Source organism: Haliotis asinina, chromosome 7, assembly GCF_037392515.1.
Source record: "Haliotis asinina isolate JCU_RB_2024 chromosome 7, JCU_Hal_asi_v2, whole genome shotgun sequence".
Classification (NCBI taxonomy): Eukaryota; Metazoa; Mollusca; class Gastropoda; order Lepetellida; family Haliotidae; genus Haliotis; species Haliotis asinina.
In genome coordinates this window covers 25,989,195-26,133,373 of record NC_090286.1, presented here as the reverse complement: position 1 = coordinate 26,133,373, position 144,179 = coordinate 25,989,195, and the positions used below count along the sequence as shown (strand labels likewise).

Here is a 144,179-nt window from a genome sequence, read left to right as displayed (position 1 = left end):
CTATACAACTTTTGTCGACATAAGGCAGATACGGCTGTGCCGACCAATGCAGACACGTGAGATGATCAACATTTATGCCTTGATACAGATACAGTTGTTGACAGGGTATGATATTATCGTCAGGTGATAGAAGCGTCCGTTAAATATTCATACGCCATTGTGCTTCGTTATTAGAACATTAACCACGTGAATGTAGAAGTGACGACGGAACAAGGAGAATCACACAGCATCGGACACACTGGCCTTAGCGTCATATGGAGTTGATTAATTTCACCACTTAATCACTGATCAACATAGCGAGGCAAACTTAATAAGATGTATACAGAACAATATTATTTGGTAGATAAGTTTGTTTATTAGTTTGTCGCAATCAGCAATATTCCAGCTATATAGTGGCAGTCGGTAAAACTCGAGTCTGAATCAGACAATCCAGTGAACAGTATCATGAGCATCGAATGACTATAAAATCCTCAGATAAATATTTACCCTTTTTCGTGTTTAATGACATGACAAAAATCTTCATACGCAAAATAAGGACTGGTAAACATATTGTTTGGCAACCCCGAAAAAACAAATGTTATTTTCAGAAGTGTTTTGGACTCATATCGCGGCCTTTATGATAGAATAATACTTAGTGAAGCATAACACTTTAAGTTGAGACAAATGTGTTTCTCTCGAGGGAAAAATAAACTAAATCCTTGCATATAAACATGCGGCATCTCATGACTAAATACATACTAGTATTTATTAGTTTGGTGTATATTCCAGAGCCTTTAGAACGCCATTATGAAATACCTATATGCACATAAACGGTTGGTAATTGTGTGGTCCGGACTGCACCCAGTCATAATCGTCAATTCATGAGAGATATTAACTGATACAATAACACGCATAACTGTCAATGTTTATAAAGTGGTAACATCAGTGTAGGTTTCCCAAGGGTACCATATACTATGTCTGAAGATTGATATATTCTCATGGAAGAATAATAGGACATGTCGCCTCCCATTGATGCCAACGGCGCTCATAAATATTTGTGATGACAAATGTATATATATAGAGATCTATTCTCGCATGCACTATTTGTCATCTGTCATGCTCTCAACGAAAGGTGAAGATTAAAGAAAGCAAAAGTCTGAGTTAACGCTTAGAGAGAGCGTGTGAGTGAGCTTAGTTTTATGCCGCTTTAAGCAATATTCCATCAATATCGCTGCGGAGGACACCAGAAATATGCTTCACACATTGCATCCATGTGGGGAATTGAACCTGGATCTTCGGCGTGAAGAGCGGACGCTTTAACCACTAGGCTACTCCACCAACCCTTGCCATTAAATAGCATAGGGCACTAATGAATGGTTTTATTTTAATGCCCATCATTTAAATGTTTTGCCCTAATGGAGAGTAAGGGAGACAAGCAGTGGAAATGCAGAGATGATGAGCTGAGTGATTTAAGTATAAATCACAAATACATGTAATAGTATTGTTGGCCGTATAGTGAAATCTTTCTCTCTTGAGCATACGTGTTTGGAATAAAATGAGTACACGACCATTAGCAGTCTTCCACTGATATGGCGGCGGTCTGTACGTAATCAAGCCTTAACCAGACAATCCAGTGATCAATTGTATTGTAGTAATTTATGGGGTTAAGATCCAGATGGGTTTAATGATACTGATTAAAGTGGCAGAAGCAATGCTTTGTGATATATTTGTCAGATGCACAAACACATACACATATGACTGTTGAAAAGGCCTAAAATTCAGTCCTCGCCATATAGCCAGAATATTGCTCACTCGCTCACCTACATTTTAGTAATTCAGACATTCTGACAAATATCCTGAGCAAACCTGAGAAATTAGGACATCTGTCACACAATACTGCTGTTTGTACGATCAGAATTCCCCATTTTTGGCAATTTTGAATCAATTATAGGTGTTCTTACTGGTTCGCTAAACAACATCCGTACAATTGCATTAGGTTGTTATAAAGTGGGGCTGTTAATCTTTAATCCACATAACATGATGGTAATTTGAGTAATGACACTAAATTGGCATTAGATACAGATACTCAAAAAATAGCTAATAATAGGTTATGATATGCAGAATTTTAGAGGCTATCAAATGTGTTTTAGATAATGAGTATATGGTTCCTGTCCCAAAACGGGTAGCATTATCTGTAAGAGGAACGTGTCAGTCTTCCTGCAGTAATTGGTTTAATCCCCAGTACTGTAGGTATTATTATGGGTTATTGAGTGATTTAATGTTTGTTTTTTGCTGAACGCCGCACTTAGCAGCATTCCAGTCTTATGGCAAAGGTCTAACCATAAAGGATGTTTAAATGAACTATGGTTGAGTTTTTTGTGCCTAAGGGGTTTGGCCTGGGTGACTTTTTTCAGCAGAAATATTTTGAACATGAATTTCATTTTTTTCCAAAATATACCTTTAAGACAAACCTTACATGAACAAACAATTCAAAGAGAAGCTGAAGATTCAAATGTCAGAACATGTCCGAATTACAGTCTTCGTTCAAGACGTTTTCCAACTTAAATCACACTGAGGTATGGAAAGATAGTCACGTATGTTTTTGGACGGAGCAAAGTGTCGTCCGAGCTCAAGTCACACGGATATTTGTGCACCCTGTGTATTTAGTCGAGACACGAGTGAACAAAGGTCACTTTGACATCGTTGTGACAGCCGCTTGAAGTATTCATTTATGCACCATTGCCTTTCCTAAATTAATAACACCCTCAAGCCATGTTTCACTCATATAATGTCACATTCAAATTCAAGCCAATTTGTGACGCGAGGTTTCTGGAAAATCCTTTGTTGGTATATCAACCTTTCACTGCGCCGACACTCATGATTTTTTCTGAGTCCCTCTGATGTTGATTACTCCAATCTATAAAAAAGAAACTGATTATTTATTGAAAATGTAAAAAATCAAACGTTTTCGTCTATTTTTATAAGCGAAAAGCAGACAATACCATGTCGTTGTTATGCTGTTTGGTAGTGTCTTGCTATCATTCTGAAAATAAATGTTTGATCTTTGGGACTGAAAACAAAATAGTTTAAAGAAGACTGTCCAGACAAATTATCCCGAATCCCCAAGTTGTTTGAAGTTATTTTAGTTAGTATCCTTTATGAACAATGTATCGTCAGATCTGGGGCTCTCAACGCAAAATGTCGTATTTCGAAGCCGAGGAATTTATATCACCGTCTATTACACCTGGCTCGACCAGATCATTCATGCAAAGAAAAAATCAAACAATGTTCATCGCACATGAGAACCTGCCATGATACCGCCTTGTGTCTAACGTTTTGTTTTGTTTTTGGTTTGCAATACAAATATATAGGTTCAGAGACGTACAAGTGCATTCATTTCTCTATTTATTTTTGAAAAGTTAGTTTGATGTAAACACTTCACAACACATGAAAGTTCTCATACATTCCCTTTTTCACACCTGAATAATCACACTGTGATCAAAGAAATGAGAAACATTTCCAGTGAAAGTACAGTGTGTCTCCAATACGCAGTCTACACTAAAATTGTCTAAATTATTCTCAGCCCATAGTCAAGATGGAATATTCTCCTGTGGCCCTGTCGCTACAGACTGAATCTTATGATTGGTCAGTAGTTACCTTTTTGACTATTTTCGTCATGGGAAACATCGTCTGTTACCTTTACACTTTACCACTATATTACAGCAGCCTTTGAATAAAGAAAGAAAAAATAAGCAACTAGATTGCCATTTTGTCAGTCACGGGAAGAATCTAGTACCAGTTACATACTAAGTGGAAACAGACTTGTAAAGCCCACAGATTCGTTCAGTCCACTCGTTTCCTCAAACATTCGCGGCGACCATTGTATTCATGCAGCATATATCCATCCCTAACTTTCTGAAAATAACAGAGATTATTCTATGTTGTCAGTTCAAACGCTACCGATTTGTATTTGTTGAAAGGAGATCAACATCAATGCACCCCGTGCCATAGACCAGTTATAGTCTATAGTATCAGTCATATTTTGACTTGAATGTGTGGAGTTTTCACATATCAGACAACGTTTTTATGATGATACATCTGAGCTTTTAAGAATGATTTCTACTGCTTGACAATTTTTCGATGAGCCAATGTTTGTTTTTACGCCGCTTTTAACAATATTACAGCAATATCACGGCGGGGGACACTAGAAATCGGCTTCACACATTGTACCCAAGTGGGGAATGGATCCCCGGTCTTCGGCTTGGGGAGTGAACGCTTTAACCCATTGGCCACCACACTGCCCCATAAATATTGTGACAGGAAATCAGGCTTAAATAGACCATTCGTAAGAAAGACAGAATCGTGAGAACTGGTATTGATTAGAATACCGTTACGACCTACAAACAGTTTGTAATCTAGTTTGGTGTGCAAATTTACAACGCCCCATATGGCGAATAATTTAAACCGATCAATACACGAAGAAAATCTCTCAAAACCAATAGCTTAACAGCGAGGACCAAATGGATTTAAAACCCAGCCGGGTCAATCAGATACTGTTTAAGATTCACGTAATCAAGGGAGAGTATCGGTTTATCAATATTTCTGCTTTAGGAGGGACTGAATAACATATGTTATTATTGCCGGTTGAATCTTTCATAGAGAACTTACAGAGCAAGCAATATATGACTTTAGTGTCTGTTAGTTTGTGTATTAAAGGGAATGACCATCTTCTTTGATAATGCAGAGCAATAGCTAAGGGGAGAGGGCTGAATGTTTGATAATTCGTTATTCTACTGTTGTCCGTCCCCAAAGCACTGCAGCATGCTGCCCTTTTAAAACAGAATATTTAGGCATTGAATAAAGCATAACCCAGAAGTAGCTTTTTACATACTCTTTAAGCAAGTGAAATGAAGGTATCAGTAATATTATACGGGTATTTATATAGCTCAATAATCCATCCTATCAACGGTGTCGTATATCCGTCGTGAAGACATGTGCTCTTGGGCAAATGTCTGTTATTTGAGACAATAATGTGAGAGATAATGTGTATGAGAGAGAGCTTACAATGATGCAACTGATCATGAATGTATCTTGTATAGCCACAGAGTCTGGAAGAAGGAAATACCACGACAAATTTGCATTAACTGAAAAGAAACCATACCATTAGACTATCCTAACAACTGGTGACTACTGGAATTCAAGAACACCAATGTCATTGCCTCGTAATACTACAGATTCTGACAGAACGGTAGGCGCAAATATCTCTACAAATGTACCCTAACTTGGAGAAACTGGGTAGAAAGCTTCCATTAAACTATTCAAACAACTGGTGATAGCTCGTTGGTATTCAAGTACACCAAAGGCTGCCGGTGAGGATTGGCGCTGACTTCCTGCTAATAGCACTCACTCGTATTTGCCTCTCTCGGATGTTGTATAAATTTACCACTTTGACTATTCATTAAACCAGTCATATGCCGCTCTATGCAATGTGCAGGTCGATAGGACGAGGAGTGCAAATTCCTGAATATCTAGACATTAGGATATAAATAGATCAGACTCTGACACACTGCGCTACTGACGAAATTGGCAGCATTGATTGATGCCAGAGAACCATGTATCGCCAAGCGAGGACCAGTCAAAAAGAGGAACATGACTTCAATATTCGCATTTGGTTTGAAGTGATCGAAGACACCACTTATGTGTGCTGACTGACATGAGTTTAGATTTAGTGAAATGAGATATCAATATGATGAATATTACACCGTCTGTGCTAGTGTTTGAAGATGATTGGAAAGGACGCTGGGAACTCGAGTCAAACATTGCTGTTGTAGGTTTACATTATTACATGAGTAAACATATAGGATGACATTATTATGATACGATGATATGATTATATGATATGATATGATTTTCAGGAACGGTTACAGCTTTTTGAGAAGGGGTTGGGGGGTGCTCCCTATTGATAAAGGGGGATGGGGAGTACACACTTCACCCTCCGTCTGGATCCGAATATCAGTATGGTTGGTTGGTTGTTGTTATAGCCGCGCTCAACAGTATTCCAGCTATGTGGCGGTTGTCTGTAAATAATCGAGTCTGGGCCAGACAATCCAATGATCATGGGCATCGTTCTACCTAAGTAGGATGCGATGAAATGTGACCACCCGATCCTGTTAATCACCTCTTACAAGCATGGGCTGCTGTAGATCATTTCTAAAGCGCATCGCCAAGTGGTAAAAGCTTGTCACACCGAAGAACTGGGTTCGATTCCCCTCGTTGATATACTGTGTGTAGCCCATTTCTCGTGTCCCCCGTAGTTATATATTGACGGAATATTTCTAAAGCATGCGCAAACCTAAACCAACTCATTAACACTCAAATATGTTTATTAAAACATAAGACATAATAACAGAACCTCAAGCCATTGTACATTTCCCTACAATTACGTGTGTGTTTATGAATCACCGGTCGCATCATGGTGATTATAGCAGGTGTTTGCGAAAAGATGAGTAAACGGGGTGTACAAAACATTTTCTGAATGTATGGCCTTAAGTAATAGAACCTTGTCTGAATTATTTGCATGGGTACTCAGTGCATGTTGTATCATTGTGTGCACTTAAAACGCACACAACATCGAGCAGTCTTGCAAGTATCTGGGACGTCTGGAAAACAAATGAGAAACCAACTTCGGATTGTTATCGTCATCCTTTATTAGACTATTAATTTTTTATTGAGGAAAATTGCAAGACTTAATCCTAATCTAATAACCCTATTCTGACATGTATTTACACACCATTACCTTTCCACAGAAGCTTTTTCAGTTAGTTTAATCATTCATATGGAAGCAATATGCTTTCTGTGACGCACTCATCAAGAGCATTGTCTTTCCTCCTTGATGTTGATTTTATTCAACCAAGCACTACATGGATGTCAGTTTAAGTATTCCTCATCAAAAACGTGCATTCCAAAGGTGCTCCAGAACAAGCCGTGATCTGTAGTGGCGTACAAATCAAATATCCAAGAGCTGTATTCCAACATGACCACGTGACCAGTTTACTCTTGCATGTTACTTTTAGTCTTCTCACCATTACAATACCATTAAGGAGTGAGTTTAGTTTAGAGACGTCGCCTTCAGTAGTAATCCAGAAAAATCACGGCGGGGGAGACCAGAAATGGGCATCACACGTTGTACCCATACGGGGAATCGAATCCGGGCCTTCAGCGAGATGAACGAACACTAGCACCTTAACCACTGGGCTACACCCCACCGCCACCCCTATCAAACTGTGATACCAGATGGTGAAACTGTGAGCGTTTCCTACCCCACCTGGTTCACCCGTCAAAAGGCGATCTTCAGCAACCCATACTTGTTATTAGAGGCGTCTCACGGGATCATGTGGTCAGGTCTGCCTACTTGTTATTAAAACATAAGATACAGGCGTGTCATCGTATCCCAGTCGCTCATGCTGTAAATCACTGGGTTGTCTGTAAAGACTTGATTATTTACATACTGCTTGCATATAGCTGGAATACATCTCAGTGCGGCGTAAAACTCACTGACCCACTCAAATTGTCCTTAACCTCTGAAGATAGAGATGGAAGTATATCTTTGGTCACCAATTTATAAAAACAAAAACGTCCCAGGGATCAGGGAATGAGGTTTTTTCCATATGTTTATGTATGTGAGTAAGTGGTACTCAACGTTGAAAAATGTTTTGACAGAACTGAAGGTTTCTGAGATTGCATAAACGTAAGCGATACCTTCTGTCCTTTCTTCAGCATTAAGGATTGTGGTTCACGTCTGGGCACGTTATGTTAGTACATGTATGCGTTTTTATAGAAGCGATTTGTCACGAGAGCTTTAATACAGTCTGGCATCAGTTACATGAATGATATATCTGTTAGACCGAGTACTGGCAACATAACAGCCAATCAGGGAGCTTGAAACAAACGGTGGTAAAATAAACACGTCTGGCACTGAAGACTATTTCGTGTAAATTCATAGTCAAATAAGACGTATCAACAAATAACACATGGTGTCAGAAGCAAGAGGTAATTTAACACAATGCAAGGCCTTCCAGCACCCAAACCACTTGATACTAGTCTAGAGATAGCAACAGCATGTCGGAAATTTAAACAAGAGTTTGAACTGTACACGACCGAGACAGGTTGTGCCGCCAATAGTGATGTCGTTCAGCAGGCGACACTTCTCGCGCTGACAGAAGGCAGACGGGTGTACAGTAACTTTACTGTTCCAGAACATTCCAAGCTGAATGGATTATTACAGATGTTTGAACAACATTTCGTGTTCAAATAAAAAAAACTTATGAAAGAGACATTTTTCGTCAGACAAGGCAGGGTGATAAGAATTTTAACACTTTCTTGCAAGAATTGAGAACTCAAGCGGGCAAATGTAAATTTTGAGATAAAATGGAAGATAACATTTGTGATCAGGTGATAGAGGACATTGCCAGTGTCCAGCTTAAAGAAACATTACTCATAACACAAGATCGTGTCCACACAAACGTGAAAACAGTGTGCAAATGACATGAATGTGTGTGTAGAAAACTAAAAGGCATGAATACTGAAACAAATGTGGCGCATGCAACACACAAGAAAGGTAAACAAGCACATTCAAACCAAATGAAGAGAACAAAGGTATGAACATAAAAATGAGCCAACAAAGGGCAACCAAATGAGATGAAATGAAAGAGAAAAGAGTCAGTACTTTTCCCTACCACATTTACAGCAGTGACAAATGCCTCTAGCTGAACCTAACAAAAATGTCAGTACTCTTCCCTACCATATTTGCAGCAGTGACAAATGCCTCTAGCTGAACCTAACAAAAATATCAGTACTCTTCCCTACCACATTTGCAGCAGTGAAAAATACCTCTTGCTGAACCTAACAAAAATGTCAGTACTCTTCCCTACCATATTTGCAGCACTGACAAATACCTCTAGCTGAACCTAAGTAAAATTAAGTAAAAGTAAAATTACCAGTTCACTTTCAAACTCAATCACAAGTGGTGAATTTCTCTGTTGTAGGAGTGTTTGTTGTTTAATCTTGTCCAGCGTATTAATCAAGATCAGGACAGTCCGGTGACTGATAAGACTGTATGATCAATATCACAAGGTGTTTGATTCATCCTGGCATAAATGAGAAACCAGTGAAGCTTGAACTCAAGGACAATTATGAACCAGTGCAGAATCCTCCAAGGAGGACACTCTTTGTTTTACAAGAAAAAGAAAAGAAAGAGAACGAATGGAATCTAATAGTGTAATATCAAAGGCTGAGGCGGCAACTGGTTGGATACGTTCCATGGTGATTGCAGAGAACCATCGGGTGATGCAAGGATCTGTCTCGATACAACTAAACTTGGATGATGAAAGTGCTAGGTTAACGATATTTAGCACACAATTTGGTAATTACTGTTTCCATCGATTAGCATTTGGACTGAACATGTGCACACAGGTCTATCAGAGAGCTATCAAACAGGTTCAAGGCTTGTGAAGGTGGTGAGGTTTACGTGGATTACATATCAATTCATACAGAAACAAGCCGAATTAACTCAGAGTATTACAGGTCATCAGAAACAAAAAAACCCTAAAACTCAACAAGCACAAATGCACAAACGTTATGATTGAAGTGAAGTGCTTGGGTGTCATATTCAGTGGTGAAGGTCAAAGAATTGATCCTGCAAGGATCACAGGCATTCAGGAAATGGACAGCCATAGCTAGTTCAAAAGGAGAATTACAGAGATTCCTTGGAATGGTGACATACGTAGGCAAGTACATACAGAATTTGTCAATAGAAACTGCAGTCCTCAGAAGTTTGTTGAAAGACAAAGTTGCACTTGTGCGGAATGACAAATATAAACAGGAATTTCAGAAAATAAAAGTATTGTTGACCAGTGCCCCAGTATTGAAGTTGTTCAATCCAGAACAAGAATTCGAAGTCACGATTTCCTGTGATGCGTACAAGTGTGGCTTAGGGGCCACCTTCATGCAAAATGACTCTCCAATTGCCTTTGCTTCCAGATCTGAACTCTAGTCAGTAGCTTATGCAGCGGGGAAATTCCACCAACATGTCTATTGACGTCACTTGTAGAAAATGATCATAAGGCTTTGAAGTTTATCTTCATCAAGCCGGTGGTGAATGCACCGCCAAGAATTGAGAGGCTGTTATTGAGGCTGCAGAAATATTATCTTATTATTTCCCACATAAATGGATTCCAGACAAGCAGTTGTAATGGCTGATGCATTATCGGGAGCTCCAGTACCACACAAGCTGGAAGGAAAAGGAAAAATTTTAGATTGTCACGTGAACATGATCAAAACATCACTGCCATTTTCTAAGGGGTATGTGAAGAAATTTCAGATTGCAAATGAGCAAGGCGTTGAAATTCAAGAGCTAATCAAACAAATCAAACTAGGCTGGCCAGCAGGAATCAGTGAAGTACTTGAGAATATAAGACACAACATCCCAGACCACAAATTGTCCAAATATAAACTATCTGCACCCTTGAAAATCCGGGATACAATAGATCTTCAGCAACCCATGCTTACCACAAAAGGTGTGGAGGCGTACGAGGCGACTAACGGGGTCGCTGACTTGGTTGACATATGTCATCGATTCCCAGTTGCGCAGATCGATACTCATGGAGTTGATCACTGGATTGCCTGGTCCAGACTCGATTTCATACAAACCACCGGCATATAGCTGGAATATTGGTGAGTGCGGCGTAAAAGTAAGCTCACTCCCTCACTCAATAAACTATATGACAGTCTGCACATTGTAACAGTGCTTATGTAATTAGAGAAACAAATGTGACAGTATTTGGTGAGTGAGTATGGTTATGTTTCAGCGATATCACGCAGGGGCCACGAGAAATAGGATCACACATGTTCCCCCATGTAGGGAATCGAACTCGGGTCTTCGCATAACGAACGATCGCTTTAACCACTAGGCTACCCCCAAATGCCAAACCTTGGATGCAGGAAGAAACATTTGGCATTAACCAGGATATCGAACCAAATTAAAAAGAAAGGTCTTCAGGGATATTTCTAGCGCCCATTTGTCGATATATTCCTGACCGGTGGCTCAAGTCTAAATGGTGTGGATAATTTATGTTGTCAATAATCCCTTAAAATGGTCCGATGAAACCTAGATTGGGAAAATCCATGGGATTTTACTTAGTTTTCTGAAGACTTAGTGCCAACGAATGAACGTTTTGCCATAGGACTACCCAACTTTCCTGACACTATTTAGAATCCGTGGAAAATGCTTTTATGGAATTGTAAAGTGCACGTTTGTTTTCATGCAGAATCACAACCAAACAAAGGCCAGTCAGTGACGACTCCGCTAAAGAATCAGCAGTGATTTGGTCAGGGGATGCATCCGCGGAAGGTATATTCCATCATTTCCGTCTCGGGAAAAGAAAATCGATAGGGTCCGAAAAAAGTACATGTCTGAGGCAATCAGTGCTTAGCAAGGAAGAAATCACTTAAAGGCCCCGAGGAGCAGATGATTAAAACTGTCTTGGACTTCCGGCGATACAGGATGTTAACTATGCCAATAGTCGAATACAAGTTTTAAATCGATTGAATCTTTAATACTTTGACAAGTGACATATGGCAAGTAATGGACACATTCGAGGACAGTGTCAAATTGCTATAAGAACGGACGGTAGTCTCGGGGACAATATCACGTTCACTTCCTATTAGAATTTATCTTTAGTACAAGCTTGTCGTAAAAGGCGACGAACGGGATCGGGTGGTAAGTCCACTCTTAACACATTGGCTACGACCAACGAAGTCTTAGGACTACGAACATTTCGAGAATAATGGCCCGAGTTCGCAGGCTTGATTGACACAGCTGCGTAGATCGATGTTCCTGCTGTTGATCACTAGATTGTCTTGTCCAGACTCGATTATTTACAGACCACCGCCATAACCCTGGAAGATTACTCATTGCGGCGTAAACCTAAACTCACTCACTCAGCAAAAGGTGGACAGACACACGTTTTCTTGGTATGGTCGTTATTCGTTATACAATCGTCTCAGCTTTTGACAGAGATTTCTGGTGAATATTGAAAGGGTTCTGTCACTTTTATGTACATATTCATTTAATCCAAGTAGATCCAGGGAATCAGTTTGTCCCCGGGGTGCTTTACTAATCATCCCGTCTACAAGCACTGACACAACCTAATTACATACCTTTGAAAGCGTCTCGACAAGCACCACAAACTGGACCCCAGTCTAATGTGGTTTGCTCGGTCACTTAACGAGCAAGAGTTTTCTGACTGGAGTTGTCTGGAGTTGACGCGTCAATACCGAAAGCTTAGTGGCAGTCGAGCCTATGTTTAGAAAGTGTATTTTTGACCCGATGCCCTAAAATCTGTGAGGCAGTTTTTTTTTTAAATTGCTGCCAAGCATTAAGAAAATCGAACACTTAGCTTGTTGAAAGATTAGCCACGAGAAATGCTGGCCACGGCAACTCAAAGCGTCAAACGACCTAAAGTTCGACCGAAGTATTACATGGTTGTAATAAGGTTCGCTTCTTTTTTTTTGATGTAACTGTCCGAAATGCTTTGATTCGTCGTTGGATCAGATAAAAGGTATCACAAATTCAAAAATACATGTATCCACAACCAAACAAATATGTCACACAAGTGAAAAGTATTGAGATTGGACATTAGTCAGCAAATGTTTGAAACGATGTAACGGTGTTCTCATTTTGGAGGAATCTGCAGACCTTGCTACCACCTATTGTTCACAATGTGTGATGCAGTCGAACAATTATATAATTTGCATAACAATAGAAGTCACCAGGGTCATCTACAAATACTAATCAAATATTCATAAATGTAAATATTATCAAACAATTGTACATCATCATTTAATGTTGATGCAAACGTTTGAACACTAAGTACGCCCAGATTCAGGGTAATATTAAGCTAATAACGCGTTTGAGAAATTTATGCTTTAATCACAAAAAAGCTGAGTCTTACAAAGTTAGAAAAAAAACAGGTTAGTGTGCAGTATATCAAGGAAATTATCTATCGACCATCAGTACCTCCATCGAATCTTGTTCCAAGTGACACGTGAAGGTCCCGGGGTAGAATAGGCCTGCAGCAACCCATGCTTACTATAAAATGCGACTATGCTTGTCGTAAATGGCAACTAACGGTGTGGTCAGGGTGCTCGCTGACTTGGTTGGCATGTCATGTTGTTGATCACTGGCTCACACAGACTCTATTATTTACAGACCGCAGACCATAAAGTTAAAATATTGATTAATGCACTCAACTCACTCACTAACTCACTCACATGTTCGAAGTTGCAACAGTGTCGGCTTAAAATGTCGAGATGTGAAGCAAGGCTACTATACATCATTTAGGTCGACTTCGAAGAAGAAGCGTTTCTTTTCCCTTTTAATTAATACATAAATAACACTTTAACGTTGGTCTGGTTTTATGCTTCCTTTGGTAATGATCGGCCTCGTGGATATGAGAATCGAACCAGAGGGCCTTGGTATGAGAAGTGAAAGTATATACGGGTATATTCACCCGTATAATGCTTATAGGTCTTGTCATGCAAATTATCCTCAATACCTCCACGATATACATCCCGGTAAATCTCCACTATACTCTGGATGTATCTACGGCTCAGTCCGATATTTTCGTTACCTCATTGGCTGTTTGTTGGTCATCGTACAATATCGAGATATATGATGGCGGTCAGGCCACCGCTGAACAATGCTATCGTAGTCCTACGAATGTTGTAAGCATGTGAGTGAGTATGGTGTTACGCCGCTTTTGGCAATATTCCAACAATATCACGGCTGGGGAAACCAGAAATATGTTTGAAACGTGCACCCACGTATAGAATCGAACACAGGTCTTCGGCGACCACATAACCAATAGGCTACCTCACCGACCAGTCGTAAGTATGCGTTGAAGAAAAGAAATACGGTCTACCACGTCAGTGAGTCGTACCATCCAATTAATCGTCTCATACAACAACAATGGGTTCCTGATCATCAGTTCCAAACCGGATCTGGAAGGGTTCACGTTTTAACAGTTTACAGTTATGCAACATGAGAAACGTTTGAACCTTCTGAAATTTGACATAAATAGTTTAAAAAGTCCTTTTATGATGATTGAACGGATTTGAAGGAACTCCATGAAATCAGATAGAAATATTGTCAAGAAAGTGTTATTAATTATAAGCAATCGGTCTTCCACCATCCTTCCAGCTTAGGGCTAATCATAGCATATCCGGCGATAGAACATGTGCTCGACACAGAGGAAATTTCTCAAATTCTTTATCTGCCAGTCAGTATTGCTTTACGCGAATGTTCCCACATTCTAGCGCCTAAGTCTTGTGTCTTTGGAGTTTTTTTGTATGTGTGTGTGTTTTTGTTGGGCTTTTTTAATCAATTTTATTGTGCTGATTGATGACAGAATCCATTAATTCAAAATCGTTAATTTTTGCTCACCACAAAAAGTATCGAAATATGACAAATTTCGTCTTTCGTGTGACACTTTCAACGATTTATTAACAACAACGTTTCATAACGTTATTGAGTGCCTGGAAAAGATTTTCCGTTGCCTCTTAGGTGTCGGTTCTGCATGATGTACCAATATATCCGAGTGGAGAGGTGCTGGAACGTGTACAAATACCCAGTACCAAAAGTTTAGTAACACCCAATGAAACAGGCAACAAAACAGAAAGAAATGAGGATAAGAATCACGGGATCGTTTTTAAAGTTTACTTTGACCATTTTTCGATTACAAAACTGAAACAAACTGTTTTGACGTCAGTTCAAAATTGAAAGCCTATGCACTACAAGGCGAGAGGGATGGGTCAGTGAAATCCACAAACACAAACACCAAGAGGTTAGTATCGGGTGTCGACCCTCAGCTTCTTGTACCGTCACACAACGTTTTCCCATGCTTCTGATGGGATACCGAACCTGATGAAGGGTGATGTTTACCCATTGAAGTTGAAGGGCATTGCCAAGCTCACTGGCAGTTTGGATGTTAGGGTCCAGGTTTCTTCCGAGAACGTCCCTGGCCTCTCCGACTGGGGCAAGGTCTAGGCTGGCTGGCCATGCTAACACGCTCGTTTTGTTGTGCTGCAGCAGAGTTTGAGTCAGGCGAGCTGTATATGGACGTGCATTGAGAGGCGTCGCCTAAGGAAGGGTATGGCCACTGGCGTTATCACCAGATGGCAATATCACTGAGCTGTAAGGGTGCCGTTTATCACAATAAGATCAGTTCTGTCGTCTCAGTGGATCCCTCCCCCAAACCATGACACTTACACCCCAGTAACGGTGACCCTCCGTGACGTTGTCTGGTTCAAAACGGTCTCCTCGACGTCGTCATACACGACTGCTGCCACCACTAACCTAAGACAAAAACGCGATTCGTCACTGAAAACGACTTCCTTCCACTGAGCAAGACGCCATCTTTGATGGGCACGCGTCCGTCGTAACGCGGCGTTAACGGTATAGCCTTGAGGGGACGACGGACAAAGAGCCCAGCTGAACGGAGACGATTACGGACCAGCTGCGGATGCACTCGTGCTCCTTTAGTTCGCAAGATCTGCTGGACTGGATCTGCTGCAGTGGCAAATCTGTTGTGGCGTCATGACCTCGCAAGGTGACGATCTTTACGTGGCGTCGTTTTCCGAGGTCGGCTACTGCGTGGGCGGTCTTTCAATGTTCCAGTTTTTGCATGGTTTGACTGGAGACTGAAATGGTACTGTGGTGGATCTGAAAATGTCTGGTAACCTGTCGTAAGCACATCCTGGCTTTCAGCATTCCAATGGTCTCGTGTCTGGCTTTTACGGGCGTTCCCCTGTGACGTCCAGTTGTGTTACATACTTTCAATACCCCTTTCAGTTGTTTTCAAAATGATTTTAAAGACTGATTTACTGTGGGACCCATCTTCAGCCCAATTTGTTGTTTTTGCGATGTGACATGCCAGTTCTTACCAAACGTTACTGACTTTATAACATTTCTGGAGTTCACATAGCCAAGATTATGGGGTGTTGCTAAACTTTTGTTACTGAATATTTAATCATTCAAATGTTTAATGATATATACATTTTTTAGATATGGATATTTTAATTCACTTTCCGATGTATCGTCTATATAATTATATCCACCCATACTCCATAATACTATTGTGTGACGTGGCTGAGGGGTTGTCATGTGCACGCTCGTAGCCCCGAAGGGAGGGGTTCAATTCCCGACGTCGGTATAATGTGTTACGCCCGTTTCTGGAATCTCCGTGGTGATATTGCTGTAATATCGCTGTAAAACCATACTCACTCACTCACTGTTACATGACTACGTATTATGTATATCGTAAGCAGTAAATATGAGCTCCTGGCTCGCATATATTAGACTCAACTTTCAAAGACCTTGCTTATGGCATCTACATGGCCAAGGGCTGTGGTGTATCCTAGTTGGAGATTGGTTTCATCACATGGTCTAATGTCTAATGCCCATTTCACTGTCCAGAGCTGGAATTTTGCAATCCATACTAACTCGCTCTTCTTACCCAACAGGGACGAGATACTAAAGACTAACAGACATATACAGCGTGTTGGCACTGATCAGGAGATGCACTCGTGCCAGTCATATAAAATTAATCATCACGCAAACAAGGTATCCATTGCTTCAAACTTTCTACAATTGATATGCAAATCAGAAAGGTTTTGGAGCTCACATATACCTAAAGTTTATAGGTAGTTTTAATTGTAGTCTATGCCTATGGATATGGGTTTTATTTTGCTTGCACCATAGTTCCTGTTTTGATGCTCATGTTGTTGATCACTGGATTGCCTGGTCTTGACACGATTATTTACAGACCGACGCTATATAGCTAGAATATTGCTGAGTGGGGCGTTAAACAACATACAAACGAAACGAAGCTCATTCTCATTGCACCTGGTACCATCACTATTTGATAACGAGTCACACCGAAGACCCGAGTTCGATTCCCACATGGCTACCATATGTGAAGTCCATGTCTGATCTCCCCCGTCGTCATATTGCAGGAATATTGCTAAGAGCGGCGAAAAACTCAACTCACTCACTCACAGCTGAATCGTTCGATCATATCATTTCTTACACATACCCACAATAACTGACACATTTATGCGTGCATCTGATTCCAACAAGATCGTTAAACCCACCAAAGGGCTTAAATTAACTGGTCACTTAGTGCCTGTCCGAAAATAATAGTCACAAATAGAAGCTCACAATATTCGTGCACCCATGTCTTGTATTGGCCAGTATCGAGTGAAACGCTTCAGGTAACTGATACTTTGACCATTTTATTAGAAATCTCTTGACCTTGACCACAAATAAATATGTTTCGCCCCGGTAACGTAATTCCTGATATCGAGGATACACTAGAGGTGACATTTAATGACAAGCATTCTTCTCGCAAACTCGTTTCAAGTCAGACACTTGGAATGTTTGTCAGTTTACATGCAAAGAGTATCAAAGCTATGTTGCCATTCACACAGAATGGAATCGTTTGCTTTGGCTAAACAAGTTTTACTATTCTCCATTTACAATTTATCTTTAGACCCTCTTTTGGCTTATTCCACTAGAAAACCAACCGTGTTTGTTTCTTTAAAGGGAATATACGTCTATGGAGCCATTTCCATATCTTCCTCTGAAACATCAAACTTCCATCATCGAAATCGAAATTTGATGGAACGAGTCTCAGTCATCATTATTATCAGAAAACAATATGCAGGGTGAATCTTATATTCAAACTGTCGTCATAGGTATTGGGCACGGACGTGTCATATCTATGCTGCTTTGCTCACACTGACCACAGCACAGAATCACCACGGTACAAGCTCACCGCACACACTCGCCACGACATAACCCACGACACGCACTCACCACAATACACACTCACTACGACACACACTCACCTCAACATACTCATCATGGCGCTCACTTACCACGAAACACTAACCACACACACTCACCACGACACACACTCACCACCACACACACACACCACCACACACACACCACAAAGACATACCAAGACACACACTCGACGCCACACACTCACGACAACACACATGAACTGGAACACATACTCACCACCACTCACTGACGACGACAGAAACGAACTGCAACACATACTCACCACGACACACACTCTCCACGAGAAACACTCAGCATGACACACTCACCACGACATACATTCATTGTGACACACACTCACCGCGACACAGGCTCAGCACACACACTCACTACGACACACTCAACATGACACATATTCACCACCAAACACACTCACCATGATACACACTCACCACCACACACACGTACCATGACACACACTCACAGCGACACGGACTCACCACAGCGCACACTCACCATGCTCTTTTTGTTGTCTCTTATCACACAGAAAGCATTAGGCAATGGATATCTATCCTGTAGTCATTTGTTCTGACTCGAAATCTCCAAGGAAACGGACGAAAACCACCAGCAAGTAATTATAACCCGAAACCAATTCTTAAATACTACCCCGTCAGTCCTGTGTTATTGGTTTAATATTATCAGCACTGTACCACAAAGTTTGAGGCACTTCTAATCAATGATGCTCACTTTTTGTCGCTATAAAACAAGTTTTTTTAACCGATGACGTCTGTCTTGTCTGATGCGACGAAAGAATGGATGGCATAACAGATAACAGCAGACACGATTTAATTAACCAACAGAGACCTAAAGTAAAAACGAAATGGGTTCTATCACCGATGCGTGAGATTTGCTGTATTGGTTTCGAGGGATTTCTGTGGTCGATCTGCACATTAGAAATTGTATTTGTTTGGCTTGGTGACATTCAGAACTTAAAACCAGTACGTCTTGCAGACACATTGAGATGGGTTTTACTTTCATCATTCTCTCAAGTAATAGCTCTTAGGAATTGAATTTCTGACATCCATCTCTTTTGCCACGATTTTAGGGCCCATCTTTATAGCTTCCCTGATGACACTGCTATCCATACAGAAACCTGCATTCGTATCTATGTTGTAGTTTGGTGGTCTCTTAGATGATGGGAGAATGTACATAAATTCCCTAGAAAATATATATGCGGTCTATCTATAATCTTTAACCAGGACCACAGTCCTTTCCATCAAGATCATAATTTCTCCAAGATGAAGCCGAATTGTTCAGTGTAACTGTCCAAGACCTCCTTTCACAAAGCACTAAAGTGATCGTAAGTCACTAAGGTAACCTTAGAGCACTATTAACAGAATGGGAGTTCAGGTTAACGTTAACTTTGATAAAGGTTGCTTCGTGAAAGGAGCCTCGGGCCACGAAGCCGATCGCTTCTATTAATACCATTCAAAACACGTAGGGGATATTCCTTTTTCCAAGCACACCACTAGTCAATACCAATGCATATGAGAAACTGTGCTTAACATCCATTCAGATGGAATTAAACATTTCAAAAGGAATGGAATGCATTGTCACATATTCCCTTAATTTCTCTTCATCATCTGTTTCCTCCTTGGCTTCACTATTTTCATTTTATCAATCTTGTAAATCCAATACCCCTTATTTTTTTAATGGTATATATAACTGGTGATGTTTTTCGATTCTACGTTAAACCCTCGTCAACAATATTCTGCACAAACGCCACGTTATTACCATCTGAGGGACAGTACCCTTGGGATAAATACGTGTCTGGTTTGAAGAAATTCTTCAAATAAAAAAGTAAAAGTTATTAAATGTGAACATCCTTCAAACCGGGCGGTTGCCAGACAAGGATTCTGTCGATTGTCAAAGTGTCGTTGATCTGGAATGGACTGTGGAGATTAATTGGTGAAACACGCCTATAAAAAACCCTTTCATATTTCTTAATTAACAATCGCTTCGTGATTAAAAGACAACGTGAAATGTCTTTCAGTTACTCAATCTCAGTTTTCCGATTTATGTTGCACGATTTAGCCTCATAGCATTATCATGATATAGTTAAACTCGTATGACTGTTTGACAGATTTTTCATCATAGCTGATGGATCGAGGAGGCTTGCAAGGCGAGACGTATACTAAAGGTATTGCATTAACACCCACTGATTGATCGGCTCATTATTTTCTCACACATACACGCAGTGTGATATTCTTGCATCTGTGCTACAATATGAAATGATGTTTCCAGTCGTAAAGCAATATGATACGTCGAGAATCCAAGACGCCCACGGCGTAATATGTCCTATAACCTAAAGACACTTCAGAAAAAAGACATGGTTCAGAGTTACTGTGTGTCCATTAGTGTCATTCCTTGATTAATGTCATTTTAATCAGTCTGATAAGGAAGCCAAGAAACTGTCTGAGGTGGACATCTGACAAGTTATTATCAAATTATATGGAGTGTCAAAACCCCAAGATGTTGCCTTTTTTCCTACTTTGCACACTTTAGAAACGCATCTATATATATGGTTCTTGTTACCATTTCCGGTTTACATCTGGTGGATTTCAGTGCACCAAAGGGTTCTTTATCTTTATGAGTCATCGTTATTATATGGCTGTAATTATACTGAGATTTGCAGGAAGGAAAAGTGAATCAAGCCATGTCTTCTTACACTTTTAATTCCGCTAACGGAAAACTACTCAGGATTGAAAGTGGCACCAGTGCATCTACTCGTGTACGCCATGTCGGCGAGCCTCAATAGGGAATACAAATATTCTTTGTTGAAATGGGTATAATACACGTTCAAATCATAGTAATATATGTACCTGTATGCTATATATATGTGAGTGTGGGTGTGGGTGAGTGGATGTGGGGGTGGGTGTGGGGTGGGGGAGGGGGTGGGTGGGACGGGGGTGATTGTTTATTAGAAGATAAGGAATTGTTGGGCCTCTATAACTGTCAGGTATTCAAGGATGAAATTTTATTGGTAAGTTGAATGCTGACATAATGTTGCAAGAAAGGAATGAAGGGCGTGAAGGATGCGTGTGCGTGTGCGTGTGCGGGTACGTGTGCATGTGCGCGTGTAGGTGTGTGTGTGCGCGCGTGTGTGTATTACCTCATGTTAGAATTTTCAGGGGATGCAAGACTATATAATTAGTTCTTCAGGAATACGCTCAACTGCTCAAATGGTGACTCGCAAATTCCCAAAAACTATGATGACATTAGCATGGCAAAGTCGATCACTAGAACCAAGGGCGTTCGGCTTTTCCCTCACGCCATCCTTAAAACGTCCAAGGGAGGAAAACGGACCTAAAAATACAAGCGTGACAACTCACCAATGAGAGCCGATTCAATTAGCGATGAAGAAATCAAGTCCCTGTGCAAGTCCAGATCCATTGGAACAAATAATGCAGTGAGCATAATGCACTGTCTATGGCCCTTCGACACAATCCACTTCGTGTTAAAAGGTGTCAGTGATCACTTACAACATGTGTTGGAGGAACATCACCTTACTTGTTGATGGAGACAAAAATATATTGAACTGTCAAGAAAATATTTTAGGTCTGGTGAGAATTCGTCTGGTTGTCGCGGTATGAGACCCAAATTTGGCCTAATTTTGTTGATCCCTCTCGGTGCCCTGTGCAGGTGTATAAACTGTATGCCTCCAAACGCCCACTCGACAGCTTTGGAGATGACAACCCCTTTTAAATCGACAGACACACTTGATGCATGTCTAAACCTGGCAATGAGTTGTTTATCCGATATCGTATTGGAAAAACAAGCTTTCTTCTCTCTTGAAAAACATGTGTGATGCAGCGAGTGATCAAACCTTGAAACGACTCAAAAACCCAACGCATAAACACCTTGTGGAGAAGTTGAATAACAACAGTGTTCCTGCTCACGCACACGCACACGCACCTTGGGCAAGTGTGGGCGTTGTAGGCCATGCTCGACAATTGTTTTGCGACGACGTAACGTTGGTCACAGTCAATGCACTTATCGGAAACCAGTTATCCTGTAATATACATTTTGCAATTGATATACCTGTACTACTTATCTTATGGTCAGTTATAACATTGTCTCCATATTCAAATGTTGTTTGATCCGAGACGAACCGGATTCAGATTGGTCTTTATTTACTCGTGCACGCTTGTCTTAGGAGGCGACTAGCGGGATCGGGTGGTCAGGTTCACTGATTTGGTTCACACATGTTAGTTACTGTTGAAATAATTTAATGTGCAGGAATGACAACTGATTAATTCAAGAGGATCGCAATTTTAGGCATTCTGAATGAAAAACGCCCACAAATGTGTGTAAGTAAAACCAATCATCGTAATTGAGACATCACATGCGAAACTTATTTCAGTCGATTGGCACCCATTCTAAAACAGATGTTCAGACTTGGCATTGGCCGAATCACTTTAAAGCATCCTTGCATTTTATCCATGTATGAATGCAATTCCTTCGATCTAATTTTCCACACTGATGTCATCATAGCTTCTTGGACATCGCGATTCACCATTTGAACAGATGACCGTAGCCCTGAAGAACTAGTTATATAATCTTGTCTTACTGTCACTGACATATTTAATTGGAGCAGTTTAAAATATTAAAACTAATTATATAATTACCAAATAAGTGTCCGTGTTTCTGATTGTCCTATGAGAAGGGGTATAACTGTAAGTGTCCCTTTGTTTCAAGCAATGATCATGCAGCTCATAGTTACGATTCCCATCTGTGTGTTTTCACGTGTTCCTTCCTAAATGTTTCATTTTGTACAACAGTTGACATGTCTTTGCGTGTACCTGTGCCCGATACCTCAGGCCCGAACACATACGCACACTGGAGTCTTTTAATGGAGACTTCTTTGAAATTTGTATCTGAAACATCAGACAGTTTTGTAACAAATACCCATTCGGTATCTCTTTTATGCCTTGTAATAATGTAGAAGAAAGCACTGGAACCATTACTTTGCAGTTGGAGGAGGGTTTTATGTTCGCAAACGCAATTATTATTTTTCATATACAAGTAGAGTATTCAGTTGACCAGAGATTGTGCCTTTATGATCAAATACAATTTTATGCGTGACATCTTTAGCTGACATCAAAGCATAAATCATACGTAATAAAACTCTGTATAATGAGGTGCAGAAAACTGTGCCGGAAAGGCAAATTATGTCTGTCATTTCAACTGTACATGTACGTGCGTGATGACAAGGAAAGGATGGCTGTTGAAGTTCTTAAGCTTTTTTTTCTCTCTCTCTCTGAGGTTAAACTTTGCAACAAATGAAGCAGAATATTGATTCTAAAGCCTTAGTTGATATGAACTTTTTTCTGAAAATGTTTCGCCTTTCATCTGACTCTGGTAAATACCAAAACCTTTGCACTGTGGAAGTTTCACTTTTCTTGAGTACTTTAAGGCCGATCATCGCTACTGATTCCCTTTCACATGAGCTCGTGTGATGGGTGGGTAGGTGAGTCTGATGTTACGTTAGCAATATTTCAGCAAACTAGCAGGTTAGAGTACCAGAAATGGGCTTCACACATTGTACCCATGAGTGGAATCAAACCCGAGAGAACGCTTTAACCACAAACGCAGTCCACTGTCTCACCTGATGTGATCATACATAGACATTTATTGTAACTCGAGATAATTCTAATTGTTCAAAAACTATTAAAACCGAATATAATCGTAACCGATATGTATATGCTCATCGCTCTAACGAGTGCAGGCCTGCTAAACAACAATGTCCTTTTTGCGGTTATCGAGGTATACAGAACTTGGTATTCAGTCATAAGACGAAATATTACGATCATTCACTTTGGGCAAGAAATAGCTCAGAAACGTTGTTTATACTTTAGAGAAGAAATTTAAATCCATAATATTTTGTCTTATAAATGTCCCTTTTTATCTCAATGTTGATGCTGTTGATCACAGGTTTTTCTAGTCCAGACTCGATTATGTGCAGACTGAAGACGTATTTGTAAATGGAATATTCCTGAGTGCGGCGTAAAACTAAACTCACTAACTCATTGCACCCCAGTTCCGCGGGATATTGAGGGTTAAGTAACTTTTTAAACTTTTTTTACTCCGACAGTGGAGTTGAGCGTATCTCATGCTTCATATAATGTGATTTATAACTGAATTTAATATTGATTATTGATGTTGATTTTTATGTATTTTGTAAGTACCGACCTTTGAACTGTGGTGCTTCGAAATCACTTTCCACTGCCGGGAACTGTGTCATTATCACTCGTCTATGCAGTCAGTTCATTGCATTTGCTCAGACGATACATGACGAGGACGTCCCACGATAAAACATTTTATGGATTTGTGTCTGACTTATACGTTTGATGTCAACCACTACAAAGGCTGTAATCTTTCTTGAACATGAACGTCAATGGGGAAAACGACATAGCACTTATTTTATTGTGCGTTCGTGTTTGCAAGATGGAGAATGGCTTGCCCTTTATGTCCACCGACTGACACAGCTATTCCAAACGAGGAAGTGCTGTTGTAATAATTGGATACATGGCAGTAATAATACATTGTAATTGTATTTTATCAATTTAGTACGTGACTTAGACACATCCATTAACGATAATGATATCATCTCTTGTCTCATCAACGTAACCTGCACTATAATGCATGGTGTTTCTTAAGTATGTATGTATGTATGTGCGTGCGTGCGTGCATAATGCATGGTGTTTGGTGTTTCTCAAGTCTGTGTGTGCGTGCATGCATGCATACATGCATGTATGTATGTATGTATGTATGTATGTATGTATGTATGTATGTATGTATGTATGTATGTGTATGTGTAGGTGTGTGTCTCTCTCTCTCCATCTTCCATCTCTCTCTTTCTCTCTCTTTCTCTCTCTCTCTCTCTTTCTCTCTCTCTGTCTCTCTCTCTGATCTGGGTATATAAGCAAAATGCAGAAACTACAGCATGACGTCAAGCTACTGTGCCGCAACAGCGTGTCACGCTGAAGGCTTGGTTCGATTTCCCACACGGGCACATGGTGTCCTCCGCCGTGATATTGCTAGGCGCGGCGCTTAGACCACACTCCTCACTCACAACAGACATCATGTATGTATGTATGTATGTATGTATGTATGTATGTATGTATGTATGTATGTATGTATGTATGTATGTATGTATGTATGTATGTATGTATGTATGTATGTATGTATGTATGTATGTATGTGTATGTGTATGTTATCCCCCACCAGCCACAAATGACGAGGAAATTCCTTTGTTACATAACGTTCTGTTCCTGACAAGATTGTATGCACCAGACTTTTCTTCTTAGGACTTTTTGGTGAACAATGTTTTCTCCTACATATGAATGTGCATCTCTTTCTCATGGATTCTGTTTCGCCATATATGCATGTATACTGTTTCTCCTACACGATGTATAGTGTTTCTCCTACACCATGTATACTGTTTCTCCTACACGATGCATAGTGTTTCTCCTACACCATGTATATTGTTTCTCCTACACATGCATGTACTCTCATTTCTGCCATACATGCATGTAAACTGTTTCCGCGAAACATGCATGTGCTCTAATTTCTCCCATATATGCATGTGCACCGTTTCTCCCTACACATGCATGCCTACACATGCATTTGGGCAGTATGGTGGTCCACTGGTTAAAGCGTTCGCTCGTCACGCCGATGGTACAGGTTCGATTTCCCAAATGGGTACACTGTGTGAAGCCGATATCTGTGATATTGCTGGAATATTGGTAAAATCGGCGTAAAACCCAACTCGCTCACTCACTACCACATATGCACCTAAATACGCGATGTTTGTTTGAAATTCTCTATGATTACATAACTTTTCACTTTAACCAATCCCCTTTTGAAAGTTTTATTTCATCGTAAATAGACTTGTCAATACATGGTGATATGAAACGTCAATGCAAAAGTGTATCCAGTTAGGCTACCCTCAGATATATATTCGATTTGGTGTAAAGGTGAGTAATCACGCTATTTGATGGCAAGATTAAGCCTATACTTATATGTGGGGCTGAGCTTTGAGGATGGGAAAAACGTAAACCAGGCCAGTTGAAATGGTTCATTCAAGCTTTGGTAAATACTATTACAGATTGGCTCTAAGGCATCAGGTAAAGCCGCGCTGGCAGAATGTGGTCGTTATCCAATTGAAATTTATGCCTATATTAGCCTTCTGCCGTCTATATTAGCCTTTTGTATCGTTATCTTACGCCAACCTCCATACAGATACACAAGGAAATGTTATGAAATGGTGAAAAGAAGGTGAGAATCTTATTATTTAGACATGGTTTTGGCTATGTGTGGATAGCACAAAATGTTAGTAATGTGAAATGTTTTCTTGATAATTTTAAATAGCGCTCCAAAGAAATCTATTGGCATCAACACGTGGTCCTTTCCGAATCTTTGACATTCTATGCAAGAATAAAAAGCGATTATTCTCATGAAAATTATCTAAAAGCTATTCGCTCAAAAGATTCACGGAGATGTTTGACAAAATGCGTTGTAATGTACATGATTTTAATTGTTATCCGGATAGAATCTCCAAAAGGTACGAAACTGCATTTTGTACTTCCTGTGTGACTGAACTAGAAGAATAATTCCATATCACATTAGTGTGTCCTCTATACAATAAATATCGTGCTAGATATTTACCTGAATATTGTCGTACACACCATCGAGTCCAAATGTTTCTTGAATTCATGAAAACAAGTGATAACAATAGACTTTGAATTTAAGACAATGTATCTTTTTAAAAAAAGTGTTTGTACTCCGATCGAAACAAACAATAGCTGTGGATATATAAAATTATATAATAGCTTGTAATAATTTGTTTACTTGTATATTTGTATATTTGTACACAGTTTTATATGTAGGTTTTTACCTCACCGTTTACTCATGTTCTACTGTTGGCCTTCTATAAGTAATAAAGAATCGAGTAAGTAATCTGTGAAAGTGATATGAATGCAAGACTAAAAGGTTTCCTACATACACGCTCTTAATATAGTCGAAATCGTACAAGACACTTCTCATGACTATCCGAAGGGTCTTGTTATTATTGTTTGATAAAATGAATGTCGAAACTAGACTTTCAAGAGCAACGTCTATTTTTATACTTCGTAGTATGTTTTAACGTCATTCACCGGAATTTAAATTTTATTCTCGGCATTCACTCTATAAATCTACCCATAAGCAACTCCAGCCATGAAACCAGAATGTCCATACTGTTGGCGTACTGTTTATGAGGTTGTAGTATTTATATATATATATATATATATATATATATATATGTGTGTGTGTGTGTGTGTGTGTGTGTGTGTGTGTGTGTGTGTGTGTGTGTGTGTCTTTTGTACATATACCAGAGGTTTAAATTGACGTGCACAAGTCTAACAAAATTAATGTTGTAAATGATAATTTCTGAAATAATAAACTGTTCGCAATCTAGGACAGAATTACCACTCACCCATGGGGGTCACCGTTCAGTACAGCCTCAGTAAAGTGTAGGCTTCTTTAACCACTTCTTCTAACCGGCGGTGATTTTGATGGAATATCACTAAAAGTGATCTAAACTATTCTATTCTGATTCAAAAAGGTGAGCAGGTGTTTCGCCAGAGCAACTGAGCATAATTCCGCCATAAATGATATCGGCCATTACAAGGGCAGTCACAGCTCAAGCACATGTATTGTTTTGTGAAGGCTGCGGGGAACCGTGTATGCCAGGTAACACGTTTCTTTTTATGAACCACCAGTTGAAAGTACCACCTGGTGTTACAAAGTCGATCTGAGATAGAACATAGAGTTTATTAACGTAACAGACTGCTGAACCAATTCATAATTTGACGTAAAAGTATACGAAATCCACATTATTCATAATTTCAAATTTTAATAAGTCCCTAACTAATTTTGTCCATTATATATGGATATCAGCCTCTCCAATATTGAATTGTAATTGCGTGTCGCCAATTAGATATTAGTTGGTGTACTCTCTATGGTTCATTTAACAAGATTCAGTGCAGTCGAAATTCGACTTAACGAGAATCAACTTCAAATGTACATGTATTTACGGCAATAAACAAACAAAAGCACATTTGCAGGACGCAAGACATCATTTAAACATCATGAAAATATATCATTGTAACACGGCATTTTGTTACAAATGTTTAGATGTTTATAGGTTATACCGCTTTCATGTATCTGGCAGGGCTGAATAATTCAACACTAGAAGAAACATAGCATGTTTATATTTCATGCAGCACCATTAAGGAAATAGATATATCTGTAAGAAGATCAGTATTCAGGAATCCCTGTTAATATTTATGTGCTATACTGGAACTATTGTTCCTCATGATGGGGAGCCACCCTGAAACGATGGTGTTGATCTGTCCAGGTAAAATACAATCCCAGTATCCAGGTGATTACCATTAGCAGCGACAAAATGGATCGGGCTATATAGCAGGGTTGAGGATGACGATGACGACAATGATTATGATGATGATTGTGATGATTTGGTGGTGGTGAACAGGGATTTTGATGATAGTGATGTTGATGTTAGTGATGATGATGATGAACAGGGATGGTGATTATGATGGCGATTCATGAATAAGACAACACGCATTCAACCAGGTCTCCCAAGGTGGGCACCCGTCATCATTATTGACCCTATTGACACAGCAGACAATGCTCGGCATACCAGGTAAGAGGGTTATTTTGATTACATGGAATAATTTTGAGACCACAAGATCATCTGTATGGTTAAACCTTCAACAAAACGCGTGTTCGCCTGACTGAGACGGATCTTGAGAGCGGCGCACTGTGAACCAGTGTGTGCAGCGTGATACAGAAAAAAACACCCAAGCAAATTTCTTTACAAGAAACAATCGTCTGACAGGCCTTCCTTGACATCAGATAGCAACACAAGTGTGTCTCTTCGAAACAAGAATGTGACACCCTCCATTGCTTTCATGTCGACAGCCGTAGTCTGTAATTCTGTATACATCACTCAGCTCGAGTCATTTAATTCGTGCAGTCTTCCTAAGTCACCATCATGTGTTTTCATTCTTGTCTTGTAAGAGACACAATGTTCCAACGACAAAGACAACAACGCCTTCTCACACCATAACCCTGGTCCTGACAGTGCAATACTTGAATGGGCTGTGTCCAGCAAAACGTCGTCTTTCCACGAAATGCGTTGGTGTTTTGTCCTCGCGACTAGCTGAACGCCGATTGATTGTGTCTGGCTAATATACGCTACATGTGTTGTATACGGAGTGTGCCCACATGGGTAGTAAGGCTATAACAATCAGAACAGAACAGCCGGCAGGGCCAGATTGTTAAGTGAGTCTTGTTGAATTGAACCTTCTCTTGCTGCTCAAGGACAAAGCAACAGTATTATATGTTAAGTGTCTACCATCCACGATAATGTGGGTCAGTGGAATACTCCTTGTCTGACCCCACCCGGACAGTGACTTCAAGTATAAAGGTATGTTGCTTAAATACTCAGACGCAGCACTTTTTCCTGTTGCAGAACTTATATGTATATATGACATTCATTTACTGTATTACTGCATCACACTCGCTGTACATGTGAGATATGTTATCTACATTTATATGGTTCAGTTTAAAGGACCTTTCCACAATATAGCCAATGACAGAACAACAAAGTAAATACATATACTCGCATAAACATTTTGGTTAAATACGTTACCATTCTGAACTCCTATTGCAATGTGTCTTATGTGTTATATATATCCTACATGTTCTAAGAGGTTTCATCAGCTGACAATCATGCTGATGCATAATTGACGTATGTTTTCATGACAGCACTCTGCAACACTATGGCATTCGCGAATGGTGTTGTAAGATCAATTTGAACAGGTTATGGTGTCTGGAGGTTTAACTCGATGTGTTAAAACAATTCTAACGATCACAGATTAATATTTAATTTGAAACCGTGAGTGGTTGTGGAGTCATTAAGTGTACAAAGTCTTGTACCTCCCCGCTTTTAAGGTTCTCACAAAACGCAATGACTCCTTTGGGATTGCTAGCATATGATTGTCTACCTGATCTGTCATTATCAATATTGATTACTAAATTGTACGTAGTAACATAATTAAATATTCTAAGATGAAGACGTTTCGATTAGTTATATGCAAAAAAAACTGTTTCAGTTGTATTGAAAGTATTGTGGGGGATTGGGAGGTTGTTTATTAACATATCAAATGACTTTATTTATATATTTGGTATCAGTATTTCAAAATGGTCTAAACAATATCTCCTTTATATAAAATAGTGTGTAAAATAAAGTAACATAGTTTTTTTTATATAAGTGGTCGGGATGCAAATTAAATCCTGTTATACACATTTGTGATATTCTGACCGCAGAAGAGATTAGCAGGACATCATTCAATGGGGATCTGGTGGTCAGACCCTCGAAATGAATTTGATTTTCTGCCGTACCCCGAAGGCATTGCACGTCCATTGTTCTGTCAATTAGGCTCATACTCGATCGTTTACATGTAGTGGTGATATAACTGACCCTCATTGCATAAAAGATAATAAACGCCTAGTAAATTTAAATCAATTATAATATTCCAATTACAATTTACAACTATCAACAGGATATACATGTATTTTGAGATTTAAGCTGCGCTCGGCAATATTCCAGCTATATTGCGTAAACAGTCGAATCTGGATGAGACAATTCAGTGATCAACAGCATGAGCATCAATCTACGCTATTGAACTGAGATACGATGACGTGTCAAACACGAGGTTTACCTTACAAGCATGGGTTACTGAAGACCAGTTCTAACCCGCGTCTTCATGGGTTAGCATGACTTGGAAACAGTGTCAGTAGGTCTGTTCTGAAAAGCTCTGATGTTGATCCCCTTAGTTTTTATTTTCCGGTAGTGTTGGAGGATACAGTTGTAGTGACAGGCATTTTGCACTCGTTAGCTTGACATGCTACATGTCTTGAATGCAAATATTCTGTGTGACAAAACCAATTACTTTTATAAACGTTCAAAATTAAGTGACCCTGATGAAATGCATCAACAGAGTTAGATACGCGTCAAGGTAGACATCTCCAGTCTTGCGAGTCCAGTACAGTTCGCTTTAACAACAGGACGCTGAAGTCACCTTGATGCATCTGGAGCGTGACATCAAAGGGCTTAACTGATGTCCTCTATCTGTGTTTCAAGCTCGAGAAAATGGTCACCTCTCGTTACTGTTCGGATTATTAAAGAAAATCACTCACATTCACATTGTCATGACCTTTTTATTAAACCATCTTCAGCAACAAAATCATATCATATGTTTTATTCCGTATAAAAATCTCAGACAGGGTGTTCTAAGCAACTCCAGCCATGAAACCAGAATGTCTACACAGTTGGCGTACTGTTTATGAGGTTGTAGTATATGTATGTATGTATGTATGTATGTATGTATGTATGTATGTATGTATGTATGTATGTATGTATGTATGTATGTATGTATGTATGTATGTATGTATGTATGTATGTATGTATGTATGTATGTATGTATGTATGTATGTATGTATGTATGTATGTATGTATGTATGTATGTATTCAAAGATGCTTTTCATCTGATGAGGGGAAACCTGTGGACGACTTACACGTGTAAGGTAAGCTGAGCTGTGATATTGATGTAACTCTGTGGGGAGCTTACTATACAGGCAAGGCGAGTCACTCCATAGCTAACGGATCCTGAAAGGTTATATAAAGTAACCCAATAATTGACTTAACAGATCAATAAGTCAAATAACACCTGACTGATATGAAAGTCTTTGACTTGCCTCTGTCTGTGAGTGTGTGTGTGTGTGTGTGTGTGTGTGTGTGTGTGTGTGTGTGTGTTTGTGAGTGTGTTTAAGACGTGCTGATAAATGTTATCCGCTGTAGATGGGAAGCATTCGATTTGTATTGATTTTATGCATTTTTAAATGTCAATATGTTCTATAGCTCCCTCTGCAGTATACGTTATACGTTCGTGGAAAACAAATAAACGAGGTGTTTCACCATGAAGTGAAGCGAAAAAGTCAGATAAGGAATTGATGGTATAGGCTTGGCTTTCTCTTACACCAAACCTCAAGAACACTTATCTCATCTATCTTATTCTACTTTGTTCTGCATCAACAAATGGTTTGTTGTAGACATGGATTAGAAAATTAACCAGGACAGTGGCATGTAATTGATGAAAACACAGCATTTTGCGTTTACGTGAAGCCTCACTCATATGTAGACCTACATGGTACGTAACTTACTATGATAAATTAGGCGTGGCGAGGTGAAATCTCATAATCATAAACGCTCGTTTGTCGGACTACTTGTCCGTATCTTTATGACAGATTTATACAGAGATAGCATACAGACTGTACTGACTCCGACCCCGACAGCCTTTGTTGACTATTTGTATGGACGTGTAATGTGGATCTTAACGTCGAGCAAGTCCATTGAGATATAATGCCTCAGTTTAACAAAGAACGGCGAACACGCAGATTGTACTGACTCCGGGCCGTGTAGCCCTTGTGGAAGTATTGGACTGTCAGACACCACCCTCTACGCCAATAACTCGGACTCTGCGATATCTAATTGTACAAGATCAGTTGAACAAACCCCCTGGGACACGTATACAACACGGGGTGATGAACCCCTACGATTTTATCACATCTCAGAAGCAAACACGTTCAAATCCTCAGAAATTTCTACGAACGTTTTTTTTCTATTTTGTTCTTGTTGCCGGACCAGTGAAGGTACCGGGGTAGAATAGGCCTTTAGCAACCCATGCTTGCCATAAAAGGTGACTATGCTTGTCGTAAGAGGCGACAACGGGATCGGATGGTCAGGCTCGCTCACTTGGTTGGCACATGTCGTCGGTTTCCAATTGCGCAGATTGATGCTCATACCGTTGATCACTGGATTGTCTGGTCCAGACTCGATCATTTACAGACCGCCACCATATAACTGGAATATTGCTGAGTGCGGCGTAAAACTAAACTCACTCACTCTTATTGCCGGGGTGAGTGAGGCATAGTTGTTGTCTAGTGTGTTGGTTTTTGCAACAAATACCATATTCATTCTACGACTGTCACGTAAAGATCCGTGTTACAAGTGATCTTCAGCAGCATATACCTGTGCGGCGTAAAACGTAACTCACTCACTACTACTACTACTACTTGGTTGACATATGTCATCGTACCACAATGGCACAGACCGAAGCCCGTGCTGTTGATCACTGGATTGCCTGGTCCAGATTCGATTTTTTACAGAGCGCCGTCATAGCTGGAATATTGCTTAGTACAACGTTAAAAAAACAAACAAACCGTTACTTCCATGCTGGATCAAGAAACTTCACCCACACTACCGTCAGTGTGTTTCTGCTTCTTTGACGCAATCTAGTTTTAATTTGTTAAAATTAAGTTGTTCAATACGCAGACTGTACACTCAAGTTAATATTAAGCATCTGTCTGAAGTCATCGCTACTTGGTTTTATGTAATTCTACCATGCGCTCCCCTGTCACATTTTCTTACAGCAATCATTTGAGTTACTTCATACGGCACTGAAATATGGACGGGACTGGGTCAGACGTTGTAGTGACGTTACGTCTACGTATACCGAGCGTCACACCACAATTAATGTGGTTCTCGTTATCAATACCTCGCCTCGGGCTTCATTCTTCGGGCTGACTGGGCAGAGAGCGCCCAAAATAGTGAAGGATTAAACTTGCAATGTTCGAGAGCGCAATCACATCTTATCTCTTGTTTCTAATGTGGCAATCCCCCATCCGGATGTCAATCGAAATTGTTCCATTTGTCCACCGATGCCTGATTGTCATCAGATTCAATCGTTCAGCGTCAATGCAGCATAAATACGCCATTACGTGTATCTTTAGAAGAGAATGAGTATAGTTTTCCGCCGTTTTTAGCAATATTCCTGCAATATCGCGACGGGAACACCAGAAATGGGCTTCACGCATTGTACCTATGAAGGGAATTGAACCTGGGTCTTCAGCGTGACGAGCGAACGCTTTTACCACTTTGATAACACAAAGTTTGAAGTGCAACGAATTAATGATAACGAAAGTGTAATACTTGATCCTTCATTGATACATTGTGTTGTGTAGTTAGTGAATAGTTTGCTCTGACATTTGGCAAAATAACGTCTGTGAATGTCGAATTTTAAAGTGTGTTTGAAAATTAACATGTTCAGATATATTCATATCCTTGAATGTTAAAGGTTTGTTGCAATGAGTTTAAACAAATATTCATAACTCTAAATTAGCCTGTTGTACCGGCGTAAGAAACTGGTTGATGATAACAGGAGGTTCGGGTGAGGAAATGCGGTTTGTGCTCATTGCCGATCAAGTGATCTATGCTGTCTAGAACGTGTTTGCTGCCTTGACCAAGATCCTCTGGGTTGTACTCTGAGCAAGACACATTTACTCTCGGAAATGAACTTTAAAAAGTTATAGTTCCTGTAACTAAATATGGTGTAAAGGATTCTCCAGACTTTCTTTATTTGCATGGGGCGGGGGTGTAGCCTAATAGTTCGCTCGTGATAGGTTCGAAATCCTTCGGGATAATAAAGTATTATCTTATCTTATTCCCCACATGGGTACAGTGTGTGAAGCCCATTTCTGGTATCTCTCGGCGCAGTATCACTGTAATATTGTTAAAAGCGGCATAAAACCAAACTCACTCTTCATTTTCATACTTGCACAGGCATAAATTGGGTATATTTATTTCAGGGTCTATATGGCCCACTAACTCTGAGCCTGACCTGTTATCTACGGGGACTTGATCAAAGAACCGTTACTTCTATCCTATTTTGACAATGATTTTCTTTCAGAGTGTCCTGGTAATGAATGCCGAGATATACGCGCCTGCTCGATCTGATGAATTAGTCTGGTAGAAATTAGTCTGCCAATCGGTATCAAGCACATTTTGTCGTCTGTACACCTATCTGTTTCCTACTCGATCTTGTGATCTTGTTGATGGAAGGTTGTCCAGTGTCCCATATTGGTTGCAATCCTGAAATCGCGCACGCTACTAGACTACTTGAAAGAAAGAAAGCAAATAACAAAAAGAATTACCATAATCCTTAAGATTCCGCCTTGTAAAAGATTACTTCACGATAGCAGTCCATTATCTAGCCCCATAATGTTTTGGTGATTTGGTTACTACAACTTACTATCACGACCATACAATTTCACTACGCTTTAGGCGTAGTGTTATTTTCAAAGGCACACTAGGTATGTTAAAGTAAAATCTTTAAGGTTATTCAATTCGTGGCCATTTTAAATATTGTATAGAGCTTCATACATTCGCGTTCGTATTACACCTTCACTTCACCCTCGGTACATTTTCAGCCGTAAAAAGACGTTGACAAAGGTCTTTCGTGAAGCGAAATCTCTAGGCATGTGCTTGCTCTTCTGAAGACTGTGTTCAGTCGACCGTTCAGACAGGTTTGAACATGCTGCTGCGGTACGTAATGGTGAGTGGATCTTGCAAGATTTCATCTTAGGCTATAACAAGAAATGTTTTTCGGGAATTTTCTCAAACGTGGGAGGCAGGTAGGACTCTCTATATTTGTATTCAAAACAAACTGATGTTGAATCGACATGTTATGTGCTTTTGACATCAATAATACAACAAACACAACCGCGTACGTACTTAGCACCACTTTATAATGCAATGTCAGGCATTGATAACATAGTCTAATGTAATACACTGACATTTGTCAAGTATTGATAACAGTCTTATGTAATACAATGTCATTTGTCAGTCATTGATATCATAGTCTAATGTAATACACTGACATTTGTCAAGTATTGATAACAGTCTTATGTAATACAATGTCATTTGTCAGTCATTGATAACATATTCTAGTATAATACACTGACATTTGTCAAGTATTGATAACAGTCTTATGTAATACAATGTCATTTGTCAGTCATTGATAACACAGTCTAGTGTAATACACTGACATTTGTCAAGTATTGATAACAGTCTTATGTAATACAATGTCATTTGTCGGTCATTGATAAAATAGTCTAGTGCAATACACTGACATTTGTCAAGTATTGATAACAGTCTTATGTAATACAATGTCATTTGTCAGGCATTGATAACATAGTCTAGTGTAATACACTGACATTTGTCAAGTATTGATAACAGTCTGATGTAATACAATTTGTCATTTTAACAGAGTATATTGTCAGACAATGTCAGTTCCTAAGTACTGATAACAGTCTATTGTCATACAATGTCAGTTCCTAAGTACTGATAACAAAGTCTGATGTAATACAACGTCATTTGTCAAATATTGAAGACAGAGTTTGATTTAATACAATGTCAGTTATCAAGTATTGATAACAGTCTTATGTAATACAGTGTCAGTTGTCAAACATTTAAGTGATGGCTGCAGTTGATGTGAGTAATACTGAAAGCGTGTACTGTACTCGCAATAATTACTCGCAGGATTTAGGAGAATAACTAGAAGCTGATGTACGAGAAACATTCATTTACTATTTCTGGTTTACTGTTACCCGTCCTTTCGCACCTGACAGCATCTTTGACTACATGTATATATTTCCAGTAGCCATATAGAGCATGTAAATACATGGACAACCGTTTTCATGAATGTGGCTCAGTGTAGATACAATTCATTCAATGAGTAACAAGTGGGTGGCCATGCCTATGCCTGGAAGTATCGTTATTTCTACCTGTACCTTTCGTCTATTTTATCACAGTGATAATACTTCGGGGTGGTTAAACCGGCGTTGACATGCATCGTTTACGGTTGAATAATTCCCTTGCCAATCCCTTAGAATTATATCTTTTGAAGTATAGCTGTATGAAGAATCGGTGCTGGCTGTAAATCGGTGTTATGTGATGAAGATTTGATGGCCTTCACCCTTGTAAATAGCCTCATGTGTATATGTGTATGTAGGTAACTAACGGGACTTTCATGTTTTATCCGGTACTTGTTTCAAGTTATGATATATCAGAAGAAGGGTTAACTTGTCCACTGTTAAGGATACACATTTCGCTTCCCTTCAATAATGACCCATAAAGTACAATTAACAAATAAAACAAGGATTTCAACAGAAAAAGTATTTCTGTGCGTTTTACACTTTAACGTCTAAAGTGGATATTCACAAGGTTGTCTTGTCTTGTCTTGTACTTGACTGATAGCGAAAGTCTGCACATAATTTCCACAAACTAATAACATTACGTCAAATAGGATGACAGCAGGTTATTAGTCTGTCACACAGTTTCTAAATCACATTATTTTCCCTTCCGCTAATACCCTTCTGCAACGGAAAGCCCAATGAAGCACGTTCTTGAGTGTGTTTCTGTCAAACTTATTATGACATTATATACTCTTCAAAAAAACAGAAACGTGTTTTGGAGTTTTCTTACTGAGTGCATACAACTGATTCAAACATGACATTGCTCAATTACAGTAAAATCATCACATGACAAAATATGATTATCCAGAAAATGTTTGGTAAAGCTACCAAAGCCACTCCGTCAGAATAAAATGTGACCATTTGGTGTGATCACCATGAGCATCGATAACAGCTCAGCAGCGTTGACCCACAGAAGAAAGGAGATGCCGAATGCTGTCTTGAGGAATATTTTGATACTGTTGCTGGAGTGTTGGTGCAGAGCTTGTAGAGTCTATGTGGCGGATTACGCTGGCACAAGCATCGATCAAAGCGTTTGATCGAGAAGGCCAAGGTAACACCTGAACATTATTTTGCTGGAGGAAGTCCTGTCAAAAAAGTGCAAAGAGGTGGCATTGTCACGCTCCAAAGATGAAGGGAACGACGTGACGTTGAACTGGTCTTCAGGCCAAAAGGCTGGCTTCCCACAGCCAAATTGCGCACTGTCTGTCAGAGATTCGGCTCAGTCCAGGGATTTGGATTGTTGTGGATGATGCGTGCGTGGCGTTTGAACGAAGATGTCTCAGCTGGATGTAGCGATTCTGGGCGGAGATTGCAACTCTAGGTCGGCCTAACTTGAGTCTGTTTTCAGCACCCCTAGTATTGTTCTATCGGGTCCATAGGTTTGAGATGGTCGTCTGGACACGTTGGAAGTGCCTTGTCACCTCATGCTGCGATGCCAATCTTTGCAAACTGCCAATTTCGTAATGTCGTTGAGCTTATGTCAGTCTTCCCATTCTCTTGTCGTCTAGAGTGGCTTAAAGGCTTCTGCTGATCAGGGTGATACACACTGTCATGCATGTCAAGTAGGGTGCAATATAGCGATTATCCACAGACGTCAGTGTAACGTTACGCTTTGGTCAATGTTTCTTTTTTCAAACGTTTCGTCGCTGGCATCCATTCCCCAACATGTTGCAGTGATGACTGGTTTGTGTCAAATATTTTCCTACAGTTCAAGTATTTCCTATGTCAAGTTTGTTTGTAAGAGTATATTTTAAAGACTAATTGGTGGGGTTTTCATGATCATGAGAAATGTATGAGAATACCACGACGGGGAACACGGCACACTGGCTTCACATAACATTAATGTAATGACCTAAGTCACTACACTGTGATTAACTGTGAGATAAGCAGTCCTGTTCATATACCCGATATTATTTCCTGGATTATATGGTTGAAAAGGCAAAGTTTGCAGAGCACCAGACAGAAACAGCATTGCTTGTACAAGGGTTAGAAAGCACTGGACGAAAACATTACTGTTTGTACAAAGTATAAACCCTGATGATAATGTCACACTCAGTTTGAAGGTACTACGCGGGAAGTGTTATCGATTTGGGGGATGGGTTCAAAGGATGGGTTATTGCTTATGGTATTGATGATATGACTTCAATAAAGGCATTCCCAGGATGCCAAGAATACATCATTCTAAAGTCATGATTGTCAGTCCGGTAATGTGCAGACTCTTCATTTTCTGGTGCTTTTTGTATGCTTCAGGTTTTGTCAAGGAACTCCACAGGCGACTAATGTGTTGCAGGTCACTCCTATCTCTTGTTAGTCTTTCAAATGCTTTTAAGGTTTGCTATGACTTGTGCTAACTGTCATACTCCACTGTTTCAACGTAAGACAATCACCTAAACTGTGTCTGTAATGTAACATTGTTCTTAATAATGTCGCCATCTTTATTACATTTTACTTTCAATCCTACTTATTAAATAAGTAATGTGTTATGGGGTTTTTTGCGAAACAATGCATCAAAATTCATCTTCAACCCTCGAAGTTCAAACATCTTTTGATAGATATTATACCAATAACTATGCCATGAGTTAACACTGAGGAGAAATCAGTCTGACAAAAGGAATCAGAACGGTGTTATTGGACACACTTGATCAACTGTGCTCATCAAACAGCTGCGCAGTGGCTGTTGTATAATATGTTTGATTCGTGTCCGTCTTTGAAGTTTATTATTGGCCAAATTGATCAAGAAAAAATATGACATGTTAAATCCGGTAAGAGAAAAATATAAATAGATGTCAAACGTTGGAGACTTTCCTCGATGAAACATAATGAAGACAATTGTAAAGAAACATTTCAAAGAAAATATGATGAAGGCATCGTTGACTTATTGCATCCTGCATGTCATTAGACACGTTTACCGATAATCACCGACCATGATTATTGCAGTTTGAGCTTTGAGTCGAGGAAAAATGATAGCGTCAGATAAACTATTGAATTATATAATACATTAGATGCCTGTGATGAAAATAGTCTGATGATATTCTTGGTCATACCATTATGGCTAAAGACGGTAATGATTTACTTTTGGAAAGCCCTAGAGCATTGCAGTTTAATAAGCTACAATTCCCAGTTGCTTCCATCTGCCGACGAAAAATAGGGCAACATCTGAAAATTATAAAATAATCCTCGATTATTGAGAGACCGACAGACTGACAGAGAGACGGGCAGAAGAACGGACTAACAGACGGACGAATGATGGATGGGTTGATGTATGGATGGATGGATAGATGGGTGAGTGAGCGACTTTGGTTAAACGCTTGTAGCAATATTCCAGCAATATCACGTGGTAGACACCAGAAATGGGCTTCTCACATTGTAGCAATGTGGAAAATCGAACCGGGTCTTCGTCATGAAAAGGAGCGTTTTAACCGCCAGGCTACCCCACCGCCACAATGGATAGATAGATGGATGGATAAATGGACTGATGATTGGTTGTGTGCAAACAACACAAAAGCATAAAAATCGAATCAGAAAACACAATTCGTGTAACATATGCCGCTGTTAGCAGCACCTGCCAAACTAGATCGGTGGTTCAGATGGTCAGACTCGCTCATCGATGACATCATGATGTCGAGAAGCAACAAATTTAACACAACGTGCATCACCCCTTAAGTAGACAGAATATATACTCCGCCATTCTTTAAAATACTATTCATTTTGTCGTAGGGATTATTAGATATGCTATATCACAAATATGCATTTGACATATTACCTGAATCAGATTTATGTATTGTGGAAAGATAACAGATACATATACATCAACAGTTTAAAACACTACGGCCACTGTATGTATCTCATCAGTGATAATGCGATACGTGCGATACATGTCTTTCCACACGTAGAAATTCATTTGCAAAGTACATGCTATTATTATTATGCATAATAGTGTCGGTTCTGATACCAGTCTTTACTGTGCCCCGTGAACATCCGGGTACGAAGTGGTCATCTGTAGCCCATGCTAATCGTAAGACGCGACAAGCAGGATCGGGTGGTCAGTCTCGTCCTCTGAGATGGCACATGTCATTGTATCCCATCTGCGTAGATCATGTTGTTGATCACTGGATTGTCTGGTCCAGACTCGATTAGTTACAGAGCGACTCCATATAGCTGGATTAATGTTGAGCGTGGCGTACAAGTAAACACACACTCACACATTCTGCTGCGCCAAGTCTTAGGCAATTTACAACGCTTCGCCGGAACCTGTGGTTAGGGATAGGAAATTTAGGTACTGGTAATAATACGTTCCCCCATTACGTCTGGGTATTGTACACAGCTTGCAGCAGCCTTTGGCATGAAGTGGTAGATATATTAGGTTTGTTTTAATGTACTAGTTTTGTCTACAGTGTAACACAAAGCAACTTCGTATGCCCTGTCAGCGTACCTGATTGTGTCACAGCAAAGCTTCTAAGGCTAGGGAGATTGTCAAATGGCATTGTTTTCGAAATGAAACTTGATAATGCAGAGACATGGGGAGAGTCAAAGGACTTATTATTCATTTTCAGATGTGTTAATCACTTTTGTAAATGATGCTATTTCGTCTGTGCATGCGTGTGTGTGCGTGCGTGCGTGTATGTGTGTATCGTTCCGTGATTACTATAAATGTCAAATCTTTATTTACACATTATATATCCGATTGTCCTTATCAAAAGCTGAATAACATGTAGTTGTCTTTGTTCACAAAGAAAGCATGTAGTTGTCTTTGTACATAAAATAACTACATATTTTAGAAACAAAACAAGCCGCTGACCTGATGCAAAAAGTTCATTGTGTGCGTCTCTCTCTTTGTGTGTGTGTGCGCGCGTGTGTGGTCTGTTTCTGTGTGTGTGTCTGTAAGTGTGTATGTGTGTGTCTGTGTGTTTGCCCAAATATATAGCGACAATCAAGCTCATGATGCGATCATACCCAAGATTTAGTATCCAACAATCACGGCAGCGGATCCTGCTTCACCTACTGCACTCTTCACAAACGGTCATCTCCAGGTGACATGGAACACAAACCAGCTGCGTTCCATAACTCTTTCATGGTCTCATTATGACACGGAGCTTTATATACAAGGTGTAAATATAAACAGAAAGTGTCCATATACGATCACTACATCAGTAGAAAGGGACTACCACCAGCCCACACGAAACTGGAGTACAGCCTTCACTGCACAACTGTGTCAGCTTCAAGCAGAATAGCAACAAAACCTTTTCCACAATAAATTCCCCTTTCATAGTAAAATTTGTCTAACAAACTTTAGGACAACAAATCATAGGTTATCAACAGAAACAGGTCGCTGGCAAAATATTTTGAAAGAAAACCAACCTTATAATCCTTGTGATAAAGCTGTATGTGATGAATGTCATTTACACTTGTTGAACAACGAAAGACCTTTTTATCCAAACATTTCTGTGTGTGAATACCTTAATCTGTAAATTCATTTTTTCCCACGAAACATGACTAGCGAGTACTCATCCTCACTCATATCATCCAAATATTATAAGAATGATATCATGCATACGAGACACCTTCTGTAAGAAAACATTCAACCCGACGGCGGAATGACGATGTTATATCAATGCAAGCAAACTTACTGCTTACAATTTCTGTAGCAACATTCACTGGCAATAAATGGTTGAACCCTGAGTGGGAAGCAGCCATGAATTGGATTAAACGTCATATCACGTCCATAGCTTTAAACCAGTCGCTGCTGACAACCGAGTAGACATGTGTTCGTGTGGTGATTGTTCATGTTTGTAGATATTGCAAATATATGACAAAATGTCGACGTTAAGTGCGTGTTAAAAGCACATTAATTCCCAACAGATATGATATCACAATTACCTGAATACAATAGCAAACATGAAACCCTTTCGATAACCAAACGAATCACTCTATATGGTAACACCTCGTGTTTGAGAAGATCAAAGCCCAACCTGTCCAGTGACACCCGACTCAAAACACATGCAAAGACAGGTCAAGTTTTCCTAACTATTTGCCTGAACAAACATGGGCATATACGATTAAATCGAAAATAGGAAATCATTTTGGTCATTGGGGTGTCAAGACTGGAAATATTCTCCATGAACCATTCTGAAAGGTTTACTACTTCTTTGAAGGATCTCGGATAGCGCTGCATAATACGATCGGAGCGCTAAGGTGGTGAGATGCTAAGGTGCTAAGGTGTGCACCTGAACAGTTGTAGTCGTCACTTTGTGCACCGGCACCCTGATGTAACAACTCTTCAGCAGTAATGTTATGACGACCTTTGAAATTCTCGGGACCCGAAAGATCCTGGCTAGAATTGGCCCTTAGCAGCCTGTGCTTATCGTAAGAAAAACGGGACGCTGAGTGGGTTGACACGTCACAATATCCCAAAGCGTAGACTGGTGCTCATGCCGCTGATCACTGGATTGTGTGGTCCAGAGTCGATTATTTATAGAGCACAGCCATATAACTGGAATATTGCTATGTGGGACGTTGAACAACAAACAAACTAAAATTGAAATCCTCAGAGAAAGAGCATGTTTGATTTCATCTCAGACGTGTCGGAAGGTAGATACCAACTGCAGGAGTCGCTGGAATGTTGTTCAACGTATCTAGAAAGATGCTACTGTTTTGTTACCAATTTTTGTCACTCTGAATCTTTAAGTATATACCTAACTGTGCAACTGGTGAAGCGATTTCACTGATCTCTTTTATTTCTAGCTTTCTGGTACAAAAAATATATAATTTCTTCAGAGATGAGAAACAAATTTACTTCCGATTAATTTAATTAATTTCGACTTGAGAGAGACACTAAACGCCGGTTGTCGAGTAGCCTGGATCCTTTATAACAATGGGTGATTACATGTTAGAATCGAAATAAAATTGACGAGCTTGTTAACTCTAGCAGCGAAAAGTTGGATTTTTTTCTTTCATGTATGTTATGCGTTAAAATATTGTACGGTGTGCATATTAAATTACAAACGTTAAATAGCATCGCCAAATTCCTATATTCCAACACACTGTTGCAACTATTGTTGAATGTACTGAAACTATTTGTGGGATAGGCGTTTAATAGGCGATTGCGCCGGTTTTGAAAGCAATGGGTTTTATGATGTGAATTATGCTCACGTGTCTGCTACATGCAGGTTCAGTTTGTGTTTAAACTAACATGTTACTTATTTGTGTTAAAATTAAGGTGTAGTTATGTTTTTAAGTGACTGTCGCTTTTGCGTATATTCCAACAATGTCCACTTCGCACATAGCATGCGTGTTGGGAATGGAACCCGGTTCTCAGGCGAGACAAACGAACACTTTAACCAACAGACTAAGCTTAAGGAACTGGAATGCGGGGTTTTTTTTCAAAGACATGTTTAATTCCCTCCATGTTCGTGCTTTTGGGATATGTCAGTGCATCTTCGATCTAGATTCGCCAAATACATTTGGACAAATAACGAATACGTATTTGTTATTGCATACGCGTGTAGTTACTGTCACGAGGCCACGTTTCTACTTACATAGATAAATGAGGTTTAGACTTAAATTGAATGCAAATGTGAAAGCGTGAATTTCAGGTAACCCTTCATGTTGTAACGTCTGCGTCATGTATCTATTACTAACTGTTGCGTCCAATGCGACAGGACGCGACTGTGGCGAGTGGATGCTTCTCAGAGTCAACCCCTTGAGAACATTGTTCAGGTATCAGGTATGACCTGATTGTTATGCAATCATTAGATCGTGTACTCTGGGGCAAAGGACCGGGGTAATTGGTAGCAAGATTAAGGTATTGTTGAAAGGTTCTATTGGACTTTAGTTTTATGCCGCCCTCTGCAATATTGCAGCCAGTTGACGGGCTGCTATTCATGTGTAGAGAGTTTAATTGTTGCTGATTTTGCAACAGAAACCGGAGGTTCATTTCCGTGGTACAGCAGTTAATAGTGAAAGATCAGTCTATATACGTTTTTACCCTATTTTGTTTCGACTTGTTTGGGGAGTTTTTTTCCATATTTGTACGATATTTTATTGAATCCAACAAACTTACCACTTCTTTTGCAGATGAGTATTACATTCTACCAGCTTTTCATTATTTTGCGTTGTTTTTGCCAACATTTTAGTTCGGCTACTTATTTTGCCTAACGTTATGGCATTTTGCGAAATTGTATAAGACAGCGAAATAACAAAATTTACCAATTTCCTTTGCACAATGCTTTTGTTGTTTTCTTTACGTTTGTTCTTTTTATTTCATTCTTGTTATTATTAGTATCATCATTTTTATTCAATAGTATTTGGGGGACGGAGGTTTTATTGTGTCGGGATCGGGGTTCCGGACTAATCTATTGCTGATAGTAAGATTTCACCAGTTTGTGAGAGCGACATGCCATTTTACCTTTGCACTGTGATAAATTCTGTTTCAAAATGTTGGCCCTATAGCTTTTGTTGCCCTGTAGGGACGGATAGGATGTTGGCCAAGTAAAAATCCTCAGGTCCTTGGTTCGAATCCCATTTACCCTGATTATACTTCTAGTGTGTCAAAAACATTCCATAATTCGTGGATTCGCCAACGTCCGATACCTGCATTATTTCGACCTTCCCAAATTAATCAAGTTGCTTCCCTTTTGAGTGAGCAAGTGAGTGAGTGAGGTACGTTTTACGTGGCTTTTAGCAATATTCCAGCAACATCAGGGCGGGAGACACCATGTACCCACGCGGGAAATCGAACCCGGGTCTTCGGTGTGACGAGCGGACGCATTAACCTTTAGGCTATCACATCGCTCACCACCCTTTTCACACCACTCCTTATAAACTCATGTGTCATTCGTAAATGCTACATAGCACGCATTGGGAATCGTATTTAAAGCGAGTTTGTGTTAATTTTCTTGTCTGATTATACATAACGAGACCATTATTACTTGCGTTCTTCTTGTTTGCCTTTTGTCAGTACTTCCAATAGCCAAATGACATCTAAACGAATGATAATTGTATAAATGACATGTTTTATTCAAACATGACATAATTGCAGAGAGAACTAATTACAGACAAATTACATGGCAGATGCCTTACATTCTAGACCCATGAATAATTATTGAAATCTGTAATTTGATCACACACATGACGGGTTTATGAATTTCCATCTAAATCCATTTTCATAGTTAAATATTTGTACACGTAAAGAATGATTTAATTTTAATATACATATTAAAATTAATTTTGCCTGATATCTTATTTCAAAAGTATGTGCAATATAAGGTATTGAAGATGTTTTTCTTGTTGAAAAAATAATCTTCAGATAATGATCTTTGAAAGTATGTAAACGTGCATATATTTAATGTGAAACAGAAAGACCAAAACTATTAGGGTACAAGGTGCGTGTCATTTCAATGCTACAAATTTCATGCATACGTATTTCGTTATGTAAACGTCCAGTGATACTATCCCCTGATTTGCGAGATCTGACCATTTTTATTGTTATAATTATATTTGTGTAACAAGCGGTTGATGCCACGTTGATGATTTCATTCACACCTTCTTGTCTTCAAATGTGAGTTGATTCGATACCTCTTTGTAAGGTATGAAGTAGGTTGTGCTCACATATAAATTCTTTAGAACTGTAACAGAGAAAGAGAAATGAAAAGTAGAATCATAAAGCTGTATAAATGTACTGTAATGATTGTAGCCCAAATGACAGTGGTTTGGATCTTGAGTGAGGTGTTTTGAATGGATGGCCCTTCCATTGGCCTGAACCAAGGTTGTATGCTCTCTCCAATGTTTTTAACGGGTTCATTTGAAACTCATACGTCAGCCTACGTTGTGGGAAAGATATATCACCGGATTCGCGATGTTTTAAAGTCAACTGTAGCCTTACATTGCACAACGCGCCCAGCTGCTCGATATAAAAGTGTAAAACAGTATTCATTAGGCAAGCTAGACTGACACATTTACGAACTAGATAGAAATGGATTGTCAGCAGGCGGTGTGAAATTTTCGGTATCACTATCACCACGCTATTGTTGCACGATGTATTCTGTTTGAAACGGACTTAGCCGAGAGGGCCGAATGCCTGTATCTATGTTTGGAATCAAACCCCTTCTCCATACCAGGCAAAAGTGTTAACAGCCGTGTTAACCACCCTAAAACTGCATACTGTGAATATTCATTTTCAACGACACATGTAGCAAAATAATGCTGTACAACAGTTTTGAAGTAATGATACTATCGCATGCTAGTTGGATTTGATGGTTGAAAACATAGTACTCACAGATAGAATCGATTTAGGAATTATGAGCGAACACTTTAAGCGCCGGGCTGCGAAAATGCCAAAACCAAAATACATCTTTTTCGAAATAGAATTTATAAATGGCATATTTGTTAATGTCAGGGGTTAGGCTTGTCCCCAGAGTTGGAAAAGCATGAATGAAACACAACCACTAATACCAACATCACCCATATGTGTGAATCAAATCACATTTTCCATCTACATATATGTCAGATCATACCACTTTTGTCATGTCATGTTGTAATAAAACGAAATGTCTAAAATCACATATATCATAACGTGCACAGATACTGCTTCGGTTTGCCAGAAAGGGTCTTCAAACAACGTACCATCGGGGATCGAACATGTTCCTTCGTCATGAGAAGCGAACACTTTATCCAGCAATATCACCAGAACTGTACCCACATAGTGTATCGAACCTGGGTCTTCGGCGTGACGAGCGAGCACTTTAACCACTAGGCTACCCAACTGCCCCTGTGGATCAGAGATGGACCGCTCAGCATGCCACTGAATACAATGTGAGGTTGTATACCGGTTGTATGGCCTTTAGCTCAGTATGTTCCATATTCTGCTGCCTTCAGTACACATGAATATTTAAGTGAATGCCACATACGCGCTTCCAGTACAGACATCGATCTTGCGGTGGACAGTAATCGCATGAAAAGTTTGCTGACGCATCCGTGCTTTGACACGACTCGCGTGTGTAAAACTCAGCAAGGCAAACATAAGATCCGATCCAGTAGATATGGTGCATGAAATGTATGTTTTAAAGTTTTGTTCTTGCCTGAACTGGGTAAACATAACACCGATACAATCACATCATCAAACCAGAATATGATAGAATATTGTGCCTGAAAACAGATACGTGGCTTATCAGGCGAAATATTACCGTACCGAATATTTATAATCATATAATCCTCCGGTATGGGCCTCAGTGATTAGGACACAACTTTTACCAGATTTGCATATATACTTTATCCTTTTGGTAACTGAATAGCTACATCAGGTTCGGCTTACCGACAACGCACTGAGCACAGCCGTGTTAACCAGGTGTATACCTTGTCGTAGGTTAATTATTGAGGTCACCAGAAGGGAGAACACATTGACACATTATACCATGGTGTAGAGGAAGCATTATGCCTTGATCGCCCGCCGTATCAAATGGCGCTCTGGCAGTCTAGGGCACGGTGTCACCAGTGCCTCGCGTCTATTGATCAAAATCTTCCCCGCGGGGAAAGTGTTAATACTATTTTGGCCACGCAATAGTTTAACCAGTAGCACGTTATGGTTGATCATTAGAACGATAGTGAGCTGAAGCTGTTGGATGAGTGTATTCTTATATGTTCTTTCTTACAGACTTACCAACGAGAGGACCGTCTGCCCGTGCAGTTGCTCACTATAGCAGGCTAGTGGAGTGAGAGAGTACTCAGCTGAAGCTTCATGGAGACATGAAGCGTTTCCTTGAAGCCAAATGAAGAGATTCGGACAGGCTATCGGAATATACATCTGCTTTATTTTTCTCCCTCACCTTGTGGTGGCTGATTTTTTGTACACGGATTGCGGAGGTTTCCTGACAGAAGAGAGGGGGTTCATAAAATCCCCCAAATTCCCCGACAGGTTCCCTACTCCAATTTCGTGCCACTGGGTCATCCAAGCACCCCCGGAGAGAAAGATCATCCTGTACTTCACCCAGTATTTTCTAAGGAGCGGTTTCTATTTGTCTGAGTATGACAAATACGAGAGCGAGGAGTCCTATACCGGCAAGAACAACCTTGGTGAAATTAACTTCGAGGACGAATTCACCTCGCTGGTGGCGTACAAGCCCTTTGTTGTCATTACCTTTAACGTCCGTGACAACGGGAACATCCACCTAAGGGTCGAGGACTATCTCCAGGACGTTTATGGATTTAACATCACATATGAGGTTGTGGGGGTTGAGGAGAAGGTTGGCAGGGATGCCTGTTCGGTGCATGAGTGTTCTTACCTCGGGAACTGTATGGCTAACTTCAACTACTCGGAATATAGGTGCCATTGTTTTGAAGGATTCTTTGGAAATGAATGCCAATATGGTCCATACTGCGACCCCGACAAAGGGACGAATATGTGTGAGAACGGCGGACGATGCAGGTAAGGACCTGTTTTCACATCATTATATTAATTTTGTATTGAAATACGTGCATAGAGCTGGAACTCTTTTTCCGAAGGATGTAAGTTGTCAGATTTCAGATGTGGCTGAATTAATTAAAATGTTGGTTAAAATGATTAAAATAGTGCAAATGGTTAATTTGACTTCATAAGATTGGATTTTCAATTGTAATAATATTTGTCGTTATAATAATGAATTTTAGAAAGAACATTCACTAACACTCCAAACTTTCACAGCTTCTAGTTAATGCTTGAAAATGAAAAGAATTAATGTATGTTTCAATCCACAACCTATTCAAGCCATAGGTATACAGTTTCCTCATCCATTTGGCCATGACATCAAGTGAATCTGAGAAATACTTATGTTAGTCACGTTTTACCCATTATGAATTTGTCTTTATACGTTTGAGAACAAAATACATTTGAGAAACCCAACTATTCCCAACTATTTTATGTCCCAGTGTATATACACTTGAGAACAAAATACATTTGAGAAACCCAACTCTTCCCAACTATTGTATGTCCCAGTCAACAATAAACCGAATTCAAAAATACATAGTATGCCGGCAAAGCACAATTCAACACTCAGTCGTTCAAAATGTCTCTTTTTATATCAAGTGGCGTTACGTTACAACAGTTAGGAAGTGCTTCAAACTAAACAAAATGCATTGTGATGACTGTGATGACAATACAGTTCTATTCAATGTTACAGCTTAAAGAACATATTCCCAGTGTGAAAACAGACAACCAAATTGTTGTGGGATGCAAGCGGCCCTGAGCGTGATAGTGAATGTTTCTGTCAGTTTACATACTGACCTTATCTTCATCTACATTGAGTTATGCTGACATGACCTGGAATTGCCACTCTCGCTGTTTAGTAGGTCACTAGGTATTTAAGCGCCACAACTGTTTTGCTAGTGAGCATGAGTATTTCCACGCCAAGTGAGCGAGACTAATAACTTCTTCTGAGCATGGTCTGTTGAGACCTAAGGTGAATATGTACGGTTGGGAGACTCTCTGCCTGAGTTGGTCATGATTTAGTAATGCACGCACTCCATGCATATGTTACGATAATTGATATTGGTACCAGTGTGATGCAGGTTTAATAATACCCCATATTTAATAATGGTTTCCTCAAATCAATTGTAAAGTGCATGGCTGTGTTATACATGAACACAGGCTCTGATGGTTTCAACCGAGTGGGCCCTGCATAGATGAAAGGACGTAAATAATTTACATTAAGAATATCATCGTCTCGGTCACTACACCTATTCATACAGTGCACGTTAAGTTTTATGACTGTCGTTTCTATTCTGGTACGGACAACCCACCGAGGTCACTGAGCAGAGAAACCGTCATATGCAATAGGTGTAAGACGCATTGGAACGCTGTGAGGCCTTATGCATGTAAATGTCCACGAATGGTGAGGGGCATTCGGTTTCATGAATGACTTTGCAGCTAAAAATGATTACTGGGTTCGAAAGAAGATATTCCGCGGTTGTCAGAAATACAACCAAATACTTTAGCTTAATTTAGCTCAAACGATTAAGGGAGATTATGTGCCGAAACAAACTCCATCAGGCAAACTAAACGGCAAATTGGGATAAATATTCTGGATCACTGAAAAACTTTAGAAATTGGTAACATCTCACAAATGTTATGCTTAGGATTAAATTTTCTCAGTAAAGTGTAGATTCTAGTCCCATGCGGGATTCGAACCCACCCCCTCTGACTCGTATCCACACCTAATCGCCATCACGCAAAGGCTGCCACTCAACCAACTAATCCTAGTAGAAGCCGAGGTGTTCAGTTGGCTAGGTGTGTGTGTCTGTGTGTCTGTGTGTGTCTGTGTCTGTCTGTGTGTCTGTGTGTGTGTGTGTGTCTGTGTCATAGTATGTCTTTTTGAGCCAACAGATAAAGGCAAATACGTTTGAAATCCACAATTTTATTCCATATGTGTGTGCGTGTGTTCGTGTGTACGTGTATGCGTGGTTTAGTTCAAGCTAGGTAAAGAATATGAACCACCGCTTAGCATCTTTGCGTCTGAGGTAGGGGAACATTGCTAATACATGAAAGAAAATATTTAGAGATACTGTTCAGTTATCAACCATTTACGTACAGGTTCCAGATTCAACCGTGCCTTCAAAATCCAAACTCATACTATGCGACTTTGCATCTGTTGGCTATATATCCCAACACTAAACTGAAGTGTAATCTAGACAGTACGGTATCATAGACAATGTAAGTACAGGTCCTTGACTTGAGGATGTATCACAAAAACAAGCATAATCATCCTGCATCTAGGTAATTCAAAATACAATACCTGAAAAGGGAACAATGTTATCTTACCGCTATATCTCTACGCAAAATAAATCAACACTGATTGTTTGGCGAGCCATGCTGTTGAGAGGTGAGACATTGACTGATAGGTATTCGTATCGATGAAAAGTCCATCCATGGTTCCTAATACTCTACTCATAAAGTACAAGTGTAGCAGGTACATCGATGATTGATAAATGGTCCAATAGTTATTCTTTATTGAACTTACCACATCATTAGTCAACACAGCAGTTTAAAATGTGTATTTTACAAAATCGGTTTGATTGTGACTATATTTGCACGAATAAAAGTTTACGGATGCTGAGATGACCTTAAAGATGACCTTTCGGGTTCTCACGTGAATAACGTTTCAACGTTGGATTGAACTTTTTCTGGTATTTTGTATTTTCAAAAGAAAGTGGAGGGAATTATCATTTCATATTAGACGTGTAATGCAGTTAATCAATATATATGCTACATTCTCTTTACTCGTTCATACTGTTTAGTTTTACTATTAATCAATCATGTTTGATCTACATCGATCCGTCGTCTCCATTGCCATAAAGACGAGCGAGCGAGCGAGTTTAGTTTTACACCGCACTCAGCAATATTCCAGTTATATGGCGGCGGTCTCTAAATAATCGAGTCTGGACCAGACAATCCAGTGATCAACGACATGAGCATCGATCTGCGCAATTGGGAACCGATAACATGTGTCAACCAAGTCAGCGAGCCTGACTACTCGATCCCGTTAGTCGCCTTTTGTGGCATGCCATAAAGACGTTGTCTATGCACAAAACAGTGCCTGCATGTTACTGAGGCTGTATGTCTGTTTGGTCAACCATACCATTGCGTTTCAGAGTCGATACATTTGTGTAAACCAGATTTGTCTTCGAGTATGTTAATTGTCAATCTATATATAACTGATTAAAACATACGAAGTAGAAAAAAATAGTCACGACGCTCCTTTGCTCCATAAACAAGATGGATGACAGAGTTACGTCAGTTTTGTGCCAGTTTTGTGCGACGTTCTCCAACTGTGGGTCGAGCCGTGTCACAGTTCATTGCCTGATGGGGCAGAGTGATAGTATATAATCATTTTTGTTAGTCATCACTCAGCATTTATTATCTGTATAGCGACAAGCGCAAGTCAGTAACAAGTTCTGTACGCTAAGGTTAGGGCGTTCTATACTGACAGGGACGACGTGGGTAGGCTAGTGGTTAAAGCGTTCGAAGATACGGGTTCGATTCCAAACATGGTTACAAAGTGTGAAGCCCATTTCTGGTGTCCCTCGCTGTGAAATTGCTAAAACTATCTATCTTTCCATCTCTAACTGTCTATGTAATTATCTATCTCTCGATTTGTCTGTCCGTCGTGTTAAGGGTATCCTATGTCTAAATCCTTTTGGTAGTTTGTCAAAGACTCGAATTCGATTTTCTAATCCATTCTCGTATCGCGCTGAAATATTGTTGCAACAAGCTTAAACGCTTTACTGTAATGTGCTGCAATGCTTTGTTTCACAAATATAATCCTGCTTAGACCAATGATGAAATTTCCCCAACTCAAGTCTTGAATAATTAGGCAGGTCTAGACTGCCTAAGCAGTAATTAAGGCCCGTCAATTACGATTTGCTGAAGGCTCCCTTTGGATCTTACGATATGTTTTTTGTAAGATATGCATGCATATCACCGTATGAGATAACAGACATGTGGGTCTGGAAATAGCACTTTACCGGTTATTAAATAGGGTGAGTATTTATACATGAATTTGCTGAAGTGTTTAAGTAGTGGTCGAACAGCATTATGTATAGGGAACTAGAAATTTTCTACACACCCCAAGAAACAACGTTTCATTAAAAGCACCTGACAAATGTTTTTGCATGGTTTGCTAGTCTTGGGCAATCGTCTTGCACAAGTGACATACATCTCTCACCGACACACTCGGTTAAACAGGACTGGTTAATGACTGATCATGGGTTGTCATGAACAACATGGGTCTGATACATTATTAATTTGCGTACATTCAGCGAGAACACAGTTATAAATAAAAACAAGTAGTTCCCATTCGCTGAGCACCTACAAATATACATGTACAACTAGCTGTAGATCATGAGAACTATTTGTCCCGAAAGTGGAAGCGGTGAATAGTGGAAGCGGTGAATTGTGGAAGCGGTGAATTCAGATGTTGTAGTTCATGTTGGTGCGTTGTTAGACTTGCGCAAGTCTGTATAATTTTTAAAATGGTTTAAATGATAGTTTCCGAAATAAAATGAAACAATCCTCTAACAGACTTGCATATATATGCTTATCTAGACCTGCCTCTTTAAAGAATAGAATTACTACCGAATTCTTAAGCCGAAATTGTTAATCGGAGGTAACAAAGATACCTGCTTCGATGAATTTGATTATGTTTAAAGAAATATTATTGAAAACCTATAGTATTTGTTGTTGAATCTAATTATAAGAATTGACTGTGTATTTCTTTAGTCTCATACCTCAATGCAACGAAAGAAATACACAGTCAATCCTTAAATACATTAATTCATTGTCCCTGGCCGAGGTTTATCACATGAAAAAATAATAATTGCCATAATCATTGTCAATTTATTATGCGCCTTTTCCATGTACAAGGCACATTCTCACAGCGCTAACACACAGTCTGATTATTACCCGGATATCCCAAACTGCCTTTGAGGCGCGAGGTCGGTATTCAGGTCAATTATCACTTGACTTATCCCACCAGGTACCCATTTACTGCTGGGTGAACAGAGGCAAGTTCGAACAAACTCATTTGCCTAAGGTGAGATCTCATACATCACAGCTGTTGGGGGAAAACTCTCGTCCCAGTAACTCTCTGCCAAGCTGCCGAATACGGTCACCCATTCAAGGACTCTAGCCGCCCAATAAGTCAACGTGAAAGTTTAGATCTGGAGATCATGAGGACCATGACAATACATAAATGTTGTTTTTCCACAAAAAAGGCTCTTGTCAATCTGGGCGTGTGGTGAAAAATTACGTCTGGTTGTTGCATACTAAGAAGAACGTATCGCCTAGTATTTGTTCTCGATGTACCAAGTCTGTTCTGCCGGTATAGGAGATGTTGGTCTACATCATTACACTTCGACACCAAAACCTGCTAACTTCATGTGTGCAGTTGTGAGCATAACCTTCCCCGAGACGTCTGCACGGATGCTGAAACCGTGACTCGTCATGGAATCAATAACCGCCGTTGTCGCCATACTCTGCTGTGACCTTGACACATTGACTTCATCGCCGATGATGCTTATCAGTCAGAAAGTTTCTCACTGTCTAGACTGAAATCCAATGCAATCATGGCATAGATGTAGGGGTAGAGATTGCTGTGAGTCTGTCATGTATGTTGCAAACCTGTATAAACTTGCCCTGCAGCAGGACACCGAGCGAGGACCTTGGTGCGCCGGACTTCTGTCAGTCGTCGCACGATTTCACTTTTCACTTGCTGTAGGATTGTGATGAAAGACATACGAAACCTCATCTTTTTCATAGCCCAACTATTATGTTGCATGTTCATTTCATGTTGGTGTGTTTCCCCGCCACGCTCCGGCATGATTGCGATTTTGCGTTTCGCCCGCCTTTTCGGTATTTGGGCCATGCTTTAGTCTACCTAAATCACCTCCGATACAACCAGACATTTTGAATGCAAATAAGATAATCTCCAAGCGATGTTACCAAAGTTTAACAACTGCGTTTCTTTCTTTTTATTTATTTTTATATAGTTATTTATTTTATTTTTATTTCTATTCTTTTAATTTCACTCTATCATTCACTTTGACTGAATCCTCCACTCCCCTCTAAAGCCTCATTCACTCCATCTTTCGCTTTGTTCTACATTCATTCAATCGATCACGACTGAACTATTCACTATTTCATTTACTTATAACTGACTCGATCGAAACGACAACCCAGCTGTCGAAACGAAGCCCGGCGTGTGTTTTATATACGTTTGGAACTTCTGTTATACGAATCCTTCACAGTGTCTGTTCCAAATGGATATACCAGTTTCACACCTCATTGGCACTTACTGAAATAAGGGAGTGTTTTGACAACACATATAACGCACGCCGCACTTGACTGATCCATATGTAAACATGTAAGCAACAACAAGCTTAACAAAACAAGCAATCTCTATAATGTTTACAATGTTTTGGTAATTTGTAAAATTACTTTATTGAGAAGGCTCGTTTTCTTCAGCAACCCATTCTTATCGCAGGAGGTGATGGATCAGTATGGTCGATGTATGGTATAATTAATTGGATTGTCTGGTCCAAACTAGACTATTCACAGATCGCCATCATAGAAGTAGTGCTGCCAGCTGCGTTGAATACAAAAACTATTGATTTTAAGTTCAAGTTCATTCTACGAATTTTTAAAAAACATATATTGATTTTATGCAGATATTGAAACTTGTACTATGAAATGACAAAGACACAAGCTGAAAGTGACGACCCAACTGGCTCCATTTTATTTAAGCACATGACTCAAAATTGTTCATGTTACCTTAAATCATAAAATTCTAGTTTGTGCAGTCTTTGCAAAATGTAAATGTAGATTATTATTTTATGTTTACAAGCAAGTGGGGACATTCAGCATTTCAAATTTGAATCCGCATTTCAAATATTGAGTACTAGCAATACTAAATTCAGTGTACATTTAATTGAACACAACAGTCATTGATAAATATCACTGTTATCTGTAAATGTGAATCTGAAAATTGTCCTTATTGTCGGTCAACCACGAAAGAAGTACAAGAAGTGAATATTCCATGCAAATGAAACCATAGACCCCCCGATTTCTACATTTTCATCTACTGTCTCATTATTCATCAATTTGTCATGTCATAAATTATTACCCACTTAAAATGACAGTACCGTGGTATGACAGGACAGATCAACTGTAGTAAAATGAAATTACTGCAGTATCAACTATATAACAGATAAGATACAGTAATATGAAAACTGTATATGACAGATGACATACAATAATATAAAAGTTATTATAACAGCAATATGACATATCAGCTACAGCTCAGTAACATAACCCAATAGTTGCCTAGATGTTTAAAGGGCATACGTGGTATATGACTTCAATTTCTATGAATTATGTGGAAAAGAGACCTGAAGTGGTATGTGACACTTTGAACCCCGTGATGTATATGAGAATAAAACCCTATCTGGTATGTGAGAGTATGAATCCTATGATGTGTGTGACAATAAAACCATATGTAGCGGGTGACAGTATTAACCCTATGCGGTATGTGACAGTGTGAACCCCGTGATGTATATGACAATAAAACCCTATCTGGTATGTGAGAGTATGAATCCTATGATGTGTGTGACAATAAAACCATATGTAGCGGGTGACAGTATTAACCCTATGCGGTATGTGACAGTGTGAACCCCGTGATGTATATGACAATAAAACCCTATCTGGTATGTGAGAGTATGAATCCTATGATGTGTGTGACAATAAAACCATATGTAGCGGGTGACAGTATTAACCCTATGTGGTATGTGACAGTGTGAACCCCGTGATGTATATGACAATAAAACCCTATCTGGTATGTGAGAGTATGAATCCTATGATGTGTGTGACAATAAAACCATATGTAGCGGGTGACAGTATTAACCCTATGCGGTATGTGACAGTGTGAACCCCGTGATGTATATGACAATAAAACCCTATCTGGTATGTGAGAGTATGAATCCTATGATGTGTGTGACAATAAAACCATATGTAGCGGGTGACAGTATTAACCCTATGCGGTATGTGACAGTGTGAACCCCGTGATGTATATGACAATAAAACCCTATCTGGTATGTGAGAGTATGAATCCTATGATGTGTGTGACAATAAAACCATATGTAGCGGGTGACAGTATTAACCCTATGCGGTATGTGACAGTGTGAACCCCGTGATGTATATGACAATAAAACCCTATCTGGTATGTGAGAGTATGAATCCTACGATGTGTGTGACAATAAAACCATATGTAGCGGGTGACAGTATTAAACCTATGCGGTATGTGACAGTGTGAACCCTATGATATATATGAGAATAAAACCCATTTGGTATGAGATAGTATGAACCTTCTGATGTGTATGACAATACAACCCTATGTGGCATGTGGCAATATGAACCCTGTGTGGTCTGTGACAGTATTAACCCTGTGATGTATGTGACAGTATGAACCTTTTGTAGTATATAACAATATGAACCCTATGTGGTACATGACAGTATGAACCTTATAAAGGATCCCCAAACCGTTTACTAACAACTGTCAATTTCATTTATGTTTGGAGGCTGTCAGTTGCCCAGTTCCATATATTTCCATTCCAAATTCCATTCCGTCATTCCAATCAAAACTCCATTCCATACTTTACACTATTCCGTCCTAAAGACAACAAACTTGAATGGTTTCAATACAAACTGCACCATATTTTACCAACGTAGTAGACATTGTAAGATGCAGCACACTGAACATGACTTTCGCAGCTGTTCTTATGGGGTTTTTATGATTGCAGAAAGGTTACTCCTATTTGGCATAAGCTTGAACACTGGCTTAACAATAATGTGGATATAAAAGTAAAGCTTACTAAAGAACAAAATTTGCTTAGATTCGGCCAGAAACACAATGATCCAATCAACGTGATCCAGAGCGTTTCAAAAATATTATTTTTAACTGCAAAATACCCAAACAGAAGCCAACCTCTTATTTTATGCAACAGGAGTTTTAAAAAATATTATCAACTAACAAAATATTCTGCTACGATATGTTCAAGAATCGATCATTTTCAAATTTTCATAATACCGACAGAACGTTCACTTCGTGTGTGTCACAGTTGCTGAGCCACATTATTCTCCTTCTGCCCTAAATCCTTAAGTGAAGCAAGTCTACATTTCCTCAGGTTCAGCTTCTGTTAATACTGTGCTCTGCAGTCGGAATCTCTGGTCTCCCTCGGTCTCCCATTCCCACTGGGACTCTCTTTATATGGGTTTGTTTGTTACTACATAGATAGATAGATAGATAGATAGATAGATGATGGATAGATGAATGGATGGATAGATAGATAGATAGTCTACATTTACCCTAGCCTGCTCCAAGCTGTACTAAGTGCTACGTCCATTGGTGTATTGTAATTCTAGCTTTTAAAGAGGCAAGTCTAGATAAACGGATAATACACCAGTCCGTCAGGAATATTAATGCTTCATGTAATTTATTATTTCTTTAGAGACTTGTGCAAGTCTACATTTACGTCTTCACTGTCATTTGTCCGGACGGCTAAATATTGCTTGGGGTCAGGATACCTTCTGTGTGGTATAATTATCGTAACCGAATAAGAGCACTGAAGGCTGGATCTCCATATGTTTTTGAAATCGCACAACAGCTGCTACCTCGGGATATTTTTCACTGTTACATGTTATGTTCAGGTGTTTGGTGCGAGTTGGGGATATTCACTGCACGTCGTACGCTGTGGCTGGAATGCCTGATTGCACGAGACCATTCTGTCTCCTCATAATACAGCCACACAGGCAATTAGATAAAGTTTCTAACTTTTAGGATATTATAAGCCCATAAACCCAATAACATCGGAATTTGTTTTTAACATATGAAAAAAACTTGGACTACGTTTAACTTTGAAGGTTTACCTTTGATTAAACACACGAAGTGTAACTTATCCTCAATAAAAACGTAAAACATGTTCAACGTCACAATGAAGCTCCCAGTGAGACCTCTCAAATGAGGGGACCCGTGAAGGTCACGGGGTAGAATATACTCTTCAGCAACCCATGCTTGACAGAAAAGGCGACTGTTCTTGTCGGGTGGTCAGACGGGATTTGGTTGTCAGGTTCGCTGACTTGCTTGACACATGTTATCGGTTCCCAGTTGCGGTGATCGATGTTCATGCTGTTGATCACTGGATTGTCGGGTCCACATTCAATTATTTACAGACCGCCGCCATATAGTTGGACTATTGCTGAGTGCGGCGTGTAGCTAACGATCTTCACACAATCACTCACACCGAAGACCCGGGTTCGATTCCCCACATGTTTACTATGCGTGAAGCCCATTTCTGGTGTCCCCCGCCGTGATGTTGCTGGAATATTGCTAAAAGCGGCGTAAAACTAAGCCCACTCACATGCGCATATAAAACAAGCCCTTATATTTTGGAAGGTTTTGGTTAATGATCTTTAAGTCAACCTGTTACCATGAACCTTTATGACTGCTGATGTTGACACTTCCCAGACATGCATCAGATGTTTGGCTTCTGAAATAACAATACAGCTCTGGCAACAGCCAATATTACACAATGCGAGGACAACAATGATAACGCATCTTGTAAATGACTACAGGTCTGCACTTGGTGCATCACTGTTATAACAACAATATAACGGTACTATGGAAGGGTGGGGTTAAATACGTTTGATTATATCTACATTCATTTGAATGCTCCTATCCTTAATGGCACCGCGGGAGAAGCTGATATGTCAAGATTGAAACTTAAATAAATATACTTGTCAACGTTTCGTGCTTTGTTTCCAGCGGAGGACGTGTTAACGAATGTTGAGATAATATTTCAGATATGCTTATGAAGGATATCTTTGATCTGTAAATTTACAAAACTATGTTCAAAATAAAAAAGAATATTTTTGTCCTTTCCATTGTTTCATCTTTACCTGTGTCATATTGGGTGTTCTGGAAACCGAACAGGGATGTGGGATGGGTGGTGGGTGGTGGGTGGTGGGTGGAGATGTGGGGTGGTTGGTGGAGATATACGGTGGGTGGTGGAGATATGGGGTGGGTGGTGGAGTTGGGGGATGGCGATGGGATATCACCGACTGTAACTGTTAGGTATGGGGCAAGGTTGTGGGGTGACCAGACAGCCTGAGGTGTCAAGTTGTTTTTTGTGTTTTATATTGTATTATAGATGTGTGGGAGCTGGTAATATGTATGAGAGTAAACAGTCCCTCCCTCTATGTGCGCTGAATGAATGTATGAATGAATGAGGTGGGTTTTACACCACTTTTAGCAATATTCCAGCAATATCATGGCGGGGGACACCAGAAATGGGCTTCACACTTTGTACCCAAGTGAGGAACCGAACCCGGGCTTTCGGAATGACGAGCGTCGCTTTAACCACTGCGCTACCATACAGCCCCTTACATGCATTGAGATGGAAAAGATATAAATGCATGGGAGACTGTATACCATCAGTACATGAAGTGTACACGATATTTGAAGTAGGTATTTTGTGCATTGTAAATAAAAGTGACAAATCTTTACCAAATTCATTACACTCGAACAAATGAGCATATTTTTTGTTCAAACTATATCAAAAGCATGCTCTTAGGGAATCACTATCAAATAGAGATAACATCAAATGCTTGCGTAAAGAGGAACGTATGCTGCTCCGCCGATCACAAATACACGCAGAGGCAAGTTAATCGTAAATCAAACATCAGCCATGCAATTAGCAATGTCTACATTAACTTTTTACTGTGGTGTTTGCTTTTTAATCCAAAGTTATTTGAAGCTTGCATTTGGAAACACATTAAAAACATCGACATCGACACAGATCATGTTAGAATTTATCAGCTGGTGATCTTTTCAATTTATCTTCCCTTCACTAATCCGCTAGGTGCGCTGATTCGGACGACCCAACCTTAAACTGACAGGGCATGTCGTATGCGCGATGCGAGGTGTGCGCGTTACACTTGGAGACAGTTAACCATCATAGCCTTCACCTTCACCGTCAACGTTCATGACTGTCCATGGATAGGCTAATGCTTAGCCTCTGAATATTATAATTTTGATTGTAACAAATTAACCCAAATAAACTGGAGCCCCGGGGAGACCCGGGATTCAAATGACGCTAGCCGAAGGCCCGGGGTCGATGTTCGATTCCTTACATGGGTACAATGTGTCAAGCCCATTTCTGGTGCTGGAATATTGGTTAAAAGCGACGTAAAACCCAACTCACACACTCATATGGCTGAAACCACCAAGCGAGCGGCATGTTTCCGCCCAACCTGAAAACATACGTTTCTGATTATATAATTTTGATAGACACAAACATTTTTTCTTAAATTGGAAATTCACCACCAGTGAGAAAAGATATTCAATACCCTGTTAAATCTAGGCTTGCTTTATTCGGGGCTTTAGTATTGCAAAAAGGGCTGGGCTCTATTGTGGACGGTAAAATATAGGCTAACGCTTAGTTCCTTAATGTGTATAATCATTGTAACAAATAAACCCATTTAAGCTGAAAAGCAGCCCAGTGGAGATATTCAGAACTAGATCGTGAGAAAATCTAGACTTGCTTCATTTAAGGATTTACCATAGCAGAGAGGGCTTGGAGTTAGGGAAAATAATGTGGTTCAGGGACTGTGAAGCAGATTAGTCCACTGACAGCACCCCTTTTCCCTTGAACGATGAAATATTCACCTGGCACTGTTAACAGGGTGTTAATTTGCCTTGCTCTAAGGCTGTGCTGAATGCTGAGACAGTGGACGTACAGTTATACTATCAGTCTAAAGACTTTAAACAGACAAACTGGTATGTGCATCGTCTCGTCAGTCTGTTGGAGGGATAACGTGTTCTTTTTATCCATATTCTTTGAGAAATTATCATTTAAACTTATTACTTAAGCGACTGCAACTCTACGTGTCCGAAAGATGAGTTGTCATGGCTGCCGTACAAACCGCAATTAGTTCTAACAGGGCAGTGGGTGCTCGATGTCAGACAACATAACTTGTTCAGATTAGTTTGACACCAGCGCATGCTGACTATATCAGAGAACCAATGTGGCAGTTGGGTGAACAGCGAGTTCCAAATTGAGATAATGTTCAGACACTTGAGACGGTAGGTTAAAGAGTCCATGTGAAACCCATTTCTAGTGTCCCGTGCCCTGATATTGCTGGAATATTGCTGAAGATGTCGCAAAACCATACTCACTCATTCACGTTCGCTTGTTACGCCGAAGACCGGGGTTTAATTCCCTACATGGGTTTAATGTGTGAAACCCATTTCTGGCATCCCCTGCCGTCATATTGCTGGATTATCGCTTAAGATGTCGTAAAACCATACGCACTCACTCACGTTAGCTCGTCACGTATGCTTTCATGTAAAATAGGTTCATTTAAGAGATTAATTATCAGTCTAAGGGATTCGATGCTTCGTTTGGTAAACTGTCATCGTGTGTATGTCAGTTTAGTTGTTTTTTTCTTCGCTATAGCAATATTCCAGCAATGTCACGGCGGTGGGCACGTGGAATTGGCTTCAAATATTGTATTACACATAAAGCAAGATGAACAGCATGTTGTTCACATTCATTTGTTTCAATAACGCAACGTTCCATATCATGTCAGTATACACCAAGCCAAATGTTTATGAAATGATTGTTAATGTACACTGTGTATTCATAAAGACGCGATATTGCTGAAATATTGCTGAGTGCAGCATTAAACAAAGATAACACAATAAACATAGTCGTAACATTTATGAACTAGATACTATGCTTGCCATGGTTTAATGGATTCTGAGTGTTTTCTGTTCAAATATAATGAAAACGCGTAACTCCTCCGTTGAAATGGGAATTCTCACAAATAAATTCATATCATTTACTCTCCTGTCACGTTATTTACCTAGTCAGGCGTGGCGTACGTCACAAATAGTCATACGCTGGCTGAAACATGAATTTCTGTCCTGTCCTGCCCAGTCCTGTTCTGCCTGACACAAAATGACCACTGCAGGGTTAATATCGGTCTTCAGTGAGATATGCTTGAGGGGACCAACGGGATCGAGTGGTCCGGCTTGCTGATTTGGTTGTCATTTATCTACCTCTCGTACACGAATCCATGCGTGAGTACACACAGGCACGCACGCACGTGCACACACACACACGTACATACACACACACACACACACACACACACACATACACATACATACATACATACATACATACATACATACATACATACTTACTTACTTACTTACTCTCGCCGACCTCAATGACACTAAACTGAGTTTGTGATAATTATTTTTGCTGATGCCTCAGCCTACGTTCTGAACCAGACAATTCAGTGACTGATATCATGATCAATAATGGACGCTATCGATTAGTAAACGCTGTCAACAGTGTGACCAAAACTGTACTTCCAGCAATTCAAAATGATACTAGTAGATGACTAGTAGATAAACTCTGAATAAGAAGGCACGTACTCGTTAAAATGGAGACATTCTGTTTTGACTGTATAGCAGGTGGTAAGTATTTTGTTGAAAGAAATTTCTCTTAATGTACTCATTTGAGATTGTGAAAATGAGAAAAAAATAATTGAGTATCCACAAATTATCTGACGACCTCGCCTTTTACTGTGCCAGAATCTGCCATGGCGTTTTATTTATCCAAAGGCATGTTTTATATCACTGAGTTTTAAAAAATAAAAAAAATTATGCGTATGTATAGCTGTATATTTGAATTAGTTATGCGTTTCTGTGGGCTTATGTAAACGTACCGTCTCTCGTCAATCGCTATGCGATTGGCTGTATACAGTTTAATGTTACAATATTTTAATTGCTTTGACATAACGTTTTATACACGTTCATAAATTCTTATCTTTCTTCCTAACCTATAGAATGGAGAGAGACCACTTACTATAGTTCATTATGACTGCAGTTCTTTATTTGCAGTTCGATTACAATATAGCGGCCAGAGACCCAAACATAGTTCAGTGTGATTAGGGGTGGTAGGGTAGTCCCACCGAAGACCCTGCTTCGTTCCCCACATGGGTGCAATGTCAGGAGTACATTTCTGGTGTCCAGTGCCATGATATTTGCTTGAATACTAATAAAAGCGGCGTATAACTATTCTCACTCACATAGTTGCAATATAAATCTTCAACATCAGAAAACAATTATTCTTGATTATTTGCCGTAACAGATTCTCTTGTGCGTGAGACTTCTAAATGATTTTATATGATTTGATCAAAGAGAATGGATATAGCATCAGTGAATCTCTGCCCCACTGTACTCAAATGACATAACTGAAAGTTAAATCTGCAGCATCATTTTCAAAATAGACATAACTATTGCATGTGATTTCATAAAGACGTAATTCAAAGTGGGCTTGGTAAACCTTAAAGTGGACAGGATTCATTCGAGCAGTTTCGGTGGCCTAGTGGTTAATGCGTTCACTCGTCATTCCGAAGACCCGAGTTCGATTCCCTAAATGGGCACAAACCCATTTCAGGTGTCTCCCGCTGAGGTATTACTGGAATCTTGCTACAACTGACATACAACTAAACTCGCTCACTTAATTCAGTACAACATTCTTGTCATCAGCAAAGACGGAAAGTGTATGAAATACAGCATAGCCCGATCTGTTTCATCAGATGCATTGCAAATTGGAAATAATTGTACGTCGACAGGAACTGAGAACTGTGATTTAGAACTTGTACCATATGTGAAGGCAAGAAATATACCGTATAACTTGAGCAATAATTAAGTGTTCCACTGATCTACAAAACGCAAGCAAAGTAGTTCTTGAATGACACGGATACGACATGTGCCAGAGCAGCTGAAGTTCATAGAACATCTGTTTAAGTACGTATGAACAGCGAGTGCGAACTCATAATTACTCAGGCAACCATCCAGGCACACCGCATTTTATGATCAGAGTTGTCTAAAGAGGTTATGTTAACTGTCCACGAAAGTACAAATACCAGAATGATCCAGGATGCTTAAATGGATAACGGCATCTAGTTTCTTTTCCAATCACTTTGTATGTTAGCAGGTTTATGTTTTATTAGAAAGGGTCGTGCTTGATGGTTTTTTTCGCAATCTTGTTAATCAAACACGTACTTGCAGAATTGTGGGAACTGATTAAAAGTTGTGATCATATATTTCGCATCGCATCTTAATGAACTTTACCCAAACATTTAATGGCACGTATCTTGATCAATATGAAATTCTGCTCCAGTAATAATGCTGAACCGCCTAGATTATTGTGCCTTTATTAATCCCAATAGAAAAATGTCTGGATCTACCATCAAAGCCAAATATTGAATAGCGTGGACCAGCCCAGTTAAGGTCTGCAGATGTGTAGACCTGGGAGCATTTATTTACCAATATACCGATATGTGTAGAATTGTTTGCCAAACTTCCACTTGACTGCGTACGTTTATGTTGCTTCGAGTGTAGCATGTCTACTTGATTGGTCAGGTAACGGTACTTGAGGCAATTATACCGAAACATTTATAGCATTTATTAACATTTTATAGCTTGTGCAACCGGTAGAGCAGAATATGGTTTTTGTAAACACCCGGTGTCATCGATTCTTAGTTCATTCACATAAATTTCTTCATTAATGTTGCCATTTGTTTACAATAGAATCTGTTTTGGGAGATAATCGAGTCTGGGTAAGCACAGGCCTTGACCTTGCCTTCAGTTAAATTCCGGGATCATTATTTCGAATCCCCAGGGACTGTAGCTGAGTTTAAAGAAGAAACGAGGTGGTACAAGGCCGATGTGTTGATAACGCCTTCCTTGGCACTGTATTTGTATTACTATTGAATTATTATTGTTATTATTATTATAGCAAATACATTAATTTGTTTACCTAAATGCAGGTACATCCAGTTACAAATATTACCATCCTCAGGACAATAATTCAAGATATTTTTTTGTTCACTGAAAACAATGCCCTCGACTTCAGTATATCGAACTTAGAAGTGAAATATATTTGTCAAATGAGAGATAACCGTACAATATCAACTGTATCCACTCATTGAGAATTAACTGTTCGTAACATCTGCATCTGCATTCAGATTCGTTACAGTCTGTTATACCTTAAATCAGATTTCGTGATTCAGTGATTACATTTTTGGAAAGAATTGATGATTAGGTTTGTGGAATTTCACATGACATCTAGTCATTCTGGAATCATTAAGATTTGCACACTATTTTCGTGTGACCTTTAATTAAATTGTTTTATGAAAGGGAAAACAATGGACGAAATATGAAAGGTAACTTGAAGATGCTCCACGATTAATTTAAGGAAAATTAAACTTACATGGTAACTGTGTTAGGTAGTTTCAGGGTATTTGAGAGATATACATGATAGATATCTTTTATACTCTTGTGTTTCTTCTGCAGATATTTCTACGGTTCCCTGGTAAATACATGTGAGTGCCCGCCTGGCTATGAAGGCAGCAAGTGTCACCTGAAGACTGATAGACCCTTCAATGAAGGTAGGGATTTGGAGAAACCATTTAAGGTGTATAGTTCCGATGTCATGAACATCCAACAAACATGGTTACTGAGTTAGGGTTTATATACTCCTTAAATGGTTAAAATGGTCTTTAAAATGCATTAAAGTTTTATTTTCACTTCAATATTCATCTTAAAAACAAGTGTTAACATCATAATGTCTCTTTTGTCACTTCATTCCAACCTTACTACAATGAAATCTTGTTAACTCGATGTCTAGTCTTCGTTTGTCTTACCATGCAGGATTTGCATCGATAGCATTGTACATTTGTGTGTGTGTATGTGTGTGTGTGTTTTTAAAAATGTGTGTGTGTATGTCCTAATTCTTTTGAAGCACAAGCACAATGTTGTGATAATTTGATAGCATGATCTTTTGTCATACGAATTTAGATCCTCTAGTGTGGGTTCTATTTCTGCTTTTTGACTTTAGATGTTACATTGTGTGTTAACAATTGGTCTCCGGACATTAGGTACCAAGTTTATACACGGTTATATTTGCATGGATTATTTTGAGAAAATGACAGGTCCGAACCTGGAAATAAAAATGAGTCTTTATACTCATCTATATAATGTTATCATGTTCATGAACAATCACCCGTGAATAGTCGGTCTAGAATTGATCTTCGGTAGTCCATGCTTGTCGTAAGAGGCGACTAACGAGTGGTCAGTCTTTGTTGTCATACATGTTTGTGTAGATCGATGCTCTTGCTGTTGATCACCGGATCGTCTGGTCCAGAAACGAAATTTCACAGACCACCGCCAGATAGCTGGATTATTGTTGAGTGCGGCGTAAAACTAAACTTACTCATTAGCAATCGTTACGAATGAGCAGGGATGCAGCCTAACGCCGCTTTAGGTATACTTCAATAATATCACAGTCAGATATAGCGTAAGGCGGTTCATGATTTCTTTTTCCCAGTGGGGAATCGAACCCAGGTCTTTGAAGTCGGCTACGATTCTACTGGCCATGGAGCTTCTTACTGTGGCTGAAGCTGAACGTATTCCTAATACATTAACCCTGATCTTCATTCCAAATTCACAAAACGAAACAAAACAAGCTTCTGTTAATGCATCAAACCAATACTCATAAGAAAACTGTGTCTTTCTCGGCGACATATTTACAGATCTCCAATTCACCCTCTGCTATTAACACGTTCTTTTACAGCTGTAACCATGCCCGAAGGTAAGACAAATGAGACACCGGCAGCTTTGTTAATTGCTGCCTTTTTCAAATGTGGTGTTTTTTTTCTCTTATTGAAATGAGTATTGTCCATGTGTTTTTCATTGGGTGTCACATGTGTGTTTAAACAACGTCATACATAAGTTCGTTGGTCATAGACTATTTGAGCTTATGCAGTGTGTTAGTCATCCGTCAGCCCTTATGTTAAATCTCCCATTCATTCTAGGTTAGATGGTCCCTTGTGAATGATATCAATGGGACTCACCATGACAAACACAGGTTTGGTAATAGACAAAATCGGCCTTTAGTAAAACTTGTTATTTATACCTATAGATGTGAGACTTAGAAGGGTTTTGATATGAATACGTCAGAGTGTGAATACGTCATCATATGGATACGTCATGTATGATTCTGTCACTGTAGCAATACGTCAGTGTATGATTACATCAGTGTATGAATATATCAGTGTATGAAACACAAGCTTATTGGGATGATCAAAGATTTATTAGTCTTACGTGAAGCGATGACGGCAAAATGGCCTTGGCTGATTTCAAGCTATAAATGTTAGAACTCTTAAAAATACCCGAATTCATGTTTGTTAAACTGTGTACGGAAAAGACATAAATCCCTCTTAAGAGTTTATTTCTAAAGCCTTTAGACATGATTGGTGAATCTATGAAGGTTTGAAAATTTCATTTTGAAAAGTAATCAAATGTCAAAATTAAGGGAGCCAGTCACAATTTATCATGAAATCCGAATATTTGTCAAAACAAAGTTTGACATAGTGTACACTGGAAGTGATTTAATGCACACACTAAACATGGACATTCTACATTTACTGGTCTTGAAAATCCTCTTGCATGGAGGACATGCACATCACTAGCATTCCTGAGCATCATGAGCATTTGGTCCACAATTTAGTAATTTTGTCCGCAAAACAAGTCGAGCTCATGTCATGATCCGTTTCTTCATCTCACTGAAACCACTGGTTCATCAAGTTAACACGTATGCATGTCCAAGAGATTCCTGTTTCATTGTGGCACCATACGTTACTTCTAAAATTTTGCCAGATAAAATTGATCTGTTTCATCATTTGTCGTTCTGTCAATGAACCTCAGATAATGGTCGGAAAATAATATGTTATATTGTTTCCACAAAGTAGATATATCTATTTAGTACATAGTCCTTCACGCTAAGTCTAGTGTAACAGTAAATGGCCTTCACGTTGATCTTATGGTTCGTAGCCCTCATGAATTGCCGTATCTCCGGTAGAGACGGTTATTCACTTCAGTGAGGAAGGCGAATATTTGACCAGAACGGTACCTGTGGTGGTCTTGGGCATGGATTCCTGTATATGATCTTCATATAATTGTCGATTACATGGTCAGGTGACATGCACAACCTGGATGATTATCACTCTCGATCCTGATGAACGTCACTTATATGCCCGCCATATAGCTGAAACATTGCTGACTGTGGCGTAAAACTAAACCTACTCATTACTTATATGTAACATGGAACAACAAACAAAATAGGTGCACATGATGACAGTCATATTTAATCGACAGAAATCATAAGCTGTGGGCTACCCGACCTCTTATTTGAGGTCCGTTTGGATTTCAAAAAGTATCACGCCAATATCATACCCTTTAGTAAAAATTCCCAATATCAGATCCTTAAATAATATAATTTTGTTAGATTCTGTATACATATGGATGTCGCTAACATTCTATAAACTTGTCAGGTGAGCTACAGAGGCTTAGCGCTGGCTAAGCCATCATGTGTATTGCGATGAAAGCGTGCGTCAGTGGGTTTTGTTGAGCGCTTCCTCAATGTGTTCACAGTGTTTCTTCTGTCACTTTAACTTCTTTCTTTCTTTAGTGCTTCATCATAACACACACTGCACTAACACTCAATCTATATGTGTCCTTGTTGTTGGTAATCAATGCTTCTTAACACTGACAACGCGCTGTGGCCAAATGGCTATTTATGAATGATGATGGCACATGTTCGTGTCGGTCAATCGCAAAGGTATCTCTCTGTTGATTCAAAACGTCCAGACAACAGTCTGGCGGTATTATCTGCCGAATCTGATCCCGTTTAAAGTGAAAGGTAATATTGTCATAAATAGCATATGTATTGATCAGTGGTGACACCAGGTGTTCGCGATGTGAGCATATCTTTCTCTGCCACTTTGTGACAAACGTTTCTCCACAAAGTTTACCTGTGAGTGTTTTACTGGTCCTTGAATTAAGTCTGCAATGGCTGCATCGTATTTCGGGAAGTATTCGCTCTATCTGTATTTCACAAGACACGACTCTGTGTTTTACCAGTTCTAATTTGGTTCCATTGCAGTATAGAGATAATTATAGGTATCAGGTTCGTCTAGTTGGAATATTTTCTTCCCATTTTATTCAAAAATTCGAAAAAACTAGCGAATAAAGGTCGCAATGTTAACATAGCTGTTGGACGTATAAGGTTGTTGATCGGGTTTGTCAGTTGAAATAATCTGGGTCAGACAAACCTATGATCCCCTACATTAGGAAATGCATTCGGAGCCCCGTTTAAGTACAATACCTCATAGTAGTATTGATCATTTGAAACTTCAGACAAACCGTCTGCGTCATGAATTTAACAATGAACTCCACCATCTGGATATCATATATATATATATATATGATAGTATTCAATGCCCCGTTTCAGTCGTTTCTAAAACAAGCATCAATAGTTTGAAACCTACAGTCATGTTCCAGACATGCCGGTAACAGACTTAGCAATAACCTCCACTATCTGGATATGATGGCACTCAATACCCCGTTCCAGTCGCTTCTGGAACAATCATTTGAAACTTTAGACCTTCGGTTATGATAATTGCTTCCTGAGAATAGACAAACCTCGACAGAAAAAAAGCACCGGTGTAGAGCAACTGTTCACACAAAGCCGGATGTGGGCCACGACACTTGTCTCAGCTTGATCTCAGTTACAATCAGCGTGGCGTTTTAGGAAATTGGGCTTTTATTCTTGAAACGTTTGTAGAGCTAAAGATTCTTAACTTTCACCGTAGCCAATGTGTTAAGAATGGGCTTAAGAAGTTCGTAGCGCTACCAATGTTTCGAGAATAGCTAGCCTGTTTTACTACGGCTTGTAACTGAAGAGTAAAAGACTGAGCCTCTCTGCTGATTTTGTTTGATTTTTCCCAAATAAAAAAATAGTTAGCTATGCTATTTTTGAAATAAAAAAGTACTGATGTTTTGTCAACAATCCAAGAATATATATTCTTTATATTTAAACATAATTATAAAACTTCACAGAGTGATAAGAAATTGCACAGAGTGATAAAATATTGCACAGAGTGATAAAATATTGCTCAATGCAAATACAGTAACAGTTTCTGGACATCTTAGAATTCTTTGAATATATATAGGGGGAGATTGTCCAATATCCCACAAATGGCGGGATCATGTCATTGCAGATTCGATTCTTAGCATGGACCATTCCAGGCAAATTTATCTACCAACAAACTGCTTTTGTTCGAACGTTTGTACTGATGAATGATGAAGTTTTAATTCAAATTTCAAGTACTTAATTTGCTGTCTTTTGACTGTAGTTTATAAATGCGATGTTTGAGAAAATGTTATTGTAGGCGGTGGAGAGGTTACAGTGCATGTGTACTCATGCAGTTAGATGTGGAGCGTAGTCCAGTGTCACAGTCAAAATGGCTAAACGGTCCTATTCTTTGTTACTGAAACTAGGGATGCGTATCATGGTTTACTACGGCCATGATCGCAGTTGGACTTGAGTAAAGTTCATTGTCTGAAATTAGTTGGAAGGATGACCGGGTTTGGCATCCTCTGAGTTTCTGGGACTTCGGCGGTGTCTTACATGTATCCTACAAAAGACTATTTTGTATCAGTCCATCCAGCAGTGAATGGGTAGCCGGAACGAGTATTCTTGTGATCGTTAACCTTTTAAAGCCTAATTGGCAGTGTACAGTCTAGGGAATTGAGAAAGAAAAGTAACTCGTCACTGATATTACAGTGATGTCCCGTGATATTACAGTGATGTCCCGTGATATTACAGTGATGTCCCGTGATATTACAGTGATATCGTGTTGACATTTATAAGTGATTATCATTGTTTCCCAAACATCACTTACTTTATCCCTAGTTATCCCTCATACCCCATGCGTGTCACCAGCAGGTTCATTCGACTCATGCTAAGTAACATACATATATCAACGGGAAGTGCAAAACGTTAAGAATTAATTTGACCCAGACAAATTGACTCGTAGCATAACGTTGTGTAGAACCCAAGTTACCTATCCCAGATACCTTAACGGGCAGGTGCCTGATGAGTTATAAAGGTTTAAATCTGTAACCTGGGTTATGTGTTAGGTAGTCATGGCTACCATAAAAGTAAGGCCTTCAGACCTACGATCAGTCTGTCGTAATCGTTTGGGCGGTTATTGATATATGGTTTAGGAAAACAACCCAACACTATGTCTAAGGTAGCCAGAGCTACCGTGAAGTAAGCAGAGGCCATGCATTCGATCAGTCTATCGTTATATTATGGGAAGTTATTAACACGTGGTTTGGGAAAACAATCTAACACTATCCTGCACTATCCTCAACAGCTTCTACGTTTACAGGTGTGATATGTTTGTCAAAGACATTTCTCTATTTTCTCTCTATATATTAATTTCCACTAGATCATGTTTCTCCTCTGACAAACCAGATGAACCTAACGTGTGTGTTTCAGCACAGAACTTTCATTGCAATTACCAAGTAACCGTTGTGCTTTTGCAAACTCTACACCACAGCCTTTTGTTAACTCATCCCATATGTTCAAATGCTATCGTTTCCTTAGACCATAATCAGACACCACGATTTTGTTTTGATGAGGCCAGTGTTATGAAACATGTAACGTCATGTTTCAGACTGCGAGAACCTTGGTTGCAGTCAGTTGTGTGAACAGTCTCAAGATGGAAGCTTTTATTGCTCCTGCGTGGAAGGATTTAAGTTGGATACGGATAACGCTACTTGCATGGAGAAAGGTAAAAAACTTGGAAAAGGTTGGTTGGTTGTTGTTTAACGCCGCACTCAGCAATATCCCGGCTATGTGGTGGCGTTCTGTAAGTAATCAAGTCTGGACCAGGTCAACAGCATTGGCATATATCTGTGCAGCTGGAATACAATGACATGTGTCAACCAGCTAGTCTGACCATCCGATCCCGTTAATCGCCTCTAACGGCAAGTATGGGTTATTGATGATCAGTTCTACCCTGGATCTTTACAGGTCATTATGAAACGCACCCATCCGTACACCCACCCACCCACCCCACACCCACCCCCTAGGCCATATCGTGATCTTGATCGGCGCAAGAATTTTAGCAGTTGCACACCTCGTAAGCATTGCCAGTTGTTTCTTCAGAGCAAAGAAGGAGATGTCGTGGCTGCTTTTTTACTCATGTATACTCTTGACAAAGGCAGTTGTTTCGTTGTGGCGTTTTAAACTAGTTACCGTTGGGTATATGTTCACATTCAACCAACAGCAGTCAACACATTGCCAGATGTCATGTATACAAACCGTTATTTTGTAAAACGTCAGTGTTGTACAGTCGAAATGTCACAAACCGGAAAACAAAATACATACCACTAACCACTTGAAGACAAGGAGTGCTGTCGAAATGCATAATTCTTTATATAAAACAAGTTTCTCCTAGCCAAACTGAAGTGTAGTTTACATAAATGACAACAGGATGTGTCCGAAACACTGCGTTCTTTATGTTCCGCTGCGAAACCCAGAGAGATTCATCGATTTCTTATTCCCACACCATGCGTTCTGTTGTAGATAGAAAATTGGACGCTATATACCCATGCTTGAAAGCTAATGTACGGCCACCGTGCCATAGTGTGTATGCTTTAAATGAAACAGATAGTCTTTGGATCTCAATGACCCCATTAATCATTTGTGGTGCAGTCTGTTCTTTTTGAAAATTGATTTTGAAAGATTTATCCATTGTTCTTAACGAGGTCCATTATTACCGCAGCTTCGAGAAGGATGTGGTTATTGATTTCATTTGTGTCTGTGATATCAGCCAGAAGGCTCACACTTCTATAAGTTTAGTAACGCATTTATACCTCTACATGTAGCATGTATGATACACATTATAATCAGATTTGGGGCACTTCATGCAAGGATTAACATGACAGTGACCTTGGGTGTTTTTATCAATCAATCATAACCTCATTATAAAAGACCAATATAGGATACCCTTTCATGACGAAACCCTGTTTGAGAGGAATTCAAATGGAGATTAGTCGACGGGAACTGCAAAAGCAAGACCGTAATGCATTATATGTTAGTGAAGCAAGAACACATTCTCGCAGTAATATTTACTGGACAAACACAGAGTTGCTGTATCCACATTAGGTCTTCCTTGTGAGGTACTGGTGCAGCAAGGATTATATAGGTGCAGTAGGGGTGCAAGCTTGGATTATATACTGCCTCACTAAACAGTTAGGTCTTCCTTGTTAGATATAGGTACAATAGGATAGCAAGCTTGGATTATATACTGCCTCACTAAACAGTTACGTCTTCCTTGTTAGATATAGGTACAATAGGATAGCAAGCTTGGATTATATACTGCCTCACTAAACAGTTACGTCTTCCTTGTTAGATATAGGTACAATAGGATAGCAAGCTTGGATTATATACTGCCTCACTAACCGGTTACGTCTTCCTTGTTAGATATAGGTGCAGTAGGGGTGCAAGCTTGGATTATATACTGCCTCACTAAACAGTTACGTCTTCCTTGTTAGATATAGGTGCAGTAGGGGAGCAAGCTTGGATTATATACTGCCTCACTAACCGGTTACGTCTTCCTTGTTAGATATAGGTACAGTAGGGGAGCAAGCTTGGATTATATACTGCCTCACTAACCGGTTACGTCTTCCTTGTTAGATATAGGTGCAGTAGGGGAGCAAGCTTGGATTATATACTGCCTCACTAAACAGTTACGTCTTCCTTGTTAGATATAGGTACAGTAGGGGAGCAAGCTTGGATTATATACTGCCTCACTAAACCGTTACGTCTTCCTTGTTAGATATAGGTGCAGTAGGGGAGCAAGCTTGGATTATATACTGCCTCACTAACCGGTTACGTCTTCCTTGTTAGATATAGGTGCAGTAGGGGAGCAAGCTTGGATTATATACTGCCTCACTAAACCGTTACGTCTTCCTTGTTAGATATAGGTGCAGTAGGGGTGCAAGCTTGGATTATATACTGCCTCACTAAACCGTTACGTCTTCCTTGTTAGATATAGGTGCAATAGGGGTGCAAGCTTGGATTATATACTGCCTCACTAAACCGTTACGTCTTCCTTGTTAGATATAGGTGCAGTAGGGGTGCAAGCTTGGATTATATACTGCCTCACTAAACCGTTACGTCTTCCTTGTTAGATATAGGTGCAGTAGGGGAGCAAGCTTGGATTATATACTGCCTCACTAAACCGTTACGTCTTCCTTGTTAGATATAGGTGCAGTAGGGGTGCAAGCTTGGATTATATACTGCCTCACTAAACCGTTACGTCTTCCTTGTTAGATATAGGTACAGTAGGGGAGCAAGCTTGGATTATATACTGCCTCACTAAACCGTTACGTCTTCCTTGTTAGATATGGGTGCAGGAGGGGTACCGAGTTGGATTGGTTGCTGCCCCACTAAACGGGTTTGGTTTGGTTTTACACGTGCACCGACATCACATAGTCAAACCGGTGCAGTGTTTGGCATGCAACCTTCAAACGAACTCTCCCAAACAGATCCCAATGGTGTATCCAAGCATCAGGGTCGTATCATTGGGCGGCACGGAGTATGTTCAAGTGTGGCTTTTCCTCTAGTATTACCCTATGACAGCCACTTGTTGCTTATTGTAAATTGTGATTCTAAAGGGAAAGCACATACAAATATTATCATATTCACCCACAAAGGTTTTACTGATTTCACTCTTTGATTTCACAAAAAGGTCTTCTAATGGGAATCTCGTTAAGTTTCCTTTTATTGATCGTCTATGGCACAGTGTGTCTCTGTTCCATATGGGCAACGGCACCTCTTAAACTTGTTCTTGAACGTCCATTTCCTTCAGTTACATGAGTCCTGATGAAACGTTTTAACGACCCAGCTAATCTCAAAACCTGACTGATCAGGAAAAACGTAGATTAATTTTTACGCAAATCAAGATTCATTTTGTCAAAGAGATATAAAGATGTGATGGTTGGCTCCATCAGTTCGATATCACACAAGATAAAAAGATTGTATAATTACGTGATTCTAAACATCGATTCAAGACACTTTTAGAAATACGATCAGGAATGACAGGATCTTTCACAGACTGGTAATGCCATTAACAAATCAAAAACCAAGGCAAATTCTATTTTATGAGACATTTGAATTTTGTCTTCAACATCAAACGTCATTTTTATATAAAAATTAGTTATATCTGCTTATCAAGGGCTCGTCAAGGACACCTCCTTCTCGTTACGTTCATTCTAATGTGCCATGTGTAAATAACCCCTTTTTTTTCGTTTCCAGAAATGTATCGAATTACTGCCAGTGTTCCAGTAAGAAAGGATGTGATTATTCCTGGCGGATTTACATCACCACATGAGGATGTAACGGCCAGATTGAGAGAACGGGTATGTGGCATGTATTCAATAGTTTATTACTGTAGATACGGTCATGGATTTATTGTTTATTCAGCCTGACCAGAACCCTGTTCCACAAAGTGGTCGTTGCGTTAGTGAGTATTAGAGTGTTGATGTTACGATTACCAGGGGCTCCCAGTATGTCGCCGAACAGAGACGGCGTCACGAGGGATTCTGATCGTTTAGTAGCTTCTAAACATTTCGTATGTTAGTAGTTCCTAAACATTTCGTATGGTTTTGGACAGGATTCTATTGCGCTCAATTTTCTTCCGTTAAAATCCGGAAAATAGTGACTTTCTAAGAATGCAGACCAGGAATCAAGTTTATAAAACTAGATATATAAGTTTATATTTATATATTTATATACATTTATGTGTACTATTGTACACTGCTGAATTTTACCCTTTATACATGTATGTGTGTGTGTGTATGTGTGTGTGTGTATGTGTGTGTATGTGTGTGTATAATTTGTATATCAAGGATAATCCTGAACAAAACAGCTCTGTGCAGAGTTGCGCCCCTTACTTGTAGCATTATCTGATGATTGTGCTAAGTGGTCTGTCAGCACTGTATCCAAATTTCTAGGATCCATCAAAGAGACAGAGGTCTACGACCTTTGGCACAATAAACTACATTAAGCCGATGTACTAGCTGTCTCGTTAGTGTCGGAAGGGAAACGATACGTTTTAATTATATATCTGTTAGAAATACTTGCTGAAATAATTGCCTTTTCATACGACAGGTAATCTATACCCTGGATCTCTCGGGAATAAAATCTGTAACAGGATTTGGATTTGATGGCGTCAGGTAGGTTCTTTTTCACCATAGTTTCAGTGTATTTTTTTAATCGAGTAAAAATCTCATAAGGAGATTAGATGTTGTCACTGCTAGTCTTACAGCGAGCAACTCAAGCATTTAATGAGTCTTTCGAGAATATAAATAATTAATAGAGTAAAACATAACAGCATCAAGTGGTACATCGCATCATTATAGAGTATCGTTATTGCATCGTTGTAGCATCATTAGAACACTGTTTTAGCATGACAAGAGGATGACAGAGCACTTTAGAATAATTGTAACATCACCACCGCATCGTTGTAGCTGCACAAGGATCATTATCATTGCGAGACATGACATACAAGGTAGATGGCACAACACCCCTCACTACCAGCCTCAACACCCTCTCAGAAGTGGATGGCATGCAGTTTCAAGATTCATTTCTTAATCTCACTGTTTTATTAATCACCAGAAGACACATATCAATAGTAATGTCATCAAAAAAAATGTCAAATGACGCGACTCCATGGGGAAATGTACTAATGTAAGAGAACTACCGCGTATAAGAGAGTGAATGAGTTTTACGCAACACTCAACAGTATTCCAGCTATATGGCGGCGGTCTGTAAACAATCGCGTGTGGACCAGACAAACAGTGAACAACAGGATGAGCATCTATCTAGACAACTGAGAACCGATGAGATGTGTCAACCAAGTCAGCGAGCCTGAGCACCCGGTCACCTTAGTAGCCTCTTATCAAAAGCATAGTCGCTTTTTGTGGCAAGCATGGGTTACTGAAGACCTATTCTACCACGGATCATCAAGGATACTACTGGACGTAAACCTAGAAAGTTTCCTGAACACATAATTCTCTTCCTTTGTTAGAAAACCCCCAAATGAACACAGCACACTCGGGTACCTTCTTGTTGTATAACTTGCTGGGGCGGAGGGAAGTGGAGAGATCGTCCGCTCGTCACGGACCCGGGTTCGATTCCCCACATGGGTATAAGCCGTTAAGCCCATTTCTGTGTCCCCCTGTGTCACTCACTCTTTACGGTATAACCTGCTGTGGAAATAACATTTCGAAACTTTGAAACACTTACATCTCTATCATTCTGATCCACTCTTTTAGTTAAAACCTCTCATTCTGCAAGGCGTGTATCCATGTCCTATAATGTAATACTAAACATAATTCGTGCAGCTCACAACATAGTTTTATGGCATTGTCGGTTTACATTTAGTCAACACTCGCACAACAATCTGAAAAGTTCCAGATTATTTTCATATATCATCTTTATATTTCCAGAGATCAATCGGGTAAGAACTTCATGACCTTCCACTTCTACGTTGAGAACATTGAGTTGGAACTGGTGAACAGAGGTCTGCAGTTTTTGACCACAGGCGATAGACTATTCGGCGTAGACGTGGACACCGACGCCCTCAGATACCAGGCAGACCCAGGTGAGTAACTTCGGTCATTAAGGAACAAGAACATGCATTTCTCCTTGACATCTCTCGTGATGCTGAGAGGCGGAGTGGGGGGTGGGGTAGCTGAGTGGTTAAAGCGTTCGCTCGTCACGCTGAAGACCTGGGTACAGTGTGTAAAGCCCATTTCTGGGGTCCCTCGCTGTTTGAATGCCCACCTCGTAGTGGTGTCGTAACCGTTGTTGCACCATCATTATAGCATTCTTGTAGTATCAGTATAGAGTTGGTTGTATCACTATTCTAGCTTCCATGTAGCATCAATATACGGTTGGTTGTAGCATTATTCTGGCTTTCGTGTAGCAGTATAGCAGTCTTGTACCATGAGTGTAGCAATGGTTGTAGCATCATTCTGGCATTGGTTGTAGCATCATTACAGCATTGTCGTAGCATCGTTATAGCAATATTGTAGCATCAGCACAGCGTTGTAGCATCAGCATAGCATTGTTGTAGCATCAGCATAGCATTCCTGTAACATCGGTATAGGGTTGGTTGTAGCAGCATTAAAGCATCGTTGCAGCATCATCATAACGTTGATGTAGCATTATCATGGCATTGTTGTTGCATCGTCAAAGTATTGTTGGAGCAGTATTATAACATCGCTGTACCATCATTAGAACACTACCGCAGCATCAATGCAGCGTAACTATCGCATTGTTGTTGCATCATTAAAGCATTTCAATATTCCTTTTTTTGTTTTGTTTTGTTTTTTTTTAAAGAAAAATATGTAGGCAACTCTAAATGATAAAACATTTTGAGAAAACGACTGACAGTGGATGAATTCATAGTGCAGCCTTTGGCTTCCACCTCCCGGAATAGAACAGTGTTGTATCTTAGGCGATAGGGTCGAGGCAACGCTATTCGCAAAGAAAAAATCGTTATTTATAACTACGGCAGGTAATTAAGTCGAGCGGGCTAATTGGGTAATATCAGAAAGCATCCGGTGGGCTGTGATATGCAGTGTCGAAAATACAGATGAGCTCAGAGCGTGCGTGAAAAGTGAAATAGACGTTGTTGTTTTTCTGAACTGCTTGTTAGGGTTACAAAGACTAGGATCTTATAAACGTTCTGGGTTTTTTTATATATTTGGTAATTCAAGGATTTATTTTGTGTCTGCAGCTTGTTGAATAAGAATAAAGTGCAAAAGTTAAGATACTCGCGGTCCTTTATAAGTTTTTGGTTTGCTCCTTTTGTTACGTGATACAAGGGGTCTTAGTTGTCTGTGCAGAGTTGTGTCCCTTAGGCGTGGCAGAAACCAGTGATCGACTGTTCAGATCCCCGTGTTGTTTGGTTGTCACTGACCTAATCCTGCTCGTTTATTTCACCAAATGCGATACTTCAAATAAGAATGAGTAATTAAATAAGGTTTTAAATAAGTATTTCAGCAACATCACGGCGGGGACACCAGAAATGGACTTCATACGCTGTGAATCGAACCCGGATCTTCGGCGTGACGAGCTAACGTTTTAACCACTAGGCTACCCACCGTCCCTCAGATAACAAAGTAGTAGGGTCAGTGGTTAGGCAGTAACTATAAATCTACCCGAAGCTATCAACCTGAAAGGGCTGACATACATGGGAGCGTTAAACCTAGTTTTATGTATCGAAGGGGCTAGAGATCTTAAACTGAATGGGCCTATCAGAGGTCAGTCTAGTTAGGCGAAAGACCTTTGTCGTAATGTCATTGCCCTATGTCTGTATTGATCATCATTTCTGACTGTGTCAGACAGATAAAGAAACTGGCAGATGTCACGGTGATTGAACGTGTTTTTGTGTGTGGACGGGAACATTAAAGTCTGGTCTTGATTGATTGTCATGGATACCACGAGGAAATATGCCCCCACCCCACCCCACCCCACCCCTCCTTCCCTCCATCGGCTCTAATAACACCCCGAGACAGTTGTGCAGGTGCAAAACAATCAAAATAATTTCTAAATTAATCGAAACGATGTTTTAAAAATTAATTATGAAAATGTATTCTTCAATATTCAATAAATGATCCAGATATCGGAGAGCAGGAGGTTGATGGTCTGATACCTTCTCCGGTGTTGAAAGACGTCACACACACACACACACACACACACACACACACACACACACACACACACACACACACACACACACACACACACACACACACACACACACACACACACACTGCAAACGTGTTTGCAAGTTCAGCAATCATAAACACAACTACACAAAAACCTGAAATCAGCTCGAGGCGATGGGGTAGCCTAGTGATTAAAGCGTTCGCTCGTCACGCTCGTCCGCGATCGATTCCACACACGGGTACAATGTGTGAAGCCCATTTCTGATGTCCCCCTGCCAATATATTGCTGGAATATTGCTAAAAGCAACGTTATACTAAATTCACTCACCCAGCTCAGTTCATGTTTTGCTTTGAGTATACTTTCGACAAGATTCCACTTCGATTTCTTTTTATTTTTGAGAAAATCAGTCAAATGTCTGTGCAAGGTCGGAACGACCGAGAACTTGGCAGATGGTTGGTCGCTGTCGTTTTTGTTTAATTCTAATATGTCAGAGAGTCATATTATGATGAGAGTGAGTTGGGTTTAAAGCCAGTCTTTGAGCACACTAGAAATGAGCTTTACATATTGTGCCCGTGTGGGGAATCGAACCTGGACCAAAGGTGTGGCGAGCGAAGACTTTACTGATTACGCCAGTTGTGAATTAACTTTAAGGTAAATCTGAAAGCGCTGCCTACTATTGAAACCTTACACCAACTGACAGTGAGCGCGAGTGTTCCATTTTACATACACTAAATCAGTGATGTGTGGGGGGCGGTAGGGTAGCATAGCAGTTAAAGTGTTTGCTCGTCACGTCGAAGACCCGAGTTCGATTCCTCACAATGTGTAAGCCCATTTCTGGTATAGCTGGAATATCACTAAAAGCGGCGTAAAACTAGTCTCACCCACTCGATGATATGGAAGTATTGGTGTCAGTTTTATGTAAGATGTAAGAGGAACGCATCGATTTCATACTCATCAGTATACGACGAATATCGAGTTCACATCATGAAGCAATTATTGTAAGAAAAATTTATATTAATTCTGTTTTTGTCGACCCGTGGAGAATACATGTTAGTGCAGGTCGACGTAATGAGACAGGTTGTCAAGCTCGATATCTGAGACAGGTGGTATGATGACGTCGTTGTTATCGATTTCATTTTTAAAACAATAGGGTTTCCCACAACGAACAACAAAGAAATATTTCGCAATTTGGATATGTAAATAACTACGAAATAATAGATATGGCAGTAGACAACATAGAGGCAGTAAGCAGTTAAATGATAGCACAATAACAGCTGGATTAAAAAGCACTGCAGTAGCTTTTGAGTCAGCGATCATAGTAGTAGAGTCAATGGTCATAACATTACTGTCAGTAGTCATAGCATTTGAATCATTGCTCATAGCATTTGAGTCAGTGGTCATAACATTACTGTCAGTGGTCATAGCATTTGAGTCAGTGGTCAAAGCAGCAGAGTCAGTGGTCACAGTAGTAGAGTTAGTGGTCAGAGCAGCAGAGTCACTGGTCAGAGCAGTAGAGTCAGTGGTCATATAATTTGAGACAGTGGTCAGACAAGTAGATTTAGTGGGCATAACATTACTGTCAGTAGTCATAGCATTATTGGCAGTGATAAATAAAACTGGACCTACATAGTCAGAAGTTAACTGTGCTTGAGAGATGTAGATATGTACATTTTTAAAACACTGATCATGAATCTTCCTAAAATAGATAAAATATTAAAACCGTATCGCCATATGTCACCTACAGCGATGCTGTGGTCGTGAAAACAACAGCTGGAGCCTTATACTGGAGTTTGACACTGGTGCACTGAACATTTTTTATGAAACAAACGGACAATTAACTCGATGTTATATTAACAGAAATGAGAACACAAATGAGGTAAAAATATTGTAACAGGACACAGTGCATAAGCAACATATTCCGTTGTAGACGTGATAATAATCATTTTGGGTTTTTTTCAATTTAGCTTACGTGCAGGTGAAGGTCATGAGTGGCGGTAACGGTGACTATTAAAATATTGCAGAGTATATTTGAAAACTGGATTTTGAGTTTGTCTGAAATGATTCAATAAGGAATATTTGTTATTTTCTTAGGGATACCTTTCAAGAAATATTTCCCTACAGGAGGCGCTGAGCTATTCATAACAGAGTTGACTGTGTAAGTGAATTGGTTAAGCCATAAGTGATAAAAGTCATAAAAATACGTAAACGTTTGCTTATTCGACTTATAACCATGTCACTGTATACTTTGGTGATCCCGATAGCATTATGTATTATGTAAACTGACATATACACGTGACGAATAAAGGAGAACTACTTTTCGCGGTTTAAACCAGTCTTAAGTGAATGGATCAGTTTTAAAAATAATGAATAGGAACCATTTGCAGAATCGGATCTACCGTTTTAACCTCTGACAAATGGAGGGCTTTGTCATTCATGCGAGGTCATCCTGCCCATGGCGACTTGACATGCACACAAATGTGCAAATGCATACTTGTGAAGAAACGTTTTACCTCAAATGCTCTTTTAGGAGAATCGTAATCTACGACCGGTGATATATGAGAACCAATACCTTGTAATCTTTAGGGAGGTGTGATGTGAAGAAGGCTATCTATTTTGGGGCATGGTTGTCTCAAACTGCCACCTCACCCTACCTCCTCCCCAGCTGTCTTTCCCGACCCACCCGTACATCTGGCTGTTCCCACACACCCGCTCATCACCCACACTGATCAGAAATCTCCCCCAGCTCTTGCCCAAACTCTTTGTCTGTCTCACAGCTCCTGAACCACATCCTTCCTTAATGCCCAGCCCTCCCTGCAATGCTAAAGCCCTAAATGAAACAAATCTAGATTTTTCCAGATGATGAATCTCCCAGCCCACTGGGGCTTCTTTTCAATTTAAATTGGTTTATTTGTTAGTGTCAAATATACATATATTCAGGGACTGCGCGATAGTCTACCAAACACGTTGAGATGAAGGTGACCTACAAACTGCGATCGTTTGTCAAAAACATGCCTCGTGAAGTCTATTTTCATATTTCTGTGGTGTTATTGTAATCAGCGAGATGAGCATCTCAAGCGAGTTCCCAAAGCATGTAGGTTTTCAAAAATACTTTCATTAACCTTGAATGATACAACCCCGGTTTGTCTACAAGCCAAGCAGTGTGATGTGAAAACCATACGATTCAGCGGTGAACACGTGCTAATGGCATTGAATGTGTTGCTCCCTCTTTAGTTTTTGTGCATTACGTTGTAGAAAACCTGAGTCCTCACAAAACGCCATTTCCATTCCTCCTCCACTGTTACAGGTCTGTGGTACTAATTACCATTGTCGTCCTATCATGATAGCGATTATTATCGATGTTATCACCATGGTCGCTGTACTAATGATTCATAACATTATAATAATACAGACAGCCAGACTGTAGTGAGATTAACCTGCGTGAAACTGGATGTGTATTACAAATTCTCCTCTAAGTAAGATTCATCTTTGTGAAACTGGATGTGTGTTTTAAATTCTCCTCTAACTAAGATCCGTCTCTGTGAAACTGAATGTGTGTTTTAAATTCTCTTCTAAGTAAGATTCAACCCTGAAAGCGCGTGTGTATTATTTCTCCTCTAAGTAAGATTAAGATCAGGAGGCGGATGTGTATGTAACAGTCAGCTCTGTGAAAACGCGTGTGTATTGCGCTTCCTCTAAGTAACAGTCAGCTCTGTCAAAATGCGTGTGTATTACACTTCCTCTAAGTAACAGCCAGCTCTGTGAAAACGCGTGTGTATTACACTTCCTCTAAGTAACATTCAGCTCTGTGAAAACGGATGTGTAACTATTCTCTTCCACATAAGATTCAGCTCTGAAAGCCCGTGTGTATCAACGTTCCTCTGCGTAACATTCAGACTTGTATAAGTGGGTGTGTATTAATTTTCTTCTTCAAAATAAACCATATATTTTCAGTGTCGGCTAAGTGATGTTTAGTGCATTTGTAACGTATCACAAGCTATCTCAAATCACACGTGAAGCTTGAAGCGGAGGTCAAGTACCATACCGCCTGTCTGGAAGCAAAACGCCCATTATCATCACCATAAACAGCTCTTAACGTCTCAACTGTTTTGACAGAGGAGCTTGTTTTGAACGCATTTGCTGTACAAATCTAAAGCTTGACTTCAAGACACATATGTAGAGGTAATGCTATGAGCACCGTTACATATTGTGACGTTACTAATACTTCACCGTGACACATACTGACAAGCAGAGTTCATTCATTGTCCACACAGCACAGTACGTATCCAAGGAAGCAAACACATGGTCACATGCGTAGGGTAGGATCACACACAGATTCACATAGGGGTAGAGAAACTAGAGAAAGTAAGGAAAAATATATGGTTCTCTGTCTTTATTTACAATAACGTTTCGGTGAGTGTGTGAATATATGTGAATTGACACATTGTACCCATGTGGGGAATCGAACCTTGGTCTTGAGTGTGACGAGCGGATGTTTTAACCACCGCCTTCAGTTTGAAAGACATTTCCACACAGAGAGAATATGATTACACACAGAGAGAGAAGTCGAATACACACCTCCCAATCCCCACCCCCACACACACATACAGAGAGAGAGAGAGAAGACAGAGAGAGAGAGAAGGGTACTCCATTGCTGCAGGGTTCAAAGGCACACAAAGGCAGCAGAGAAGGTGACAGTTAAGGATTTCACAGACATACAACCATATACACAAATACACAAAATATACAGGATCACGCACGTTCACAGACAAATCATGGACTCATAAAATACAGCAGCTAGAGTTCTCAATACACACAGTACATGAAACTAGTCCCAGACACATTCAGATAGACACCAACAAACAGGCACACTCAAAATACTCAGGCACACAATAACGACTTGTTGGAAGCTTTGATGTGGGTTCTTGTGACAGAAAATCGAATAATATGCGCTTATTCCTAAGCCGCTCAGTTAGGCACGATAGATTCTCAATAAAACATGTTTAACGAAAAAATGTGGGCCAAGTTTTATTAGCTGTGCTATGGATATTTTGAGTGTTTTTATGGCAATCGCTGATAAAGACCATTCAAGAAATACGAAATTGCTCACTTCTTTGGTCCCTGAACCGTGCCGTGGGTTGATGCACGTGACGAGGATTGATGCACGTGACGAGGATGAATGAAGAATCTTCCTTAGGACGACGTACAGTGGAACCCCATAAATCCGAACAGCAGGGGGTCCACTCATTGAAATTGTCCGGTTAAAAACCATTCGTGTCAATGAAACGTGTTTCCTGACTGATAACAGTTGGGATGCGATTCAAGGAGTAATCATATCTTCATCGACATTGCTGCTACCACAGTAAGGATCCGTTATTCAACACAGTCACGTATTGTTTACAGCGACATGCCATATCGGCAGTAGTGGCACCGCGATTCACTAGGAAGAGTTCTATTAAATTTATGGTAATCGATTTGTACTCCAAGATTCCAATCAATAGGTTTCTAGATTTATCAGCAGCATTCCCACACTCATTGGTAACAAAGAAACAGGACTCATTTTGCAGGTCAAACTGACACCAGGTGACATAAACGAAATATTGCTCAAACCGTATTAAGCCCACCACCGAATAGTGAGAGTGATGTCACAACATCACGGCGTGGGACTCCAGAAATGGACTTCACATATTCTACCCATGTGGAGAATCGAACCCGGGTCTTCGGGGTGACCACTTTAACCACTAGGCTACCCTAATGCTCAAAACGACATCTAAGAACTATATTTCGTGGGCGCGACGTTTGGATAAAGATCCTTGTACCATTGCCAGACAGGAACTGTGCTGTACTGAGGTACCCACCTTCTTAAATGCCAACGCAAACGCCGGCTGTGCCACCGATGTGGCAGCGGAAGGTTAAACAACGTTGCGCCCCTGTTTCCTGCCAGATTTAGTTAAGGAATCCCGAGTTGTTGAATTCCGAGTTGTTGAGACCTTTGATTTGTCATGTCGGTCCTCTCTCATGTCATCGAAGCGATAAAAGTCACCATTCCATTACAATCAAATATCAAACACTTTTTGGAAAGTGTTCAGATCTCTTCACTTCAAGATAATAATAATAACATGTGTCGATGACACTTGATCCAGTATGAATATGTCCAGTGGTCATCATTTCTTTTGGGTTACAGGACAAATGTTATCAACAAATACGACCTTACCTTGCCGATGATCATTGATTGGCCATGTTCTTTGATAGCATAGTACCAGACTGGTGTCGTGACAGGAACTTTTCCTAGGATCGGTAGGGAAACCCAAAACACAATCTTCTCTACAACCGATTCGGATTGAAACCTAGCGGCATCCATTCGTTGTGAATATGGAACAACAGGAAACATAATCACATAAATATCAGCGTTATATATGACACTTAATAATATTTCCAAATTTTGTCGTTTCGTCGCATCAGAAAGTGTTTCCATTTATGTTGTGTTGAAAAGATCAATGTGCTCTTTGTGTGGTTGATATTCTTTCCTTTCAGCTCATTGATACTTAACTCCATATGCCTCACCTAAACCTAAATGTTGTAAGATTTGTTAAGACATAAAGCTGCCACTGATTCGCTTTCGTTATCATATTGTCTTATTTCGGAGAACGAAACTATATGATAAGGGACATCTATGTCTCCTTACAAATCGCAGTCATAAAAAGACGTACGTAACATTGTCTTGAAACTTCTGATTATGCTAGGTATACAGAGGATATTCTATTAACTAGATGCTTTCATTTTTTGCTTAGCTGTGTTTAATCTTTATTAATACGAGAAATTCGGCTAATGGAATCCGAATCATCCCACCTTTTATGGATTTTGACAAATTCTTGTGTAACATATGTTATATTTGCGATTACACTTTCTTAGTAAAGGACAGATTGTTGTACATTTGTTGGGTTGACTCTAATACACAATATTATACACAAGGAGAGTATGTATTTACATAAAGGATAAGTTTATAGAACTGAAGAGGTTGTTGCACCGTGTGATGACAAATGCTGGTAGTTGTTTTGTTTACCGATGGACAACATAGCCTTAGTCTTGCCTTCATTGACCTTCAGCTCATTTGTCATCATTTATGAACTACTTGCTTTCGTGCACTGAGTTAATCAACTGGAGGTTGTCTGAATGATTCAGATGATTCCCATCAAAGTTACCAAGGAGTTTGTGTATGACATAAAAAGAACTGGCCCAAAGATTCAGCCCTGGGGTATACGACACTCAAGGGTCGTTGACCTAGAGACAAGAAATGATTGACCACATGTGTTCATTGTCTTGGACGCCATACGTCTTGCTCAAATATAAACAAATCCAATCCTTTGAAAATTTCGATATACTTCGATAGACACAGCTACCATAGTGCTGTCTAAAATAGATCCTCTTGTCTTGAATTATACTTATCTGGCTAGCCTAAGTGTTCTTATCAAACTTCGTGTTTCCATACGATTTCCATCAGCGACATTTCTACTTTCAGTTACCTTTTTCAGATATGAAACTGTTAGGGCTGCAGCTTTCAGGTCCTGTGCTTCCTTCAGATTTCCACCAACGACGGTCCAGATTATACTTTTTTTTTTCTTTCGCAGAAATGAAACTGTTAGGGGTTGAGCACTACGGACAGCGTCCAGCCGTCGAGGGCAACCTTCTGACCATCACGTGTACAGCCCGCGGGTCAGGACAGATGAAATATCGTTGGTACAAGGACGGCTCCTTGCTGAACACCACGCTGAGTCAGAGGAATGCGTGGGAAATCCGAATCCCTCGTACCCTCAGAAACAAACAGATCAGCATACTAAACATTGATGGTGTAGAGTTTTATGATAAAGGTGTGTACCTCAAATGTACGTGAATGATATGTTTGAAAATGAAAGTCGCCTCAGTGTGTGGGTAAGTGCAGTTATTTGACTTTCACGACACCCGTGAAATCCGGGTTAGAACTGGTTTTCAGCAACCCATACTTGTCGGCGGCGGCTAAAGGGATCGGATTTTCAGGCTATGCAAACTTGGTTGAGACATGTCATATTATCCCAATTGCGTATATAGATATTCATGCTGTTAATCACTGGGTTGCCAGGTCCAGACTCAAATACTGACAGACCGCCGACATATGGCTGGAATATTGCTGACTGCGATGTGAAACAACAACAAAAGTAATTGCATAACTTATAGATAAATCTTAGATCAGTATATCATTCACTGATGTAAGGCATTGTGGAACATACTATGAAATACTCGTGAACCTAGGGCTTAAATTGATGTGGGGCATGACTATCAATTGTATGCTTTGTAGCATACGGTATAAAAGCAAAAGAACCTACCAACTGCTATTCTGGAATTTTTCACAGGACAGGTTTCCTCCAGAAATTAGTGACAAAAAAGGTTCGCTAACTAGTGAATGCATATATAACACGTCTTTCGATGCCAGTAAGTCGAATTATAACGGAACCTGAAGCAGAACTATTTGTCTGAATAGACGATATAAGCATTCATGAATGATACATTTATTCATCTACGAGAGACCCTTTTAGAACTAATAAACTATTTATTTTGAGGGGAACATTCGGTTTGCAAACGTAACATCAAATGTTACTGATTACCGTTGGAATAATACACCACATAGCAACATCATTACGACTGATACAATCAGTAAATATACAGACGCATGTACTTTGAAGAAGAATGTTTAAAGGCCAATGAAAATGAGCTCGAGGATGCGAGGAGTAATATCTTTCCGAGTAAGGAGAATGCGTTTTCGTATTGTACAGGAAAAGTATTTAGGAATTTTGTTAAAAGTATCAAACGGACATCCATCAATAGTTTTATATGTATTTAAGATATATATATACATAGATATAGATATATAGATAGACGGATAGATAGATATCTATATCTATATATATATATATATAGATATAGATATGTATAGATATATATATAGATATATATAGATATATTTGATGTATATGTTTATATAGTACAACGGTAGATTTCATTTCCCCCAAATTCTTGTTAATTTTGAACATAAAACACCCACCCCAAAACTATCCATTTGTCATTCTTGACATTATCGCATCTTCCCTTTGAGGAGTGACAAAAATGCTTACCTTCAACATATGTTACTCTCGACTGTTGACTCAATCATACAAGCAGTCTTGTCACATTGTTGCCTTGTCACGTGGTCATTCTGAGAAGAAAATGCAAAAAGTCAGAACTTTCTGAAATGCGGCAATACGGAACCCCATTTTCAACGTATTTTGCCTTTGGTTAATATGACGATAATGCGACAATGTCCCTTCTGTGATTCCATACAAGTTGCTTGGGTGTTTTTCGTCCTCTCGTAAGATGTGTTACGTTCTTAACCTGTATGCTTTTATGTAGTTCCCTCTTGAGAAGCATACAAGAATGTTACACAGATTATGCACTGACACCTGACAGATACACCATGCAGCAAAACGAGCTAACAAACAAGATTTCGGAATGTATATACATAAGTTCATATATCAAAACCTCAGAGTTCGAGAATGACATGCCGAAACAGATTTCTTTGGATAATAAAGCGCCGAAGTTTTTTTCAAAGGATCACTGTGAAACATCTATGCAAAAGAATACCAAGTTTTGACTATATCCAGAGACAGATTCCAATTGGCACAGATGGCAAAATCTGTGAAAATCACATGTATGGGTCTCTGAAAATCAGGGATAACACCAGGTGTTCGCGGAAAAGGTAAGCACGCCATTCACATGACTTTACGAAATGGAGTAAGTGATTACGCACAAGGTAAGTATTTTCATTTGTATTTTCACTGCGAACGCTCATGGCATTATTTTAATGACAAATGTCTAAAGGCTACGTTCTTCCACAAATACACATTTTTAGGGCACGTTCTAAGTTCAAACTGTTTACAGGGTTTATAACCAAACAATATTGCAAACAAGATTAAACTCATGATAAGTCATTTCCGTCAACTGCAAAGCTTAACTACCTGATCCAGTTAATCCAGTTAAACAGCAATGTAGCTCACCTTTCCGAAAGTTAAAAATCCGTCTAACGTGAGCATCAAAAGGATCACTAAAATGTAATAAATGATTCATTTAAAACTTTCACAGCAGATTCGGGAATCTCTTTAATACTTCATAGTGTATATGATATATTATTCAGGAAAACGGTAACACCCACTGGTGGCTGGACAAAGTATATGGGTATCTTAAATACATTCATTATATCAAGTAGACGGTCATCATACCCCTAGAGTAGTTGATGACTCATGACATGAACGCATCGCGTAAAGAGGTAACAGATGGAGGTGCTTGAGGCGTGTCCACATCAATGATGCGTTGGTTCGAAACTGTTTTAACGTGTTTCAATAACACTTGAAAATTTTATCACAAATTGATACAATTATGCATCGCCAACAGCTATGTTCGATATTGTACACAAGCAAGTATTGGCTTAACGCTTATATGATAATCATCAAGCATTCGTGGTACAGGTATTTATTTCTTATGGTACGTTTTCAGAGGTCAGCTGAATGAATGTCTGAATCTACACGTGTTCAATTTGTAACTATTGTGTTTACCGATTCTCATCGATAAAATCGTTATTATGTTTCTTTATTAGGTGAATTTACCTGCGAAATCGAGGATTTTAAAGAGGTAGACAATGCATCCGTCATCGTTGACGTCATCACGCTTCCTCTGTTGGAAATGAGCCCTCTGGCGGTGTCACTAACGAAAGGGGGCGCTACAAGCTTCCGGTGTTTATCCCCTGACGATACGATAGAGAAAGGCTCTTTCAGCTATAAGTGGCTTAAGAACGGCAACCAAATACCACCTGATTCTACCTCTGAAATAATAGAAGACGTTTTTCCCACTGGAAGACGCCTCAACATCAGAAATGCGCAACATAGTGCAAATTACACATGCATCATAACGAACCCAGCAGGATCCACCAACAAAACTGCTTTTCTCTTCGTCAAGAAGCCAGGTACTACCGACGAGTGAGGGTGTTAGGTTCCACCACAACAGTACTTCAGTAATGTTACGGCGTGGCAGTTGATGTCGAGGGAAACCAAAGTAATGAAAGCTAGTGAACCAAGAATCGGAATGATTTAAATATGAGATCCGAATAAAAATATCATTATCTCACGCTTACTGGATGGTGCGAATTGTGTCGTAGACGATCATAACGGGAGTGCAACAGCTCGCCATTTCCTTCAAATTATGTATTTCATTACCATCCAAAATCATAACTGTGCATGTTATAAGCTGTATTGTAAGTTCTTGTCATTGTTATTTTCTATTTGTTTTGTCTCACGACAAGAATCCCTCATAACCTTTAATGTTTAGAACTGTTCCTATCAAATTGCCCCTCCTATCAACGCGAAATATTTTCTTTGGTGTACTTCATCCTTCAGAGGACATTCAAGGTTACTGTCTACAAGATATTTACGAGGGCATCACCTGGAAGAAAACCTTTGGAGGGTGTTTTGATGTACAACGTTGTCCAACGGATACCGGAGGTAGTCATTCCTTTAACTTCATTCTTGAACACTATTTCGCGAACACTATATATGAAACACCGAAGAGTCGTCTAAATCTATTCTAAGTTTTATAGTAAATGTATTACTCTACGTAACATGTTGGACTACCCTCTCTATGTAAAAGGATCATTTGAATGTGTACTTCTTTATTGTGTAAAGCTTAACATGATAGTTATTTATCATCCAAAACTGTGTTCCACAGAAGAGATCTCTTGAGTGTGGTCAGGCGATATCTGCTAGGAGATATCATTTTGACAATAGATTCTGTACAATGCCCTGACAATGCTACAACGTCATGAAGTTGATGGTGTCACAATGCTATTCCATCCATGCAATGCAAATCTAATGGCAGTACTGTTTTCAGAGATTTTTCCTTGAAAACTAATGAAGAATGATTTTGGATGATAAATAAAATCTCAACCTCGTGTCTACTGATATCGATTATATCAACACTCGCTGAAAAAAGTAAAAATATTCCCGGCAAGAATTGGATATTTGTTTCTTTATCAACTTGTGTTTATATGTTTGATATCAATAGACACTTGGGTGAGATTCTCTGTACGTACGCTGGAGGTTTGATCTTAACTATTTGTTGATCTGTCATTATTGAATCTATTCATATGTCGTCAAGTGATGTATTCCTGCTCAACATCAGCTCATCATCATCACCGACTATTTCACGAAGGTTCCCACTTGCTTCATTCGAACCTTGCTCAAAGGTTGTTTTATCAGGGTTACAACGATTCAGACCTGTCAAAACATGTTTGTTTGATAGGTGAAGGATCTTTCCTAACTTTCCAACAAATAAATGAAAGAGAAAAATGTCCAACGGAATTCCTACTTTGATTAACAGCATGTGTTCCCATAAGTTTATTTTCAGGTGAACAGTTTACTTATCATTGCATGATTCTGGCTGGGTCACTTTTTCGCGAAAAAAAACACATGTATTCATCTTTAGTATGTAACTGAATGATTCATACTTTGAATTCTACAGGTTGTCTAATAATTATAGAAATGATTCAATATTCTTTCCTACAGTACATGACAAATTAAGGTGTCCAATATATGCTGAATACATTTCGTAAATAGCATTTGTTGTAATGATAAGAAATCGAGATAAAATATTACATGATGCACTGAACAGGATCTTAACATAGCACAAGTAACTCAGGAAAGGAACGAATCAAAATATAAATAGAAAATACAATTTTGATAATCATCAGATTAAAACTGATTAAAAGGCACTTTAAATTTAATACGGTTTGTAAGTACTGTATGCTCGATTATGTTCCTAACAAAATATCGTCATGTCATTAGCCCGAAACGTCTTTTGAAATAAGTCATCGCATATAATACATTCATTTAGTGCAATGTTTTTTTCGCATATATAATGACCCCACTATACTTTCCCCTTTAAGATTTCAATTAATTGTAATTAAATTGTAACGTTTGTTTGTGTAAGACTGTTCTCGTTGATATATCTTTTTTCCGTCAGTTTTGACGTAAAAACATCATCTATACCAATATCCATTTTTCAATATACAATCTGTCAACTGGATTTCTACATTAATATCAGTTTGATACTGACTTCTTTTGAAATTGAATGATTTTCAGATTTGCGAGTTATAAAAGCGCTTGGTAAGTTGAGCGAGAGCCGAGGAGACCCTTCCCCGAAGCCGACACATGTATTATATTACTGTGCACATGCATTACTATCAACACTGCCTCTTTATGTTGTAGTTTCTGACATGAAATTATTATTTTGGAACACAAATGCACACATAGCAAATATAACTAAATACAGTGTTATCCATAAAACCAAAGTATATACGTATACGAACACGCTACATGGTAGCTAGAATCGTTGATAGGACAACTTTGACAATGGGCGCGTATCTTTGTCTTGACTGATTTCTGACATCAAATCATTGTACGGCATTATTCTGATATTCGAAATGCAAACAGATAGGATTTGATAGGAATATGAAACGGTGCCCGGATGATTACAGGTTCTATGTGAGCCTCCTTAGTAGAACTCTCAACTTTCCACTTCTCGGAAAAGCGCGCGAGTGTGCGTATTCTTAAGAACAGCGCTGGTGGTGACGCTTTTGTGGCCAACAGGGCCAAACGCTGCGAATGCTCTTTGCGCTTTGGGCAGGTGCTGTAATAGCGTTGGTGTACAGCTGGACACAAATTGCAACAAAGGTCCAACAAAGGTCCAACCAAGGTCCAACACGTACACACATATACGTCAATACGTGTAACAGTCTATGTTGGTGTAGGGATAACGTCCAGCGACAAATCCTTGAGTAGTGATGGTGTATACGGTTTAACACAAGGGACAGAACATACGGTGGGAGTGTACTGTGTCAGTTTGTCATCGCAGTGCTTTAACAAAAGGATTGTGTGGGCGCTAGAAACTGTTGGCGAGATGCATGTGTTCTCTCAAATTGCATGTGATAGTTTTGGATATGGTGGGTGCTTTCCCCTTCTGCAGAGCCTAAGGTGTGAATACGTGAATATATGTTGAATTGAAAGGACGTCCATGGACATTGAACACAACGTCGGCTGACCCATACTGGACCTTATGCACAGTGTGATATGACCCATGCAATGCTAGCTGCAGCGTAGCTCTTGGACCAAATGATGAACATACAGAAGAACACTTCAGAAACATATTCGATTTGAAAGTCCGCTGTGAAGTGTGGATGAGAGAGATGGAAACACGATTACCAGTATATTAGTTAGAACGTGGCGCATTAACCATTATGCGAAACTCCGAGTCGTGGAAAAAAGGACTGTTCAGCTTATAATCTGGATTCGAACAATGATCACCAGATCCTAGCATTACAAAGGGACACAACTCAGGGTTTGCCGGGCCGCGAAACAGCCGTCCTTAACATGAACATAGCACAGTCTGATCAATTTATCGGCATCGTTTCATAATAATCCTGCAGTCACATGTACAACACGTCCATACGGGGGTGGGGGTGGGGGTGGCGGTAGGGGTGCAGTTATAGAAAGATGTTCCTGTACTGTATTGTATTTGTTTCGCATCTGGAGATGGGTATAACCTCAGTTGCCTTTTGGGAAGCCGGTATTCTGTAGTTGTGTGTTGTATAATTGTATTCATGTATGTAACCTCATTGCTTTTACATTTCCCCTGTCCTTCATTCGCACACTTATCCATTCTGCCTACCTAACCCTCAAACCCCTTAACCGTCTAACCCTCTATCAACATCACCAAGTGGTGTATACGAGTTTACTTTCAGCGTTGTACTGGCACCTTTATGTGTGTGTATAATGTGTACTACACAGGTTTGGGACATATTAAACATTCTTTCAGATTTGGTATGGTTGAACCGGTTGTACGGCAAGGGTAAGTGCGCTTGAGCGTTTCAAACAAGGTGTGACGTCGACATAGACAAATGCATGTTTTAGTAGAACCAGCCTGAATAGAAACTCTGAGAACGCATTACTTATCAAATGTGAATGTTTGCTCCATGCAGATGTGAGGATACCGCGATGGAAGCGGTTAGGTCTGGGTGCCATGTTTATGTGATGCTGCTCGGTGGAATTGTAGGGAGATATTGCTTGCATTAAGTCTTGTGGAGAGAATGTGCTCATAAATTCAATTTTCCTTGTTTTTCGTTTCTTCCTTTAATATTCTGTAGTCAATAGACCTGGGTTATCATTTACATTTTTGATTTACTGTACTCGAATTCTTATTGGGTTCCAGTTTCAACAGACTGTTGAAAAGTGATCCTTGATTACGCTTCCTTATCGTGTATTGGACAGTTTAAAACAGTGTCTGTAGATGACATTATATATGATATTATATATCAATATTTATCATATATCATAGCTATTCTTTACTTTGAGTAAATCAAATTTTCGCAAAATGCTCATCTGCTTTGTAACATGACTAAATGCATTGCTTTGTATTAATGTACCAAGAAGCAGGATTTACAAATAGTTTTAGCCGTTTTAGAATTTCTTTACAATCAGTTTACCATAATTTAAACCGTAGGTAAGCTCTATGCCATTACAACGAGGAATGTTCTCGTTATATATATATATATATGACCTTCTGACAGGATCTTGTGTTCTTGTGTTTTTCTTTCGAAGTCCAAGAACACGAGTACTTCATTTGTGCCTATGCGTTGGAGGTGCATATCTGTCCTTCAATATGAATTCTTTTTAAGCAGTGTGTGTGTACGTGCGTGCGTGCCTGCCTGTGTGGGCACAGGCAAACTGCAGCGCATATGGGTTGCGCAGCATGGAGAAAATGACCAGTCTTCTTACATGCGAGCGAAGCTAGCAAAGGTTGGCAATGTACTTTCCTCGCTTCGATTCGAAAAATATTTTTCATGTCATAACAAAATATCGCCACCATCAAAGGTATATACCCATTTCATCACTTGGTTGTACTCTCACATTTCCAACCCCATGTTGAAAAATTACTCACGTGAAATATATTTTATTCAACATTTTAAGCGCAACTCGTGGTATATCAGAGTGTTCTTCGCCCCCGTTCCCCCTTCCAGCTTCCGGTTCAACGGGGTGAAGGAACAGGAAGGTATTATTCCATATGGAATACTTGCAGTTACCTCCCCTGCTTCATTCGCCCATTACGCCAGAAGTGCTTTTATGTAGAATAAATGTTACGAAAATTCTAACAATAGAACAGATCAGACAAATAAACTCAAACAGGATGATGATAAAATTAGGCAATATGGTATTTCTTTTTAATTTCTGCTTATTCTTGTTCAGTCACTCCTTTCAACCGGAAGCTGACGGGTAATGGAGGCAAATAACGATCTGAATACCACGAGTGTCGTTTAAAATGTTGAATAAAACATAGTTCACGTGAGTAATTATTAAACATGGGGTAGGAAATCTGATAGCACAACCAAGTGAGGAAATATGAGTGTACCTTTGATGGTAGCCATATTTTATTTAGACATGAAAAATAGTTTTCGATCCGAAGCGAGGGAAGTACGTTGCCAACCTTTGCTCGCTTCGCGCGCATATATGAAGACAGGTCATACTCTCTATGCAGCGCAACCCCCATTTGCAGTTTGCCTGTGGTGTGGGCGTGAGCGCGCGGGTGTGTGTGTACTTTTTAATTATCTACAGTAAATACATCACCAAGGATTTCACATGTTCTATTCATCACTATCATATTATTTAGTTCCAGGGATAATTGATCTGAGTAGTGGCCAAAATTTAATAATGAACCTGTTTGGATGTCATGGCAATGTCCATCTTAGACATAGCAGTCGCACTAATCCCATGCGCACTAGTTCTTTAAAATTGCGTTAGCAAACAGTCATAATAGTCTGTTAGAACTGCTAGAACGCTCTCGGTTGTTAGTCTATATTTATTTGTACATTTTCTTTGACAATTCTTTTATTTCTGATTCCAGCATGACCCTGTGATATAAATACCCTTCTGATGAAAAATATGTGCATGGAATACCAACGGCATATATATAATAAGCATGGTTTTGTAACCCGTTTTGTTTCAGCTAATCTATATTCACGTTTGTAACGCAGATACCCATCAACATATACTAAATTCTTATATACTTATTTGTTACAATAATGAAACGCTCCTGTCTGCACACTTTGACGTGTGTCATATGTGGTGTCATGTTGCCATTCAAGTTTTGCTAAAACTTTAGACGTTTTTGATTTTGGGTTCAATATTTTTTAGGTCACAAGTTCTCAATTCGTTATCCTAAAAGTTTTTTGTTTTGTTTTGTTGTTTTTTTTAATCCTATATGTTTTTACCTTTTCATACTGTGATATCGTCGATGTCTACAATTCGTTTATTGATGCAATAGAAATTGTTCATTATTTGTTTTTCGTGGTTCTTTTTCGTAGGTCAGTGTGTTTGAGCTGCTTAAAAAAATAAGCTTAAACTTTATATTTTAGCAGAAAATTAGTATGAAAACATACATGACATGCAGAGATGTTTATTAGTTTTATAGTTTCCCTTAAGTTTCGCCTGTCATGTTATACATATTATACAACATATATTGTGTTTGTTTGTTGTTTAACTCAGTATTCAGCGGTTTTCTAACTGTGCCATGTAGGTTTATAAAGCCATACGTAACAGTGTAATTGTTGATTGACGATCGCTATTTCAAATATTGTAATAATTTCCGATTGATTCCGTTGTGGCAAATAGTCTTGTACACATGGTGCCATTGATCCACAGGGTATTCGAGACGATCGTGCGAGTGTATGGAGCAGCGTTGCGAATGGTCGAAGCCAAACTTTGTCAAATGCCAGTCTGGCCATCTGATTATAACATATGATAGGGTAAGAGAGTGACTTTGTATCATTACAGCTATTTCTGTGAGTGGATGAGTGAGAATGTTTTCCACCTCGTTTAGCCATATTCCAGCAAGGTAAAGGCTGGTGACTTTGTAAATGGGCTTCACACATTGTACCATGTGACCGTGAAAACGTCTTAGTTTACATATGCATATGAGATAACATTTTAGTTAATGTATACATATAATATGCCCGGCAGCTGGAGAAGATCAAGCTGGGCTACCAACACGATAAGATGTCGTCTATATGGGAGGACCTATACGGTTTGATCAGACAGGCGAGAGGGAAGCTGTATGCCGGCGATGTTGATGTCTCCTCATCAATTCTTCACACATTTGTCAAAACCCTGGCACAGTACCCATCGCTTGCTCCACAGAACGGGTCATACTCTCTAACGGTAATACCCACATCGCGGCAAAATGTTGTAACGTGGCAAGGAAATTGGATGTTTAAATCTACTTCTCCAACAATCCTCCAACAAAGCCTCTGGCCTAACAGGAAGCTAAGTAATTGATTTTGCCTTAATTCGATTGTATCCAGCGATTCTATTGTCATCGGTGGTATTACTTACACCGTCGGATGACTGGATATAGAAAGATGGATACACGCATGGTTTTAACAGGAGATTGTTCATGAAACGCAGGTATCCATAAACTGACTTGGAGATTATTCTCTGTCACGTTATTTTTCAGTTGTGTTATTTTCTTGTTGGTGTTTTTGTGGGGTTTTTTATATTGCTTGAAGTTTCTATTTGGGTTACAAGGAAAATATATGCCAATACGCACATTAACAGTTGAATGTGCTGAATATGTTTAGTTAATTTGAAATTACAATGAACTGTTTCTTTTTATCTATACAGAGCCTTCTTGACCTCACGAACATCTTACTGGCAGAAGCCCTCCTTACATCAAATGAAGAAAAAGAGGTGAGGAAGATAATATTCCTACTTGTAATGTTTTCATACTTACGTGGATCAAGATTCGGATTTACGTAAAGCATTGTTGAATGAAAATATTCTTTGTTATATTATATCTGCAAGCCTCTTGGACTAGATTACATGTATCCTTACTGCGAACACTAGTGTCAATTTTCAGTTATTCAGTTTTGACTTTCATCTCTGTTTTGTCTTTTATGCTCATCGGAATCAGTTTCCTTAGATAAACTGCTTTGAGGTTGATATTTAGACTGCCAGATGTTAGATTTGTTACCAGAAAATGATTCTGTATGATTATGATTCTGTCATCATGCTCGCATATCTCTTTTAAACTATCGATTGATTGGTTGATCGACTGTCTTTATTTTTCGTTATTTTGGGCTTTTTGGTTGTTGTTTGTTTTTGTTGGGTTTTTTGATATGGCAGCGGTTTGTAAATAATCGAGTATGGATCAGACAGTCTGGTGATCTACGCAACGAGATATAATGTGTCATCCAAGTGAGTGAGCCTGACCAACTCATCCCGTTATTTCTCCTAGCTACCGATACCTTGAGATGTGACTATCTGGCACTGTCTGTTTCAGTCCCTCTATGTCGGACCCAAGGTCATGCAGATTATGGAGATGCTTTGTGGTCTTCGTCTCAGAAATTTCAATTTCTCAGTTGGACTACATATTACCAATGAAAAAATCGGTAAGTAAAGCATCAGTTTCAATTAGTCCAGAATAATACAGTGTTTCCCTTACGTTGGGTTAGTGAGTGAATGTGAGTTTAGTTTTACGCCGCATTTAGAAATAATCCAGCAGTATCACGATAGGGGACACCCGAAATGGGTTTGACACATTGTACCCATATGAGGAATCGAACTCGGGATTCGGCGTGACTAGTGAATGCTTTAACCATTAGACTACCCCACCACCCCTTACGCTGAATTACCGCATCTGAATCGTAACTGTTTGGTGTGCCTAATTTTTTCCTAAATATGAAATCAGTGATTTTAGATGTTATTGAACCTGTGTTCATTTCGCCACGGAAATATCTCTATTCTGTGTGATGCACGTAAGATATCTGGAGAGTATGTCAGTTGCAAATTCCACCAATATTGCGATCACCGGAACTTGGCTGTAAATGACACCGTACTCCTGAGAGGAAATGAAATTGGTCTTCATGGCAAGCATCACCTTAACCATTAGATTAGTCCCTTTGTATTACAGCCATTACGGAAATATAATACATATAACTTAAACGGGTATGGGTTTCCATTATAATTATTACCTCCTGGTTATTACCCCGCCATATGGCTGGAATATTGATGAATGTGGCCTAAAACTAAACTCAACCATTAGGGCTAGAACTTAACAACGACATTGGTTCGGCCTACACACGCATGGGTACAATGTTTGAAGCCCATTGTCGTCGTTCCTGCCGTGATATTTCAGGAATGTTGCTAAAAGCGGCGTAAAACTAAACTCAGTCACTGGGTCTCACCAAAATGGTCAGAGTGACTGTAAGTGACTGCTTCGGATCCACGTTCATCTGAACGATGACTGAAATACTGATCAAAGCTGTGTTAAACACAAGCCAGTCAATAACGTATATTGTAAAATGTAGTGATGAAACAGACCTTATGCTTCTATATCTTCCAAGGGGTGGCCAAGTGGTTAAAGTGTTCGCTTCTCATACTGAAGGCCCGGGTTCCCTTAATTGGTACAATGTGTGAAGCCCATTTCTGGTGGCTCCGGCACTGATATTCTTGGAATATGCTAAAAGCGGCGTAAAACCATACTCACTCACTCACTCACTCTGTATGTCCATCAGTTGCCCTGGTGCAGGATGTCCGGATAGTCCCTCCCAATGCAAGTCTACCAAAGTTGGCGCACGGTACCGACAAACCAAGCTACGTTCTAGCCCGTGGTTCTCGATCAAGAAGAGAGAAGGTTTCAATATCTAAAAATGGCCATTCGGGTACGTGTGTGTCAAAGAAATTCACAATTCCAGTTATTTAACAATAATGACAATTTGGAAAAGAAAGCATAATTTTCACCGAAGATAAAAACTTAATTCTGCATTTAAATCTTAGATGGTAGCACAAAGTTTTAAAGAAATCTGTCCTCTTTGAGCAACTTGACTAGAAAGACAAAATACCTTACCATATTACAATTCTTTATGTTTCAGACTACTCTGATGTTATGTACGGCCACGAACCAATGTTTATATGTTACTACGTAGATATGTATTCTTTGTTACATGACAACTATGCAGAGAAGATGTGAGTATGCCTTAGTTTCGTGAAGGCGCGAGTATGTTGTAGTTTCATGAAAATGTGAATATGCATTAGTTTCCTGATGTTGTAAAATGTGCTTTCGTTTCATGACGGTGCAAGTATGCCTTAGTTTCCTGATGTTGTAAAGTGTGCCTTAGTTTCGTGAAGGTGTGAGTATGCCTGAGTTTCCCAATGTTATAAAGCGTGCCTTAGTTTCGTAAAGGCGCGAGTATGCCTTAGTTTCGTGAAGATGTGAGTATGCCTTAGTTTCATGAAGGTGAAAATATGTCTTGGTTTCCTGATGTTGTAAAATGTGCTTTAGTTTCATGACGGTGCGAATATGCCTTTGTTTCCTGATGTAAAGTGTGGCTTAGTTTCGTGAACGTGTGAGTGTGCCTTAGTTTCGTGAAGGCGTGAATATACCTTAGTTTCCTGAAGTTGTAAAGTGTGCCTTGGTTTCGTGAAAGCGCAAGTATGTTTTAGTTTCATGAAGATGTGAGTATGCCTAAGTTTCCTAATGTTGTAAAATATGCCTTAGTTTTCTCAAGACGCTTTGGTTTTCTGATAGTAAGAATATGCCCTGACTGACTGATGGTGTCGTCAGTATGCCACAGCTGACTGATAGTGTTATATTTCAACAATGACTCATGGTTGTATTTGCTTGTGTTATAATAAATGGCACCACCAACAACAACGATGAATGTAGTCCTTCTTGTAAAGAATATTGAAAGCAAGAACGATTTCTTTTCGAACTTCAGTAATCGGACTGCTTGGTCTTTTCAGTCACGATCCCGATTTCGTCACGGGTATACGTTCGGTGTTTCCCTTTGACAACTTCTTTCTTCAGAAGGCTAAGAAAGCTGAAATAGTATTTCACCATCCACGATCTGTAAGTACTGACTCATTTATTCATTAAAACAATAGTGTATTTTTAATGGTTTCGTTTCTTAATCAGAAATATTATGTTCTGTAAGCTTTCCTCTTAATGGTTCGGATGTGTTTTGTCGCCTGGTCACAGTTCATTTCGGATAAGACGGATATATCTCAGGATATCGTGGAGTGCACTTTGGACACGACAAAGTTCACTCCGGATAAGACAAAGTTGTCTCAGGATATCGTGAAGTGCATTTTGGATGTGGCAAAGCTGTGTCTGGATATGACAGAGTTAACTCCGTACATGACCCTAAATCTGCATGCTAAGACTACTCAAACCAAACGAACACAGAAACGTTACGCATAAATTTCACAAATGTTTTGGTAACATTAACGGTCGTAGAACGTGTCGGGACGATCTTGGCTGGATACTACTGTCGGTCAAAAAGTAGACGACCTGACGTAGAAAATGATACAAATTTACTTGTTTTTAATCTTTTATTTTAATGTTCTCTGTCAACCTCGAGCAAATTTGTTTTGCTATTATCCAGCCTCATGATCCCCATTTTGTTTGACTTTTTATCTTGGTACACACACCCATCCAGAATCGAATCAATGTGTGCAGCAAGTACCACGCCGACCTTTCAATAGAATGCTGCCCAAAGAACCCCCAAAGCATAAAAAATATACATTCTCTTATGACCTCTTTAAAGTTGGGACCCGTGAAGGTCCCGGGGTAGAATAGGCCTTCAGCAACCCATGCTTGCCATAAAAGGTGACTATGCTTGTCGTAAGAGGCGACTAACGAGATCGGGTGGTCAGGCTCGCTGACTTGGTTGACACATGTCATCGGTTCCCCATTGCGCAGATCGTTGCTCATGTTGTTGATCACTGGATTGTCTGGTCCAGACTCCATTATTTACAGACCGTCGCCATATAGCTGGAATATTGCTAAGTGCGACGTAAAACTAAACTCACTCACTCACTTTAAAGTTGGTTCTTAATCAGAACAAGAGGTGAGAGGTGTCAATGTATTAAGTAACATTAGGTCACAGACACTTGCTTTATACAAGTTGCTTTAAGCGTGTACATACACATACAACAGCTTCACATTAACTGACCCTTGAAGATCCGGATTAGAACTGATCTTCAGTAACCTGTGCTTGTCGTAAGAGGCGACTAACGGGATCGGGTGGTCAGACTCGCTTACTTGGTTGTCACATGTCATTGTGCCCCAGTTGCGTACATTGATGTTCATGCTGTTGGCCACTGGATTGTTTGGTCCACACGACATTATTTACAGACCTCCGCCATGTAGCTGGAATATTGCTAAGTGCGGCCTAAAACTGAACTCACTCACTGTATATTAATCTATTTTAAGGTGATACTTCAAGGATCAAACGAAACTTCGTGCATTTCCTGGAGGACGACTCGCAGGTACGTGTACAATTTTGTAAATTTGCAATAACTAAAGTAGGATATTTGTCGCCATGGTAATGGCACTATTCACGGTTCACTAACCAAAATCGGCTCTCAAATGGCATCACCGCCAGTTCTCTCAAAAGAGAGAACAATCGATTCCGTGAGCGCTAACTTCCATGATTTCTAAAACATCGTTGAGTGGCTTTGTCCGGAGGAGCCACATACATCAGGTTTCGTCTGACAACTAGGCACACATGGCGTATTTTGAATGCCTGTGGTTCAGAGGAACATATTTTATTTGATATCATGAACTAAGTGCTCCCCTATTTGAAGTCAGCGCTAATTGAGAATTATTTAGAATACTAACCCGATGAGATCTAGGCATGGGCATATAAACTGTGCTTGGGCAAAACGGCAGCTTTTGCGTCTCTTCCAGTTGGTTCCTTTCACTCCGTATTTCGATCATACGTACATTACAGAAAACAGTTTATTCACAAAAGACTTGTCTTTGAAATTTCATGTCAATTCTATTTTTGGTTCGATTTTATGTGTCAGACGTATTGTACGTTTTTAGAAATAACGTAAAAAATTGTTAAATAAATGAAAATGTAAACATGGCAAATGATAAAACTATTATGGCAGTGCATTTTTCTAGTGACTAGCTGGCGCATATAAAGGATTCAGTAGAGTATTATGGGGGAATGTCAAATATTGTACGCAATTATGAACAAAAGAGTTTTGATTTGTTTATTAAGAGTGGGATTCACGGATGGTGGCTTTGAGTTCTGACTATATAGTGTTCCAGATTTGATGTGCAACAATAGAGAAGGGTCTCCCACTCATTTTAGCTGTGGATACCGATTAATAGCATCAACAGTTGTAACAGCCGACAATACATGTAACTGCTGATATTTTCGCTTGCAAACAAAATGAACAATGATACGGTTTGTAGTATTGTAACATTTACTTTCAATTCTAATCTTGATCACAAAGGACAGATATAACCAGGTAATGTTTGTGAATGAACATCGCTAGTATTTGTTTGCATTGTATTCTCTCCTAAATCAATGTTGAACTATCACTGACAGTGAGGTTGGGTGGTTACATACATTAGGTTACTATTGACAGACACCCTTACATCATACGGTAAGTACATATACAGCTGCTGGTACCAAAGCGTTATGGAATGTAAACAACGTTAAGTGCATGGTTATGTTACCTATTTGTCTTGTAGTATGGAAACAGCGTCACTGGCATGGCTATGTTACCTATTTGTCTTGTAGTATGGAAACAGCGTCACTGGCATGGCTCTGTTACCTGGTTGTCTTGTGGTATGGAAATATTATCACTGACATGGCTATGTTACCTATTTGCCTTGTAGTATGGAAATATTATCACTGGCATGGCTGTGTTACCTGGTTGTCTTGTAGTATGGAAACAGCGTCACTCACATGGCTGTGTTACCTGGTTGTCTTGTAGCATGGAAACAGCGTCACCGACATGACTATGTTACCTGGTTGTCTTGTAGTATGAAAACAGCATGACTTGTATGGTTGTGTTACCTTGATGTGCCTACCACGGCAGGATCCGGGTTAGAATTGAACTTCTGTATCCCATGCTTGCCGACGGGATCTGACGGGATCGGATGGTCAGCCTCGCATCCCAATTTCGTAGATCGATGTTCATGCTGTTGATCACTGGATCATCTGGTCCAGATATGGTTATTTAAAGACTGCTGCCATACAACTAACTAAACCCATGGAGGATTACCCGGCTATTCACACTACGGCTGTGCAATATTCACACAGCGTTGTTCATACTAAAGTGCTGCAACATTCACTTTGCGTTGTTCATACTAAAGTGCTGCAACATTCACACTGCATTGTTCATACTAAAGCGCTGCAACATTCACACAGCGTTCTTCATACTGAGGCACTGTAATATGACCACTGTATTGCTGCAACGTTCCCTTTGCGTTGTTCATACTAAAGTGCTGCAACATTCACACTGCGTTGTTCATACTAAAGTGCTGCAACATTCACACTGCGTTGTTCATAGTAAAGCGCTGCAACCTTCATACAGCGTTCTTCCTACTAAGACGTTGCAACACTCGCACAGCGTTCTTCATACTAAGGCACCGTAGAATGAACCCTATATTGTGTAATACTATATTAAGACACTGCAACCTTCACACAGCGTTCTTGATACTAAGACGCTGCAACATTCCCACAACGTTCCTCACACTAAGACACTGCAACATTTCATCCATAATCCATCCATTATTATACACACTTCTTATGCTAGCACGCACTCACCTCGCCCGCTGAAAACCAAGTTTCCATTATCTGATAATGGAGTTAAGTTTGATTGATCTATATTGTGGCACGTTTAACTTCTACGCGACGCTTTTCAGCTTAAGGAGCGATTCAATTGTGTGACAGTAGTGATCAGTGCTAATCGTGCCCGTTTGAACTTTGAAATGATGTTGGGTCTCACAAAAACAAGCGAACGATGTACTTTACCTTTGATTGGACCTCTAACTAGGGAACGGACGAGTTAACTTAAAACGTTCTTCTCGCTATCATCACGTAAACTATCGGTTCTGAGCAATTTCGTTATTAAAAGTATGCATAAATAACACTTACATTAAAACATGAATGGTCTTATATTATCATTGCCATGCCTTTGAACATTTATCAACCCAGTCACTGGACCAAAAGGGCTCAACTCTTTAGCTTCATTAGATGCTGATGTACCGAGATCTTTCAGTACTAGGTTTCACACTGCATAGAATTATCATGATACCGGGAACCCATTCGCTGCTATACACATTCCAATATGGACCAACGTGAACTGCGAAAGGAAACGCATCATTAAATCACGCTTGTTTATACTTTCGGAAAGAAATAGAACCGTAGACTTTCCCAGGAGGCAATCTTGACGATGTCGCGTGCATCCGTCTTTGACTATGACGTCACACACACACACACACACACACACACACACACACACACACTCATGTAAGAATCGTGCATAAACTTGAACTGACTACGAGTAGGAATCATGCATACACTTGAATTGACTACGAGCAAGTATCATACGTGGTTTAAATATGGGTATCAGTCATGAAAGAGACCAATTTAATGTTTGTATATTCATGTTCATTCGAACTTGATCAGGAATCCCGTATGATTTGAAAGTAAGTAAGAAGTTCGTGCAACAGGTCTATTGAATGCCATTGAGAATCATTTATCACATTGTAACGGTAAAAGAGTGAGTGAGTATGGTTTTATGGCGCTTTTAGCAATATTCACGGCGGGGACAGCAGAGATGTGCTTCACGCATTCTACCCATGTGACTAGCAGACGCTGTAACCACGAGGCTGAGAAATGAATAGCGTTTATAAGAACAGATTGTCGTTTATGTGATACATAATGCCTTGTTTTGCTGTCAAATTGTGATGATGTTATGGCTTTGTTATTGCTGTGAAGGTGTAATCGATGCTAGTAAACCAGCTGTAATGCAGGAGAATTAATAGCATAAGCTCTTTATCCCACATCTGCCCATGCTGTGAGTCATTGCAATATATGAGTCTTGTCAAAACCCATTGGATCATTTGAAGCGGAGGATGCCTAACCTATATCACTGTGAAATACATGAACCTGGTCGATATGGGCTTCTTGTATTGATCCTTAAACCGGGTTTAGTTACCGAAATGTTATTTCGATTTCCATTAATTGTAGACAACATAAACTGACATCCTCCCTTGTAACAGATGTGCAAGCATACCTTCCATGACTTATCAGCTCCAATTACTGACACGTGCAAAACACAATTAACAATTGTCGGTTCCGTATTAACTTGTTATCTTCGTTAATTAAGGACTATAATAGGTGACGTCCATTCATCAAACTGTATGTTGTTAATGTTTTGGCAAAGCAAATTATTCCATGGTGGTATATAACCCACAAATCAATTGATTTTTCTTATCATCATTCGCAATATCACACGTTTCATATACGGTTATCAGAGCATAGTGACTACAATGGCTAGCATTGACGTTTGCCAACTGGCGTTGTTAGAACTGCTGAGAGAGAGAGAGAGAGAGAGAGAGAGAGAGAGAGAGAGAGAGAGAGAGAGAGAGAGAAAGGGGAGGGAGAAACACATGCGCACACACAAAACATACCACACAGAGAGAAAGAGAAAGAAACACATGCACACACAAAAAACATACCACACACACAGAGAGAGAGAGAGAGAGAATCTCAGCAGTTAGCCGAAGTACCTTGCCTGTATGTCGCTGACATTAACATGGTTGACACAGGCTCCCTTAGCCATCATCCGGACATATGTGCATGAAAAGTTCTTTTCTTTTATCTCATGTTATAGATTTGTTACGGATCAGTAAGTATGAGGCGATGAGCTTTTTGTATTTAGATATATATGCTGACGCTAGACAGAGACCAATCATTACCCTTCATCCTATATTCATTTTTCTCTACTTACATTTTATATTTCATGATTGAAATACATACGTAATACTTTAATTTGACTCTATCACGTGAGTTATAGCATTACTTGCAGAAACGTGACAAGCTTGCTAGCAGATACATTAAATCACATATTAATGCCCCTTGTTCTCAAGTACGAATTAATACATCACACTTCAGGATGTACAATGGCATGATGGACATGGTGTAAATCATACATGCAAAGAATAGGAGTTTTTCGAGAATATTTTAGTGTTAGTGCATGAGCATGTATACGTACTTGAATATACTTTCTCACTCAAGCACATTCACGCGAAACTGCAGTTTGGATAAAACGTGTTAATGTGCCAGCATTTCTAGACCCATGAACAAAGAACTGTCACATGTAACATGTGTACATGTATGCATTACCATGTACAGATGCTTAGAGTATAACTATCACTGCTTAATCTATAGCATAGCCACACACAGCAACTCTAAATCCCATATCTATATTCTAGAGCTTTCAGCAATAGATATGTAAATTAGCATATGTATGGAACCAGATATAGTGCATCGTCTTATATTTCTCACTTGTAGATATATATATGAACAAATGTGTACATGTGTACACAAAGGTTTGAGGATCGCAATATTATGCATTACATGACCCCTGGAGATCCGGGTTAGAATTCATCGTCAGTTACCAAAGCTTGTCGTAAAAGGCGACTATCGGGATCGGTTGCAAATTGCTCAGGCTCACTGACTTGGTTGACACACTTCATCGCAATCACACGTCCAAATTGCGTAGGTTGATGTTCATGATGTTGATCACTGGATTGTCTTGGCCAGACTCGATTATTTACCAACCGCCGCTATATATCTGGAATACTGCTGAGTGAAGCGTAAATCTAAACTCACACACTCACTCATAAGCAACAACTGTAAAATGGAGAACTGCATGCTTTGTTGGGCATGTGGATGGTCGTCGGTGTGCTGTGGTGTTTGGTTTCATTTTTGCAATATTATTATTTTAGATTTAGATCGCCACGAATAGCTGCTGATACGGTGTTAAGCACTATCTTTAGCCTTAGAATACTACCCCAGTTCTCAAGTGGTTTGGGTTATTTCAGTATTTAGACATCATAAATCAAGCACTATATGTGTATTCGTTTGACCTAATGACAAGAAACGATTGTAGAATTGCACCTGAAAGCATATATGATTAATTTGACTGTTCATAAATCAAGCACTATATGTGTATTCGTTTGACCTAATGACAAGAAACGATGTAGAATTGCACCTGAAAGCATATATGATTAATTTGACTGTGGTGTAAATTCAAGGGTAGTAGACCGTATGATTTATCATATCTGTGGAGTATAGTGAACAGCTGTTTCATCGGAAGTTGGTAAGTAATTAAGAACATACATTGGACGCTGTCACAATCGGCATCTGTCCAATCCGGCAAGTTGTCAACACCAGCATTAAGTCTCAGTCCTACCCCCGACTTGTTAATTTATCACCAGCTCTACAATCCAGCACGTTGTCTAAACCGTGCTATCTCTTCAGTCCCGATGAGTGCCGGTTTAGACAGCTTCCACTGTGTACAACCTCACAAGAAAACATACACTTTCATTCAAGTTTACGACTGGCTTTAAGATTCTCTAAGATTAAGTTTGCTAATACATAAAGAAGTTATCGTTTCTAATTTGTATCTAGGTTCTATTTTTGGAAAATACTTTAGGGAGATTGATCTTGACTAAACTCCTGACACGTAACATTGTCCCCGTGTAACAACTTAATGTTTGTTTATTTCAGCGATATTTTGAACGGTCATTGGTCAGTTCATGATTGCAACGTCGTACAGCGGAATGCCACGTCTACAACGTGTTGGTGTGATGTCCCTGGTCACTTCGCACTTGTGGTCAAACAAATAAATGTTACGGTAAAGAAAATAGCATGCCCACACCCATTGTCATGAAGGATCCAAATGATGCATCGTATTTTATTAATATATTCATATTTTCACGTGTGTATATATCCATATTTTCGAGAACATATGCAAGACTCGGCACTGTGAACATTATTTCAACTTGGATATATTTCCACTAATCCCTCGTACCTCCTTGGTTAATCTCTAAATATGCACTATGTGTCCGTGCTTGTCATTTTATGGAGACACGATTGACGTATGCATTCGGAATTCGTTCCTACATATGCACCTGGCAGTACAACCTCTTGGTACAAACGCTGTCACCTTCCTTGATTTATGGACAGCAGGTATCTGTATAAGAACTGCACTTTTCAAGACTTGAAAACGGCAGTCTGCATATGAACTCTGTCTAATACTTGTAAACCGTATTTTATGTTTGTTTTAAGGTATTTTTTCTTTTCCGTTTAGATTCCTATTGTTCCTGAGACCTATGAAGGGATATTGTTGAGTGGCTGTATAGCATCGATGTGCGGGCTGGTCGCAACCCTCATTGTGTATCTGTTCACATGGAGGTAGGATGTTTGTAATAATGTGATATGACAAATACATTTTGTAATATTGATTTTTGATTAAGTAGTTAAGGCAGCATTTCCATATGCCCCTGTCGTGTTCGTTTACGTGTTTTATGCCGAGGTTACCAAGAAAGTACTTTTTCTTCGGGGAATAAATATAATCTATATGAACACATAAGCAAAATGTATGTTTAAAAGTCAAGAGATAATACAGATGAGCTGCACGTTTTCCAAAAGAATATAGGGACGTCGAGGTAGCTCAGTGATTAAAGCGTTCGCTTGACAGACCGAATATCCGGGTTCGATTCCCAACACGGGTACAACGTGTGAAGTCCATTTCTGGTGTCCCCCGCGGTGGTATTGCTGGAATATTGCTAAAGGCGGCGTTAGTCACACACTCACTCACTCACTCACTCACTCATTCATGAAGAATATTAATGAAAATTCAACTGAAGCGGTGAAATTGAAGGAAGAACACGACCTTGCCTCACCCGTCACCGTATCACTTCTGAAATTCATTCAAAGTCTTGTAAATCCAACTGACAACATATGTGGAAATGAATGTACATGTGCGAGCTCTTTATAAATAATCCAAAAATGTTAGAACGATTTTCATACTGTGGAAAAATACATCATATCCGAACAAGAAGACAAAGGATGTAAAAGGAAGAGAATGGGTTGGATTTCAATATAAATAACAAAACTACGATTTCATGTTATTGGTGAGCGCCGTTCTGTATACTTGTTTAATTACTATTTGAAGACTGACACGTTTTACGAAGCCGCTCAGCGATCCCCGAAGAGTGAATATTACTCCGCATTTAGCAATATACCAGCAGTATCACTGGCTGGGGACACCAGAAATGGGATTCACACATTGTACCCATGTGGGGAACTCGGGTCTTTGGCCTGGCGAGGAAACACTTTGTTTAATCATCGGACTACCACACCTCCTCAACACTCAAAGACAGTAGCATGTGATCCTAAGTGGACACATTGGAATTAGATTTGTTACTTAACGTCAGTTCATGCATTAAGCAGCGGTTGGAACGAGTGCTCAATGACTGCCTTTAATGTAAAAATATTTTTACAGGCACTTAGTGGGAGAGACCCACTGTATACACATCAACTTTGTGCTCAGTCTCACTGTCATCAACGCCATATGCATCCTTTGTCTTGGGAAGACCCAGATTCAGGTAAACCCGATCTGTGTTACTTTACCGTAGTTCGTCACGTAAGAGAGCAAGCATTGTGTCGATGGAGGGGGATAACTGAGTGATTGAGTATAGTTTTACGCCGCTTTTGGCAGTATTCATGCAGTATGACGGTGGGGGACAGCAGAACTGGGCTTCACGCATTGTACCCATGTGGGGAATCAAACTGGGGTCTTCGACGTGGCGAGCGAACGCTTTAACCTCTGGGCTACCCCATCTCCCTTATGAAGGAATAGGATTAACACTGGTTTGTCATACAGGTTTCGAACTGGTGTATTTTCAGTTGAGACGATCCGAACGGGTGTACTGCATTTTCAAATTCGAAACTTCGCACTATTCGTTTGCGATTTGTGTGTATGGATCGGAATTTCTGCTTCGTTTGGGAAACATATATTAACTTAAAGCTCATCTTAAACATCAGGTATGTGACCTCATTTGATAAAGGTCAGTCAAAAGACGAATTCCCTTACACTGATTCAGCTACCTGTAAATACCGGTGAAATCCGTCCTGTGTTTAGATACAGATCTACGATGCATGAAACTGCAGAGATAAATACTCTTTACAAGACTGCATTTTAAGAGGGAAATTAACTGCACGTTGAATGAAATTCCAGAACCCTTTACCTTTGGTATTTACATTAGAGCAATTTGGAAGTGCAGTCGTGCATGTACCTTCTACGGCGATTTCTACGTGCTTCATACCACTGCTCAAATGATTATGAGCCTGTTACAAAACTGAATTAGAAAAGCATTCTGAAAGTTTGACAAGGTAGACATGAGTATATTTCAATTTTGACGCATCACTGACGAGAACGAAAGCGGGAATTGTAAAATCGTGTTGTTTAGTTTGCCGCTGAATTAGACAGAATTAGACAGTAAAGGATTGTCACCATGACGTGATGGGCGTTTGTGGAGTCAGGAGTCATCATTTATGTAAGCCTCCCGACTAGACCCAGCGAGCAGAACGATATTTAGAGAGTTAGTAAACAACTATCTGCGCGGTTAATAACATAAAAATTGGGTTTCAGAGCCCTACATCGTGAAAAATATTAAACACTTTCTGGTGATGTGTATTTCAAGCGAATGAGTTTTGGAAGGAATAGTGGTGTAATTGCGTTTCTATGTTACGACAACCCGGCAGGAGTCAGCCATTAGTGTTTCCATGAAGACAGCAGGACGTACAACAGACTTTTATAGAAGGACAATTTATATTGCCTGTGCTGATCCACATGTCGTGTCAACCTGTCAGGCTCCAATGGCGATATTTATTTACAGGAAGTAAACAGTTGTACCCTGTTGGTTCCCGCTGTTTTACGACACAGGGGAAGAATTTTTTTTTTCTTTACTCTGGATGTTTGGATGATACACCGTGGCAGCTGAAGATAAATGTACCTCACTATGCATCAGGCGTCATATAATTATCAAAACTACATCTAGAGCGTCGCGTAGGAAACCATTTACAAGAAATAATTGTTCCCAATAAAGTCACATTATCATATGTGTAGAGCCCTCATTAGATGCGATGACAACGTTGGAGACGTCCCATTTGACTTCACAGCGGGGTAATCTTAATAGGGTTGGTTGTTGCTTAACGATGCACTCAACACTATCCCAGCTACTTGAGTGCATTCTGTAAATAATCGAGTCTGGACCAGAAATCAAGGGATCAACATCATGAGCATCGATCTTTGCAAATGGGATAAGATTACATGTATCAACCAGGTCAGCGTTCCGGACCACCCGAGTCCGTTAGTCTCCTCTTACGACAAGCATATTGCCAAGCGCAGCGTTTAACAACAAACCACCCAACCAACAAGCATATGATGTCAGCCTGTAAATAACAAGATCTAGACAAGACAATCCGGTGATTATCATTATAATCACCAAACCTGACCTCCGGTTCCTTTTGGTTGAACAGTATGAAGTGTTTTTACATAGTCTTCAATGGTAACATATTATGTTTTAAAAGGTCATTAACAGTCATTAAATGTGTGTATGGAAGATATATGTATGTGTACAGTATGGCCATAAAGTCACAAAAAGACAAATATTTTGGATAGGTTGAACACACCTACCCCAGTTCCGCACCAGTTGTCACCTTTTAACAGTCTAAGTAAACTTATCCTAAATACTTTTCGTTACACTCCACTACTCTCGTCAGGTTACCTTTGAGATTGCACATTCGCACATACCTTTTTAACTTTTTATCTCGAAAACGTTCGTATCCGAACGCTTTCGAATGCTATTTGTCGTACGCTCGCTTCCGGGTGATGCACAGGGCGTACGTACAACCATGGCAACGGTGAGTAAACAATCGCTGAAAATAGTGTTTTGGTCAGTATTCAAGGATGTTATCTTGAGGAAATATTAGCTAATGGTAACCATGTCAACAGAAGCCCCAAAGCATATATACTGCAGGTCAAATAAATGTTATATGCGGATTTTTGTTTGTGGCGAGATATGTGTCAGTGACCTGAATATTTTGAAAGTCCCTTCGATCCCTAAATAGTAGCCATTGTCTGACTGGTTAAATCTATTTAACCATCTCGCGTTTGACTGGACGGTCATTGGTCGCTCAAAGGTTACCTGACGCGACCTTTTACCAGGTTTTGTTAGACTCAGTGGTGGCGTGTAGCGAAACACACTGAGACTGAGTTTACTAAGACTGCGCCTCTTGCAAACATCTTAGCCTAGTTCCATCTAGCACCTGCTGCGCAAACCAGGCTGGGCTGATGATGGTTACGTAATCTGATTTTGACTAGTAAAACCTCTAGTCGCCTCGGAGGGTTGTCTCCCATTTGTTACACATGCCAGTTCTTACACACTCTGATATTGCCAGTTGTTACACATTCGGGATGAGGGGTTAGTTACTGTTATACCTACAACAGTTGTGGACTAGCCCAAACTGCTCAGTAGAAGGATCTATAGTAAAGCAGATAACGTGAATCAAAGGGATTATGAGCATGCAGTTTTGATCCTTTTTTTACTCAAGAAATGTTTGTTTGATTAAATGTTTTCACAGTAAGCATTTAATGTTTACCTTTCTATCTTGAGATGATTTCTTCTTCTCAAGGCAGTTGGGTTAACTCAGTCATACTGAGAAAACATTTACCACAAATGGCTGGGGATTACCCTTGCACATTAGCCATTGTTGGTATACAAATGGTAGAGTATGTCACATCACAGCGAGGCAGATCACAAGTTGTTTTTGAAGGATTCCTCTACAAGAAGTCCACAACACGACAGACATGTCAGCACTGGGGATGCATTGTTAAGACACCATTTATGTGGGTGGTACTTCCACACCTTGCCCTGGGATCAGGCGTGTAGACAGACAGATGACAATTTACAGAAGATTATCAGTCTACTACAGACAGACAGATGACAACTTACAGACAGACAGATGGCAACTTACAGAAGATTATGAGTCTACTACAGACAAACAGATGCCCACGAGAAGTTGCAGAAAGACATTGCTCCATCCGACCTTGTACTTGCAGCTATCCAGGCTGTGGAAGCTGAGCTTCCTAATGCCAAGATCAAGGGAAGTTTCTTTCATTTCACTCAAGCCACACGAAACTTGCGATTAGCTAGCCATACTCTACAAGGGTGACATCAGTGCAGTAGAATGAAATGTAGTGCTAATCAATAGTGCTGCTTCCTCTTTCTGTCTATAATGAGTATGGACTATCCCTTCCTTCACTAACAGGAAATAGGTGTGTGCAGTGGTCTGTGACCTCATGTGTATTGGGGTGTGTAACACATGACGTGTGTAACATGGAGGGATACGCCTCGGAACATGAGTTGCTGAAGACAGGTTCTGATTCTAATCATGACGTTTGTTGTCGCTGATATAAATGATAAAGTCAACATGGCTGTGTCTTGGTTCTTACGTTTGCGGTGTTTCGGCGAATCTCTGTTCAGCCTGGTAACTCTGATAACTTTGGATTTTTTCAAATTCAATTTTCAAATCCATTTACGTGTATACTTTCCTATGCCAAGCAATACACATTAACATATCTTCGTGTGTTAGAAACGATTATATTTGAGTGACATTTCCCTGACGTTAGATTTATATAAAAATGGTACATTTGAAAACGAGAAATGATTTGAAATGTAATTATAACGAAACACATATAATGGTCTGTTGTTGTTTTAACTTCTGAAAACGAGAACACCATCCGTCATTAATTTTTCACACCCACAATGAAGTCGTCAGTTGACATAGTGTCAACTTGAAACAGTGCACTATGCTATTTAGGGTTCTACAGCTACAGGCTCACATATTGGCTATTCCAAGACTGTCCCACCGGCAAGCGAGTTTCAACACTCTAATATAATTATTGGTAACCTAGGTTGCCCTTGGCTTCCATCGTTGTTTAAAGCATAGTTTCTGTCACAAAGAATACTGACTGAAAATCTTTGGCAATTACTTCAGAAAGACCAGTCCTGAAGATTGCAAAGCAGTTCTTCACTTGATTACGCATTGATTTGCATGAAACGAAGGGTTTATCGATTGAATGTGCACAGTTTCAGCTGTAACTGAAACATATTAAATATAAAGGACAAAAGCCTTTCCACATATATGAGAAATCGATTCTGATATATAATGACCAGGTGTTTATGACTGACTGGGGCGGTGGGGTAGCCTAGTGGTTAAAGCGTGCGCTCGTCACGTCGAAAACCCGGGTTCTATTCCTCACATGGAAACAATGTGTGAAGCCCATTTCTGGTGTTCGCCGCCATGATGTGCCGGTTTTTAGTTACAACCGGCGTAAAACCAAAAACACTCACTCACTATAAATGACTATGAAATAGTGTTGACACTATGTGTTCACGACCATCTATGCGAATCCTGCTCATTTGGGAGCATTCGTCTTCAATTAAGATCGAGCTGTACTATCGATAAATATAGCTTCAAAAATGCTGCTTGTGAAAACAAAGTACCTTTGAATGGTCACAAATCGCACAGCAGGTTTTCGTGAGTTATACTACTCGTCAAGTGTCGTAAAAAGAAAACAACATTATACTGCTTGCGGGTGATATCTGCATGACGTGTGTATGATATCTGGAGCATATGAACACTCAGAGGTGCAAGGAATAGGGCGTGTCTACCAGGAGAGTGGAAGCTACTTCTTGTTCCCCAGCCTGGTGCTCGCTATGGGGATGAAAACGTTAGACAGTATTGAAACAGTGACTTCACAGAGAGTCAGTACACTCTGAAGGGCACTCACAACTGTGGGATGTCATCTCGAAGGGATGACACTATATAACGAGAGATAATAGCGTTACTATGTCATCCCTTCCATGATATTGAATGCGGTTAGGTAGCCCATAGGTTAAAGCGTTCTCTCGTCACACCGAAGACCAGGGTTCGATGCCCGTCATGGATACAATGTATGATGCCCATTTCAGGTAATACTGGAATATTACGTACAACTAAACCCATTCACCACGTGAGTTATACTGTCTAAAACACACAAACTGTTTCAGTAAATTTAGAGGAGGTGTAAAACATGAGAATTCGGCCTTACACATTGTAATTCTATACATCCAAGCGCGATGGGGATCATAAACTTTTTAGCGCATTCCATATATGATTTGTTTTAGCAATAAATTTTTATCGCACGCAAAAGAAACACTGACTCGGTAAACAGTCGGGAAACTTCTCTGCTATCTCTTTGTGAAGTTGACAACATGACGAGAGCTACTGGTGTATCCAATATCGCATTTAGTAGATAAATTGTGCGCAGGAACGGAGAATGGAAAAAAAACGACTCTTCAGAAGTCGATTGATCCTTCGACAAGATTACAAAACAAGCACAAAAGAATGCATGGGTTATCCTTTAGTAGGAGATAACCAGAAGCCCCAACAATGAAGTGCGAGGTTTGCGCGATGATATCACCATCTCTGTTTCAGGCGCTGTGTGCCGCCGGCAAGATCCTTCTGCAGTTCTTCTACCTTGCTGCCTTTACCTTCCTATTCGTCGAGGCAGTCCACATGTTCGTCACAGTGCACGCCCGCCGTAGTGTGTCTGGGGGATTTCTCAAGTACTTCCTTATTGGATGGGGTATGTAATACATCTGTGCTGAAACTATCGTAGTCTGTCATGCAGACTTTGAGGCAAATCTATCTAAGAAAGTCTGTCATACAGACTTTGAAGCAAATCTATCTAAGAAAATCTGTCATACAGACTTTGAAGCAAATCTATCTAAGAAAGTCTGTCATACAGACTTTGAGGCAAATCTATCTAAGAAAATCTGTCATACAGACTTTGAGGCAAATCTATCTAAGAAAGTCTGTCATACAGACTTTGAAGCAAATCTATCTAAGAAACTCTGTCATGCAGACTTTGAGGCAAATCTATCTAAGAAAGTCCACGCAAGTCTAGAAAATGTGACAAGTCTAGATTTCCACCGGGAAGCAAGTCTCAGGGCTCCTTTTTATTATATTTTATTTATTTTCCTATGAGCTGCTGATCACTGGTTCTGTTTGTATATCATAGATAAAGAGAAACGATTCATATCATTTTAGTCGAATGAGGACCAAGTCACCCATTTTGACCCCCGAGCCACCGAATCTTCTCTGTTGACCAGTGATCTTAGTACAAAGCTTTTATAACGCTAATGTGACTGTAACTCCCATACCTTAACGTAGGTTGTTTTGTACAACACCTAGGGCCTGTTTTCACAAATCACTAAGGTGATCATAAGTCGCGGTAACCTTAGTGCAGTGTTAAAGAATGGGAATCACGAACCTTAGTACAGGCTGTTTTGTGTAAAGAGCCCCAGCACAGTATATGTAGTTTGTCTCACAGCTCCTTAATTTTGGTTGTTATTTTCACATCCACTCAGCCCGCCCTGGAGAGTTAAGGCTTAAAATGAAGCAAGTCTATATTGCCTCAGGTTATGAATGATCTGAATCTCCAATCTCGCCGGGTCTCCTTTTCAAATTAATGGGGATTTATTTGTTCGTGTACATCAAACTTATGAACGTTCATAGACTCCGCGTAGTCTAGTTGGTCGGTAAATGTAACCCTGATCCAACTGAAAACACCAAAAAGTGCGAACGAATTACAGGAATTGTCTACAAATTAAGGTCAAATACGTGTCTGAGATGATCAAATGCGTCAAAAAAGAAGTCGCAGTGATTTACGATGTCTTCATAAGCACTCAAAATATTCACTAGATGTGTGCGTCGAACTATCTCTGATGCTCATCAGACATGGAGATGTTTCCATACATTGTATATCACTTCCTACGCCCTACATCCCTTATCCTACATCCCCCGCCCTATGTATCCTACATCTCGCGCCCTATGTATTCTATATCCCACGTCCTATATATCCTACATCCCACGTCCTATATATCCTGCATCTGACGTCCTGTGTGTCCTATATCTCACGACCTATATGTCCTATATCCCACGTCCTATATATCCTACATCCCACGTCCTATATATCCTGCATCTGACGTCCTGTGTGTCCTATATCCCACGTCCTATATATCCTACATCCCACGTCCTATATATCCTGCATCTGACGTCCTGTGTGTCCTATATCTCACGACCTATATGTACTATATCCTATGTCATATATATCCTGTATCCCACGTCCTATATATCCCACATCCCACGTCCTATATATCCTACATCCCACGTCCTATATATCCTGCATCTGACGTCCTGTGTGTCCTATATCTCACGACCTATATGTACTATATCCTATGTCATATATATCCTGTATCCCACGTCCTATATATCCCACATCCCACGTCCTATATATCCTACATCCCACGTCCTATATATCCTGCATCTGACGTCCTGTGTGTCCTATATCTCACGACCTATATGTACTATATCCTATGTCATATATATCCTGTATCCCACGTCCTATATATCCCACATCCCACGTCCTATATATCCTACATCCCACGTCCTATATATCCTGCATCTGACGTCCTGTGTGTCCTATATCTCACGACCTATATGTCCTGTATCCCACGTCCTATATATCCTGCATCTGACGTCCTGTGTGTCCTATATCTCACGACCTATATGTACTATATCCTATGTCATATATATCCTGTATCCCACGTCCTATATATCCCACATCCCACGTCCTATATATCCTACATCCCACGTCCTATATATCCTGCATCTGACGTCCTGTGTGTCCTATATCTCACGACCTATATGTACTATATCCTATGTCATATATATCCTGTATCCCACGTCCTATATATCCTGCATCTGACGTCCTGTGTGTCCTATATCTCACGACCTATATGTACTATATCCTATGTCATATATATCCTGTATCCCACGTCCTATATATCCCACATCCCACGTCCTATATATCCTACATCCCACGTCCTATATATCCTGCATCTGACGTCCTGTGTGTCCTATATCTCACGACCTATATGTACTATATCCTATGTCATATATATCCTGTATCCCACGTCCTATATATCCTGCATCTGACGTCCTGTGTGTCCTATATCTCACGACCTATATGTACTATATCCTATGTCATATATATCCTGTATCCCACGTCCTATATATCCCACATCCCACGTCCTATATATCCTACATCCCACGTCCTATATATCCTGCATCTGACGTCCTGTGTGTCCTATATCTCACGACCTATATGTACTATATCCTATGTCATATATATCCTGTATCCCACGTCCTATATATCCTGCATCTGACGTCCTGTGTGTCCTATATCTCACGACCTATATGTACTATATCCTATGTCATATATATCCTGTATCCCACGTCCTATATATCCCACATCCCACGTCCTATATATCCTACATCCCACGTCCTATATATCCTGCATCTGACGTCCTGTGTGTCCTATATCTCACGACCTATATGTACTATATCCTATGTCATATATATCCTGTATCCCACGTCCTATATATCCCACATCCCACGTCCTATATATCCTACATCCCACGTCCTATATATCCTGCATCTGACGTCCTGTGTGTCCTATATCTCACGACCTATATGTCCTGTATCCCACGTCCTATATATCCTGCATCTGACGTCCTGTGTGTCCTATATCTCACGACCTATATGTACTATATCCTATGTCATATATATCCTGTATCCCACGTCCTATATATCCCACATCCCACGTCCTATATATCCTACATCCCACGTCCTATATATCCTGCATCTGACGTCCTGTGTGTCCTATATCTCACGACCTATATGTACTATATCCTATGTCATATATATCCTGTATCCCACGTCCTATATATCCCACATCCCACGTCCTATATATCCTACATCCCACGTCCTATATATCCTGCATCTGACGTCCTGTGTGTCCTATATCTCACGACCTATATGTACTATATCCTATGTCATATATATCCTGTATCCCACGTCCTATATATCCCACATCCCACGTCCTATGTATCCTATATCCCACGTTCTATATATCTTATATCTCACGTTCTGTGTATCTTATATCTCACGTACTATATATCCTAAGGACGTATCTTACATCTCACGTCCTGTGTATCCTATATCCCACGTTCTATATATCTTATATCTCACGTTCTGTGTATCTTATATCTCACGTACTATATATCCTAAGGACGTATCTTACATCTCACGTCCTATGTATCCTATATCCCACGTTCTATATATCTTATATCTCACGTTCTGTGTATCTTATATCTCACGTACTATATATCCTAAGGACGTATCTTACATCTCACGTCCTGTGTATCCTATATCCCACGACCTATATATCCTATATCCCACGTTCTATATATCTTACATCTCACGTTCTGTGTATCTTACATCACACGATCCTACATCTCGGCTCCCTGGGTGCCTCACACTAGACTGCCATACGTGTTGTTATCCTGCCTTCCTCACAGCATTAAGGGATAAAACACGAGTGACCTGCTCCGAGTCTGAATGTTGTGTCTGATCTCGTCGACCCGTTCCAAACAGAAGAGAAACGGTTGCCCTGTGTGATCGCTATGTAAGGGATTCATTGGGCAAGCACTATAAATCCACCATTAATGTAGCACAAAAACAGCAATAATCTTAGACGCAACGTGAAAGCTATGGGGGAGATGGGGGAAGAGACGCCGACATAACCTGTGCAGTGTTGCGTCACTCGTCGCTGGAGAAATCACCGGGTTTATTTTAAACTAGCCTGTCTCACAGTCCCTGAACTGTAATGTTTTACCTAGTCAGTCTCACGGTCCCTGAACCACATTATTTTTCCTACAGCCTAGCCCTCTCTGCATTGCTAAAGCTCTAAATGAAGCAAGTCTAGATTCTGAATTTAATTTAAATGGGTGTATTTGTTACAATCAAAATTATATATTCAGTGTCTATATTTTACCCTCCGCAACAGAGCCCAGACCTTTCTGCAATGCTTAAGCACTGAATGAAGCAAGTCTAGATTTCACCAAGTATTGAATCTCCTTTTTCACTGGGGCTCCTTTTCAATTTATTAGAAATTGTTCCTGTCCATCAAAACGTGCATCTGCTGGCGCTGGCTAGTTAAGGGAATCGAAACCGGGCCTTTGGCTAGCGTCACCGGAACTACGAAATGTGACAATAACAGTGCAACTGATTAGAGAAAAAAAGTATACATGTAATGACCTACCTTTCACCGACATTCTGGAGTTAAACTATGGTTTTGTGTGATAATTATCTTTGTGTGTGAATCATCAGCGAATGTTGAGTGATGACAGGTTTGGAATGTTTGGTGAAGGTGTTTGTACGTTTGTCTGGGGATGTTGTCGTTTACCGTCAACCCCTTCATAAACGTAATATACTAGTGTATAATAAACATAGTATGCATACATCAGATGTTATAACTAAATGATGCCGCATGTTGTGGTGCGTGTCAGTCTTGTCATCATCATGTTCTTAATAGTATTAGTATCATCAGAGTCGTCGTCACCATTATCATCACTTCTAGATAGTACTAGCACCATCACTGTCGTCGTCGTCATCATCATCATTATCAGTTCTTTATAGTCGTTGTCTTCATGAGCGTCTTTTCCTGATGGTATTAGTATCATCATCATCATCATCATCATCATCATCGCTCTCGTCGTCGCCATCTTTATCTTTCATAATCTTGAGTGTCTTAACGTTTCAAGATTCGAAGCACAGAGTGTGACAGTTGGCTTGCCATCCGCTCTTCGGGATATCATTTGTCTCAAGTGTTATCACGGCACAGGCTGTCACGTGTAGTTTCATCCTACTTGTTGACAATTTGTGCATAAGAAATTATATCTTCTCCGAAATTAATTAGCAGGCAGGAATAATGACAGAGAAAGGGATTCGTGTGGACAGCTCGCTTACTGTTATGAAACATGTTTCTTAATTACGCTGTCTAATTTTTGGCTTATATATGTGTAATATTCATTGGCGGATTCAGAGGGATTAAGAAAATATAAATTATCTTCAAGCACAAAAACGACAATCTCCATTTTGTACATCTTCCCAGTTACGGTTCCATGTGTAAATAATATTCAGCCATGACAAAAACAATGGTGAATATTCCACTGGAAACTTGAACTTAATTCCAACTTGGACATTTCAGTTGGAATCAACTGTCCGAAGTTTTGCACTTTCCATTGTAATCACTGAACGTGAGCATCGTAATCAGGAATATTTCCTAGGCACCGACAAGACAATCATAAACAGGAATATGTTCAAGAACGAGAGACAGACAAACAACGAAAATGTGTGTAATGCATTACAAGCGTTTATTACAAGCGGTTATTTGTTGCTTTACAAGAGAGTAAAAGTTATGGAACAGATCGACAAGGAACAGTTGGGTAGCCCAGTGGTTAAAGCGTTCGATAGCCACGCCGAAGATCCGGTTTGCATTCCTTTCATGGATACAGCGTGCGAATCCCATTTCTGGAGAGCCCGGGAGTGATATTGCTGGAATATTGCTGAAATGGCTTTTAAATCCCTCATTCACTCACTCACTCGAGCAGCACATGGTACCTTATCACTGTTAGCAAAAATCAGGGTAAAACATGAAATTTCCACGTGTATATTGTATTTTTCCGGCTTAGCTATAAAAGTCAATGAATCACATCAATTTGCATGAAAATGACTGTAGTTTTACGCGGTTTACTTGAGCAATACTCCAGAATATAAAGATGGTTCCCACCAGAAATAGATGTAGGGAATCAAGTTTGGGTCTTCAGCGCCATGAGCGAACACTTTATAACCACTAAGCGGTTGACGGACTGCCCCAGCCCTTTAATGCTGACATGATGCGATGTAAGGAAAATACAAAGTAATTAAAACCTCGCTTAATATACATCCTTATCATGTGTCTGTCATTCTTCCAGGAATCCCTACTTTGGCAGCCGGAAGTGTCGTGGTGGCCTCTGAGAGATATGGTTACGACGAGCGTTGTCGTGAGTGGTAAGTATGGCGCGTGTAAGATGTCATGCAGATAAAAAAATTCGTTATAGCATTTTTCTCTGACACGTGGCAGAGTTGTAGGGAAAATATATGCTGTTCAGGTCTGAGAGTCTGTTCTTGGAGCACGTTTACTAATATAGACATCCGTCAAAATGCAATATGGTCGACTGATACGTTTGGATGTATATAACGACAAGGTATTTGAATTATTATTTAAACAATAACTGCTAAATTAACTTTAGAAATCAAGATAAGTGAAATGTTACTATGTTCATAAAATATTTCGGCGCCTGTCAAAATGAACTCGTATGTGACGGATCGAATGTCCTGTTGAAGAAACATTGCTGTTTTCATAGGTCTGTATGTGATTGTTTAGCGACGGACAGAGATATATTGTGATTAATTTTGAAGAAATGTTTGATCCGTTTGTGAATGTGTCGGCGTTATTAAAAACTGGACACACCGTAGCCCGTGGCATACAGCGTGATCGATCGTTTCATTTCGCACTTCAAAAGACTTGTTATTTCCGTATGTCATAATACAAGAAAGCCTGTAAGCGTGATTGAAAAATGCAGATCGAACGGTTTTGACTGTTGTCTAGACCTCCACAGATGACGTGACATGACATGAATGACATGTTGACGTGGAGGGTGCATACTGTTTGTCATGAAAAAAAGAAAATTAAAAGCTTGTTGTCTGTGAGCCTGTAAGCTTAATTGAAAACTATAGCTCGAATGTTTTTGACTGATGTCATGACCTCCAGAGATCAAAGCACTGTCTAAAAATACACTGTCAGTTAAATACAAGCAGGCTCACATTGGTGTTTGTGACATGACCTGAAAGGTTCATGCTGTTTACATGGACGTGATGTTAAACCTGAAAGGTTCATCCTGTTTATAGGAACGTGATGTTGACCTAAAAGGTTCATCCTTTTTACATGAACGTGATGTTGACCTGAAAGATTCATACTGTTTACATGAACCTGATGTTGACGTGAAGTGTTTATACTATTGATATGAAAGTGATGTTGACCTGAAGTGTTTATACTATTGATATGAAAGTGATGTTGACCTGAAGGGTTTGTACTTTTGACATGAATATGAAGTGGACCTGAAGGATTTATACCACTGACATTAACGTGATATCGATGTTGACGTGAAGGGTTTATACTACTGTTTATAGGAACGTGATGTTGACCTAAAAGGTTCATCCTGTTTACATGAACGTGATGTTGACCTGAAAGATTCATACTGTTTACATGAACCTGATGTTGACGTGAAGTGTTTATACTATTGATATGGAAGTGATGTTGACCTGAAGTGTTTATACTATTGATATGAAAGTGATGTTGACCTGAAGGGTTTGTACTTTTGACATGAATATGAAGTGGACCTGAAGGATTTATACCACTGACATTAACGTGATATCGATGTTGACGTGAAGGGTTTATACTATTGAAATGAATGTAATGCTGACCTCAAAGGTTTATAGTAATGACATGAACGTGATGTTGACTGAAAGGTTTGTACTATTGACATGAATGTGAAGTGGACCTGAAAGGTTTATACTGTTGACATGAACGTGATGTTGACCTGAAGTGTTTATACTGTTGACATGAAAGTGATGTTGACCTGAAGGGTGTATACTGTTCACATGAAATGATGTAGACCTGAAGACTTTATACTATTGACATGAACGTGATGTTGACCTGAAGGGTTTGTACTATTGATGTTGATGTAACGTTGTACTCAAAGGTTTATACTATTGACATGAACGTGATGTTGACTGAAAGGTTTGTAATATTGACATGGACGTGGTGCTAACATGAAGGGTTGATATTATTGACATGAATGTGATGTTGACATGAAGGGTTTTATACTGTTGACATGAACGTGATGTTGACCTGCAAATTATATTGTTGACGCGAATGCGATGTTGACCCGAAGGGTTTATATTGTTGACATGAATGTAGTGTTGACCTGAAAATGTTTGGTAGTCTGGTGGTTAAAGCGTTCGCTCGTCACGCTGATGGCGACGGTTCTGATTCTCCTCATGGGTACAATGTGTGAAGCCGATTTCTGGAGTCCCCAGCTGTGATATTGCTGGAATATTGCTAAAAGCGGCGTTACGCCATGTTCAATCACTCACTCACATCAATGATTGTTTCTAGGTGCTGGTTATCAGACACTCACTGGCATTTCTACTCCTTCCTTGTGCCTGTGATAGTTCTAGTCGTGGTGAGTCAGACACTTCCTATAGTATAAATCACTGTATCTTTTGTTCCAGAATCTCTGAATTACATCACCAATCCATTAAAGATCTGCAGACACGTATCTCATTCAAAAAAGTTACAATTATTGAAGCTATCATTTCAATAAAACGTCATGAATAACCATTGTTGATTCTAAGCAAATTAGTTGGGTGTTGTATCAATACCCATAGAATCCGTTGGACAGATGTTTGCGACTGGTTATTCTTTGGCATTGACGTTGCATATTTAAACCATTGCTTCATTTGCATTAATATATATATATATGTGTGTGTGTGTGTGTGTGTGTGTGTGTGTGTGTGTGTGTGTGTGTGTGTGTGTGTGTGTGTGTGTGTGTGTGTGTGTGTGTGTGTGTGCCCTTGTTTATTACTCGGTATAAATTTAAATCAATTGAATTTTCACAATGCTGGTGTAGACCACCCTGACGAGTAGAGGAATTTTATGCTCCGTTACAGTAACCAGCACTTTGTGGAGTACGACCCTGTTTTTAAGCGCAATTTATTGTTGACAATAAATCATATGAAATATTTCCATTGAATATTTTGGTTGATATTTGATGATCTTTTATACTTTATGATGGTAGAGATGCTTTATGTTCTTCCCCCTGGTCAAGCTTACTTCTCCTTTATGTCAAATCGAGTTAAGATCAGGGTCAGAAAAGGTCTTTAGCAACCCATGCATGTTGTAAGAGGCGACGTATTGGATTGGGTGGTCAGGCTCGCAGTTTTGATTGACACATAGATCGCCATATAGATCGATGTTCATGTTGTTGATCACTGTATTAGCTCTTTCAGACCCGGCAATCTACAGGCCGTCTCAATATAGTTGGAATATTGCGGGGTAATACAACAAACAAACAAACGTCCTCTGTCGCCCGGTATAAATCGTACGATACATTAAGCTCAGTCAAATATATCGAATGTGTAACTCTTGGTATTTCTTTTTCTAGGCCCAGTTGATTCTCTGCACAGTCAGTGCCATCACTGTGAGGGGATGGAAAGAAGAATGGAGATATAAAGATAGAAGGAAACATATGTACGTATACTGGTATCATACATGCAAGTAAATGGGTATCTGCTACAAATGTAATTACAGTTGGGGGTACCGTTGCTTAGAAATTCGTAAATGAATATAGTGTAGAAAAATATTCGGCTTCTCTTCTGACAAAGGCAACATTAATCAGACCCTTTACCAACAAATTATAATGCACCATAGCAATTTATATGATATTTTATCATACTCCATCCACAGGTTCACTGCTGGGAAGTGTGGAGTCCTACAGGTCCTCCTGACTATGTCCTGTGTGTCGGGGACATTCATTGAGCCCAGTTCAAACACGTCCTTCGTGTACATGTTCCTTCTTGTCGAGATTATTTTAGTAAGTAATTATTTGCACTCTTCAAAACTGTAGTCATTCCTAACCCTTGGTTAAAATGAGAAATGTCTACAACGTGACGAGCGGAGTATCCGGTAGGACATGCTATGTGACTATTAACCCTCTAACCGTCTGTCATTGTGTTATAACGTCGTAAACCACGTGTTTGCTACAGGGTGACCCGTTCAGCCCCTCAGTGAAACATTGCTCCTTAGAATGTTGCCATACGCAGAAAAAGAAATATTTAAACCAAATATTTGCCTGCATACGTCACAGAGGAGTGGATTGCATGATATTGTCCTGACCACAAGATACATATCTCATTCAGTTGACTTTATCGTGAAGTAAAATTATGCATATTTATTGATATGGAGAAGAACTATGTTTATTTTCCCCGTTTTCAGGGAACGGCTGTATTCTGCTTTCTTGTCCTTATGAAACGTCAGGTATGTGGGATGACAGGGTTGTGAATGAGTGTGTTATATCTAGCAGCGAGATTGCAATATTTCTGGAGCACAACGACGTCATATGTGAGGAACATCTTCAGGAACACGCAAGTCGTAAGAGTATTTATAGTTTCTAAACCAATGTTCATAACCTTGCCGAAACCTACATTCGCATACATTACCAGCGGATCCTGGCGCGGTCAACTGAGACAACTCTGCATCATAATTTGTGGTTAGCCAGCTTGATCAGCAGTGTCCCATTTGCCAAAAAGATTACCAGATGTTTTTATAAAAAAATAAATAAATATACTGTCGACAAAAAGAATGTGTACACTTACTAATATGTTCATAACAACGGTTATAAAAACAATCACCGAAACAATACAAAAGCAATGACATATGTATCAGATACATCAACATCAGAAATATGTTTTGTAAGTGTGCCTTCCATACAGTTTACCTGAACCTCGAATGTACTGTCCATGGGATATATCGCGATCCTTTCTGGGCCGGTCTAGAGGACAATAGGCCTTCAGCAACCCATGCTTGCCATAAAAGGCGACTGTGCTTGTCGTAAGAGGCGAATAATGGGATCGGGTGGTCAGACTCGCTGACTTGGTTGACACATATCATCGGTTCCCAACTGCGCGGATCGATGCTCATACTGTTGATGACGGGATTGTCTAGTCCAGTCCAGACTATTTACAGACCGCCGCAATATAGCTGGAATATTGCTGAGTGCGACGTAAAACTAAACTCACTCACTCAGTGACAATCCTTTCTGTCTTTCAGATTCGCTTGTCCATTATGTACATGTTGAACAGATCTGAGAAGTCGGAAATGACAAGGGTAATACAGGCTGTAGTTGTAGTCACCTAGGATCAGTGTGTGTGCGTGTGCGTATGTGCGTGCGCGTCTGCATTTCAGTGTGTGTAGGGACGGGGGAGCCCTTGTTAGAACCGGCAACAATTCTTGCCCTAAGGGGTGACTGACGGGATGTGGTGTTCAGGTGCTCTGATTTGGTTGACACATGTCCACCAACTGTTTGGGTCGAAGGTCATGATGGCAATCACTGGATTGGCTGATCCAGAATCGATTACATGTTTATTTTTCAAGAGGTCATAGTCGCTGACGTCCTGGATCGTTGCTTCTGACTTGAATGGTCAACTGGAACATTGTTGAGTGCAACCGCAGACCACAAAGAACAAAGCAATTGGTATTGCTTTAGAGAGTCCCATATGACATTGCATTTATTAGCATGCTATTCTGAAGCTGACAATACTCGCATAATTTTCGAGCAATCTCTCACATATTGTGTATACTTGTTGATGATACCCTAGGATCTGTGCATTTGGTTTAATAAATTTGGCTTCTCTACCGCTGAGGAAATCCTTTTCAAATACAGGTTCACTTTTTCTGGGACACCCGATATATACCTTTAATAGCGATGTGCAGGTGACGTCAAATATATCAAATTATATACAGGTAATTGTATATTATAAATACAATGTTTGCATAGCGTGGGTTCTAGGCATACTATCCACTCAATTATATGTCGCCATCATTATACTTCTTAGTGATGTTGTTATGCTAAGGTAACTCGTGTTCTAAGGAAATTTAACCTGTTTGTTCACACAAATGTGAATGATGAATTACAAATTGTTTAAGAAGCCATTATGTTGCTATGTTGCAGAGGTTGATGTCTTAAAAGAAGGGGAGCGTAGTGCCCCACTCCGTTAAAGATGCCGCCTTGTAAATATATCCGCACGATACGTTTTTAAACAACGTTTTTTCCACTGATGGGTATGAAAGTAACGGACCGGAGATACCGTTATCTAGAGGATATTTATTGGCTTGTACAATTTTGACATTTACTTAACTATTCCTGATTTTTGAGTCAACTTGCAATTCATCGTTATCATTTGGGGACAAACGGACTTTAGCTACCATGACATGAAGTAAAGTGATTTCAATGTCTGTCACGTTTCAGAAATTTTCTTCAAGGTCTTTCAAAGGTAAGACCATTGAACACTTTCAGTACAGCCATAACGTAAAATGAACAAATCGAAAAGTTAAAATCATCGAGATACAATTAAGACACAATGATGTACTCTACCGTCTTAACATGGGAGATGTCCCGTATGGCTTGAGATGTTTTGTAATGTTTTTGGCATTCATATTCTACATGATTTTGAACGCTGGAAGACTGTCGTGCGTAAGGCACCTTGAGATGTTAATGCTTTGGGCACACGCACGGTTAAACTGCTTGGAATGCTGGAAGGTTGTGGTACTTCAGGTAACCTGGATGTGTTGGTGTTTTGGGACACCCTAGTCCTTGCCATGCTGGAACATTGTGGTGCTTCTGGCACCTTTCGGTGTTAGTGTTTTCGGGAACCCTTAAGGTTAAATCCCTTGGAACGCTGGAAGACTGTGGTGCTCACACACTCCGGTGCAGCGATGACATAACATCACTGCCACTGGCTAATTTGCATATCACGTGACTGGACTTTTCTCTTGTTTGTAAGCAAATGCGCATATTCATTAATAAGCTGAGACTGGCATATCGGAAGCGATACGACGTGGTTTTTATATTGTTTTACACTGTTACGAAAATGTTCTTCTGCAACTGCGTCAGTAGGGTTTATGACAATACAAATTTATTTTTCAAACCGGCTTCATCCTTTGCTCCCCATTAGGCTTCGATGACAGCACGTGGAGCCGTATCACCCATGTAAACAAAGGATCGCTGCGCAAATCGAAATAGTGTTACACGTTTTAGGATAGTTTCTCTGTGGAAACTAAACCATTTCAACAACGATGTTTAATTTGATGTGTAGACTCATCACAAATAAATCAGTTAAGAAATTGTATACTTAGTATTAAATGGACTGTGTAAGATGTGAGGAATCGTCACATCTTTCTGGTCTGTGGCAGAGATACTATGCTGGCTCGTCGCATGGAACTCTGGGTAGGAGAGTGTGGTGCTCATGGTATCTTGAGATAGTATATTTGGAACACACTTAAGGTTAAATCCCACAGAATGTTTGAAGGAAATGCTGCTAATGGCACCTAATGTTTGAGCAAATGGCATCCTGGGAAATTGTAGTGCCTTGATAATGATTGATAGCGTGATACGTTATCTAAAATGGATGAATCCATTTCATGTGTTTTAATTACACGAATAAATTATAATATCGTTTCACTATTTTAGTTTGTGTAAATTTGCATTTTTCCACGATCAGTTCATAACCCATGTTTTGTCAAAAGCATATCAGTTCGTAGGGTTCACCACTGGTTTAGAATACTTTGAATGTTTCCTCGATTATGAATACAGTTTTTTACATATATTATTTCTTCAGCATACATGATGCCAGAGAAAATAGACGAGCAGCGTGAAACTATAGAAGAAAGCATCCACAGACATCAGAGTGAGATCAACCGCAATAAATTCACGCGAGAACGTAAGAAGCAGTTAGAGCATCTCCTTGGCAGCTCATCCTCTGGAGGTTCTGCTTCTGCTTCCGCCTCAGCTTCCGGTTCCGGTTCTGCGTCAGACAATAGTCGAGAAAGTCAGATCCGGTTTATGATTACTCCTCACAGGGGCCCCCCAACAGACGCTGGAATATCAGACATTGACAACGGTGAAATATGTTCCATGAAGAACACTGTAGACATCCATTACATTTCCCCAGTCCCTGAAGATGAGGATGTGTGTGATGCAGACGTGGATGATGATCATGATGATGATGACCATGATCATGATCATGTGGACTGTCCGTCTGAGATCCTGGTGTGTGCCTCCCGTGTGGCAGATGGGTCTTTAGTGACGCTCCATACATGATCCCTAACTTTACATTCCAATAACAGCATGAGGTGTGCAAACCGTCGTTGAGTATGGTACCCATTTTGTATCCGGTGTCCATCATTACTGGACTGTAACTTACTCAACAGAGAACCTGCACAATGTTTTGATCCGCCTTTGCGACTTACCTGCCTTCATAATGTAGCATTCTAGGTGATGTGAAAGTGATAGATTCCTATTCATCCGTTTAGGGAACGGCCATTTGTGGAGGGGGACTGGAGATCGGAGGATGGAATATTTTGAAAATATGATGTTTGTTCAAGTCGACTCTGACAAAAACGACTTTCTTTATAAAAATGTTCACTGCATGTGTTGAAACAAAGTATGTTGCCCGAAAAGGTCCAAAATATATGTGTGTCTATAAGCAGACAGAAACATGAGCAGTTCCTTCTCACGCAGTCTGTCTCCAGTTTCCAATACTTCCAACTTCCGATCCTCAACTGCCGTTCCCTAAATGGTGAATATTATTAAAGTTTTAACCATTTTAATGTGCTCTTCCCATTCGATATTGACCTTTACGTTTGCCCTGACATGAGATCGGTACACGTGAAAGATAACCAAGATGGAATTGCATAACAATGATGTTCATTGGTAATATAAGAACCTGGGTGAGATGCAAGATGCAAAGATAGGCAAGACCAAGTGAGACGTTTGACCCAGTGAGAAGCTTGATACGGTGAGAGGATGTTAATATGAAAAATACAATGAGATGTGGTCATTTTCATCATGTAGTCCACGGACATTGTCTCTGCAAGGTCAGGGTGGCTGTAGAGAAACCCTATAGACTATTCAGGCATTACATCATTGTGCGTATATGTAGTTCAAAAGCAGCCTAATGTCTGAGAGAGAACAGCATAGTTCAATTGGTTATATTGTGTTATGAAGTTTAAACCTACTGAATTACAATATACCTATCTCATCACGTCTCATTAGCAGTCTGGAAGAAAAAAAAATAATTGCTTGTCTAGTGAGAATGTAATTAAAAATCATAAAAGATGGTTCAAATATTTTTTTTATGTTGATAGATATAATCTTGTAAATATAACAAAATACTACTCGGGTTATTTTTCAAGGAAAACGAAGATCATATCATCAAGACTTATAAAGTTGTCATGTATAAGTCGTAGTTTATGTGTATAAATATTGTGTTTCATCCTCTGTATATCAAGACGTTCATCAATAAATAAATTATTGGTTACAAAAGAATAAATGAATTATTGGTTAGTATTAGATTCATGTCTCAAAATGTTGAAAACATAAAGAGAAACATGCAAAACTAAGTTGCTATGTGTATAAGTCGTACATGTAAATTCCAGTAGATGAATTATGAAGGAGGATTTTTTTTAAAGAAACACAGGTTTGGTTACTTTTAGATGCCACATCTTGCTGCAACAAGAATTGCTCAAATGATATGCAGTTCGTAGTCACTGCATGATAATTCTGTGATGAGTGATCGATATATTTATTAAATATATTATTTATTTTCACGATTGATCTTTTATACAACACAATGATGTGGATGAATTTGGAACATGTTATCATCGTCCCATATGTACTGTTTATTACATAAATTGTCATACTTTACACGAAGTGCTTTACTTTGAAATAATGTATTTTGTCTTTCAATGTTTATCATGTTTGAATGTATCTGTGAGGTAGAAGGGAATAAATGACTTGAAGGGCAGAGGTCCTTCCAGAGATTTATAAATATGCACGAGAACAATGTTTCAATGTTTACCATAGGTTAGTGTCTAGTTATATGCCATGCCCAATTTTGAAAAGGTTATATAAACTGAAGGTCAAAAGAACAGGTAAATCCCAAGACATTTTATCAAATGATTGATTTTCAGGTGAAAATATCTAAAGCTACTATATTATATCCAAACATTAAAGCTATATTATATCGAAAAATTAGGCTTAATGGGCCTCGAAGACTATTTCTACATATTTCCTAAGATACGGTTTCATATATAACTAGTTCAAAGGTAAAATCACATATTACACAAGTGCTGATTTAAAATAACCGTTGCACAACTCGTTGAAAATAAATGCCTTTGCATTTTTAGGCACAAATTCTCATTATCAAGAATTGTAATAGCCTTGTGGATGGAAATTGATATATTATCTTGGTCTCGTTGAAGTGTTGTGTTTTTAACCAAGAAATGAGGGATGGTTACATCGACATCAGCCAATTTAATAACAGTTCCCCCAATTGTCAATAAATAAGAACAATGTCGGTACATCTTCTTATATTCCTCAGTTCATGTTCACTTTCTGACGACAAAATTAACATACAAATACTGAAATTCACAAAAACGAAATCGAATATTACAGTAAGGTTTTGTGGCGCCTTCCATACTCATTTTCTTTCCTTGATGTATCGTATGAAAACTCATTTGCAACCATCAACATACAGCTAAAACATTTTTGAGCACGACCATCCACATCAAAACAAAACATTTGCATCCTTTGGTTTTTTTGTATTATGCGATACCAGTGTTGAAATAATGGATGTTGAACTATCATCTGCATGTGATGGAGAGACATAAATCAAAATATCATAAATTTATATAATTACAGATATGTTATGTCTTTAAGGATATACTGGGAAAATAAAGGGTGTGATTGTCATGTGTACATAGAAACCGTATCCCTCGTTTTCGGACTTTGATCTGTTAACATATAGTTAGCCTGTTCATCGTTTTTCAATGCTGTGTTTCGCCCGTGTATGCCGAAGAATTTCACCACATGTATGAGTGAGAATTTCGCCATGCATGAAACGTTCCTCTTTACATATGAAACTAAATGTAAAGTTCATTCTTAGTCATCTTAGAATGTCCTTTCAGCTTTATCACACAGTCGACACACTTCAGTAAGCGCCGTTCTTCACGAATCTGCATTCCCACTAACATCAACATTCCCATCGTTTCGGGCTGACCTCTGAATGATTATCCGTCTGGAAAGCATATCCAAAAGGTGTAATTGTTACGATGCCTTTGCCTACGAAAACAAAAATATCCTTTTCCAACTTATGTTTGCATATCAAGATCGATATATTTGGCGTATTAGTTTCCTTAATGTTTTGTGATACCTTTTGTTATGCAATGTCAACAATGTATACAAATGAAAGTGTGTAAGTTATATTTGACCCTATTCTTGTCTATACGATTAGATGTAAACAATGTATTGTACTCCTCTTTATGAATGATTTGTGATTTTACCCTAACGTTGTGAAACATGCTTTATATCTCATGCCTCCCGTAAATCAGCGTATTATTCATGTACCATACTCATGTACCATGCTGCTATTTCACATTAATGCATCGTCGTCGTCATCATATCTGTGTGGCATCCTACTGATAATGTTCATATGTCATATTCCGCTTCATAGATAATAAATTGTACATATATGACCGTTCCTTATCATATCCTGCTTCTTATCACACGTCTATTTATGATACTCCTTATCATATTTAAGCATCAAACCTTTATCATATCCATATATCATAGCCCTTAAATTTGTGCATCACATTTTATTCTCTCCTTATATCATACTCATATTTCTACATCAAACTTTATCACATCCCTACATGATACTCCTTATCATATTTAGCATGAAACTTTTATCATATCCATATATCATATTCCATGTCATATTTATGCATCACATGTTATATCCATATATCATACCCAGGTATTTGTTCATGTGTGAGATTCCCTTTCATATCATTCTCATAATGATATCATTATATCATACTCATCGTGATGTCCATGTATCATACTCATCATAAATGAATATCGATCAATGAACAACGAAAAGGTAACTCGACATTCTGATGGTATTTTGAAACCCATTTATGCATGAAATTTCTAATGTCCTTCTACAATGCTAGTGAACGTTATTTTTCATGTGAAAGTATAAAGGTTCAGAAGATTATGTGTTGAAGTCTTTAACGACGACGACACTGCTACCAATGTTGAACTCTACATAAAGTCTTAAGCATTCTTCAAAGTATTATTCCCAAAATGCAAGGCGGCGTCGTTCATTGTATGTCGATATTGCTACCAACTCCAACTTTATATTAAGTCTTGAGTATTCTTCAAAATATTGATTAAAAGAATGCAAGAAAGTCTTGTGTATAGTATTACGATGCTGCTACCAATAAAGGTAATACTTTGAAAAAAAGAATGTAACCACAACTAGTTTGCATTTAAACCGAAAACTATACGATGTTATTAATAAATGTACGTTCTTTAAGATTCCAAAATATCAAACTGCAGTTAACTTTTTTGGTGTCTCTGAATCTTGCAATAGAAAATACATTCCTGAACAGTCAAAATGCTTTGATGTCATTTATTTAGCAGTTATCTGGTTATAGAGCAATTCCAAAAGTAGGAACGTCGATGCATGCTGATATTTGCTAACATAACGCTTCGACAAAGAATTACACTAACCATGTTATATGTAAACAATTGGGTTATTTCTTTCAAATGTACATAGTAGGGTACGCATTTTGAATGTGTGTGTGCGTGCGTGCGTGCGTGCGTGCGTGCGTGCGTGCGCGCATTTATTCATAGCATCCCTGATATGGTATGTTAACATTCTCATTGTCATGTCAACATGTCAACCATTATTTATATATATATATATATATATATATACTGGCACTGTGCAATGATGTAAATAGTGGTATAAATGCATACATATTCGACAGATCTCATGACAACCGGTGTTAAAAAGAGGCTCAAAAGAGGGACAATGCTGTATAATACCTGGAAGATAAGGGTTTCAAAACCACCATCAGTCATTTCTGATGATTATGTCGCTGCTTGGGGGCAAGTGTATCTTTTCACGAAGCATAGTTTTGCATTCCTGTCAGAGGTTTTTGTGGGAATTTGGCTTTGTTTTCATTCTTTGTATTCATTCAGTCATAACGTATTTACATACTGCTTTTGCGTTTTGTGAGAACTTGGTAGAGCTAATATCAGGTTGGAATATACTTACTGCTTGATAAGTATTAGATGAGCCAGCGCTGTGAACGCGTTTGTGATAAGCAGGCGAGGCAAGTTATCTGGACGAATACACTTGGTTGCTACAGGTGGATTGGAGATTAAGCACGTGCAATACATGCTGACTGTGGCGTGAAATCAATACCGCTACTGATTTAGTTCAACCAAACACCATCACGACACGATTCGCACGAGGAAATGGACCTTTTCAACATTTAGACGACAACCTGTTTCCCTCTTGTTTCAAATGGAATGTCCTGGAGGGCGTTCCTATGTATGCAAATTAGGGTCATTTTTCAGGTCGTGGCTCATCTAATTCTTTTCAAGGAGTAGTTTCAAGTAGCTAAATAATTATTTACATTCCCAGTACTGTGACTGAGGAAAGTCTAACACTCATTATAGGAATCGAAAAACTGTTAATAATCTGTGTCGTGTTTATTTGGGCCTTACAGCAGAACATATTTAAATAACTCATTTGTACTTATGAATGCAATTGAGAAGATATGACGTTGGTAATACATGGCGTCGTTCCAGCAGAGGTCAGATCTTCACAATCTGTATTTGGAATCAATAAGGCTGATAATTTTGACAATTAGCAGAGACACGTTGGATAGATTGCCTGGTCTCACGTTACAATCTGTTAAAATAGCCATAGCTCCAAGTAATAATATTACCTATAATATCATGAATGTATTGCACTAGGTTTTCTTTCATTTCTTGCTTTAGCAATAAAACAATGTTACCCGATAGTGGTTTAACCAGTGGCAGAACACTGAGTGTGGTAATATGTATTGATTTTATAAAAGGAAATATATACTTTAAGACCAGTGGATTGTTTTGTTTGTTTTCACACTTCTTCCCCGTTTAGTAACCAGAATTTGAAAAAGAAGAATTCGTGAGAAAATGGTTACAGAAATGTTACTACTATTATATATGTCACCTCACACAGAACCTTTGTAGTACAGTATTCTGGTTTACAGATCATGGTCACAGTCGGAAAAATAGATGAAATAACTTCCATTTCTAATTCATTTTAAAACCAATGGCATTCTATATGTGTCGAGGAAGTGTAATTAATGCAATGACGTTTGCTCAACTCTGACAACAACAAAATTTAATAATATGTGCGAAAAAAATTCAGATTTAACCAGATTTATTTACATTCTAATATTAAAGATCAACATTGCATTCGAACACATATTCTCTGAGCAGCACTACTTGTCACATCAAACCACAAACAAACCAGCATAGCCCTATAACTTCTGAGAAGACCTTCTCAACACAACACTTGGCACATCTTGAGACTGACACCCAGTGATCGAGGGGAAAGTACCAGCGCCTTGAGCATGCACTAGTGCGTGGATGTGTGCGTTATATGAATATCCTATGTCCCATCCTACCTTACTCTGTATGAAGCATTATCAAGGAACACTGGAACAGTTTTCACTTGTTTTAAGTCCATACACAGGTTTTGCAGCCTCTTTGCTTGTTGGTCATGGAGTGTCTTTTATCTTATGGCGGGTCCGTCGCCCCTTGCAAGATGGAGAGGCCGAGTGTCAATCAGACCCTGGTCACGTTGAAATCCTTGTGTTGCACACAGCACTGTAGGATGAGCTCATGTCTTAATTAATTCTTGAATACCTTTCTCAAGACTAACCTCCTCCTCAAGACTAACTTCCTACTCAGATCGCCTTGAGAAAACATAATTGGGGCTTTTGTCTCATTTGCTAGTTTTGCTATAGGGCTTTTGTCTATGGGGCATCGGTCCTGTGGGGCTCTTGTCTGTCCACCACAAATCTGCATATAAAACTGACTCAACTCATTGCCTCACCCTCACGCCAAAAGTATTTCACCAAAATAATTTATGCAAACCACAGCCCATCACTACTCTGTCCACAAAAACAATTTCACCTTCATGTCAAAATTATGTGTTGTATGCATATCTGTTTCAAAAACATCGAATATCACAATGATGAGAGTCCAAGTGTTAGACGATTCATAATAAATGCTGCCTACTTCACAATATAGTGAACTAACAATTAAGTAAAGTGGTGAATGGAATTCATAGTTCACTGACTTGCCCCAGTTAGTTGTTGCTTTGGGAAAACCAGTATGATAAACAGCTTGGTAGAATCTCCTTATGGCGAATCCTGCGATAGTTGACATAAACGGCAGGCAATGATCTTAATGAACTCATTGTAGTTAGTTTTTTATTATTAAAATGGGACAGGTTCAGGGTGTTGGGGGATAAGCCGCGTAGTTAAAGGGCAGAAATATTACGGCGTGTGACAACAGAACCGGGCTTTAGACATTACATCCGTGTGATGACTTGAACCCAGGTCTTCGGTGTGACGTCCAAGCACATTAACCACTAGGCTACCACAGCGATACTTCAGAGTAACTTCTAGAATGTTTCAATGTATTTATCAAGTCATCTGACAATGTTTGACAGGTAAAGAATTGATTCAGAGGAATACAGTTATCGTCGTGTGATGTAGGAGTCACCATTTGCCCCAAAATATAATTGAGATCTGTGTCTAATCCCCGAAAGGCACATGTAGGGATCATGTTTGATGCATGTAACAAGTCTGATGAAGCTTATGTGTAGTTTGATGTGTAGTTTGAAAGATCTGCTCTGGACAACATGACATCATCATCTGTCATAGTCATAGACTAAGTCATGTTTCCATGGAAACCACAAAATATAAAATTCAGATCTGGATCTAACCCTCAAATTGGCACATCTAGGGATCATGGTTGATATGTGTACCACGTTGGATGAAGCTAGCGTGTATAGATCGCTCCGGAGAATATGACATCCTCATAGTCAAGTCCTGTTTCCATGGGAACCGCAAAAAATAAAATTCATACCTTGGTCTTTCACAACAAACGACACATCTAGGAATCATGCTTGACATGTGTACCATGTTTGGATAAGTTATCGCGGATACTTTAGGACATATACATCGGACATTGGACAAAGGATGGCGGACGCGCGTCCGTCCTCCCGTACGTGCGGGTGGATGGACGGAACCCGTTTCTATACAGTTTAATCTGCACTCAGCAGCGTACAAACTATATGACGTAAAACGTCTGGACTAGATACCTGGGATATGATGACATGCATCAACCATGTCAGCGAGCCTGACCATAAATTTCCGTTTGTCGATTCCCGACAAAAGCACAAGTTGCTGAAGTTCTGGTCCGGATGTTCAAAGGTTAAAGCAATTCTGTACGGATAGAAGACAATACTATTCAATGTTTGCTATAAACCACAGGTTGTTTCCAAGTGAGGGTCTAACTCTTCAACAAGAGCATTGCCATGTTCCTATAGAGTTGAAGGAAGGAGAGGGCATCGCGTGAGAGTGATGGAACAGCTAATTCCACAGGGTCTGGTAGTGGCCCGGCTAGCCACTCAGAGCGAACAATGCTATCCTGTGTGACGTTGGCATCAAAGGCCTTAGTTCCTTGAGGAGGTGTGATATAGTCTGGATTATGAAGTCCGGCTCGAGTACATCAGGAGTTACACATTCACAAGTGATCATGAAGTCACTTTTAACCATGTTTGAAACCTGAAATCTTTCTTTCTGCCCAAACTCAAACTCACGCACGGCAATCAGTCAGTACTGATGCCCAGAACTTGTCTGTCCAACTGACATGGTGAGTTGAGTTTCATGCCGCGCTCAGCAATATTCCAGCTATTTGGTGGCGGTCTCTAAAATATAGAGTCTGGACCACAGAATCCGGGCATCAACATCATGAACATCGAACTATGGAACTGGAATACGATGACATGTGTCAACCCAGTCAAAGAGCCTGATCACCAGATTCCCAAAGTCTCCTCTTACGACAAGCTTAAGTTGCTGAAGATCAATTCTTATCCGGATCTTCACGGGTCTGAGGCCCTACAGAGGTTACCCATTCGCTGTGTATGGGAATACTTCAGTCTTTTTTTTTCAGATGTTAAATGTGAGCCTTAGCAAATACTGAGTTGTATATATAGCCAAGGATATATACAAGTCCTTGTATGGGGCGTTCATGAGACATACGTACATAGTGATAAGTCTGATGTCTCGGACATTTAAAAAAAATCCAAATTACATTCATCTTCTCAATTAATACCCGAGCTGCAAACTTAACAGGTCAGAAAATAATTTCTCAAAATCTTCTCATAATGTTTGTCCAATAACTTATTACATGGCTTAAGTTTCTCACAGAATAATGACAGTCAAACCATGTACTTTGATAGTGCCCGAGTCAAGGATAATCTGCAGTGTCTTTTATTCTTCCTTTCTAAAGGTAAGGGAATCTGTTAACACTAGACGTTTTAAAATGCCTATTTTTACAGGATGTTTAACATGGGACATTGTACAAGGTAAACATGTTTACACCACCAAGAACGATTGTGTATTGTTTTGAAACATAACACAAAGGGAATAAAATATCATACTGGTGTTAATGTGTTTATAAGTAATCTCCAATCCACCTCCTACGTGGAGATCGAACGTGTAAATGTTGTTTTTGGGGAAAAAAAAGAAAAAAGAAAAAGAAAAGAAACGCGTAGGTAATAGTTTTTCCATGTAACTTTTCGAATTTGAATCATTGGTGTCTTTATAGTCAGTATATCTATGGTGAAAGCTGTCTGAAAAACATTTCCGAGTTTGAATCTCTTGTCATTGAGGACAACTCGCCAAACCGCACCAAAATCTGTTTTCCTCAATAAATGCAAGAAATTGTGAAAGGGAAGAAATTCACGCGTTTCCTTTTGCATGCACATTCCATGCACCATTTCCAATAAAGGTCGGGGGTTTCAATGCTCTTGCGACAGTTGACTTTCGGCTTAAATTTGGTGTTAAAGTCATGCCTAAACTTACTGAGGCTCAGCGTAACAATGCGATTGGTCATTTGGAGGCTGGGGAGTCTCAGTCTGCGATTGCAAGGCAACTGAATGTGACACCATGTGAGTACCATATCAAGACTTTGGCATCGCTAATAGCAGCATCCTCCAAAACATCGGTAGTGCCAGGCTGATATTCGTTCCAGAATACCTTTGCGAGGATCTGTCCTTACACGTCAACACTGGCAACAACGCAGACAGTTGTGTCGCCAACATCTCCCATGGCCATTGCAAAGGTGGAGAACTGCTATCTTCAGTGATGAGTCACGTTACATGCTGCGACGTCGTAACGAACGCTACGCTGACAAATGTGTTACAGTATTGGAAGTGGACAGAGTTGGTGGTATAAGTGTCATGGTTTAAGCTGGCATCTCATACAGTGGCAGGACAGATCTCATTTAGGTCCAGGGCAATTTGACAGCTCGACGTTACAGTGATGAAATCATCAGGCCTCATGTCCTTCATTTCATGAACCGCCAGACGTTTCCTGCTCTGTTTGTGGCTCAGAGCTGGAACATCCCTCCTCACTGGGGTACTATCTCTTGAAAACCCTCGTAGTCTTAGTTTCACCACAAATAATTTAGGTCGAACAGGCAAGTATTTTGAAGGCTGTTTGCAGGTGTATTATTTGAATGGGGCGTTAACTTCCCTTGCGGAGTGAGTGAATTTCATCATGTATGACTGGTACAAACTTATCTTGCGTGTGTGCGTAGGTCTGTGTGGGTCTGTCAGTCTGTAATGTTACAGCCTGTTTAGCTTGGCCTGATCAAGTGAATACTAATGCATTGCGTGACCGTGTCACAAATGGTTGAGTCTATTATTGTGAAGGGATGCAGCACAACGTTAATAACAATCTCTGCTCCCCTGCGTAATGAAGTTAACTCGACATGCCATTGGTGCCATCTGACCTCCCGGGTTATGCATATGTAAAGTACCTCAGGTAAAGTTGAAAAGGCTGTACCTGGATTAGAAGATAAATATTAGTGGATTTCATGGTCTAGGCTATGTCTAGAAAGCTAAGAGTGAGTTCACATAGACAGATATGAATACGTATATCATTATTATTATGCAACAGATGTGCCTTTGTCAAAACAACTGGGCCCACACCTTTTGATAATTCAGACTTAAAACGTCACACGAGTTGTGTCATTTCAGTTGTTTACTAAGTCACTAAACATCAACCGTAAACTTGGATCTGGATTTCGTAAGCACTATCAAGCCTACAAAATAGTTCAGCCTCCTTTGTACTGGTCCCATTAGCTAACCTACAAACTATATTACCACAAAAATATGGATTCTGTATTATCTGCACTGGCATTCAACATGGCCATTTCAAACATTTAGTCATGTCTC

The 144,179-nt window shown here is 39.6% G+C and overlaps 1 protein-coding gene across 4 annotated transcripts; it reads left to right on the top strand.

The window, feature by feature from the left end:
* The first annotated feature begins 29,372 nt into the window (after positions 1–29,372).
* On the top strand, positions 29,373–138,756 carry LOC137290956 (uncharacterized). Of its 4 annotated transcripts, none has more exons than XM_067822180.1 (33): positions 29,373–29,438; positions 48,315–49,085; positions 66,616–66,710; positions 67,895–67,912; positions 72,846–72,962; positions 76,496–76,599; positions 77,351–77,415; positions 78,691–78,845; positions 88,546–88,785; positions 91,578–91,943; positions 92,374–92,478; positions 95,846–95,878; positions 98,725–98,828; positions 99,043–99,240; positions 99,703–99,768; positions 100,361–100,469; positions 101,595–101,741; positions 101,952–102,045; positions 102,823–102,928; positions 104,294–104,349; positions 108,724–108,738; positions 110,625–110,751; positions 111,208–111,311; positions 112,405–112,507; positions 118,446–118,596; positions 124,892–124,967; positions 127,138–127,204; positions 128,186–128,271; positions 128,488–128,614; positions 129,016–129,057; positions 129,850–129,906; positions 131,048–131,072; positions 132,417–138,756. In XM_067822180.1, exons 2-33 carry the CDS (start codon positions 48,430–48,432, stop codon positions 132,896–132,898), a joined length of 4,296 nt encoding a protein of 1,431 aa, XP_067678281.1. In that variant the 5' UTR covers positions 29,373–29,438; positions 48,315–48,429; the 3' UTR covers positions 132,899–138,756. The 4 variants fall into 4 exon arrangements, with proteins under 4 accessions (XP_067678281.1, XP_067678282.1, XP_067678284.1 ...); XM_067822181.1 differs by lacking the exon at positions 95,846–95,878 and adding an exon at positions 94,114–94,137; XM_067822183.1 differs by lacking the exon at positions 67,895–67,912.
* Positions 138,757–144,179: the final 5,423 nt, after the last annotated feature.

Bases quoted from the DNA above. Each gene is read 5' to 3' on its own strand.
- LOC137290956 (XM_067822180.1), top strand. From the start codon at position 48,430: ATGAAGAGATTCGGACAGGCTATCGGAATATACATCTGCTTTATTTTT. The intron at 101,742-101,951 runs GTACGTGTGTGT...TTTATGTTTCAG, and splicing joins ATCTAAAAATGGCCATTCGG to ACTACTCTGATGTTATGTAC. The intron at 128,615-129,015 runs GTAAGTAATTAT...CCCCGTTTTCAG, and splicing joins TTCTTGTCGAGATTATTTTA to GGAACGGCTGTATTCTGCTT.